The sequence below is a fragment of the Helianthus annuus genome, chromosome 8, assembly GCF_002127325.2.
Source record: "Helianthus annuus cultivar XRQ/B chromosome 8, HanXRQr2.0-SUNRISE, whole genome shotgun sequence".
NCBI lineage: Eukaryota > Viridiplantae > Streptophyta > Magnoliopsida > Asterales > Asteraceae > Helianthus > Helianthus annuus.
In genome coordinates, this window is record NC_035440.2 from 101,126,634 (window position 1) to 101,270,812 (window position 144,179).

The 144,179-nt window shown below is 36.1% G+C and overlaps 2 protein-coding genes, 3 long non-coding RNA genes and 1 other non-coding gene across 22 annotated transcripts; 3 read left to right on the forward strand and 3 right to left on the reverse strand.

The window, feature by feature from the left end:
- Positions 1 to 63,024: 63,024 nt before the first annotated feature.
- LOC118480874 lies at positions 63,025 to 67,466 on the forward strand. The gene is made up of 3 exons (XM_035975827.1): positions 63,025 to 63,543; positions 65,753 to 66,163; positions 66,709 to 67,466. The coding sequence occupies exons 1-3, from the start codon at positions 63,193 to 63,195 to the stop codon at positions 67,249 to 67,251; spliced, it is 1,305 nt and encodes a 434-aa protein (XP_035831720.1). The 5' UTR covers positions 63,025 to 63,192; the 3' UTR covers positions 67,252 to 67,466.
- Positions 67,467 to 68,396: 930 nt separating this feature from the next.
- On the reverse strand, positions 68,397 to 74,056 carry LOC110877275. Its single transcript, XM_022125430.2, has 7 exons — positions 73,632 to 74,056; positions 71,162 to 71,221; positions 70,569 to 70,817; positions 69,956 to 70,032; positions 69,781 to 69,857; positions 68,833 to 68,965; positions 68,397 to 68,736 (listed from the first exon to the last, which is right to left on the reverse strand). The coding sequence occupies exons 1-7, from the start codon at positions 73,993 to 73,995 to the stop codon at positions 68,581 to 68,583; spliced, it is 1,116 nt and encodes a 371-aa protein (XP_021981122.1). The 5' UTR covers positions 73,996 to 74,056; the 3' UTR covers positions 68,397 to 68,580.
- Positions 74,057 to 85,551: 11,495 nt separating this feature from the next.
- LOC110874150 lies at positions 85,552 to 88,590 on the forward strand. Of its 3 annotated transcripts, XR_004864007.1 has the most exons (10): positions 85,552 to 85,636; positions 85,710 to 85,799; positions 85,937 to 86,028; positions 86,282 to 86,321; positions 86,455 to 86,543; positions 87,170 to 87,220; positions 87,311 to 87,590; positions 87,724 to 87,927; positions 88,017 to 88,177; positions 88,287 to 88,590. It is a non-coding gene; the product is annotated as an uncharacterized LOC110874150 (long non-coding RNA). The 3 variants fall into 3 exon arrangements; XR_004864005.1 differs by having other exon boundaries at positions 85,559 to 85,799; XR_004864006.1 differs by having other exon boundaries at positions 85,559 to 85,799; positions 86,463 to 86,543.
- A 4,918-nt stretch (positions 88,591 to 93,508) lies between these two features.
- Positions 93,509 to 115,760, reverse strand: LOC110877273. 14 transcript variants are annotated; one of them, XR_004864008.1, is made up of 14 exons: positions 115,645 to 115,760; positions 99,984 to 100,004; positions 99,853 to 99,873; positions 98,420 to 98,505; positions 98,135 to 98,269; positions 97,977 to 97,997; positions 97,848 to 97,868; positions 97,250 to 97,300; positions 95,191 to 95,264; positions 94,868 to 94,959; positions 94,440 to 94,507; positions 94,277 to 94,361; positions 93,987 to 94,054; positions 93,509 to 93,612 (listed from the first exon to the last, which is right to left on the reverse strand). It is a non-coding gene; the product is annotated as an uncharacterized LOC110877273 (long non-coding RNA). The 14 variants fall into 14 exon arrangements; XR_004864009.1 differs by lacking the exon at positions 94,277 to 94,361; XR_004864010.1 differs by lacking the exon at positions 93,987 to 94,054.
- Positions 115,761 to 117,379: 1,619 nt separating this feature from the next.
- Positions 117,380 to 117,452, forward strand: TRNAR-CCG. The gene has a single exon. It is a non-coding gene; the product is annotated as a tRNA-Arg (tRNA).
- Positions 117,453 to 123,999: 6,547 nt separating this feature from the next.
- On the reverse strand, positions 124,000 to 128,827 carry LOC110874149. 2 transcript variants are annotated; one of them, XR_002555683.2, is made up of 3 exons: positions 128,745 to 128,827; positions 124,390 to 124,446; positions 124,000 to 124,091 (listed from the first exon to the last, which is right to left on the reverse strand). It is a non-coding gene; the product is annotated as an uncharacterized LOC110874149 (long non-coding RNA). The 2 variants fall into 2 exon arrangements; XR_002555684.2 differs by lacking the exon at positions 128,745 to 128,827 and adding an exon at positions 124,979 to 125,265.
- Positions 128,828 to 144,179: the final 15,352 nt, after the last annotated feature.

Genomic DNA, 144,179 nt, shown 5'->3' on the forward strand with positions numbered 1-144,179 from the left:
AGACTGACCACCATAAGTGGCAAATAAAGATAATGATTATATGAGAATAATATGTCAAAAGGATGGATATATGTCTTATGTCTTATGCATAAGTGTAAGTAATACATTACGATCATAAACTAGAAGTTTATGGATCATGATATTTGATTGGCATGACCGGTTAGACCACACCGAGTCAACGATGATGTGAATTTATTGAAGAACTAGAAGATTCTTCAAGTTGGTAATTAGCATGCAATATTTTCTCTTAAGAGAAATTCATTATTTACCAACCAAAGTAGGGTGAGAATCCCTAAATATTGTGGAAGTGATTAAAGGATATGCATATCCCAAAGTGATACCATTTAGTGTTTTAAATCGATGCATCCTCTAAATCGTTATGAAATCCACAACCTGAAGTTTGTGTGATTGTGGCTTAGCTAATGTGCTAGCAAGCATATTAATCCAGATTGGTATATTTATTTTGGTAATAACGATGAATTCAATTCCCAAGTTATTAATGATTATTGGAAGAAAATATTGAACTACATATAGCTTATGTTTATACAAGAATTACTTTATTGAGATGATCACTAAACGTCTACTATTGGTTACAAAGCCAATGATCATGAGAGGAGCAAAAGTTCAGTTAGGTACATGTAATTTTATATATAGTACCATTAATTCACATCAAGCCAATAAGTTATAGTTCTTCCCATATATTTGGTTTTTGGTCAGTAACCAAATCTGTCTCATCAAAGATTTTGGTTGTGCGACATATATTGAAACTCATCCACCAAACCGCACAAAGATGGGACTTCTAAAAAGTTTGAGAATATGTTGGGTATAAATAATCGTCTATGATTGAATACTTAAAGCCATTAGTGAGAAATTTGTTTATGGCTCATTGGTTTTTCACTCTAGCGAATGAATGTTCCCAACATTAGGGGGAGATAATAAGCAGTTGGAAAGTGAAAAGTGAAAGGAATTATCATGTCATCTTGATCCTCGGACTATAAACTATGAACTAGAAGTTTAAAGTATAATTCATTTACCAATATTAAAGAATAAATTACCAGACGAGTTCACTGACCTAAATAGAGTGACTAAGTAAGTCACATAATCAACTACTTATGCTCCATTTATGTTTGTGTCCCAGAAGGACAACCACATATTTTTTAATGAGTCTATTGCATGCCTGAAGCGTGGTAGACTAGTCGATTCCAGTAATACAATTCCTCGAAAGTTGGAGCAACTAATTAAGATGGTCAAGTCGAGGTGATATTAAAAAGGTCTCCTGAAGAGACAATAGACATGATGGTTCAAGAAGAACCTCAGGTACCTGGAAATAAAGAGATCTCGATAAGTTGTATCATGTCTAAGAAATGTACGGAATCGAAATAAAAGTCGACGTCGTTATACTTTTTTATATAATGTAGCGCTTAAAATGATTAAACGATGAGGATCAAGATTGAGATCTGCCTATGAACGTAAACATAGAAATGATTGGCCAAAATGAAAAGATGCAAATAAGGCAGAGTTGAATTCTCTGTTGAAATGGAAAGTTATTGGATCACTAGTCCATGCAACTGAAGTTGTAAGATGTGTTGGATACAAATGGGTCTTTTATGCAAGTTATGAATAGAAAATAACATGAAGTTATTTTAAGAAAAAATGGTGGCACAAGATTTTTGCAAATAATTGATTAATGAGGAGACTCATTCTCTAGTGGTGGATACAATGACTTTCCAATATCTTATTAGTCTGGTAATATAAAGAGAGAATTGATATGTGTCTTATGAATGTTATGTATCACTTGATACTGAAAGTTTACATGAAAGTCCTGAAGGATTAAATTATATAAGTCATGTAAAGTAAGTTTTCGAGAACTATGTGATCATTGTATACATATTCGGATTTGAATATGTTATGATTTTTTACATGTTGGATATAACTGGAACTCCTGATGAGTTTCTAAAGCAATTGAGTGTCTTAAAAAGTTAATTGAAACGTCTTAACGATGTAATACTTGTGCACCAAGAAACATACATAGAATACGTGTACCCGATGATTGTGAGATCTCAATAAATAATGTACACGCATGGTACAATATGGATTTTGGAGATAAAAGCAAGTGTTTATGACATTTGTGCATATGATACAAATCTATATGTATTATATGGGTAAGTTTATGTAACACAACTCATGAAGAGTGAATGCACATGCATATTTGGATAAGATGGGAAGAATTCCCTCATGGATTGATAATGCTAGAAGCATTGATATAAAAACCTTAAGGACATACTATATGAAGTTGATAAAATATGTATGAACTAAAATAGTCGGGTTGAGTTTTGTGCAACTCGAGATATTCGCATGAAGAGGGATATAAGTTTGATTAAATTAGTCATGTTTTATCAATATTCTGCTTTTAAAAGCTAACTATAATCACAGTTTACAGTGATGATGTGTAGGCATTATCGAGAGAAACTGTCAAGCTTTTAGATGGAGAATTTTTGAATGACCTTGGAACAGTCTAATTATTACTCGAACTGCAGTTCGAGTATATATGTGATTATATTTTATCAATCCCTCAAGTACATCTAGAATGTAACAAAACACAGTCATGGACATATGATATTTTTGGAGACACCTAAAGTCTCGTTAGAAGATTGTACAACATTGCTCAACATAAATGATTGCACATTAAAGGATGGAGCGACAAATAATTGGCTACAAAAGCTTTGATCAACTTTCAAGGAGGATGGACACACGTCACTTAAAGGATACATGTTAAAATGAGGGGGAGACTTATTCAAGTTGCACTCTTTTTCCCTCACTAAGTTTTGTCCCATTTGGGTTTTCTTAGTAAGGTTTTTAATGAGGCAACATACATGATCCAGAAGTATCATGAGAAGAAAATATGCGCTGCACTCTTTTTCCCTTAGTTGAGGTTTTGTCACATTGGGTTTTCCTAGCAAGGTTTTTAACGAGGCAACATCTCAAAGCGTATTAAGTTGATAACCAAGGGGGAGTGTTATAAATTTATTATAATATTATGGTTATCAACTCTTAAAATAGACTGGTTTCTTCTCCAAGTTTTCTTCTTCTATATATACTGCATTGTATCTATTGTATTAGACACATCTATCAATGAAATATCTCTTTCTCCCTACATCTCTTTCTCTTATTGTTTGCTATTAGGCTTGTTTCACAACATAGTAATAATAATAATACTTGATGCAATTTAATGGATTTGTGTTTTTATTTTCATGATTGTTATCTTTTATTTGTAGTTTTATAAGTTTAAAACACACCTATATGATTATGTGTAAAAATTCATAATTGCGTTTTATAAAATACAATGAATTTTTTTTATGTTTTTGGTCCATTATGTTTTAATAAAACAATGAAAAAACACATTTTTCTATGTTTTTTTATCCATTGCGTTTTACAAAAGAACATTTTCTTTGGTGTTTTTATTCAATTGTGTTTTAGAAAAACGACTTTCTTTTGTGTTTTTTGTCCATTACGTTTTATAAAGAACGCTTTCTTTTTTGTTTTTAGTAAATTGCGTTTTAGAAAAGACAATTTATTAATTGCGTTTTATAAAAAAGAATTTTTTTTGTGTTTTTTGTCCATTATGTTTTATAAAGAACGCTTTATTTTGTGTTTTTAATAAATTGTGTTTTGGAAAAGACAATTTATTTTGTGTTTTTAGTCCATTGCGTTTTAGAAAAACTTTTTTTTGTGTGTTTTCAGCCCATTGCGTTTTAGAAAATACATTTTCTTTTGTGTTTTTAGTACATTGCATTTTAGAAAAAAAAAATATTATAGTCCATTGCGTTTAAAAAACTGTTGGGATTGAACCCTAACAGAGGAACAGATAATGTAAAGCCAAAACCGGATCTCATCAGTGGACCATCAATAAGCAGCAGTTTATCCTATGCTCTCCCCTTGACAGTGGTTATCTAACAGCTGATGGATCTTAAGTGCTGCTCAACTACAACAACTGATAAACCAAACTCTGATGATTATCCAACGACTGCTGAAGACAAACACTGATGCTCTATCTACTGCTGTTTCCTAAGTACTGCTGAAGACTCAAGCACTGCTCTCTCAAAGACTGATCACCTTTGAAGAATGCACTAAAGTTTCAACATCTGTGCTCAGGCTACAACAGTGGAACGTGAAGCAGTAGTTTTCCTTAGCTTTACATTTTATTACTTATCAGATGTTACATGTCAGTAGTTTGTATAGAACAGTATTTGTAGTTTGTTAGGTCGTTAGATGTCACTATCATGATGACGTCAGCTGAGGTAGATCAGTAGTTTGGTTTGCCTATAAATATGACAGTATTCTGTACTGTTATACTTGATGGTTTTGAGTGAGTTCTTCTCCTCAATTCAATCCTTTCATCTTGTGCAACCAACTCTGGTGTATCGGGCTGAGGGGGAGTTTAGATTGTAAGCTTGCTGTAATCATTTGCTTTCTATTGTAAATCTTTTGACTCAATGAAATAGCAATTGTTTATCAATCTATACTTTCCTTTGATTATGTTTACGAAGTTTGCTACTCATTTCCGCTGCACTTATTCGTTTTATGCAAACAAACACAGTCATAATGGCCCCAAGATCCCAACAATTGGTATCAGAGCCTGGACAGTCAAATTCGATCTAACAATCAATTTGACATAACAGTTCAGCTCAAAAGTTATTGATACTAAAGGATTGGTTGTATTCAGTTGAAAAACAGAGTAACGAGTGAATCATGGTCAAAATGGTTATTCAAAAACTCTGTAAATCAACCAAGATGTCATATGACACACAAATCTCACACAACAAGTGTTTTCATGCATATATCACTCATAGTTTTCAGATCTGTAAAATATCTGATAAATTATGGGATCGCTCGATGTTTTCAAAATTGATTTCAATTGTTGTTTCGATATTTGTGATGTTTTCAATAAACACTAAAGTATGTACCTCTGCTCAGCAAAACTTGTGTTCATCCAAAACACTAGAATACTGCTGACATAGAAAAGAGGGAAATAAAACTTTAGGCAAAATTTCTCATGTGCTCAAAGGCAAGTTGAGTACCTTCAAAAGGATCAAATCAACTTTGTCCAAAACACATTGAGAAAATAAGGTGTCAAAACTGTCCTAATCATAGGTAAATGTGAGATCTGTAATAAAACATGATCAAATATGGTCAGATCTCTCAAAACATTGCTTCAAAGTGATTATGGACAAAGTATGTTCAAAATATAATCTCCTAGTGAGTAGTTCTGAACATATGAATAAAAAGGGTAAAAAAAGGGAAAAGGAAAAAGGGACAAATCTCAAAGTGTAGCTATCTCAAAAACTTTTGAAATCAAAAGCAAAAGAGTATAAGCATAAAACACTTTTGAGGTTCAAATTAGATCATCAGTGGTCATTTTGCAACTGTGTGCATACATCAATACAGGAATTGTTCTGGTAACAATAGCATCTTCAGTGATGGTGCTTAAAAGGAATTTAAAATCAATTGACAAGAAAATGACCCAAACAATGGTCAAAATAACTTGAAAATAATATGATCATGAATTTACTGGAAAATTGTCGGATCCTTTTGATTATTTTCAAAACTTCCTTTGATTTTTTTAAGGTGTTTTCCTCTAAAATAAAAACCAGATGTTTTTTTAAAAAATAATAAATTATGATCTTTTACTCACTTTTTATAGTAAAAGTTCATCTCTGGTCTGGATGTAATTACCTTATTTTTGTGTGTAATTACTATCCCTAAAACTGATCAAAAGGAAGTGACACACATATCAAGGTCATGTTAAGCTCAAGTTTGGTTTTCACAGATCAAAAATTGATTGCAAATTGATTTAGACTACTGAGATACTCTTGCTCTAGTTCAGGTAATTAGACACAAAATGAGCAGCTCAGGTAGAAATGGCTTCATCATCTGGGATGCTAAACCATTGTCTAAAATAATAGACATTTGGCAAATCCTTGAACAAAATTCCATGTAGATGACTGCTGACAATTTAATCTTGATAATTTACATCTAAAAGTGTATTTTGTTAAGAATAGCATCTCCAAATGCTCAACAGATGTTAGATAAGATACGGTGCCTGCACAAAGCAAAATCAAGTTCTACATCTGAACAAGCATATGCTAACATTTTTTGTCAAAAGTTGAAATACTGCTGCACTATCAGTTGTTTGAACCAATTTTATCTTCTACCACTGTTGTTTCTAAAGTGCTGTTGTGCCTTAACATCTGCTCACTAAAGTCTGTCCACTGCTAAAGTGTCAACCTCTGTTCTCCAAAACACTGATGTTTAAAATCTTTGTTCCATCCACTGTTACATCCACTGTTTCGTTTTATTACCGTTGTAACTACTGATACTTGATCCATCAGTAGTTGTCAAAACAACTGTCCTCCATTATTTACCATTCCATCAGATGTTTGACACGTGGTCAGTTTTTAGCCTTCAGATCAAAATAACCGCTGCCACATCAGCAATCACTTTTTCCCTAAATAAAACCCTGATTAAATCCAAACAGGGTTTTACTGTCGAATTGAATTCCAAAAGTTCTCTTCTCATAGCAGTTTCCCTCTCATAACTCCAAAATCTTCTTCGATCTTCTTCATCCAAAATGAGGAAACCAAAATCGAAATCAAAATCAAAACCATCATTTTCCTCCACAACAGCAGATGCCACTCAAATGGCCGCTGAAACACCGGAGATTCGCTACAAAGCTCCACACAACTATGTAGGTATACTCACAAAACCTACCGATAACCACACTTTTGACTCCATCCTTGACATCCTTTCTGCATCAAAGTACAAAACTTTGATAACAGCAGATGCTCCTATTTACCTTGATACCCAAAGAGAGTTCTGGAAAAATGCCACCCTTGAAAAACAAGGAGATATCATCGCCGCCATCAACTCCTCGATACAGGGTAAGAAGGTAAACATCTCACCAAAATCCATCTCTGAAACCTTTAAACTCGATGATTTAAATGGAAAAACCTCATTTACAAAAGACGAGTTGGTAAAGGATTTCATGAACAGGGGCTATGCAGAACAACCAAATAGGGATACCTTACAAAAGGGTTACTTCCCTTCTGCACCCAGATTTTTATTTCACACACTGCTCATGTGTGTTTCTAATAAAAAAACGTCTTTTAATGAGATACCAACGAAAATCCAATGCCTGGGGTGTGCAATCTTAAATGACAAAAACTATAACTACTCCCAGGAAATATTTGATGATTTGGTAAAGAACGTTGATAGTAAAGCATTTCTGCTCTTTCCAAGATTTCTAAGCTACTATTTTGAACAAAAGTTTGTTGAGAAAGATGCAGAATTGCCCAAACAAGGTGTCTCATTCAAAATAAACTGTATAACAATTGAAACATTTTCAAGAATGATGGCACCAATAAAATTAAAAACAAAGGAGGCTGAGCAGGTTTTAGAAACTGCTACTGATCCTCAAGCAACCACTGCTGAGCCCACTGCTCCAGGTGATCAAAGTAGCACACCCAATGCTTTGAAACCAACACCTGCCACCAAAAAGACCAAAAGAAAAACATCCAGAAAACCCACCAAACCCACACCAAAGGCAACTCTGGAAGATGAGATCCCAGAGTCAATGCCAGTGACAACACAAAAGTCACAAGAAACCACTGCTGCTACTTCCTCACAGCAGATGGAAAAAAGATCTCAACCCCAGCCTAAAACTCCTCCTGCATCCTCACAAAAGGATCAGGTTGTAAGCACAGGGACACCAAATTATGAAGCTCTGTATCCACTCGGATCCATCTTCCACAGTCCTGATCCCAAGGACATGTCCCTTTCAACACCCATACCCTCACCAATCATATTACCACAATCAATAATACCCCTGTTGCATGCAGTTGATATGGCACAGACACAAACCAGTTCCTCTCTGTCACCTATTACTGAGAGCATACCTCCACAAGTGACTAGGTCTGATGCTCATGCCTCTGCTAACCCAGCAACAGCTGAGGAGGTTACACCCCCTGAGTTACAAGTAACTCTCGGTGGTAGTTCAAGTGGAGCAGCAACTACAACTGATGGATCAACAGATCTTCAGTTGGACAGTTGTTACATTACTAAGACTCCCTTGAAGGCAATTTCTTCCATGGCAACATCGGTAACCACCAGTGAGTTATCTTTAACTGCTGGTAGCATCAAAGGATTATCGAGTGCTGAAGAAAGAAGTCCCCAGTACCAAGAAAAAGGGGCATCAATGGATGACTTTTGGGCCACAGCTCCTAAGTCACACATTGATACAACCACTGCTGGTGGGGATTCAGATGATCCTGTTGATTCAGGTGATGATTCAAAATACAATGAATTGACGGCCAGAGTTGAAAATCTAGAATCTTCTGTTGCCGAAATAAAAGACATGGTGCAGCAGCTGTTAGAAGCTCAAAAAGCCCAATCAACTGTTCCTCCTGCTCAAGCACCTGCTCCACAAGCATTTGCTGCAAATGAGCTTTGGAATATCTTCCAGCCCATACTTGAACAACAGCAACAAATGGCTGCTAAAAAGCATGCCAATCAAGTACAAATGCTGACCAACATGGTGGAATCTCGGTTCAAAGACACTCAAGCAGACATCAAGGCTATAAAAGCTAGCATACAAAAGACTGCTCAGAGTGAGAAAGGTCCATCTACCATTTTCTTCATGGATACACCCCTGGCAGATAATGCCAAAAAGGGGGAGAAAACCAAGCTGAAAAAGAAAGGTATAGAAGATGGGTTATACAGTGAACCAGAAAAACCCAAAACCTCAAAAACTTCAACAGCTGATACAACAGTAGTTACAAAAACTGCTGACAGTAGCCAAACAGCTGCCATTACATCAACACACAAACCTCCAACACACACAACTAGTGTTTCAACACACACCACCACAACTACTGCTCCACCACCATCATCATATGTGTCTATAACACAAAAACCACCACTATCATCATCTACAATCATATCACCACCACTGCCTCCTGCCATAAAGCAGAAGACAGCAGATGTTACAACATCTGTTGTAATGACAACAGTGGTTGAAACACCAGTTGTTTCAATTACTGTCAGTCAGTCACAGTCACAAACCACTGATCCACCCAATACATCATCAGCCTCCCCTCCATTAAAAAGGAGAAGGGTTTTCATTCCTGATGATGAGTCACCACCACCATCACCACCATCAAATATTATCTCACATCCTCCATCCCCTGCTCAAAAGCAGAAGACATCTGCTGATATATCAGCAGTTGTAATGACAACAGCAGCTGAAACACCAGTTGTTTTAGCAGTTGTTAGTCAATCATCCACCACTGCTCTATCCTTTCCTATATCTCAACCAAAGCTCTTTAGCAGAAAAAGAAAGCCAATCACTGCCGATGAAGGGATACATGATCCGAATGCTGAAAAGTATCCACTAGAGCTTGAAGTCATTAAAAATGAAATGAGGCAGTTTTATACAGAAACAGATCCATCAAAAAGAAAATTCTCCTCACTCATAGGCTATATAGCTCCAGAGGATATAACTGATTATCTCAAGATAAAGGCTAGGCAAGCTAAAGTTAAAGCTAAGGTTGACAGTGAAAAAGAAAGACTAAGCGAAGAAGGCATTGCTAATAGACTGGAGTTCTACCTTGCAAAGGTTAAGCAGATGGAAGAATTTGCACAAGAGCTAGACAAAGAAAAGGCTAATCAAAAGAAGAAATTGAGAGAACAACTTCTAGCCTTCATCATGAAGGAAAAGTTCTATCCTGCTGAAGTATCCCAGTTTAAAGAATGGCCTTTAGTAGTTTTAAAGCATGAGGCTGAAAGGATCCAAAAAATCAAGAATGATCCTTCAAAGAAGAAAAATGCTCCAAACTGGAGTAAATACAAAAAGCTTATTGCTGATCTCACTGCTGAATATAAAGGAAAGAAAAAGGAACTAGTGGATGCTAAGGTGGACACTGCTGAAGCCATATCAAAATGGTTTAGGCAGCAAACTGATGAAGCCTATGAGAGGCTGAAGAAAAGGAAGAAGAGAGAACAAATGGTGAAGCTGGAACAACAAATTGAAAGCCTCAAAACAATGCTAAAATCAGCAGACAACCTTACTCTTGTGACAAACCAAGAAGAAGGTAAACAGCTATCTGACAAGGAGGTCAAAGAAAAGGAAGCAGAGTATCTCAAAAACACCATCATGAAAATGGGTCTAAAAGAAGATAGCTCAGCAAGAATTCAAAACCTTTTTAAGAAGGTATTAAACAGTCCTGCATCCTCAAACACTGTAACAGGCATGATAGAAAAGGAGAAACAAGAGCTTACTGGAAAAGAAACTGCAGAAGACATAGCTGCAGCAAACAAAGTCATTGAAGAAGCTTTCAAAAGAATGTCTGAAAGTTTGCATGTGTTTTCAAGGCCATCATCCCTCAACTCATCAGAAAATAAATCTCTCCCAAGAAACCCATTAGGCTTAAAAATACTAAAGTGGATGTCTGATCAAAAGACCCACGTATTGACCTTGGTCAGAGCCAATGGTGAGGTGAAGTATATATCAACGAAAGAAGCACTTGGCCTAAGTGTTGAAGATTTGCAGGATCTCCTTGAACTTTCACTGTGCAGGGATGAGGATGACCAGAGTGCAAAGGAATTTGAAGCTGTATTCAAAGAACAAGCTAAGGCACTCTTGATGAGTAATAAAGGTCCTGAATAAGGAAGGGTTTTGGCATTATCTGTTCCAAGGGGAGATTGTTGGGATTGAACCCTAACAGAGGAACAGATAATGTAAAGCCAAAACCGGATCTCATCAGTGGATCATCAATAAGCAACAGTTTATCCTATGCTCCCCCCTTGACAGTGGTTATCTAACAGCTGATGGATCTTAAGTGCTGCTCAACTACAACAACTGATAAACCAAACTCTGATGATTATCCAACGACTGCTGAAGACAAACACTGATGCTCTATCTACTGCTGTTTCCTAAGTATTGCTGAAGACTCAAGCACTGCTCTCTCAAAGACTGATCACCTTTGAAGAATGCACTAAAGTTTCAACATCTGTGCTCAGGCTACAACAGTGGAACGTGAAGCAGTAGTTTTCCTTAGCTTTACATTTTATTACTTATCAGATGTTACATGTCAGTAGTTTGTATAGAACAGTATTTGTAGTTTGTTAGGTCGTTAGATGTCACTATCATGGTGACGTCAGCTGAGGTAGATCAGTAGTTTGGTTTGCCTATAAATATGACAGTATTCTGTGCTGTTATACTTGATGGTTTTGAGTGAGTTCTTCTCCTCAATTCAATCCTTTCATCTTGTGCAACCAACTCTGGTGTATCAGGCTGAGGGGGAGTTTAGATTGTAAGCTTGCTGTAATCATTTGCTTTCTATTGTAAATCTTTTGACTCAATGAAATAGCAATTGTTTATCAATCTATACTTTCCTTTCATTATGTTTACAAAGTTTGCTACTCATTTCCGCTGCACTTATTCGTTTTATGCAAACAAACACAGTCATAATGGCCCCAAGATCCCAACAAAAACATATTTTTTGTATGTTTATAGTCCATTGCGTTTTACGCATCTAGGTTATCGAAAACTTTTTTTAAAAAATATAGCAATAGTACTGTACTCATTTTAAAGATAAAAAAAACCCTTGTTTTTATGGTGCAATTTTTATGAAAAAATAATGTCGTATGAAAAAGTTATTAACGTTTTAAGAACGAGTGACAATTGGAGAAGAGAGAAACTATTGAGTTGAATGGACTAGTATACCCCTTACAAATCACAAGTGCCTCCTTTTTTATCAATTCTACTCATTTAATCCAAGCCATTGATTTCCTAACTTTTCTACCCAAATAAACTTTCTAGTAAACCCTGAGACAAATAAAACAATAATATGTTTTAATAAGATCTTAATAACAATAACAACCATACCCAATATAGGCCAATAAAGCACACAAGTAGCAAAACTATTAATAGCGTCCGAGGATGGTGAGATGTAAGCAAATATTACATCAGTCCTCAGAGATTAAAAGGTTGCTTCCAGATAGCCCCATGGCTCCAACACAAAATGCCATTTTAGTCCCTTTAGTTTGGGTCATTTTTGACAGTTTAATCCAAAAGTTTCATTTTTCTCCTGTGGGTCCAAAAATGTTTCATCGTTGCCATTTTAGTCCACTGGGTTAACTTTGTCTATTTTTCTGTTAAAGAGAAGAGCAATTCAGTCATTTTATATGTAATTATGTTAACTAGAAGGCAAATTCGGCTATCTAAAATGACCGAATTGCCCTTCTCGTTAACAGAAAAAATGGATGAAGTAAACCCAATGGACTAAAACGGCAACGGTAAAACCTTTTTGGACTCACAAACGAAAAATGAAACCTTTGAACTAGATTGAAAAAATGACCCAAACCACAGGGACTAAAATGACATTTAACTCTTAAAAATATATATACGAGAAAACTACAATAACTTAAATAACTGATATAGTGAAAAAGTAACACAGTAAAGGAATATCTACACTATGACACACTAATTAAGACACATATGTCCTCACCTCTAGGAGTTCTTAACCTTAATACTAAATATCCATAAACTCTAATGCACACGTGATGCAACTACTCAAGCAAATAACGACTTCTTTAATGAATGTACATTAGATTTGCATTTAACTTTTTCTTTTAAAATAACTATTTTGCTCTTGCTATTTTTTTTTTAACGACAAATTAAATCACCGGATAAGTATTTTGGGATGTCCTCAATCGAGCAAATGTATCTCCTCCTCTATAACGGTCAGAGTTGGATGCATACCCAAGCCACTAGTTCCGGGGAACCCGCTGCCCAAAGGCCCACTGCGGTAAAACCAGGTTCGGCTCAGTTTCGAACTGGCGACCTCTAGAGAGGCCTAGTTCTAAACTTCATTGCCACCAACAATGTCTTTCAAAATGATACTGATGGGAGTATCAGTATTATCTCGTTCATGCTCCTCACCTGAGAAGCATTTCACTAATAACCTGAGGAGCAGTAATAAGTACCTCCCTTGGGGTCTTGGGACATTAAAGAGAGAAATCAAATGACTAACCACTAGACCAACTTGTCAGAACATTTTGCTCTTGCTATTAAATGACAAGTTCTTTTCTTTCCTTTTTTATTCTTTTTATCACTTTTAGTTTATAGAATTGTAATTTTGTAAAAAACTAAAGTGTGGGGTCTTTCCTTTTTTATTCTTTTTATCACTTTTAGTTTATAGAATTGTAATTTTGTTAACTAGTTAATAAATTTTACATTATAAAAGTTTAGTTGTGTTTATATGTATTTTTATGATATTATATATTTTCATTTGTTTAGTTCGTTTATTTATTTTCACATTTATTGTTGAATTATATCTCAAACAAATCAATTTTGTTAATTAGATGCTTTTGTTATAAAAACTAAAACTATTTAATTACTCGAATGCTTCATGGGTAAGGTCTTATTACACCTTTGTTTATCACATTTTTAAAATTACACTCTCTAATTAATTTAAAAATAGTTAATATTTGGCCTATAAACGAACTGAACGTTCATGAATTGTTCGTGAACTTGTTGGGCGGAAAGTTGTTTATATTTTTTATATAATAAACGAACAAACATGAACACACTTTTATGTTCCCGCCATCGTGCTATGCAATCCAGGTGTCGGGTCCTCATATGCACAATACGAAAAAAAATCTTGGATTGAGGGTCCAAAGTCCCAAACATTACCAAAATTCTGCAAGTTCTATAAAATTTTGGGTTCTGAAATGATCCCCATTCTCTCTCTCTCCCTCTCTCTCTCTCTCTTTATATATATATATATATATAGAGAGAGAGAGAGAGGATTCCAGAGTGAACACTAGTGTATTTGTGAACTGAGTGAACAAATTCTGACCATTGATTTACATCATCAAATTATAAAATACACTAGTGTATTTTCATCATCAAATCCTGGTCATTGATTTACACTTGTATATACACTTGTGTATTGATTATCAAGGGCCAGGATTAGAGCAGGCGGGGTGGTCCGTGATACCACCCCATCACGCGTGAAACTCCAACGTAACACCGCCGCTGCCACCTTTATAACTCGTTATTTTTTTAACGCGTTGAAGGTATAACGCGTTGAACTTTGGAACGAATTTGAACGTTGGTATTATTCACCGTTATTCAACGGTAACTTTTATTACAAAAAAACCTTTAAACCTTTATATATATCTCCATTTAAACCATTTTTTACACACACCAAAAACATAAATACATTTCACACAATTTTTATATCTTTCTCAAATGGAATTTCCTATGGATTCGACGTTTCCGATATCTAGCGATAGCGATACCGAGTCGTCTTCCGACAACGAGACGCTAAAATATTTTGTGTCGGTGTATAACGAACTTGATGCCGAGTCGTCCCGCCCAAAGAAGAAGATGGTCGACCGTGATCGTATACGTGCCAACGAAGTTTTGATGAACGATTATTTTGTGGAAAATCCGCTCTATAATGCCGAAACGTTTAGAGATCGGTTTCGTTTACCCAAAGAATTATTTTTAAAGATTGTTGGAGACATCGAAGCAAGCGAGGAATGGTTTCAAGAAGGTTACGATGCGAGGGGCAAACCAAGTTTCACGCCGATACAAAAATGCACGTCCGCCATTCGCCAACTAGCGACAGGTAACCCTCCCGATCAATATGATGAATACCTAGCTATGTTGGAAAGAACTTCATGTGAATGTTTGCAATTTTTTTTGCAATGCGGTCATTAAGTTATATGCTAACGAGTTTTTACGTAAACCGACGAGCCACGACATCTTACATATTTACGTCGCACACGAGGCTAGATGGCATTTTCCCGGGATGCTCGGTAGCATCGATTGTACACATATCGAGTGGAAAAATTGGCCAAGAGGGTTGCGAGGGGCGTATGTTAGGGGAGACATCAAAAGACCAACCATCATACTAGAAGCGGTGGCGTCGAATGATTTATGGATTTGGCATTTTTCAGTGTTCCAGGTTCAAACAACGACATCAATGTGTTGCACACGTCACGTTGTTCCAAAGCGTAACGGATGGTACCGCACCTTCCTCTCCTTTCTATGTTAACGGTCGACATTACAGACGAGGCTTTTTTCTTGTGGATGGTATCTACCCGTCTTGGTCTGTTTTTGTGAAAGCTCCCTCATTTCCTGTCGAGCCTAAAGAAATCGCGTTCAAAAAATTGCAAGAATCGGAAAGAAAAGATGTTGAGAGGGCATTTGGTGTTTTAAAGGGTAGATGGGTTATACTACACCGACCGGTTCGTTCGACGACCAAGAAATCAATACATAGCATAGTGTATGCATGTATCATATTGCACAATATGCTGATCTAAGAAGACGGACGTGCAATATCCCCGGATTGGGTGCCGGATCCTCCTACACAAGTTCAAGTTCCACAAAATATCCATCTAGAATTGCGTAATGAAGAAACTCACTTTCGGTTGAGATACGATTTAATTGAACTAGTAGGTTCTCTAGGTTTGGAGTTTCATGATTCGGACGAGGAGTAGGTTTTTTTTAAATTGTATGTTTCAAGTATGTTAAATTGAAGTAGTATGTTTTAAATTTAATGAAATTTTTAATTTTAGTGTTTTAGTATTTAATTTCTAATTCTAAAATGAAAATTAAAAAAAAATTGGGAGTGATAGAATTCCATCACTAGTGATACCACCCCCACTACATTTCTATCACTAGTGATAGAATATTGGGTGATGACATGGCATGAGTTGATTAGTACTTGGTAGTGATAGAAATGTATCACTAGTGACCACCCCTCCTCCCCTTAGTTCACTAATGTTCACAACCAAAGGTGTTGTTCACTAATGAACCTAACCATATATATATAAAGTTGTGTGAACCTTGAGAACTAGACATTCCAAAAGGTTTTTTCAAAAAAAAAAATCAAAAATCTTAAAAAAAAAATACTTGTTCCAGCAAAAATGAAAAAATGAAAACAATAATGTCGCATGCACAAATTTACATCGCCGTAGCAAAATTTACATCAAGCATAAACAAAATTTACATTACGCGTAACTATCAACTCGACATTTTTTTTTCCTTTACAGATGTGTTTATTACATTTTCATCTATTTTTGTGCAAAAAATGGTGGCCCAAATTGCGTAGGAAGTAGGAGTTCTCATTGTTATCACAACTCGTGGTGGTTCTTAATTGAACTGAATCATATATATATATATATATATATATATATATATATATATATATATATATATATATATAAACGGGATCAGGAGAAAACGCTCAAAAGTATGAGAACGGTGAGAACGCTTCCTGGCCCAACATGTGTCCCGCCGCTTAGAAAAGGACGGAGGGGCTTTTTTATCCTTTCATCTTCTGCTTTTCCAGTTTCGCTTTTCCCAATATTGTTGGTTTTTAAGCTTTTTGGCGTTAACCAAATTCAATATTTAATGGCGTTTAATGGTTTCATTGTATTAACATTTTGGCGTTTATGGCGTTTATTCAAATCGTATGCCATTATCTATTTGAATGGCGTTTTCCAAGGCGTTTTAAACAAGATGGCCCATTGTTCTATTATTTTTTATAGAGTAAATTTCCGTTTTGCTCCCTGTGGTTTGTTCACTTTAACGGTTTTGCCCCAAACCTTTAAAAACAGACATTTTATTCCCTGATCTATGAAGCCCTTCATGATTTTACTCCCCACCCTAAACGTCATCCATTTTAACCGTTAAGCCTGTCACGTGCAAAACACCTGATATGGGAAATTATGTCTTTTCCCAACCCATATTAATGAATTACATTTAAAACCCTAAAAACCCATTCCATCTTCTTCCCCATTCATTCAGACACTTATCTCCCTCTCTCTACCTTCTCAGATCGCCACCACCCATCACATCTACCGCCATCACCATCACCACCCCCAAATTGTGTCATCAAAACCCTCAAATTTTAAAATCCCCCAATTTCGAACTCCTATTTCTAAGTTCAGATAGTGATGGCGCCTAGGTTTTTGAGCCAAGAACTCTAGCTCCGATGACTTTCAGATCATGATGGTGACGGTGGAGTTCGTTGAAATCTTGTTTTAGATATGCTTTTAAAGGATTTTCGAGCAGTTGGGGAGGCCACCGGAGTGTGTGGGGTGGTGCAAGATGGTGGCGGTTAGGTGGAGGTGGTAATGGTGGTCGGATGGGGCTGTTGCAAGGTGGTTGTCGGTTGTCATCTCGTGGCAGGATTGAACGGTTTGAAAAATGAGCGATTGGGATTCTTCATGAGCTTTTAAGCTTAATAGTTGAGAAGATGGTTGAAATTGAAAGATTAGCGCATTTTAAGAAACATTGTGGTATTCTGATTAATTTTCGTGAGCTTATTTAAAAGCATCCTGGAATCCTTTACATATCTACGAAAAGGTTGTACACAAATGGTGTTTCTTCGATAAACGTATTGTAAAGATTTTCTTGTTTTGTGAATCCTGTTTATGTTGTTAGGAGAAAAATGTTGGATCTTATATTGTTGGGATCCAGGAATACTAGAGAACTGAGAAGTCAAAGGGAAGTCAAGGAGAGTGTTGGTGGTGATGATCGTAATCAAGGTGGGGTCATAAAGGATGATTTTGTAATCTCTATTCTAGAAATTTTTGATGATAATGATAACAGGAACAGTGAGAATGGAGAGGAACAGTGAGCAAGTGTAACACCTCGAAATTTTGGGTCCAATAATGTGTTGACACGTGTCATGAGTTTACACGTGGTATTAAATACTAAATAAAGGACTAAAGTTGACAAACCTTGAAAGTATGTAAATTCGAGGGTTAAAAATGTCAACGAGGGGTAAATATACTGTATAGTAACCCTAAATGATGCTCGTACCTTCAAACGAATGAATCATGGATCGTACGGAGCGAAATGCGGGAGAAAGTGAGAGATTACAAGCTACAGGGGTTAATTGTGTCAACATGTTTAATTTATACCTCTGAGTGACCCTTTGACGAACCCGAGGCTTTGTAACAGTAAAATACGCTCACTAGAATATGCGATATAAATTCCGCGAAGTTCCGTTTTAAAACGAGAAAGTTATGATCAAATTCGTATGCGAGGAGTTAAAAGCGTCAACAATAAAAGTTAAGGCTTTGCGGATAGTAATTGAACTAACTGGGGACTTAACAATGCGGGTAAAGTCACGAGGCCCTTAATTGTAAATAATCGAGGACCAAATCTCAAAGTTACCCCTTCGAAACCGAAAGGTCAGGTTAATCATTACAAAAGATTTGAAAATCTTGGAAATCAACCCTCAGGCGGGCCGCGTGAAGGAAACAAGCAAGCCAATGCGGGCCGCGCGCCACCTGAAGATCCGTTTACTGACATGAGGATTCAGGCGGCCCGCGTCCATGTTGCATGATCTCTAATGCGGGCCGCGTAAGGACCCCAGATGCAGTAAACTTGGACAGATTCAATGTTTGAGCTTGTGAACGATCATTGATGCATTAATTGAAGCATGGGCGCCCTCTACATGTCCCCTAGCACTATAGGACACCTGCTGATCATCCATGAACCATTGTAGAGTGAGTTGTAATGATCTTGAGCTAAGTTTTTCACTATAAAAGGCATGGTAGTGTTCCATTGTGAAACACACCTCAAACCTGCCTTCTAGTTCATCTCTGGAGCTCTCAAGCATTCTTTTAACATCCTTAGTCGTGCACCAAGCTTCTGTAAGTATGCCCAACCCTTTGTGGCTTAGTTTTTGCATAGTTTAGCTTAAAAGTCAATCCGTCGTAATTAACGATTGACTTTGCGATAAATCACAAATGGTCCAGTGGTTTGTCGAATTAAAGGTAGTTATATGTTGGTAATCATGTTGGCTTTAAACCTCTAAAAGGGCACCCTCTGATTCCCACTCTAACTAGTCCGAATGTCGAGTCAAACGTGCTTAGAAAAAGTCAACAGAAATGCCATTTTGCGATTTAATGCATAATCAGTAATGTAGATGATGTGTAACCTGTTTAAACACTCATAAAACATGATAATAAGTATATTAACTAGTCTATGATCCGACCATTTGCTATTTTGACCCGGTTCGAAGCCGAAAGTCGCAAAGCTTTGACTATTGCTTTGACTTCAGTTCTGGCCCGTTAAAGTATGATTTAGATATGCCTTAGGAATCTCTTAGGACCAGGTTACATGATGGTATAACCCTCTGTGACCGGTTCGTTGTTTATCCGAGTCTTTTACACTTTTCCGTTAAATGCTTAAAAGTTGACCGTAACGCCCTTTTTAATTTAAAACGAGAATTTCGGACATGTGAAAGAACCATAACCTTAGTTACTTATTTCTAAGCATGTCCCTAAAATTTCACGTCAATCCGAGGTCCAGAATAGGAGTTATGCTAAATAGCGCAAATTACGGAAACTTTGTAATTAAATAGCGCAATTAGCATAACGCCTATCTAAACCCAGATTTCGACACCAAACCTTTTACACACTGATGTAAAATAATATTTTGGGATTTTAAAGATTTTTAATTATTTTTAACCTGCTCATAACCTGCGGTTATGGCAACGGTTCGGTAAATATCGAATATACCCTTTTCGGCCATAAATTGAGTTCTACAAGGTCTTTTGACCCGATTCCAGTTGCTACTGGTTTTAAATAATAAATAAAGTATTTTAGACTTTATAAACTGTTCAGGAAACCCAGATTTCCTGTAGAACTCAGAAACCTCTTTTAAAATCTTTAAAATGACCGAAATACCCCTACGGGGCATAAAATGAACTTAAACTCGTTACGGGCATTATGGAAGGTATCCTACTGATACCACAACCTCTTTACAGCATATTGACTTAGGAAACCAGTGTAGGACTCTTACGGTTACCCATTGCGCCTTTTGCGCGCACGGTTCGGCTTATGTAACTAGTTTACATAAACTAGTCGAAACGGGTCAAACCATATTGTTTTGACCCCAAAATCCAGAGTCTGATTATTATACCCATATAAAACAAGTCTTCAAACTTGTTGGGTCAAAATCACATTTCCATTCCCGGTTTTCGCCTTTCACGCGATTAAACCGTAACTATCCGTTGAAACTGACCGGTCTAAGCTACGGCTAAATTAAAGACCCGTTAGGATTCTAATAGGTTATTTTAAACCTTCGTTCCAGAATAGGAGACCAGTAAAAGCTATTTGCAATTTATTCGATTAAGGATTTATACTTGCAAAGGTAAATACTTTTAACTTATTTTCCGTTATACGGGCTTGGGTTACGGTATATAGCATACCGCTTGATCGGGCATCAAATTCTCCACCGTTGAGTGGGTAATTGAATAAATTTGATCGGCTCGTTTAAACAGTCTTGTTACTTAAAAGCCTTTGGGGGGTTAATGACCATGTCCCGGATATCCCTGGCAGCATTTTAAGAAATGGCCACGACCTAAGCGCGGAGTGTAGGCGTACACTCGTCAGTGCATAAATAGTTGATGTGGTGTGTCTATTGATCTTTAACCCGGACTTGATCCGGGCTACTGAACGCATAAGGAACATGTAATCCGTTCACAAGATTATAAATTTAAATAATTCTCCCAAGTTATAAAAGAGTTTGTGCCTTGTGCATTCAAATCAATTTTAATAAACATTTTACAAAAGTGTCGGTTGAATGTATTTACCAATGTAAACTGACGTATTTTCCTAAAAAGACTAAATGCAGGTACTATGCGTAATTGGCTGGATAATTCTCCTTAGCATCAATAAAGAGTCTCGCAAGCTTAAGATGCCTATGTCTGTTGAACAACACTTATATTTTATTTGATCCCCTGTGGATACATTTTCGACTATTCGTAATACTTTGATATTGCAAACAATGGTTGAAATATAATTATCTTTATGCTTCCGCTGTGCATTCATATATTGTGTGGTTTGACTATATTGTTGCCAACTACGTCACGGTAATCCCCCACCGGGCCCACCGGTGAGACACGTGGAAATCGGGGTGTGACAGGTTGGTATCAGAGCCAACACTGAGTGAATTAAACACTAGCCTTTGTGTTTAATCTCAGTTACACAATTGCACATACTTGAGTCTAGACAAGAACATAGGACAAATTCGAATTGTTATTCCAGTTTGTCTTTTTATTGTTTATTGTTATTTAAAGTTTTGAAAGTAGGAAATATGCCACCAGCAATCAGACGAGGAAGAGGGGGAAGAGGCAAAGGGACGATCATTACTCACAATGATCACGAGGCTGGTCCTTCGAACATGCGAGCACCTTCCAGTACAAGGAGTGAAGAACCACAGAGGCGAAGAAGGAACCTCTTTGAACCTGCAAGACATTCTACCTCGCATAGTTCAACACCTTCATACCGTCATTCTTTTGGACCAAACTCAGAAAATGACCCCAATAACCCTCAACCATCATTTATACCTCTCCAGCAATCTGCTTCGCACCGTTCTTATGGCGATCCTTCTCCTTTCTTCGTAGGACAGTTTAACCCGGCTGATTATGTCCAAGAGCCAATAGGGTATAACCCTTTAGGACCAGAGGATCACTTTTCTAAAGATAATGCAGTAGATATGGACGAGGATACAGATCCCGTCGAGCCTGCAAGGGGCACTCCCAACCATCCAATCGAGATTTCTGATGGGTCATCCTTTCATGGAACACCCTATCAAGGTCCCGACAGTTACCAGGCGAGGTTTGACCAATGTAATTGGTACTTCACACCATCTCATCACTTCTCGCCTCATGACCAACAACAGCAACAGGATCCTTCTGAGGATTCGCGGTTCGTGGCAGTTACGCCACCGCCACCGGTTCAACCAGTAATTCCAGATCCGCCAAGGTGTAGAAGATCAGGCGCGCGGATGTCCACCCGAGGAGGGGAATTCCATTTCAGCACCCCTCGCCACTCGAGTGCGAGTCACTTTCCGTCAGTGCCTGAAGAACCACAATTAGGTGAACCTTCGGGTCACCCTGCAGAGGTGAATTCTGCACCAGTTGCACCACCTCCGCCACCTTCCGGCTATGATAACCCTATACCAGCGTATGGCGGTTCCACCGCGTACAACCCGTTTGAGCAGCCGACTCACACGCACTACAACTATAACTATGATGCCGATCCATACGTGGTAGCGGCTAATTACAATGCTCTCCATGGAACTTCTTGGAGACCAGATTACTCAGCTCATGGGTATCCAATACCTCCTAGACCTCCGGTTCAGCAACCGTCGCAGCAGCCACGTTTTTCTCCACCGGAGCAAGAAGAAATACTCCACCGTCTAAACCGTGTGGAACGAGACTTCGAACAAGAACGTAAGAGTAATCGTGGATTTCTCAAAGGCCGAGCAAACCTACTAAAAGGGAAGAAGAAACGAGATCATTAGTCTCCTTATGTATTGTTGTATTTGCAATTTAGTCCCTGCGTGGACATTTATCGTATTTCAGTCCCTACGTGGACTTATCTTTTAGTCCCTGCGCGGACATCTATCTTGTATTTGGTCCCTGCGTGGACTTGTTTTTCTATAAACCTCTGTGTAGGTATTTACTTATTTAAAAGTCCCGTTTAGGGAAGCGTGTAATCATATTTGAAATTTATGGAATGTTATGTTATAAATTTCATTTTTGTTATTATTATATATGAAATAAGTCAAAAATCATTCCTTTTAAATTAAATCTGCCTAAATAAAGAATCTTAAGAGTGAAACCTAGCCAGGTGTCATTATAGGACCCGGCCAAGATGGTAAGACCTGATTAAAAGATTCAGATTTCCTGTTAACCTCTGTAAACATGTTAACATTCTTGGCAGATGTGATTCGTTAAAATCGCACGCGTCATTCTTATATAAGAATCCTTTTAAGGATTCCAAAGCCCAAATTAATGATTTGTAAATCATGGGTTAAATCGTCAATAAAGACGATCAATTATTAAACATCCATTAGTGATGTAGTGCCTACGAGCCAAACTTATTAAACATCCATTAGTGATGTAATGCCTACGGGCCAAACTTATTAAACATCCATTAGTGATGTAGTGCCTACGGGCCAAACTTATTAAACATCCATTAGTGATGTAGTGCCTACGGGCCATAATTATTGTCATATAAGACAAAAGGCAGTGGTAGTCTATGACTCCATGTCCGAAAAGGTAAAAGGACTACGGTTCAAACCTTCATGCCTTGATTCTCTGTAATCCCGGCTAATGTTATAAAACGTCCTTGTGACTAGGCTTTTATGCCACTAACAATATTGTTTGTAATTAGGATAAGTTATATTCAAATCCTAAATAAAAAGTGAGTAACAAATTAAGCAGATATGGTCTCTGTTTACCATGGTTGATGAATTGCCATAAAAGATAATTCCATAATGAACTCCTAAATAAAACTTTTTCGTTATCTTCTGTAGCGGATTCAAGTTACAATGGCTGATCCAAATGAGGAGAATAGTCATTCGAAGGAAGATGAATACGATAACGCCCAGGTTCATTTGACGGGCGCAGAATTGAAAGCTCTTGTCGACGGTGCTGTTAAGGCAGCCCTGGATCGACAGTACGAAGAGTACACTGAGTCCCGGAGCAAAACCATATCTAAACCACACTCAAAGCCAAAAACCCACTCAAAATCTCACAGCAAACCCCTGTCTAAGCCTAAAAAGGACGATGATAATCACTCATCCAATGAAAACAGTGTTCGTCCTAAGGAAAAAGTGTTTACTGATGCATCTCGCGCCAGGGGTTGCACCTACAAGTATTTCGTATCATGCAAACCCCGAGATTTCACTGGGGAGAAAGGCGCGGTAGATTGCATGACTTGGTTAGACGAGATGGACACCGTGGTGGACATCAGTGGTTGTGCAGAGAAAGATGTGGTGAAGTTTGTTTCACAATCATTCAAGGGCGAGGCCCTGGCTTGGTGGAGATCTCTGGTTCAGGCCTCGGGGAAGGCTGTTTTGTACAGCATGACATGGGAGGAATTCATTTCTCTCATCAAGGAAAATTACTGCCCTCAACATGAGGTTGAAAAGATCGAGTCCGACTTCCTATCGTTGGTTATGACGAACCATGACTGTCAATCTTACCTCACGAGCTTCAACACAATGTCCCGGTTGGTTCCGTATCTGGTAACCCCGGAGCCAAAGAGAATAGCTCGTTTTATCGGTGGGTTAGCCCCCGAGATAAAGGCAAGCGTAAAGGCCTCCCGGCCAGCGACCTTTAGATCTGTAGCCGACATATCTTTGTCCCTCACTCTGGATGCGGTCCGACAAAGATCGCTGAGGAACAAAGAGGCTGAGAAGAGAAAGCGTGAAGATGATACTTCACGAAGGTCGGGCAAGAAGCACCGTGGAAACGGTGACAACAAGAGAGGGTCTGAGTCAAGGAAGGATGGGCAACAGTCTGGTGAGAAGCCCAAGTGCAAGAATTGCAAGAGACACCATTATGGAAAGTGCAGACTCGAATCAAACTCGCAGACTCAGTCGAAGTCATTTGCATGCGGGATATGCAAGTCCAAGGACCACAAGACCTTGGATTGCAAAAAGATAAAGGATGCAACTTGCTACAGTTGCAATGAGAAGGGGCACATTAGAACCAACTGCCCTAAAAACGCCAAGAAGCCTGAAGAGGCCAAGAAGACCAATGCGAGAGTCTTCAGGATGGATGCGAAAGAAGCAGTGCTAGACGATAACGTGATCACAGGTAGTTTCCTTGTAAATGATGTCTTCGCAAGGGTACTTTTTGATTCAGGCGCTGATAAGTCTTTTGTAGATCATAAATTTTGCAAATTGCTGAATATGCCTGTCAAAACCTTAAATGTGAATTATGAGGTAGAGCTAGCAGATGGCACCATAGAAACCGTCTCCACTGTGTTAGATGGATGTGTGATATCCATTAAGAATCACTCTTTTCCTCTATCTCTACTTCCCTTTAAATTGGCCGGTTTTGACATAGTATTGGGTATGGACTGGTTATCTCACAACCAGGCCCAAATCGTCTGCAACAGAAAGCAAGTAGTGATAAAGACTCCGTCTGGTGAATCGCTTACCATTCGGGGAGATACCCAATATGGACTGCCTGAGCAAGTGACTATGCTCAAGGCTTCAAAATGTTTAAAGAAGGGTTGTGTCATCTACATGGCACAGGTGATTTTTGATGAGCCAAAACCGAAGATGGAAGACATTCCCGTCATCTCTGAATACCCAGAGGTTTTCCCTGAAGATCTACCTGGTTTGCCACCAGATAGGCAAGTGGAATTCAGGATTGATATCATCCCTGGAGCAGCACCTATAGCTAGAGCACCTTACAGGTTAGCACCAACCGAAATGAAGGAGTTGAGGACCCAATTGGATGAACTGCTAGCTAAAGGTTTCATCAAACCTAGTTCATCTCCCTGGGGAGCACCTGTCCTGTTTGTCAAGAAGAAGGACGGATCGATGCGTCTGTGCATCGATTATCGCGAGCTTAATAAGGTCACGATAAAGAATAGATATCCCTTGCCGAGGATCGACGATTTGTTCGATCAGTTACAAGGGGCAAGTTATTTCTCGAAGATTGATTTGAGGTCAGGCTACCATCAACTGAAAGTCAGAGATGAAGACGTACATAAAACCGCATTTAGGACTCGTTATGGTCACTATGAGTTCCTAGTGATGCCTTTTGGGCTCACTAATGCACCGGCTGCGTTCATGGATCTCATGAATCGCGTTTGCAAGCCGTACTTAGACAAATTCGTCATCGTTTTCATCGACGACATTCTTATCTACTCTAAGAACCAAGCTGACCATGAGAAACACCTTCGCTGTATTCTCAAACTCCTGCATCATGAGAAACTCTATGCCAAATTCTCTAAGTGCGAATTCTGGCTTCGAGAAGTCCAATTCCTTGGACATGTTGTCAGCGAGCGTGGTATCCAAGTGGATCCCGCTAAAGTAGAAGCTGTCATGAATTGGCAAGAGCCAAAGACGCCTACAGAGATTCGTAGTTTCCTGGGGTTAGCAGGATATTACAGGCGTTTCATTGAAAATTTTTCAAGGATTGTTGCGCCCTTAACTTCCCTGACCAAGAAGAAGGTAAAGTTTGTTTGGGGCCCTAAGCAGCAAGAGTCCTTTGATATTCTGAAGCAAAAGTTGAGCAACGCTCCTGTGCTGACATTACCTGAGGTACCGAAGAGTTCGTAGTTTACTGCGACGCATCACACACTGGCATGGGATGTGTGCTCATGCAGAAAGGCAAGGTTATTGCCTAAGCTTCGAGACAGTTAAAGGTGCATGAGAAGAATTACACCACCCATGACTTGGAGCTGGGTGCCGTTGTGTTCGCACTAAAACTGTGGAGGCATTATCTGTATGGTATCAAGTTTGTGATCTATTCCGATCATAAGAGCCTTCAACATCTGTTTAATCAGAAGGAGTTAAACATGAGGCAGCGCCGTTGGATGGAGACTTTAAATGATTATGATTGTGAAATCAGATATCATCCCGGCAAGGCGAATGTAGTCGCTGATGCCTTGAGTCGAAAGGAAAGGGTGAAACCCATCCGAATCAATGCCAAGAGCATTGAAGTGAAGAATAATTTGATTGAAAGGTTGTTAGCTGCACAGAGGGAAGCTGTGTTGGAAGCTAACTACCCTAAAGAAAAGCTAGGAGTAACTGAGGAGCAGTTAACTCTTAGCAAGGACGGAATTTTACGATTAAATGGACGAATATGGGTTCCAATTTATGGAGGACTACGAGATGTTATCCTCCAGGAAGCCCATAGTTCCAAATATTCTGTTCACCCGGGAGCTGATAAGATGTATCAGGATCTAAAGGCAAATTATTGGTGGATAGGCTTGAAAAAGTCTGTAGCCGCTTATGTAGCCAAATGCTTGACTTGTGCGCAAGTCAAAGCTGAGCATCAAAAGCCGTCAGGCTTGCTACAACAGCCTGAACTTCCCGAATGGAAGTGGGAATGTGTAACTATGGATTTTATTACCAAGTTACCCAAGACGAGGAAAGGAAATGATACAATATGGGTTATAGTTGATAGACTGACTAACTCAGCACATTTCTTACCCATCAAGGAGACTTATAGCTCCGACATGTTAGCCCAGTTATACGTTGATAAGATTGTAGCCTTACATGGCATACCTGTGTCTATTATCTCCGACAGAGATACTAGATACACGTCACATTTCTGGAAAAGCTTCCAGCAATCTTTGGGCACACGTTTCAATTTTAGTACGGCTTACCATCCTCAGACAGACGGTCAGAGTGAGCGTACTATTCAAACGTTGGAAGACATGCTACGTGCATGTGCTATCGATTTGGGTGGTAGTTGGGATAAGAACCTACCATTAATCGAATTCTCCTACAACAATAGCTACCATACCAGCATTAAGGTTGCGCCCTTCGAGGCATTATACGGTAGAAAGTGTAGATCGCCTGTTTGTTGGGCGGAAGTTGGAGATGTCCAATTATCAGGACCAGAGATAGTCTTCGAAACGACGGACAAGATTGTCCAGATTCAAGACCGTCTCAAGGCTGCCCGAGATAGGCAGAAAAGTTACGCAGATCCAAAGCGTAATGATTTTCACTTCGAGGTAGGTGAAAAAGTGTTACTTAAAGTATCACCCTGGAAGGGGGTGATGCGTTTCGGTAAGAAAGGCAAACTAAGCCCGAGATACCTAGGACCTTTCGAGGTTATCGAACGTATCGGATCAGTTGCCTATAAGTTAAACTTACCGGAGGAGCTCAATGGAATTCACAATGTGTTCCACATCTGCAATCTGAAGAAGTGCTTCGCTGATGAATCACTGGTAATACCCCATACAGATGTGCACATAGATGAAAGCTTAAAATTTGTGGAAAAACCTTTGTCGATTGAAGATCGACAGGTAAAGAAGCTTCGAAGGAAGCATGTACCTATAGTAAAGGACAAGTGGCATGCCCGTAGAGGTCCTGAATTCACGTGGGAGGTTGAATCCATGATGAAAGAAAAATACCCTTATTTATTTCAGTAAATCTCGGGTCGAGATTTATTTTAAGGGGGTGAGGATGTAACACCTCGAAATTTTGTGTCCAATAATGTGTTGACACGTTGAGTTTAAACGTGGTATTAAATACTAAATAAAGGACTAAAGTTGACAAACCTTGAAAGTATGTAAATTCGAGGGTTAAAAATGTCAACGAGGGGTAAATATACTGTATAGTAACCCTAAATGATGCTCGTACCTTCAAACGAATGAATCATGGATCGTACGGAGCGAAATGCGGGAGAAAGTGAGAGATTACAAGCTACAGGGGTTAATTGTGTCAACATGTTTAATTTATACCTCTGAGTGACCCTTTGACGAACCCGAGGCTTTGTAACAGTAAAATACGCTCACTAGAATATGCGATATAAATTCCGCGAAGTTCCGTTTTAAAACGAGAAAGTTATGATCAAATTCGTATGCGAGGGGTTAAAAGCGTCAACAATAAAAGTTAAGGCTTTTCGGATAGTAATTGAACTAACCGGGGACTTAACAATGCGGGTAAAAGTCACGAGGCCCTTAATTGTAAATAATCGAGGGCCAAATCGCAAAGTTGCCCCTTCGAAACCGAAAGGTCAGGTTAATCATTACAAAAATTTGAAAATCTTGGAAATCAACCCTTAGGCGGGCCGCGTGAAGGAAACAAGCAAGCCAATGCGGGCCGCGCGCCACCTGAAGATCCGTTTACTGACATGAGGATTCAGGCGGCCCGCGTCCATGTTGCATGATCTCTAATGCGGGCCGCGTAAGGACCCCAGATGCAGTAAACTTGGACAGATTCAATGTTTGAGCTTGTGAACGATCATTGATGCATTAATTGAAGCATGGGCGCCCTCTACATGTCTGCTAGCACTATAGGACACCTGTTGATCATCCATGAACCATTATAGAGTGAGTTGTAATGATCTTGAGCTAAGTTTTTCACTATAAAATGCATGGTAGTGTTCCATTGTGAAACACACCTCAAACCTGCCTTCTAGTTCATCTCTGGAGCTCTCAAGCATTCTTCTAACATCCTTAGTCGTGCACCAAGCTTCTGTAAGTATGCCCAACCCTTTGTGGCTTAGTTTTTGCATAGTTTAGCTTAAAAGTCAATCCGTCGTAATTAACGATTGACTTTGCGATAAATCACAAATGGTCCAGTGGTTTGTCGAATCAAAGGTAGTTATATGTTGGTAATCATGTGTGATTTAAACCTCTAAAAGGGCACCCTCTGATTCCCACTCTAACTAGTCCGAATGTCGAGTCAAACGTGCTTAGAAAAAGTCAACAGAAATGCCATTTTGCGATTTAATGCATAATCAGTAATGTAGATGATGTGTAACCTGTTTAAACACTCATAAAACATGATAATAAGTATATTAACTAGTCTAAGCTTGTTTGATCCGACCATTTGCTATTTTGACCCGGTTCGGAGCCGAAAGTCGCAAAGCTTTGACTATTGCTTTGACTTCAGTTCTGACCCGTTAAAGTATGATTTAGATATGCCTTAGGACTCTCTTAGGACCAGGTTACATGATGGTATAACCCTCTGTGACCGGTTCGTTGTTTATCCGAGTCTTTTACACATTTCCGTTAAATGCTTAAAAGTTGACCGTAACGCCCTTTTTAATTTAAAACGAGAATTTCGGACATGTGAAAGAACCATAACCTTAGTTACTTATTTCTAAGCATGTCCCTAAAATTTCACGTCAATCCGAGGTCCAGAATAGGAGTTATGCTAAATAGCGCAAATTACGGAAACTTTGTAATTAAATAGCGCAATTAGCATAACGCCTATCTAAACCCATATTTCGACACCAAACCTTTTACACACTGATGTAAAATAATATTTTGGGATTGTTAAGGATTTTTAATTATTTTTAACCTGCTCATAACCTGCGGTTATGACAACGGTTCAGTAAATACCGAATATACCCTTTTCGGCCATAACTTGAGTTCTACAAGGTCTTTTGACCCGATTCCAGTTGCTACTGATTTTAAATAATAAATAAAGTATTTTAGACTTTATAAACTGTTTGGGAAACCCAGAGTTCCTGTAGAACTCAGAAACCTCTTTTATAATCTTTAAAATGACCGAAATACCCCTACGGGGCATAAAATGAACTTAAACTCGTTACGGGCATTATGGAAGGTATCCTACTGATACCACAACCTCTTTAAAGCATATTGACTTAGGAAACCAGTGTAGGACTCTTACGGTTACCCATTGCGCCTTTTGCGCGCACGGTTCGGCTCATGTAACTAGTTTACATAAACTAGCCGAAACGGGTCAAACCATATTGTTTTGACCCCAAAATCCAGAGTGTGATTATTATACCCATATAAAACAAGTCTTCAAACTTGTTGGGTCAAAATCAAATTTCCATTCCCGGTTTTTGCCTTTCACGTGATTCTAATAGGTTATTTTAAACCTTCGTTCTAGAATAGGAGACCAGTAAAAGCTATTTGCAATTTATTCGATTAAGGATTTATACTTGCAAAGGTAAATACTTTTAACTTATTTTCCGTTATACGGGCTTGGGTTACGGTATATAGCATACCGCTTGATCGGGCATCAAATTCTCCACCGTTGAGTGGGTAATTGAATAAATTTGATCGGCTCGTTTAAATAGTCTTGTTACTTAAAAGCCTTTGGGGGGTTAATGACCATGTCCCGGATATCCCTGGCAGCATTTTACGAAATGGCCACGAACTAAGCGCGGAGTGTAGGCGTACACTCGTCAGTGCATAAATAGTTGATGTGGTGTGTCTATTGATCTTTAACCCGGACTTGATCCGGGCTACTGAACGCATAAGGAACATGTAATCCGTTCACAAGATTATAAATTTAAATAATTCTCCCAAGTTATAAAAGAGTTTGTGCCTTGTGCATTCAAATCAATTTTAATAAACATTTTACAAAAGTGTCGGTTGAATGTATTTACCAATGTAAACTGACGTATTTTCCCAAAAAGAATAAATGCAGGTACTATGCGTAATTGGCTGGATAATTCTCCTTAGCATCAATAAAGAGTCTCGCAAGCTTAAGATGCCTATGTCTGTTGAACAACACTTATATTTTATTTGATCCCCTGTGGATACATTTTCGACTATTCGTAATACTTTGATATTGCAAACAATGGTTGAAATATAATTATCTTTATGCTTCCGCTGTGCATTCATATATTGTGTGGTTTGACTATATTGTTGCCAACTACGTCACGGTAATCCCCCACCGGGCCCACCGGTGAGACACGTGGAAATCGGGGTGTGACAGCAAGTGTGAAAATTAATAAGTTTGAGTGGGAAAAGACTAAAATGCCCCTCATGTGAGGGGCATGTGACCAGGATTTAACAGTTGAATTGGATGGCGTTAGGGGCGGGGAGCGAAATAGAGATAAGCTTCATAGATCAGGGAGTAAAATGTCCGTTTCTAAAGGTTTGGGGCAAAACCGTTAAAGTGACCAAACCACAGGGAGCAAAACGGAAGTTTACTCTTTTTTATAAACTTTTGGCGTTTGTGTTATCTTGGCGTTTTACTATTGTTATATTATATTTCAACCACAGGAAAAAAAATACAAGCGAAGAAAATAAATTAAAAATCCTAATCGGATCTCTCTTCCCAATCTTCACTGTCATCAGTCTCTTTCTTTTTTAATAGTACTAGAACTGTCACCAAATATATAGCGTTTTATGTAAAACTTAACAAACCCATTGGTTTGATTTTTTTTGCCTGCTCGTCTGTTGATCTGGTTTTTTTTGTGAATGTTTGGGGACATAGATCTACGTCGTGTGAGTGGATTTTTTGCTTTTTCTTTATCTTGATCTTCATCTTTATAATCAACCCACTCTTCATTGTCATTGATCTCTTCTCGTCATCCAAACTTTCTTCAAGAAAAAAATACAAAATGCCATATGACTGGCATCAGTATCTTTTTCTTGAATTTTTGTCCATCTCATGCAGCAAAATCTTTCTGAGTTACTCCCTTCTGATAATAATTCATTCAGTGAAATTCACGAAGAACTTTTATGAATATCCAAGAAAGCATATTAGCCATCTTTGATTTTTTTTTGGCGTTTTTCAGTGAGTGGTATTTAGTAGTATTGGCGATTGTTTTTTTTGTTTGATCAAATGAAAGTTGCTAAGACATATCATTGTATAGGATGTCTTTTTGGCGCCAAAGTTAGGCGGTGCATTATTATAATAAAGTATTCGTCTTTTCAGTTACTGTTTGTAATTATTGTTTTTGATAAACTTTATCTCTGAAGTCTGTAACACGTCCCATCTTTCAAGTTTGGCGTTTTAGATTCTAATATAATAAATTTTCCCTATCTTCAGTATTACTGATTTGTATTTTTTGTTTCTAGTTACATTTTCAAGTTCGCTTTTTATTTTCTATTTTTTATTTTTTTGGGTTTTTTATAATACTTTTTCAAAGTAATTTTATTATAGTTTAGGAGTTTTTGGTGGCGTTTAACGGGATGATATCATTTAAACAAGCATTTTGGCTGTTTTGGCGTTTTTATTATATATGGCGTTTTTATTATATAACAATCAACTGAAAAGGAAAATAAAAAAAAGAATACATAAAAAATTGATCTTCCAAATCTTCACTGTCACCAGTCTCTTTCTTCTTTTTTGAATCATGTTAACACGCTGGTTCGACTTTCGTATGATTCATTTTGATTTTTTTTTTGTTTTTTTAAGTAGTTTTATGAGTGGCTGTTTGGAAGCACACAGTCTGACATCAGCATCTTTTTCTTGAAGATTTGTCCATCTCATGCAGCAAAATGTTATTGAGTTTAGACCTTTCAGCCAACAATCTTGAATTTCACAATGAACGATGTTTGATTTTTTAACTTTTTTGGCGTTTTACCGATAAAAAGAACGCCACGAAATAAGAGCACCTTAAAACTCAAAATTTGATCATGCTAAAATCAATAATGTTTTGCTGTATGAGATGGACAACATTGTTAATCCTCTGTTAAGAAAGATAACTGATAATGTTGTCCACCCCATACAGCTAAACTTTATTGACAACAAAGCTCAATAATGTTTTTGTATGTTTTGGCGTTATAAATTGGATGGAAGTTGAGGATTAGTCAATAAGATTTTACTCAATGAAATGGACAACATCCTCACTTAAGGATTTTGTCCATTTCATTGAGCGAAATCTTACAGACAACCAAACTGAATTTCAAAAAAAAACGTTTAGGGTTAGAAGGTATTTGATGTTTGGGTTTTTTGGCGTTTCTAAGGCTAATGGTATATATGAAATATGGTGTTTGGGTTTTTGTGTGTGCTTAATTAAAGGTCTGAGATGTTGTATATATAAGATTTTTTTGTGACACCCGGCTTTTCAGGCTATACCGTACAATTGTAACACGTGTTGTGAATAGGTAACAGGGCTATATTTTACTGGTTATGATGTTTATATGTGAAATTTAATGTGTTGGTAAAATTAAACTTTGATAAAAATTATTGTTGGCAACAGTAAGATAAACGCTTATCACGTAACGGTTAAAATGCGAAACGAACGTCGGTGACCACTCGATCTGTGTTAAAATCCTAAAAATAGTCTGTTATGATTAGAATACATATTTTCATCATATTCGTGAGGAAAAATAAATTAAAACGCTAAGAAACTCTATTTTCCAAGTTTAAGCGCGTACCACGCGATATAGCGCGTATACCGACAAAATACTGTCAACATAGCCCGTCAAGGCAACTGATAATCATTATAGCAATAATTTGATAAGTTTATTCTTATAGAATGACAAAAATAAATAAAAACGCCTAAATTCTTATTTTTGCGATTTTAAGCGCGTACCGCGCAGCACAGCGCGCATACTGCCAAATACCAACAACATAGCCAGTCCGGACAAACAAAATATTGTCCCGTAATATTTTGGCAGGTTTATTTTTATAGAGCATTAAAAATAATTTAAAACGTACTCAAACGGGTTTAAAACGCTATATAAAATACCCGGTATTCAGTAAAATACCTGTTTTATTTATTAAATCTAGATATGTATGTATATATATATAATTATGTGTGTATTAGGAGAGAGAGAGGACAAGGTGGCGGCCTTGGAGGCCACCTCTCTCTTGATGTTGCCACCTGTTGGACATGGAAATATGGAATGATGATTAAGCTTGTAAACTTTTCCAATATCTTACACCTTCCAAGATCATAATCAAAGCAACACTCAAACTCTTTCTCTCTCTCTAAAAATCTCGGCCGAAACCCCCCCTATACACTCACACTTTCAAAAATTCCAATTCATTCCATGAAGATTCAAGGGTCTTTTAAGGTGATTTCAAGCTAAAAAGGGGTGTTTGGAAGTGATTTCAAGCAAGAACAACCTCCATCTCATCATCTATTCTCAAAAACCCATCTAAAATCATGAAGGTATAAAAACTTATTTTCTAAACTTTGTTTTGATTCTTGATGTTCTTGATAGTGATGGAAGTTTCTCTTGATCTTGAGTTTAATCACAAACTTGAAACATAAAACAAATGGGTTTTATTTGAAATGAAATAAAATGGATGAATGTGTATGTATATGTACGGCCAAAGATATATGTGTGTGTATGTATAATTGTGTTTTGATTTTTTGAATGGTACTTGAAAAACATAAGTCTTGAATGATTGATTACATGCAAGAATGAAAAGTTGTCATAAAGAATGTTCTAAAAGGAGTTTTATGATTAAAAGGGACTTGTTAAAAGTAAACTTTTGGAAGTTTATGTGTCGTGTATATGTATGTACATGTGTATGCATGCCTGTAATTTTTGTCATATATACATAAATGTAAGAATACTTGCATTTATGTATGTGTGATTAGATGATTATGGATGATATATGTTATGATTTGTAAGAACATGGAGTTAATATGTTCTTAGATGCATATAAGATCATGTAGGATGATGATGATATGATATGAGTGCACTAGATGGACATATTTAGACATGCATGATGATTGATGGTCATAAAAAGATGATTTAATTATGATTTGATAAAAATAACTTTAATCAAATTTTAAACATTAGAAATGTAAATATTTGAAGTATTTAGTGACATGTAACTTTGTCATAATGTTTGCTAGCTTTGCATGTTGTACTTGGTGCATTAAAAGTTGTAAAATACGTGAAATCGCATGAGTTATGTGACTTAAATAAAAACTGCACTAATCTGATTATAACTACTATTTTAATCAGTAAATAACATGTATTGTGTTAAAATATCAAGTCGTTTCGAGTTGGGATGGTTATGGTAACGTTTAACGCAAAACTATGCGTTAAAACGGTCAAAAATCGGCTTTTCGGGTGATTTTTATAAAACTGATTTAGATCAGTAAATAAGCTGATGTTTTTAGTTTAAAAACAAGTATTCTAACTAATTTTAAGTTTACTTGGTGTTTGGTTGGTGATATGTGACTTCCGACGCCAGAAAACTTTACTGAATCACTAAAATACGCATTTTTCGATGAACATTAGTATGGGTAAATTTTGAGTGAACCTTATGTGATAAATGTGTTAAATAATTTAAACATGTAAGTGTGATAATATGTTAAGTGTTAATTTGATAGTGGGAACTTTAGACTACGCAAGTATGCATGTACGTTTTGTGCGGTAGAAACGGTAAAATTGCGTTAAATATGTAACTTGTTTGTCGAGCATGAAATTTGGTACATATGAGATGTTTTATGTATATTTGCTTTAAAAATGACAAAATAGATAAGTAAGTAATATTTTGCGTGTTCGGTGTTAAATTCTATGAACATATATGTATATATCTTACGACGCGCGAATCATAGATATATTGCGTATAAATGGGAGAGTTAACGGATTCACACAATAATGGTCACCAATAAAATCGTTCAAGTCGCAAAAATCATATATATATATATATGTATATGGATTCATATATATATATATATATATATATATATATATTAACGTGCCAACATAATAAAAAATGACAACTTTTCAAGAAAATCTCAAAGTTATGTGATAATTCTAAGAAACGGAGAAACTTAGGATATTTGTGTTACGTATATTGATTTAAAATCGTTCCTATATTAGGACGTGTAGAAAACAATCACTGGGATTGCGGTATTAAAAAACGCACCCAAAGGTGAGTGTCACTAAACCCCTCTTTTTACTGCTTTGTATATATTTTGGGGGTAGAACACGTCGTTAGAAAGGTTTAATAATGTTTTCGAAATAAAACATACCTTTTAATATAAAATATATATTTTCGCTGAAAATATATGAATTTGATAAGTTATACGTTTCGAAGTAAAACGTTTTTGATGAATGAATATTGTATGTGCGGTATTTCTTAAGTGAAACAAGACCGTACGGATTGGGGATGAATTCCGGACTGGGTCTCAACATTTGAGTGACAGTGGAATTCGTAAATCATCATGTATTAAATTGTCATATTAGTAGGATATATATATATATATATATATATATATATTACGTGAGGCAGACATCATATTGTTCTTCGAGAAAGAACCCTGCACCCATGATGTCGTTTAATCATTTAAGTAATGTACGCGAGGAATTGTTGGTAGATCTATCGGGTTGACAACCCCGTCTTGACCGGTCGCCCCGTGTCAAGTCAAGCGACGAATTTTCATTCTGTTTATTGTCTAGCATTGATTATCCCTGCATGGTTAATATATAGTTCGTATCGTCTAGCTAACATACGAGTCTGAAAGTTGACGCAATAATTTAATATACAAAACTTGGGCAGTAACAATATTGGCGGGTTCGTGAAACTGCGACGGAAGGCCCATGGATTTTATTAAGAAAGTAAAATGGACTTTCTAAAAATTAAAGGGAAGTTTTTAAATAAACACCTAAACAGAAAGTTTTCCTTGGAATAAAATTTGTTAGTAAACGAATAAGTGAACTCACCTTGCTTTGTGTTGACACTTGATTTTAACGTGTTCTACAGGTACTTGAGTTCGGCTTCGGGAAATCATGGCGTATCTTGTGTTTGATGATGCATGTTGTTTTGTTTAAATATGTTGGACAACTTTTAAACTTTCTGGGACTTTTGTAATAAGATCCGCGAGGATCAAAGACATCTTAACTATGTAGTTGTGTCGTGTTTTAAAACGTAATGTTTAATAACTTATGTTTAAAGTAAACCAATATGTCCAACAATAAATGCATCGCTCGACAAGATATAAATGGGCACCAACTTCCGTCTCCACTACGTTTAATATTCCGCTGCGACGTTTTTAGGGTGTGACATTTTGGCGGTTTTTTTAGGCGGGATTTCACTCTAATTAAGTTTGGCGTTTTATATATAATGACGTTTTTACTGGGAATGATCTGTGATTTTTGTTTTTGGCGTTTTATTTCATGAGATGGCGTTTTGTGTGGAGAAGTCAAAAGACCCTTTTACCGTTAATGAAGCGCGTCCACGTAATAAAATTGATGTTATTTACGAAAACGCCACCGCGCCAATCTAGTTCATAGATTGTTTTGATCGGACGATCGATAAGCGTTCTCACTGTTTTCTCTAAATCCCGACGCTATATATATATAGGGCTTGGCTATATAAGAAACTCTATCTTTTTAAGAAAACTATGCAAACCCATTGTCATCCATTGATTAGCTTTCATCTAACTTGATCAATGGCTCTCATCATTTTGGTAAGAATTAGAATTAAAAGAAATCTTATAATACACATTAATGATGCTGGAAGGGCATTTTCGGTAGAAGAAAAACACTTTTTGGCATTGGAAATGACAAAACCCACTAGTATCATCATCTCTCTCCTCTTTCTTCTAATCAAATCTTTCAATACACTATTATCTCTTTCCTCTTTCTTCATCATGTGAAAGAGAAAAGCTTCATGATCTTCAATGGTGATCCTTCAATGGTGATCTTCATTTGAAGATAATTTCAGCATCATGTAGTCTGATAAAATCACAAAGACACATGCACGAGTGTGTGTGTGAGAAGAACGATGACAAGATGAATGTTTTTAGAGAGAGAAAGTTTCAATCTTCAAGTTCAGATCTACATTGTGTGAAAGAGAAAATGTTTGAAGATTGTTGTTTTAGAGAGAGAACGACGGCAGGATGAAGGTTTTTAGAGAGATGAATTTTTTGTTTTAGAGAGAGAAACAACAATCTTCATCATGTTCATCTATAACACCAAGAACACACATACAAGTGTGTGAGAGAGAAGAAGTTTGAAGTATGTTGTTTTAGAGAGAGAACAAGACACACGCACGAGTGTGTGTATGAGAAGAAGGTTTGAAGATCTTCTTCGTGTTCATCGGACGGTTATAGATCCGGTAAGTGTTCTTGAAATATCATTTCACACTTGATTTTGTGTTGAAATGGTTATTAATATGTTTTTGTGTGCTGAAAGTGTTTTAGTAATGGTTGTTAATATGATTTTGTATTTTAAATAAATCAAAAACTTTAGGATGAGATTTTGAACGGGTTTTTTTTTTTTTGTTGGTTTGGTTGCTTGTTAGGGGCTTTTGATCTTAACAGTAGCTGTTTTTTGTTGGTTTGGGTTGCTTGTTTGGGTTTTTGATCTGAACAGTAAGTGTTTTTTTGTTTGGTTGCTTGATTCACAGACTCAGGCCCATAACATGTGTTAAGCCCCCTGTTAGAATGTTATATAACGTGTGTTGATTTACAGAAACAAACCCATAAAGATATTCAATTGACAAGCTGGATGGATGTAGGCGAAGTTATTGCGGGTTCTAGTAATGGTTAATGTTCATGTATTTTAAATAAATCCAAAACTTTAGGATGAGATTTTAAACGGGTTTTTTTGTTGGTTTGGTTGCTTGTTTGGGGCTTTTGATCTTAACAATAATTGTTTTTTTGTTGGGTTGCTTGATTTACAGAGACATACCCATAACATGTGTTAAGCACCTGTTAGAATGATATGTAACGTGTGTTGATTTACAGAAACAGATCCATAAAAGATATTCAATTGACCAGCTGGATGAATGTAGGCGACGTTAATGCGAGGAAATTGAATAAGTCACATCCTTTGGAAAAGAAGTCTTCGTTCATTTATAACATGTGTTGGTGGTTCATGCTGTAACAGAACACCATGATGTAACCCGACTTGTATTCATGTATATGAAAGTGGTTTGCAAAACACCACGATGTGCATATACTGATCGTAACACGTGTACAAGTTAATATGGAACATACAAGTAAATATTGTAACACCGTATACCTAGATAACATTTTGGAATGTATAACATGTGTTATGCCTCTGTTATAATCTTTTTGTAACCTAACATGTATTCATGTATAAGCTAGTGGTTTACAAAACACCATGACGTGTATATCTTGATCTAACATGTGTTACAATTTGTCTGTTCGGAACATGTAATTGCTTAACATGTGACAAGGGTAAAAACAGTTGACGGGGGCGATGAGTTTAATGGTGAGCTTAGTTAATATCGTAATCTTGTTGTAACCCCACTTGTACAATATCGTAATCTTGTTGTAACCCCACTTGTATACATATGATAACATGTAAGCATCCATTATAACCCGACTTGTATTCATGTATATGAAAGTGGTTTGCAAAACACCATGATGTGCATATACTGATCGTAACACGTGTACAAGTTAATATGGAACATACAAGTAAATATTGTAACACCGTATACCTGGGATAACATGTGTTAAGCCTCTATTATAATCTTGGTTTAACCCAATATGGTGTCATGTATAAGCTAGTGGTTTCCAAAACACCATGATTTGTATATACATACTGTAACATGTGTAACGTGTGTTAAGCCTCTATTATAACGTGTGTTAAGACTTCCAGAATGGATGCATAAACTCCAATAGTAACTTAATAACAACATAGTATACCTGATATAACGTGTGTTAAGCCTCTTTTATAACGTGTGTTAAGACTTCCAGAATGTGTTAAGTCCATACCGTTTTAACATCGTGTACTAGACAAAACAATAAGAGTCTCACATTACATATTACTAGTAAACGAAAATACATAGCACTAAGAAAATGATGTACTGGTAATTTTGGAATATATAATATGAAACGGGTCATTTGTTTTGCACATTTTGGAATGTATAACATGTGTTAAGCCTCTGTTATAATCTTTTTGTAACCTGACATGTATTCATGTATAAGCTAGTGGTTTACAAAACACCATGATGTGTATATACTGATCTAACATGTGTTACAATTTATCTGTTCGGAACATGTAATTTCTTAACATGTGACAAGGGTGAAAACAGTCGACGGGGGCGATGAGTTTAATGGTGAGCTTAGTTAATATCGTAATCTTGTTGTAACCCCACTTGTATACATATAATAACATGTACTAGACATCGTGTACTAGACAAAACCATAAGAGTCTCACATTACATAATACTAGTAAACGAAAATATATAGCACTAAGAAAATGATGTACTGGTAATTTTGGAATATATAATATGAAACGGGTCATTTGTTTTGCACATTTTGGAATGTATAACATGTGTTAAGCCTCTGTTATAATCTTTTTGTAACCTGACATGTATTCATGTATAAGCTAGTGGTTTACAAAACACCATGATGTGTATATACTGATCTAACATGTGTTACAATTTATCTGTTCGGAACATGTAATTTCTTAACATGTGACAAGGGTGAAAACAGTCGACGGGGGCGATGAGTTTAATGGTGAGCTTAGTTAATAGCGTAATCTTGTTGTAACCCCACTTGTATACATATAATAACATGTAAGCATCAATTATAACCCGACTTGTATTCATGTATATGAAAGTGGTTTGCAAAACACCATGATGTGGGTGTGCGTATGCCAGGGAAGTTATAAAAATGTGTTTTCATGTCACACGTAACACGTGTTACATTGTACATAGGTTTCATGTCACATGTAACACATGCATGTCCGAGAAGTTCAACCTATAACACGTGTTAGTTGTCTTGTGCTGTAACATAAACATGGTCATGATCCTTGAGCATCTGATCCACGTTTGACGAAACCAAACGGTCCCGAGAATTGGATCTTATTTCCCTTGAATCCATCACCGTCCTAATAACAAAAAGATAAGATAACTGTTAAGTCGTTAACCAGACATAAATATTAACACATTCATAGCCAGAAGTTCAGACTATAACACGTGTTACATTGGTTGTGCTGTAAGACAAACTTGGCTTAGCTGTGAAACAGGATTTCAGACTATAACACGTGTTACGTTGGTTGAGCTGTAAGACAAACTTGGCTTTTCGTTTTTAAAAATAGATGTGCCGATTATTAGACGTCTAAAAATAAAAAAATCGGGCATGTGTTAAACACGTCATAACTATAATAATTTAGACTGTATGGCTATGTCTAATAGGATAAAGTGTAACATGTATTAGGGTATGACGATGTTCAAAATTGCAATCAGATCCACATTGTTTGAGAATTAAGCAAACCAACAAAAAACAATTACTGTTCAGAGATCAAAAGCCCTAAACAAGCAACCAAACCAAACACAAACCTTTTAACACAAAAATAAAAACCTACAAATTACATAAACATTCACCACTTTTTAGAACCATTTTAACAAAAAATCATGTTCCTCTCTAAAGAAATGGAGTTTTGAAAGTACATCTAGATGTGAGGTGGGTAAAGATCGAAGTAAAGACCTTGTTTAGGAAGTTGAATGCTCCATAGTATATTAATGGTGGATCTAGTATTAAAGAACTTGTTTGGGAAGATGAAGATATTTTGAAAAAAAAAATTTAATTTGAAATACACTAAACGAAATGGAGGATGAAGGATGAGAATGATGTGATGGGTACATTAATGATGCTGTCAAATCATGTTGGTCAATAGATCTTTGGGGTGGGGTAGGCATATGTAAATTTACCATAGTGCCCTCAAAAGCAAAAAAAGAGATGAAGTTGGGTGGGACATGTGGCCAAATGTAGGCCATGTGATGGGTTTTCAAGGTTTTCTTAAAATCTAAGGTTTCTTGTAAAGCATTACCCTATATATATATATATATATATATATATATATATATATATATATATATATATAGAGAGAGAGAGAGAGAGAGAGTATATGGGAATTATAAATATAGGGGAGGGTTATCTTGAGAACGCTAAATATTGCGAGAACCGTGAGAACGAATGAAAAAACCAATCAAAACCATTTTTTTTCAATACAACCCTCGTTGTAATTAAAATACAACATCAAAAAAATAAATAACAACATCAAATAGTTCATTTCTTCTCTCAAAATCACTCTTATTAAATTTTTTACACATGTGTAAATTTTCTTTATTTACGAATTCACGTAATTTTGAAGGTGTAAATTTAATTCCTAATATTATATTCAATAATAATGATAAGTGTAAAAAGAATTTTTGAATTTGAATTGTTTTTTATCAAGTTCTCGTGGTTTTTTCATTCGTTCTCACGGTTCTCGCAATATTTAGCGTTTTCATTTAAACCATTCCCTATATATATATATATATATATATATATATATATATATATATATATATATATATATATATATATATATAGAGTGGGGATCCTACGGAAAGTGTGTTTTTCCTAAAAAGTGTAAAAAGTCATAGAACACAATAATTTCAGGCATAAAACACATCTAAAACTCACAAATAATAGAATGAATATTACTAAAACACCATATTCAAACTCTAATAGTCCATAAAAACTTCAAACACACCATCGTAGAACTATGAATATAAAACACACAATGCTAAACAACATAAAACACAATAATATTTGTCATTCCACAATCAGAGCCTTAACATCTAAAACACAACACAAAACCCACATACATGATGTTTTAGTAATCTTCATCATATTATTTGTGGGTTTTTGGTGTGTTTTATGGTTGATATTATGGTGTTTTATGACTTTTTACACTTTTTAGGAAATTTGGACTTTCCGGCCAACTCCTATCCTATATATATATATATATATATATATATATATATATATATAGGGGAGGTTCATTTGAGAAGAAAATTTAATTGAGAATAAAAAGAATAAAGGGTACAATTGTAAAATATCAAGTAGTTATTCTTTAATCTCATTTATTACAATCTTTAAGTAATTAATTACTTATGAAGACTATTATTCTCTACACTAATTTTCATTGCCTACACACATAAAAAGTTATCCTACACATTTCGAAAATTATCCTATACATACGTAAATTTATCCTACACAACTCGTAATTTATCCTACACATATAGTAGTTTGTCCTACACTCTAAACTAATTTTTTTTATTTTTTAAAAAAATATATATTTTGAAAATAAGTTACAAATCTAATGTAGTTAGCTATTAAAAAGGAAGACTAGAAATTAATGATCTATGTAAGTTTACAAATATACCCTTACATTAAAATTAAATGCAAATATTAAATGATGTAAAATGAAACCTTCTTATTGGTTGAAACTTATTTTTTTTTCTTTTTACACAAAATTTCTTCTCATTTGAACCTTCCACTATATATATATATAAGAAAGGTTAACGTACATTACGGGCTTAACGTACATCACGTACGACAGGTAATTACACACGTTCATTTTAAAATCACGCACATTATAAATCAAAAATCCAAAATCACGCATGTTGAAACACAATAATCACGCATATTGAAAACATTAATCACGCATGTTATAGAACAAATAACGTACGTTGTCGTATGTGAAGTACGTTAAGCCGTAATGTACGATATATTTTTTCTATATATATATGTATGTATACGTGTGTGTGATAAAAATCTAAACAAAGTTATAACTGTATAGAGAAAATAACTTCAATTCAATAATTATGTATGTAATAAAAGTCTAAACAAAGTTATAATTGTATAGAGTAACTAAGTTCAATAATTAGTTATTAGACTTTTAAATAATCTATAAAATAGAAGTGATGAAAAGATAAAAGAAAAAGAGTAAAGAAAAGTAAGAAAATAAAAGAAAGGTAAAAATCTTCCACCCTTTAACAGTAAGTGTAAAATAATTTACTTTTATCAGTTAACTAATTGAAAATCTGAAAACTCACTTATTAAAGTGACAAGCATCAACCCAGTAAAATAATTTACTTTTATCAGTTAACTAATTAAAAATCTAAAAACTCACTTATTAAAGTGACAAGCATCAACCCAAAATGGCATTACTGTAATTTTAAATAATTTGCTTTTTCTTTTTTTATTTGTTGTTCAAAAAATAAATTTATTTGTCGGTCAAAAAATAAATAAAAAAAATAAAAAAGACAAACAAATATTCTTAATAATATCCATCTAGCAGGAATCAGGATAGCGCAAAACAAGAGCATGTCTTACTTAGGGGACGGTATGGTCTCGGGGACTTTGATCAAGGAGGGGGTTGCTGAGCGGTGATGGGATGCTAGCTTTAAATCGATGAGTGGGGAGTTGTGTTTGCGGTGAGTATACACCGATGCTGGAAGAGGAGGGAAGGAGGAGGGAGGGAGGTTTAATGATGAGTTTCAACCACTTTCAACCAATCACATTTTTTTAAAATTTTTTACTATTCTCTATGTGTTTGACCATTGCCAGTGATTGAATGCAAAATATGGAGTGAAGTGGGGACTTGACATGACATGATATTATTGGCTAAAAATAACTCAAACACTCAACTAGTGATTGACCACTCCCTCCACCCTTCGATCAAACAGTGTGGAATGTGGAGGGGCCTGAAAATTGGGTGTTATTCGACACGTGAAAGACATTTCAGCGCGCGTCAGAAACGGATCGTGGTGCCAAAACGGGGGTTGTGGGAAGGGGCGTGAAAGAGTGGCATTATTCGATACATGACACTTTTTTATTGATAAATTATATTTAAAAATTATATAAAATCTATTTAATTTAAAAAAACAATAATAGTAATTAAACTAATAACATTAATAATTAAATATTACATAATTTAAAAATAAAAAACATAACATAATTAAAAAAATACACACAAAATAAAATAAAAAATATTACATAATTAAAAAACCCTAAAAATTAAATATTACTGCATAAAAAATCTAATAATATGCAACACCGAAACGTGTCGGAATTCACGGTTGTGGTCGTGTTTGAAGTTGATGAGTGCGACTTGTATGATGTCGTCCTCCCCAAGGTCACCACCTGCGTTTTCCACCACGGTGTGCACTGTCTCAAATCTTTTTCAATCCAAACAGATAACCCTGAAACAAGAAGAAAGCGCGTCCACGGTTCAGGTGGTGTCACCCTTATAAACGCAAAATTGTTGGAAAATTCTCCCCCAGAACGGACTGCTCGAGCGATTACGTGGCGTGTACTCGCTCAAGGCTTCGACCCACGACTCGCATAATGCGATATCTTCTTCTTCGGTCCTTGTTGCCATTTCCGGTTTTTTGAAGTGGAAATAGGTAGAGAGTTTAGAGAATTTTGCGTTAAATGTGAGAGTTTGTAAAAAATGGAAGGAGTGGGTGGTATATATAAGGGAAAGTTTTAATTTTTAAAAACTAAAGTTTTTAAAGTTTTAAAAACTTACCATTGGTGTCAAACGGCTAATCTCCACGCTAAATTAGAACGTGCCACGTCAATGCTGTCACACCCCGACCGCGTATAACATGCAACTGCGGCGGAAAACGTCGGGGAGTGTTGTGGACAGAATTAATTTTTATATAACCATGGAAATTAAAGTTACATTTTATTTATCAAACGCGGGTGTTACATTGTCTTAGAAGGAAGTACAGAATTCAAAACATAGTTATACTAGTTCTATCTTCACTTTTAGTCTCTAAGGCACAGGTCCGCCCTAGTATCGTGATCAACATCTTATGGAACAGCTCCTGAAAACACATGTGAAAGTAGGTACGTCAGCATAAAAATGCCTGTGAGATACATAGGTTTTGTGAAAGTGGGATTCATGACTTGAGGTTTTAAAGAATGTTTAATAACAGTCAGTCATGAACCTTGTAATTTGTCTCGCTTTGTAAACCATTTGGAAAACGATAATATCAGATGATATGTATAGATAAGCGTAAGGTTAAATGAATAACCTAGTAAAATGAGTTGAATAAGATAAGTTGTCTCGTAAGACAATGTTTTATGAAAAGTATGTTATTTGTATAAAATGTTATATGTTTAAACTGAAATGATTTAGATAACGCTAAGATATGTAATATTATACAAACATTTATATATAGGAAGTACCAGCGGCGTATCCACCATGTTTGCATCATATTACATACTTCACGTTACTCAAACCATTTACCCAAACCATCCACCATGTAAGATTGTTCTTTGGATAACTCAATTGCCAAGTGTTATTGTGTAAATCATGTCAAATGTCTATGTTCAATGTAAATCATGTAATGTGTATCCCAAAATGTATCATGTACGGTAAGCGAAATGTATCAACTTAAACCATATGTAAAATGCACAAAACAAGTCGTTGAAGTAAAACGTGGTTTAAATCAACGTTAAATTCTGTGGAAAAATGCATGCTCTATTGATATTAACATTTATGCGGTATTGTGAAATATGCATACATCCAAGCCTTGAGACTGTGGCGATAAACCCTTAAACAAATTAAAGGTTTATCTAAGTTATGTATATCGAATTCGGTCATTCCTTACAATCCTATCAAACCCAGGACTTCAGGAACGGGAGTTGTCAATTCCTATGGTACCACTACCTACTAAGGAACGGCGTAGCTAATGTCAATGAATGTATTGTCCCATGTTAAACAAACCAAATGTCATAGCAAAATGAAGGCATGTGATGTAAACAATTGTACTAAGTATGCTAAGTAAACATACGAAGCAGAAGTGTTCATGTAAATCAATGTGTCCATATGCTGAGTAAACATATGCAACAGAAATGTTCATGTAAATCAATGTGTCCATATGCTGAGTAAACATATGCAACAGAAATGTTCATGTAAATCAATGTGTCCATATGCTGAGTAAACATATGCAACAGAAATGTTCATGTAAATCAATGTGTCCATATGCTGAGTAAACATATGCAACAGGAATGTAATGTAAATCAATGTACTAAGTACGCACACAATGGGCATACATAGCATGAAATGTAATGAAATCGTGTACTATAATGTACTAACAACATAGCAGGCATATGATGTGAAAACATGGAAAGCATGAATGTAATAGATAGGCACATGTGTTTCACCCCAAAACAGTTTGGAAAACAGTAAAAGAGGGGTTCAATGTTCTCACCTGAGATTGATTTGAATTCCTTGTATAATAACCAGATAATGCTAGAGATCACGGGATATCAAACGGCACCTAATAGGTAGCTATATTAATATACCGGACCAAAATCGGAAGGATCGGATAGTATGCGGGTTTGTAAACCAAACGAGTGTGGAGACTCGTGTAATATGGTTTAACAAAGCCTACATACTAAAATGAAACCTAACCTAAGTGCTTGCGACCCATTACGACCCGTTTAGGTAGCTTATGCTACCTTACGCGTCGTTCGCGTAGAACGCGTCTGGAACGCCTAACATCGTGACCACAAGGCATAACCTCGGAAGGTTATAGCTATGGTCACCTAATGTGTTTGGTCGGATCCTAATGATCGACCAAATGGGTCGGGTTCGAAAGTATAAGCGATGGTTTAGATCGCTTACCTTACGACCCTATATAAGCACTATGCTAAAAGTGACGAGCTAAGCATGTTAGAACATGCTTAACTAAGTTTAGAAAACAGGTTTGGCATCAAAGCAAACGGCTTTGATGCTCACGAGTAGTTTGGTTACAAAATATGCAAGAATGCACATTTTGGCCGAAACTACGACTCGTCACTGAGCCTAGATAACGTAATAATCAGTAGGTATAGTCACTACGGACTATAACCATCGTGATCACGCTCACGTTATGAAGTTCCATGAACTTCGGGTTGACCATAGGCTGGTCAATCCAGAAAGTCAACAAAACGTTGACTTTCGGACTCGAAAAGCGAATAAAAGAACGAAAGAAGACTTACGGAGGGTCCCCGAATGCTAATCTAGATCAAAATGGCTCAGGTATGAAACAATGGTTCCAACTTAGAGCCTTTAGATCAGATTGTGTGAGATTTTAGAAAAATGGGGGGGGGGTATTTATAGTAAAAGCATAACCGTTAGGATCGTTTCTTGATTTTCGTGCCACGATCCTAAGCGTCCACTTGTCAAAATGTTGTGGTTACTGAAAATGGCCCTTGGCTCTTGATTGGGTGAAAGGGCATTGCCCCTTGAACGAACGAAAGGCCAACTGCAAGTGGATTCAATGAATCTGCTGTACTGGGGACCCCTTACGGACCGTATGGATTATGGCTTACGGTCCGTAAGGCCTCACTTTGGCAGATTTACAGTTTTGGTCCCTGCAGCCCCTAAACTTGGTATTTGATGCGTTTTTGACACGTTTAAGCCCCGTTAACCTCATTTCAAAGCTCTAAAATGAAGTTAAAGTATAGGGAACTTAAAATGTGCTCAAAAATATGTCGGATGTCGGTTCGTTTGGCCGTACGGTCGCGATGTTCGGTTAATTACGACGGAATGCGCATAAGCGCGAAAGACGGTCCAAATTGCGCGACGAATGGATTTTTCTCATGCCATACACTAAGGCATAATATAAGGATGCTTTCATAAATTTTTGGATGTCCGGATGTATTCAGAACATAAGTTATGCGCAAAAGTGCAAACTTGTGCACTTTTTGACACTTTTAGCCCCTGAATGATCCAAAAGTTTGTCTTAGCATACCAAACCCTCAAAGCCTATTTCTAAGCTATGTAAAGGATATTTATGGTATGTTTAACTTATGGACATGTTCCGGAATGTTCGTTACAGTTCGAATTGGCATACTTTCGCAGTTTGTCAAGTTTAGTCCCTGTAAGCGAATTAACTTGTTTTTGCCATACCAAAGCCTTCAAAACTTATTTCTAAGTTATGTAAAGGTTATTTAAGGTATGTTGAGTATATGTTGATGTTCCGGAGTATTTGTCGCATTAAACTGAGTACGTTTACGCACCAGTTTGCGTATAACTCTCTAGAAAGCGATGTAGAGTTTGAAATTGAGCAAAAGTCAAAACATGAAAAATGTAAAACACAACCAAACAAACATTAGGATCAAATAACATTGTTTTATTGATAATAGAACTGTTCATAGTGATTACAAGCACAAATGTTACAGTCTCCCCTACTTGCGGAAATTTCGTCCCGAAATTTATTTAGAGGAAACTCGTGGAAAAAGATGCGGATATTTTGCCTTCATTTGATCTTCACGTTCCCAAGTAAACTCGGGTCCACGTTTAGATTCCCAGCGAACCTTGACCAAAGGAATGCGCTTGCGTTTGAGCCACTTGACTTCACGTTCCATGATTTCCACCGGTTTCTCAACAAATTTCAGTGTTTTATCAACACGAATTTCGTCAAGCGGTATGTGGAGGTTTTCATCAGCTAAACACCTCTTGAGATTGGACACGTGAAAGGTTGGATGAACATTTCCAAGTTCAGGAGGTAACTCAAGTCTGTAGGCTACCTTACCGATTCTTTCGACGATCTTGAATGGTCCAACGTATCTAGGTGCAAGTTTTCCTTTCTTTCCAAATCTGATCACACCTTTCCAAGGTGAGACCTTAAGTAATACACGATCACCGACTTGAAAATCCAAGGGTTTGCGTTTTAGGTCCGCGTAACTCTTTTGACGGCTTCTAGCTATCTGAAGGTTATCACGAACTTTCTTAACCTTATCTGTTATCTCTAAAATGAGGGCAGGTCCAGTAAGCTGAGCCTCGCCGATCTCATTCCAGCAGACTGGTGAACGACATTTTCGACCATAGAGAGCCTCGAAAGGAGCCATGTTGATGCTGGAGTGATAACTGTTGTTGTAGGAGAATTCAATCAACGGAAGATGTGAATCCCAACTACCACCAAAATCGATCACACAAGCTCTAAGCATATCCTCCAGTGTCTGGATTGTTCTTTCAGATTGACCATCCGTTTGCGGATGATAGGCTGTGCTCAGATTAAGTTGGAACCCCATGGCAGATTGCATGGTTCTCCAAAAATGAGAAGTGAAACGAGCATCTCTGTCAGAAATGATGTTCAAAGGAACACCATGTCGAGCTACAATTTCATCCACGTAGATTTGAGCAAGTTTGTCAGCAGAAAAATCCTCACGGATTGGCAAGAAATGCGCTGACTTGGTAAGGCGATCAACGACTACCCAGATGGCATCGTGACCTTTCTTTGTGCGTGGGAGTTTGGTAATGAGATCCATAGTAATGTTTTCCCATTTCCAAACTGGGATCTCTGGTTGCTCCAATAATCCGGAAGGACGCTGATGTTCAGCCTTAACCTTAAGACAAGTAAGGCATTTTGATACGTATAAGGCAATGTCTTTCTTCATACCAGGCCACCAATACTGAATACGAAGATCCTTATACATCTTATCTGAGCCAGGATGAATAGAATAACGAGACTTATAGGCTTCATCCATGAGTAAGGTACGAAGATTATCTTGGCTTGGGACCCATAAGCGGTCCATGAAATAATATGATCCATTGTCCTTCAGTTCTAGAGCAGGAGTTATGTGATAAGGAAATTCCTTATCCATTAAACCTTGTGAAACACAAGCTTGTTGAGCCTGAGATATACGGGCTTGTATATCGGTTTGAGCTTGAATAACAGATTGGACACGAACACAATGAAGCTTAGTTCGTTCCTTGCGACTCAAAGCATCGGCCACGACATTCGCCTTACCAGGATGGTAGCGAATCTCGCAGTCGTAGTTGTTTAGAAGTTCCACCCAACGTCGTTGCCTCATGTTGAGCTCTTTCTGATTGAAGATATGCTGAAGACTTTTGTGGTCCGTGAAAACCACACATTTTGTACCGTACAAATAGTGTCTCCAGATCTTAAGAGCGAAGACAACTGCACCCAACTCCAGATCATGAGTGGTGTAGTTCTTCTCATGTATCTTCAACTGTCTTGATGCGTATGCTATGACTTTGTTTCTTTGCATCAGGACGTAGCCAAGACCCAATTTAGATGCGTCGCAATAAACGACGAAATCATCATTGCCCTCGGGCAAAGTTAGAACAGACGCGTCGCAAAGTTTTTGTTTCAAGTGTTGAAAAGCTTCCTCTTGCTTGAATCCCCAATCAAAGGGTTTGTTCTTCTGAGTTAGAGCAGTTAGAGGAACTGCAATCTTTGAGAAATTCTCTATGAAGCGGCAGTAATAACCCGCCAGACCAAGAAAAGAACGAACTTCAGTAGGAGTAGTAGGCGTATCCCAATCCTTAATCGCACTGATCTTGGAGGGATCTACATGAATACCCTGTTCGTTGACAATGTGTCCCAAGAATTGAACCTCTTTAAGCCAGAATTCACACTTGGAGAATTTGGCGAAAAGTTGCTCTCTCTTTAGGAGTTCCAACGTAAGACGGAGGTGTTGCTCATGATCAGCTCGCGTCTTAGAATATATTAAAATGTCATCGATGAAAACGATGATGAACTTATCCAAATAAGGTTTGCAGACCCTATTCATCAAGTCCATGAAAACAGCAGGAGCATTAGTCAAACCGAATGGCATGACTGTGAACTCATAATGTCCATAACGAGTACGGAACGCTATCTTGGGAATGTCTTCTTCATGCACCCGGAGTTGATGATATCCAGATCGCAGGCCAATCTTTGAAAAGTAAGAAGCGCCTTGCAATTGATCAAAGAGATCATCAATGCGAGGTAGGGGATATCGATTCTTGATGGTGAGCTTGTTAAGCTCACGATAATCGATACACATCCTAAAAGATCCATCCTTCTTCTTTACAAAAAGAACGGGAGCACCCCAAGGTGAAAAGCTAGGACGGATAAAACCTTTGTCGGAGAGCTCCTGAAGCTGCTTAGATAATTCTTGCATCTCTGATGGTGCAAGACGGTATGGAGCTCTGGCAATGGGATTTGCACCAGGTACGAGATCAATACGGAACTCGACTTGGCGTGCTGGAGGTAGACCAGGTAACTCTTCAGGGAAAACTTCAGAATAATCCCGAACGACAGGAATATCTGAAATAGTCTTACCCTTGCCTTTATCTGCTGTAACATGTGCTAAGAAAGCCACATAGTTCTTCCGAAGATACTTCCGTGCTTTAAAACAAGACATAAGTCTGAGACCACCGGCAGGCTTCTCACCACGAACCTGTAGGATCTCGCCTGTCGACAGCGGCACACGAACAATTTTCTCAGAACAAACTATCTCTGCGCGATGCTTAGATAACCAATCCATTCCCACAATAACGTCGAAGCTTCCAAGTTGCATTGGCGTGAGGTCAATAGGAAAAATATGGTCGTTAAGGTTCAACTGGCAGTTGCGTAGAATAGAATTAAGAACAATGGGTTCACCACTGGCAACCTCTATTGTCAAAGGTTTACCTAGTTTCGTTCTAGACACGCGAAGCAATGTCTCAAAAGACAATGACACAAAACTCTTGTCGGCACCCGAATCAAAAAGAACAGATGCTGGCTGATTATTAATAAAGAACGTACCGTTCACCACTTCGTTGTCCGCTTGTGCTTCTTGTGCATTCATGTTGAAGACTCAACCTCGAGCCTGAGCCTGATTCTGGTTTGCATTCTGGTTCTGGTTGGCTAGCCTTGGACACCGATTTCTGTAGTGGGTCAGATCCCCACAGTTACAACAAGCACCTGGTGGGTATTGTGGTCGTGCAGCTTGACCCTGTTGCTGAGCAACTTGTTGAGCAGGGTTCTGAACTGCGCGATTCTGAGCAAACCGACAAACATCGGCAAGATGACCCGACTTCCCACGGTTAGTACAGAAACGACATTGATATTGCGGCTGATGGTGACTGTTGCATTGATTGCATAAAGGTGCACTTCCTGAATAGGGCTTCTTTGCTGGAGGCTGGTTGGGAGCTGCCTGGTTAGCTTGGGCAGTGACAGCATAGTTTTGGGAAGCCTTACGCTTCTTTGCCCTTTTTGATGAACCAGACTCCTTTCCATTCTTGTTTTGACCTTTCTTGCTATCTTCCTTGTCAGCCGACTGCTTCTTGCCCTTGTCACCCTTCCTGTGTAATTTATTCTTTCGAATCTGCGACTCAGTCAACGTCGCTGATAACTTGATCGCCTGACGGAGTGTGGTAGGGTTGCTACCAGTAAGGATGTCTTGTACCGAGTCAGGCAGGCCGTCGCTGTACCTTTCGATAGCCTTATCGAGTGGGGTAACCATAGTCGGGCAAAGCAGACTCAACTCCTCAAACCTATCAGTATAAGCCCTGTGCTCGCCACTATCTTGCTTCAAAACATCAAATTCTTTCTCCAACGCTCGTTGTTCATAACGAGGACAAAACTCCCTCATCATAAGGGCTCTCAGTTCAGCCCATGTCTGTGCTAGAGCAACGTCTGCACCTTGATCTCTCATAACCCCGTTCCACCACGTAAGAGCCCTCTTCTGAAACACACTCGAAGAAAACTCGACTTTGCGATTATCACGACATTGCACATGACGGAAAGTGTTCTCGATGCTCTCGAACCACTGAAGAAGCCCAGTTGCTCCTTCAGAACCACTAAACTTGAGTGGCTTAGCCGAGTTAAAATCCTTGTATTTGCATGTACCATTGTTGTTGTTGTTGGCCTGGTTCCACTGAGCAAAGAGATTTGGGAATTGAGCAGCCATCTGCTGCGCAATAATTTCTGCCAGTTCGGCAGTAGCTATCTGGTTGTCGCGTCGAGGAGGCATTCTAGAAGAGAAAAACATGAAATGAAACGAGTGAGATGACTGGATGAAGAGAATGAGATGAAGCAAAATCAACAAAAGCAAAGATGGCGGTCATGCATCGCAAAGCAAACAAGCGACATGAAATGTCTAGTCAAAGTAAATGGGTCAGAATTAGTGTATTGCGAAGACATGCTCGCCTATAAGTGAACACTCACCCCAAGAGTTCCCAGGTAAGAGTGACTGGTCCGATTATGTGGATTTGTACGAACACTCTAGCCTTAGACAGAAAACCCAGGGTACAGGCATTCACCCTTCCAGTTCGCACGTGTTCACACTATTAAAACCCGAAAACCTTGACGAGACTTTTGAAAATTCAAAGGGGTTCAAAACCTTATAACAGAGGGTTCAAAACCTAGTAATCAATCATCCTCGAACAGATGATTAATTTTCAAAGCGGATTCAGAACCGGAGTTCTCGTTGTGGTTATCACCTAAAGATAGGTGATGTGCATGTTTTAAAATCTAAACACAAGATGACTTGTGTTAGGGTCCTAGAAAGTTATAGTCTAGGTCAAAGCATTAATAATAACCTAATTCCCTATAACCAATGGCTCTGATACCAACTCTTCTGTCACACCCCGACCGCGTATAACATGCAACCGCGGCGGAAAACGTCGGGGAGTGTTGTGGACAGAATTAATTGTTATATAACCATGGAAATTAAAGTTACATTTTATTTATCAAACACGGGTGTTACATTGTCTTAGAAGGAAGTACAGAATTCAAAACATAGTTATACTAGTTCTATCTTCACTTTTAGTCTCTAAGGCACAGGTCCGCCCTAGTATCGTGATCAACATCTTATGGAACAGCTCCTGAAAACACATGTGAAAGTAGGTACGTCAGCATAAAAATGCCTGTGAGATACATAGGTTTTGTGAAAGTGGGATTCATGACTTGAGGTTTTAAAGAATGTTTAATAACAGTCAGTCATGAACCTTGTAATTTGTCTCGCTTTGTAAACCATTTGGAAAACGATAATATCAGATGATATGTATAGATAAGCGTAAGGTTAAATGAATAACCTAGTAAAATGAGTTGAATAAGATAAGTTGTCTCGTAAGACAATGTTTTATGAAAAGTATGTTATTTGTATAAAATGTTATATGTTTAAACTGAAATGATTTAGATAACGCTAAGATATGTAATATTATACAAACATTTATATATAGGAAGTACCAGCGGCGTATCCACCATGTTTGCATCATATTACATACTTCACGTTACTCAAACCATTTACCCAAACCATCCACCATGTAAGATTGTTCTTTGGATAACTCAATTGCCAAGTGTTATTGTGTAAATCATGTCAAATGTCTATGTTCAATGTAAATCATGTAATGTGTATCCCAAAATGTATCATGTACGGTAAGCGAAATGTATCAACTTAAACCATATGTAAAATGCACAAAACAAGTCGTTGAAGTAAAACGTGGTTTAAATCAACGTTAAATTCTGTGGAAAAATGCATGCTCTATTGATATTAACATTTATGCGGTATTGTGAAATATGCATACATCCAAGCCTTGAGACTGTGGCGATAAACCCTTAAACAAATTAAAGGTTTATCTAAGTTATGTATATCGAATTCGGTCATTCCTTACAATCCTATCAAACCCAGGACTTCAGGAACGGGAGTTGTCAATTCCCATGGTACCACTACCTACTAACGAACGGCATAGCTAATGTTAATGAATGTATTGTCCCATGTTAAACAAACCAAATGTCATAGCAAAATGAAGGCATGTGCTGTAAACAATTGTACTAAGTATGCTAAGTAAACATACGAAGCAGAAGTGTTCATGTAAATCAATGTGTCCATATGCTGAGTAAACATATGCAACAGAAATGTTCATGTAAATCAATGTGTCCATATGCTGAGTAAACATATGCAACAGAAATGTTCATGTAAATCAATGTGTCCATATGCTGAGTAAACATATGCAACAGAAATGTTCATGTAAATCAATGTGTCCATATGCTGAGTAAACATATGCAACAGGAATGTAATGTAAATCAATGTACTAAGTACGCACACAATGGGCATACATAGCATGAAATGTAATGAAATCGTGTACTATAATGTACTAACAACATAGCAGGCATATGATGTGAAAACATGGAAAGCATGAATGTAATAGATAGGCACATGTGTTTCACCCCAAAACAGTTTGGAAAACAGTAAAAGAGGGGTTCAATGTACTCACCTGAGATTGCTTTGAATTCCTTGTATAATAACCAGATAATGCTAGAGATCACGGGATATCAAATGGCACCTAATAGGTAGCTATATTAAAATACCGGACCAAAATCGGAAGGATCGGATAGTATGCGGGTTTGTAAACCAAACGATTGTGGAGACTCGTGTAATATGGTTTAACAAAGCCTACATACTAAAATGAAACCTAACCTAAGTGCTTGCGACCCATTACGACCCGTTTAGGTAGCTTATGCTACCTTACGCGTCGTTCGCGTAGAACGCGTCTGGAACGCCTAACATCGTGACCACAAGGCATAACATCGGAAGGTTATAGCTATGGTCACCTAATGTGTTTGGTCGGATCCTAATGATCGACCAAATGGGTCGGGTTCGAAAGTATAAGCGATGGTTTAGATCGCTTACCTTACGACCCTATATAAGCACTATGCTAAAAGTGACGAGCTAAGCATGTTAGAACATGCTTAACTAAGTTTAGAAAACAGGTTTGGCATCAAAGCAAACGGCTTTGATGCTCACGAGTAGTTTGGTTACAAAATATGCAAGAATGCACATTTTGGCCGAAACTACGACTCGTCACTAAGCCTAGATAACGTGGTAATCAGTAGGTATAGTCACTACGGACTATAACCATCGTGATCACGCTCACGTTATGAAGTTCCATGAACTTCGGGTTGACCATAGGCTGGTCAATGTAGAAAGTCAACAAAACGTTGACTTTCGGACTCGAAAAGCGAATAAAAGAACGAAAGAAGACTTACGGAGGGTCCCCGAATGCTAATCTAGATCAAAATGGCTCAGGTATGAAACAATGGTTCCAACTTAGAGCCTTTAGATCAGATTGTGTGAGATTTTAGCAAACTGGGGGGGGGTATTTATAGGAAAAGCATAACCGTTAGGATCGTTTCTTGATTTTCGTGCCACGATCCTAAGCGTCCACTTGTCAAAATGTTGTGGTTACTGAAAATGGCCCTTGGCTCTTGATTGGGTGAAAGGGCATTGCCCCTTGAACGAACGAAAGGCCAACTGCAAGTGGATTCAATGAATCTGCTGTACTGGGGACCCCTTACGGACCGTATGGCTTATGGCTTACGGTCCGTAAGCCCTCACTTTGGCAGATTTACAGTTTTGGTCCCTGCAGCCCCTAAACTTGGTATTTGATGCGTTTTTGACACGTTTAAGCCATGTTAACCTCATTTCAAAGCTCTAAAATGAAGTTAAAGTATAGGGAACTTAAAAATGTGCTCAAAAATATGTCGGATGTCGGTTCGTTTGGCCGTACGGTCGCGATGTTCGGTTAATTACGACGGAATGCGCATAAGCGCGAAAGACAGTCCAAATTGCGCGACGAATGGATTTTTCTCATGCCATACACTAAGGCATAATATAAGGATGCTTTCATAAATTTTTGGATATCCGGATGTATTCAGAACGTAAGTTATGCGCAAAAGTGCAAACTTGTGCACTTTTTGACACTTTTAGCCCCTGAATGATCCAAAAGTTTGTCTTAGCATACCAAACCCCTCAAAGCCTATTTCTAAGCTATGTAAAGGATTTTATGGTATGTTTAACTTATGGACATGTTCCGGAAAGTTCGTTACAGTTCGAATTGGCATACTTTCGCAGTTTGTCAAGTTTAGTCCCTGTAACCGAATTAACTTGTTTTTGCCATACCAAAGCCTTCAAAACTTATTTCTAAGTTATGTAAAGGTTATTTAAGGTATGTTGAGTATATGTTGATGTTCCGGAGTATTTGTCGCATTAAACTGAGTACGTTTACGCACCAGTTTGCGTATAACTCTCTAGAAAGCGATGTAGAGTTTGAAATTGAGCAAAAGTCAAAACATGAAAAATGTAAAACACAACCAAACAAACATTGGGATCAAATAACATTGTTTTATTGATAATAGAACTGTTCATAATGATTACAAGCACAAATGTTACAAATGCGAATTTCATCTCCACACTATGTGGTCTTAGGGTGGATAGGGTGATATGCGGTAGAAGCAAATCGGGTTCAAAGCTGCTAGGAACACCGCCGCCACCCCTATGGTTTGCCATACAGGTTCTGGTTTGCCGTAAAAATTTGCCGCTTAAATATCACACATCAACAAACCAATTTGAAGTTTAACGGTCATAAATTGGACTAGGGTAATTGTAGGTACTTGTAGTAGGCGCTGCCAGTGTTTTGCCTCATCTAGGGTACTTGGGGTTGGAAATGACATGGCAACATATGATTGGATGGGGCTCGGGTAATACCCTAGGGTTCCCTTCCACCCTTAGACCATGCGTACTCGATAAAAAAATGGGGCGTTTTTTTACCCAAACATGCCCCGACGTCGGCCCCTTGGGCATTTTTGTTCGAAATTTTTGAATGGCGTTGTATTTAGAACGCTCTAGTCCCTTGTGTGTTGACCAATCATGCTCTTTTGATGGTTTTTTGTCCAATAATATTTTTTGATAGTTTTTTTTATTCAATTCTATTATTAAACATAATGCCCCAAATCCCCACTACACTCATTTATGAAAAACGCTTCATTGCTGACTGGACTGCCACATTGCGTAAAACGCCCTAGGGTGGGGCATTATTCATGTGTACCACTACACATGGTCTTAGAAGCATTCACAATCGATTCTCTGCTTCATCTCTATAATTACAATAAAAACTTTTTCCCTTTCCTTTTCAATTAAATGATACCTTTATAATTTTATTATTATTTTTTCTCTCTACTCTACTCATAACCACTTTTATAAGATATTAAAAAATTATAAAGGGTGAACAATGTTTCTTTAAATTTACTGATAAACAATAACATTTTTCCTCTAATCCACTCACAACCAATCTATAAAATATAGAAAATGCACTCACATAAATATAGAGGATCGAAAATTCTCTCGGAGATAGAGAGCCTATTCTCATTAAGATAAAACTGCGACTCAACACGAGATACTACAATTTACCAAAAACAAAACCGTTTACAAAAGTTTCCTTCAAAAATAAACCTTTTTTGTAACATATTGTTTTTTATCTTGTATTAATCGGATCCGTCGGGTGAATAATTCAAATATTTGGAAATACATTTATAAAACTATTTTACTAGTAAGTTAATTTGCAATTAAAACTATTTTTCTAGGTTGAGCCAGAAGCTTTACCGGTCTTTGGACAATAGGTTCCCTCTAAAATGGTGGCGGGCCGGTCACCAGCGTCGTATGTATTTGCAGGCTTGTGATACGTGCAGATTTTAGAGAGAGATTAGAGAGAGAAACTAAGAAGAAGATTCATTCAAATGACCATTTACAATTACAACCCTTATAGTTTCTAACAATTGACTCATAACCCCCTATACTATTTAACACGTAACAATACTTCCCCCATAAAAGATTCTTGACCCCAAGAATCAATATAAGAGAAAAAAAATAGAGATCCACTTTGCAGCTCCAACTTGAACATGCGGGTTTCGCCTTTCGACTCATCCTTGGTTTCTTTGGATATAGGAGTTGAAGACAAAAGCTTCCCTGTTGAAATCATAGCTTTGGAAATCCTTTTTAACTTGACCATATTGACCCATTGACTGAAACCTCCTTCCAGCAGAAGTCAAACGTTTGCCGAGTGCTGATTTGTTGTTGCTGGTCAACGAGTTGACCAATGAAGGGAGATCGTTAACCAAAGCTTTTGAAGTCATTCCCAACTCTTGTCCACACCGCTCCATCACTGGTCCATTTGAGAGATCAAAAGCAGTATCATTCAAATCTAGACGAAGATCACGAGGGAGCTGTGAAAAGTAATCTGATGGAAGATTGAAGCTATCGGCGAGTTCTTGAAGAAGGAATTTCGGGTCGAGGGATTTGGGAGAATCGGATGATTCGGTAAGGGCGTTTGTTAAAAAGGGTTTGAGAGTGAGAGATTGCTTGTTGGGGTTATAACCAGAGGGAATTCTGTGAAGATTTCGAAGAATGGAAGAGGATGAGTGTGGTAGTGGTGGTGGTTGCAGTGGTGGTCGGAAATACTTCTCTGTTAACCCTTTATATTTCCAAACGAGCAACATGTATACCTTCCTTCTTAAACAACAACCATTAAACATACTAATGAAAATAAATTGCTTAAATTTCCAATTATGCCATCTATGCCTTTTTGCCAACAACTTGAAGAATTCAAATTCCTCAAATTTACAACAGCTTCCATTCTTTGGATTCCTTACAAACTGAATATCAATGCCATTTTTCATATTATCCTCCCTACTCAATTTAAATTTATATTTCCATTTGGATAGCCATCTTTTCACAATCTCACCAGAGCCTACTTTCATACCATCCTCTCTATCCCTTGGACTTTATATTTCCACTTTAATAGCCAGTTTCTCATAGTCTCTTGTTTACACTTAACCCTTACCTTGTATAGCCAAACTTTAAAATAACCATGATCCATGTCATTTAACCTTACTGGTTTTCCAACCTGAGTTGGTTCCACTACCTTTCCATATTTCTTTGAGTCAAATTCTCCATTTCTTTCACTTGTTTTTATTCCATTTTCTGATTTTGTAACATCCACATCTGTTTCATTTACTAATTCTTTAAAAGCACCCTTTCTTGAATCATCTAAAAATTCTTTTATTTCTTCCTTCTTGAATCCTTTATAGCTATCAAAAATGGCAAGAAGATTAACTTGGTTCTTTGCCATTTCATAAGCCTCCTTTAGTTTCTTTGGTCCAAACATACTAGCTGGGCATCTTAACTCCGATTTTAACCCATTCAAAAATATACTAACAGTATATTCTTCACATATGGTGACTCTTAAAAAGTTTTCATCAAACTTCTCATAATAATCTTCTAAAGACCCAACTTGAACCGTGGAAGTTAACAAGCCCATAGCATCATGGAATAGATTGGTAGAAAAACGATCAATGATATTTCTAGAATATTCAGACCAAGTTATCTCAGAAATTGGTTTAACTGATGTCGTGAGATAAGCAGAGTGCCACTTCATAGCTTTTCCTTCCAAGTTAATAGCAGCAAATCTCACCTTGAAGTTTTCTGGAGTGTCGTCAACATCAAAGAAGTGTTCGCAACGACAAGCCCAATCTTCCACTTCTGATCCATTGAATTTTGGAAACTCTATCTTGCCCAAACGATACAATCGATCAGTTCTTGTATTGCTATTGATTTCCAATTGCGATGTTGAAGTTCCACCATCCGATTTCGACTGATTATTGACCAATTTGTCAAGAATTTGCTTAATATCCATAAAGGATCTTTCAGCTTTTTCAGCAAATGCTTCAAATTTCGACAAAAATGTAGAATGTTCCTTAATCACCTTTTCTAATTCGGTTTGATTACGAACAACCATCTTGAATACGAAAGAATTAATCAATCGATTGATTAATTCCGACTGAAATGAACAGAATCGATCGAAACAATGATCAATTCAAGAATTGAAATAATACGGAAAGAATTGATCGAACAACTAATCAAATTCTTACTGATTTTGAAACGATTTTGATCAATTGATTACGGAACTGCCGAGGATCGGTGCTCTGATACCATTGATACGTGCAGATTTTAGAGAGAGATTAGAGAGAGAAACTAAGAAGAAGATTCATTCAGCTCAACCATACATTCATTATCCTTTCTTTTTGTTTATATAACAAACTAATACAAATGACCATTTACAATTACAACCCTTATAGTTTCTAACAATTGACTCATAACCCCCTATACTATTTAACACGTAACAATATTGTTATGGACTAATACCATTGCAAGGTATGGGACTTGTCCCACATCGGTTGTATGGGCAACTGATGTGGGGTTTATATACCAAATGAGCTCTCTCACCCACCAGACTAGTCTTTTGGGTTGAGTTCTCTCGTTTGGTATGTAACATTGGTATCAGAGCCAGAACTCGGAGTGGTGACCCACGGAGTGGTGGCCTGGAGAGAGCCAGCTGTGACCAACGTGGCCGTGACCAACGAGGCTCGGAGTGGTGGCCCATGGAGTGGTGGCCTGGAAAGAGCCAGCCGTGACCCACATGGCCGTGACCAACGAGGACGTTGGCCCTTAAGGAGGGTCGATTGTTATGGACTAATACCATTGCAAGGTATGGGACTTGTCCCACATCGGTTGTATGGGCAACTGATGTGGGGTTTATATACCAAATGAGCTCTCTCACCCACCAGACTAGTCTTTTGGGTTGAGTTCTCTCGTTTGGTATGTAACAGCTTGGGTGGCCTTTTACTATTGGGTTTACCAGGATGGTCGGGATTTTATTAGTCGTTAATAAAAAAGTGTGTCGTTAAAAAAATTAAACGGACCAATGTGCTTTAGCTCAACTGACATTGGCGTGGAAGTGAAGATTGGGGCTGAAGGCCACCACCGGTCTCAAGTTCAAATATGATCTCAACCAGGTTTTACCAATGTTTTAAAATCCGGTTTTTTAATCATACCGGATTAGGCACGAAAATGGTTTAACCGGTTGAAACGGATTGTACCGGGCGGTTCAACCGGGTTGACTAGTTAACTGTATAATTCCATAAATTACAACATCAACTCAAAAAATAATCCAAAATTGGATGTATATGTAAATCTGGAATGAATGATGGAGTGATGGAAGTTTGGAACAAGTCATGAATGATGGATTGATGAATCAAGTTTTGAATTTTGATCGATGGAGATAAAGTATTAAAAGTCGTTAGGTTAAAGTTGAGAGTAAACATGAAGATGGGCCGATAAAAAGTAAAATCCTAACCCAAAAATAGACCTGAGCCGGTACCGGTATAACGGTTCAAACTGGTATACCGGATTTTACCGGCGGTACAAAGTCGATGCAGTTTCTCCTACTTACCGCGGTGTTTCGGACCGGATTTAAATCCGAAAACGGTAATACCGGTATAACCGGCCGGTATTTACCGGTTTTTAAAACATTAACGAGTCAGACTTTTATTTATTGGCTGTTAAAAAAACTAAAGGGATTTTTTGAAAAATGTTGAGAGGGAGCAGTCCCTTGGGAGTTGAGCAGATGCTTTACTCTTTTGTTGTTCCCAGTAAAGCAAAAAAAACCAATAATGAAATCATTGATTGTAATCTACAAAATCTACTATGGATCCATGAATCATTCCTCCTGTTCACCTCTAAAACATAGGTTTCATCAATCACCACACAAAACATACATACATACATGGATCCTGCAACTAAATCAAATGACAAAAAACCAACACAACCAATACCAGTCCCATTGTCTCCATTAACAGAATGGCCAGAGTTTGTTAACACTAGCCGTTATTGTCAACAACAACCCGAGGTTAAACGAAGAGGGCGTAGTAGGCGAATGCTGTTCGGGCTAGGAAAAACAACCAGATGTAATGATTCTGATGATGATGGTGGTAATGGGGTTAGTGAAAAGTGGAGGAATGTTAATGATAGGAGAGTGTTGTTACTTGGAGTCTTGGGGTGTCCTCTTGCACCTGTTTCGGTTGAGCATAGTTGCGCGAGTGGTGATTTTCGCTACAATGTTAAAGACATCCCGTTTGTATGTTCTATCTTTCTGTTAATATACCCGTTTGTTTGCTATAACATTAAGTGATTTGTGTGATTTATTTATCTAAACGAGTCAAACGGGTTGAAATTAAGTTGTAAACATGTTAAACGGGTCGTAAAAGAGTTAGTTTGTAATGAATGAGGTAAAATGGTGGCGGGTTGTAAACGGGTTGTCCTTAAATAAGATTTTTTATTCAACAGGTCGACCTATTTAATTAAACTGGTTAAGCAGTACTTGATTGTTTTTTTGTTTCTGGGTATTTCCGGTATTACTATTTATCTAAAAGTGTCAACCAGATTGGTGGGTTGTAAATGGGTTGTGAACATGTTAAACGGGTCACGAGTGGATTGTCATGTTGTAAATGGGTTGTAGCAACATCCCAATTGTATGTTGTATTTCTTTGTTACATTAAACAGTTTTTTTAATAGGTTATGGACGTGTTGACTGATATAGCATAGCTTATGCACTTCAAATCGTGTAACCTGAATAAGATCCGTGTAACCCTTTTTATGTAAAAAAGCCAAACAACTATAAGCAGGTTGATAGGTTATGTACGTGTAGTGATATTATCAACGGGCACGGGGTGTAACATATGGGTTAATGTAGGGATGGACATTTTTTCCCAAATACCCGTATCGTACCCATATCCGTACATGTACCCGTACCGATTTTAGGTACTCTGTACATGTATTGGTACCCAGTTTTATTGATTTTGGTATTCGGTACTTTCGGTATTAGTACGGGTACGGGTAAAAAAAGGTACAGGTACCGAATATTATATAGGACTTTAAAAGTTTTTTATATTATGTTTTATTTCATACTATGGTATTTACGATACTCGTATTGATTTTACCTGTTTGGTACCCGTATCGTATTGGTACTTGTACCAATTTTACCTGTTTGGTACTTGTACTATGTTGGTATTCATGTTGATTTTACCTATATAGCACCCGTACGAGTGCTCAAAAACTAAAACAAAAACAAAGTGATACCAAAGCGGGTACTACCGAAATACCTGTACCCCGTAACCAAAGTTGATTTTACCTATATAGTACCCATACGGGTGCTCAAAATATATTCGGTACGGTATTTGGGATCTAGTTTTCTTCAAATTCGGTACCGGTAGTTTCGGTACTGGTACGGGTACTGTACCAATCTCATCCCTAGGTTAATGAGTTGTCGGATTGTCATAAATGGGGCTATTTGGTTGTAGCAAATGGGTTAAAATGGTTGTATGGTTGTAATAAATGGGTTAAACATGTTGTCGAGTTGTAATAAATGAGTTAAACGGGTTGTAACAAATTGTTTAACGGGCTGACCCTGACCCTGATAAAAGTTATACTTTTTATTCTAATTTTAAACGAGTTGGCCTTGATAAAATATACTTTTTTATTCTAGTTTTAAAGTGGTTGACATGTTGACCCTGAAAAAAGTTATATTATGTTTAATTGGGTTGGGGGGGGGGGGGGGGTCAACCTGTTTAGTAAAACGGGCTAAACAGGTCAACTTGAACATGACACATTTAATGGGGAATTGGCCTGTAATAATCTCATCTAGACCTTATTGGCCATTAAAAATCCCACCTCAGAATATTCCCCCCACCAGTCCCACCTTTCACCTATTTTTCCTACAATGGTCCCCCGTTAAAAAAAACTTAACGGAGTTAAGCTTTTTTTCAAATTGCAAACAGATTTTTTAGGGCTTTTGATCAGAACGATGATACGAGCCCAGTGATGTAAAACTTACTTCGAAATGGTGCTCCAAGTGACTTGATTTTGGTTAATTGGAAATTTAAACACCCGAATTGAAGCGACGTTTTCATCGTTTGGAGCACCGTTTCGAGGCAAGTTTTACATCAATGGACTCGTATTGTCGTTCTAATCAAAAGCCCTAAAAAATCTGTTTGTAATTTGGAAAAAAACTTAACTCCGTTAAGGTTTTTTAACGGGGGACCATTGTAGGAAAAATAGGTGAAAGGTGGGACTGGTGGGGGAATATTCTGAGGTGGGATTATTAATGGCCAATAAGGTATAGGTGGGATTATTACAGGCCAATTTCCCTTTCCGCATATTTAATTAAACGAATTAGAATACCATCTCAGCCACGACATGTTTAACAAGCGGATTAGACATGACATCCCAAAACCAGATAACGTTTGTTTCGGGTTTCAACAGAATTCTAACCTAATGTTTGTTTGTAGGAGAGGTCTACTGCACAATACATAATACAACAGTACTTAGCAGCAACAGGATGCTTAAAAATGATGTCCACCGGCGCACATCACCAGCAGCAGCAGCAGCAGCAATCGGGTTATTACAAAAACATGTACACATCAGGGACCGTGAAAATGAAGTGTTGTGAAACCGAGATTTCATCAATACAAGGACAGCGTGTCACTAACAGTGGTGGTCGGTCACAGGAAACAGACAACGTTAACGGCTGTTTTGTTCTATGGCAAATGGTGCCTGGAATGTGGTCTCTTGAACTTGTACTTTCTTCTGGCAATAAGGTCTTGGCTGGCAGTGATGGAGATACTGTCTGGAGTCACACTCCTTCGCTCGGGAAGCAGATCGCTAAAGGTCCAAAACGCCCCTTACGACGTCTTATTCAGGTCTCTCTATGCACTTTACTTCTTTACACAATTGATATCATGTGTTATACTTATGTTTTTTTAGAGTTAAATGCCATTTTAGTCCCTGTGGTTTGGGCCATTTTGCCAGTTTAGTCCAAAGGTTTCATTTTTCGCCTGTGGATCCAAAAAGGTTTTACCGTTGCCATTTTAGTCCACTGGGTTAACTTCATCCATTTTTTCTGTTAACGAGAAGGGCAATCGGGTCATTTTATATGTAATTCTGTTAACTAGAAGGGCAATTCGGCCATATACAATGACCGAATTGCCCTTCTCGTTATATGACCGAATTGCCCTTCTCGTTAACAGAAAAAATGGATGAAGTTAACTCAATGGACTAAAATGGCAATGGTGAAACCTTTTGGACCCACAGGCAAAAAATGAAACCTTTGGACTAAACTGGCAAAATAGCCCAAACCACAGGGACTAAAATGGCATTTAACTCTAAAATTTATCTAAGGCGCGAGTACGGTCTTGTGTTACTAAAAGTTCGCTAATGAGTATAATACAATGATGGGAAATTGTAGGGATTAGATCCAAAGAGCACTGCAATGTTATTTGCGAAGGCGGAACGCTTAGGGGACAAGAAAATAGGCGACGAGGAATGTTTCGTGTTGAAAGTTTGTGCATCGACAGAGGATTTGATTGCACGAGACTATGGACCGGGCCCTATCCTGGTTGAGGTGCTAAGACATGTACTTTATGGTTACTTTAGCCAGAAAAGTGGACTTCTTGTATACATGGAGGACTCTCAACTCACTCGAGCCATAGTCGGAAATGATCATATTAACGATGCTAATGTCTTTTCCGACGATCAAAAGATCGAAGAAGTAATGTATTGGGAAACGAGCATTGGTAGTAGTATTGGTGATTATAAGGCGGTAGAGGGTTTGATGGTGGCTCACCAAGGGCGATCTGTAGCCACTGTGTTCGGGTTTCCTGACTTATGCATACAAGACGAACAACCGTATATGTATAGGACTCGGTTTGAAGAAGTGTGGAACATTGATGATATCGCCTTCAACATCCATGGTCTATCGTCGCATTCGTTTCTCCCTCCTTCGCAGTGAGATTTCGTGAGTCGGGTTTGATGTATATCGTATGAAACGCGGGATTCATAACGACGTGACTTTGACTTATATAGGAAAATATTATAATTTTCATTCGGGTTATGTTCAATGAAATGTTATTGTATGTACCGGATGAATTAAGGGTTGTAAACGAACGCAAGCAAGCCTTGTTTGCGTTCGTTCGTTAAGGAATAAACATGTTCATGGACAATTCACGAACGCTTACCAAACAGGAGTTCTTGTTCGTTCATTAAGAAAATGAACATGTTCATGAGCACTTACCGAACACAAACAAATGTTCATGAACACAAATGAACACAAAGGAATTTCAATTTAAAATAAAGGGTTATTGGATTTTATCACCCTTAACTATTGGCCATTGGCCGCTGCCACCCCCAACTATCACTTTGACGTCTGCCACCCCCAACTTAACACTTAGTGTGTTTTGTCACCAGATCACTAACTTTTAATCCGGTTACTATACTTTTGGGGGTGTCCTAAGATCCCTAAAACCTTCCCAAGATCCATATGACACCCCAAAAAGTGTAGTAACATGATCAAAAGTTAGTAATCAGTTAACGACATGGTGACAGAACACACTAAGTGTTAAGTTGGGGGTGACGGACGTCAAAGTGATAGTTGGGGATGACAACGGCCAATAGCCAATAGTTATGGGTGATAAAATCTAATAACCCTAAAATAAATTCAACATTTTTCATCAGAAAAAAAAAATACGAAGAATCCACCATAAATAAGTACTTAACATAACTATCAGAACATAGTAGAACATGGTTGACATATTATCATAAACATAATTAACACAAAAATTAAGACGTTTATCACGATTTAACACAAACTAAAATTAAAATGGTCAAATGAGAGATGTTGACGGAGGCATAGAGTATAACTATGGTTTCAAATTTCTAAAAACTAAATCCAATAAAGTAAAAATATAACATAAAAACCCTTTAAATGAACAAACACAAATGAAAATAAACAAGGAAACATAAATGAACACATTACCAAACGTTCACGAACATAAACGAACGGACGGAACCTCTGTTCATATTCATTAGTTTAACTTATTGAACGAAATTTCTTGTTCGTGTTTGTTCATTTAATTTATTAAACGATCATAAACGAACTTCCCGTCGAACATTTTACGTATTGAATTTATTAACAACGTAAACGGTTTCCCTTCGAACATATCGAGTATATACAGTTAAAGTGATCTATGATCCACCCACTTGGGTGTTGGATTATTTACAAATATGTTAAAGACTAGATACTAATACCTTTTTCTATGACACAAATCAATACCATAAAAAATCATATGTATGAAGCCATTGCTTCTTCAATGCTTCTTATAACTACACTCAGACTACCGCCATTTTCTAAAGCTTTAACCGCAGCTCTATGAGCGTTTTTATGCCATTTCAACAGATTATACGACTGTAAAACCGACCACCTTGCTTGATTCGACATCTATATCAACACAACAACAAAATCATAATCTATCATCATCATAATCATCATCTAAAAAGAGCAAAAACCGACAGAACCGATCATATGGTTGGTTACCTGAGCAACGGATAATGGTGGTTCCAAAAGCAAACAAATGCTCCGAAATAAGTTTTCATCGTTTTCTCCACCCTCGGCTTCACCGTAAACAAGAGCTTCTGCTGCTATTCCGCCAAATAGCACCATGCAGTATCTGAATTAAAAAACACGACCAGTGAGTCGGCCCTCAACAAGCTCATTTTGAAAATATATATATGAAGGGCTGCAAACGAACCGAACGAACACGAACATAGCCTTGTTTGTGTTCGTTTGTTAAGGAAATAATGTGTTCACAAACTGTTCATGAACACTTATCAAACGAGATTTTTTGTTTGTGTTCGTACATTAAGGAAATGAGTGTGTTCCTGTTCGTTAATTTTAGCGTACAAAAGCGAACACAAACGAACGTTCATGAACACAGACGGACATAAATGAAGGCAAACAAACACAAACAAGCGTTCATGAACATAAAGAACACATATCACCCCTATCTTGTACTAAAAATGACGAAGAACAGACACTGGAATGAGAGCGGGGGCGTAGTCGCGTCGCGTCTGCTCGGAATGACAGCGGGAACGGCACTTTTTAACAGGGGTTTCTAGAAAGTAAGGAGTAACGCTAAAACGTAATACACTATATTTAAAATAATGTATTAGTGGGAATTTTGATGTACTTAAAAAAATAAAAGTTAAAAAAAACTCTAATAAACTATTGGAACACAAACGAACACGTTACCTAACGTTCACAAACATAAATGAACAAACGCGATCCCTGTTCATGAGTTTGTTAAACGAACGAAATTTCATGCTCGTGTTCGTTCATTTATTAAACGAACGAACACAAACAAACTTCCTGCCAAACAGTTCACGAGTTGTTTGCTGAACGTTTGGTTCGTTTGCAACCCTATATATATGTATACGTATCTATATATAAGTCAATGTTCAAACATCAATTACATAAAAAAAACACCTGTCAAAGGCAACACCAGTCAGTCGGCCCTCAGCAAGCTCGTTTTGAAGGTTCTCATCCCAAAACTGTGTTCCTGCCTGCACAATTGAAACAACTATAACGCGATTAAACATCTAAGTATCTAACTATTCGCAACACAGCATATTTGCAGGTAAAACTCGAAGATCAGAATCACCTGCCCTTGAATCCCCATCTGCATCGCAACAATTGGATCTAAAATTACTCCTCGAATGGGGCATCCCATAAGATAAGCTGCAATTTCCAAAACAGGAAATTATTAATACATATAACAAAACATGAAGACTCTTATGAATAGTACATGTTTTGTTTTTTATGGTTAGTCCTTTTTTTGGGCTTTTTGCGCATCTACCCCCCCCCCCAACTTTTAACATTGACACTTACACCCCCTTAACTTTCTAAAAACTTTGTAAAATGTTCTTTTGAACCCCTCGAGGTCTGCGTTCTTATTTTTATGTATCTGTCGTTATACATTCAAGTTGGTCTACATCGACTCAGTTCAAATATAATACGTTTTTGTGCTTATTTTTATGTACGTTTTCAGTTGGTCTACATTTTGACGTAAAATTTTTGTTCAGAAACGTGTAAAGTCAAATATAATACGTTTTCATTAGACGATATAAATTCAAGTTACTTTACGTTTCGAAACCGCCGCAACGCGCGGTGAGGGAAATTTCTAGTTCATTAACAAAACACGTTTCTATAACATCGAAATTAAAAATTTTACAGATCAATATGCAACAGAAATGTCATGAATAATGATGACTCACCAACAAGAAGATGCCCTGCTTCGTGAACAAGAATACGCCGCTTGTATGGAGGCCAATAACTTGATATTTGGGCTAAACATGAGCCACCGAGAAATATGGAATCCACCATAGATAGACCCAAAACTGCTGCCAGCTGCGGTCTGAGGTCAACTCCATGGTCAACAAGATATGATAATCCGGCGAAAAATGCAACGAGGACGATACTAGAGCTTGTAGAAAGACCAAATTTCTTTGGTGAAAGTTTGGAAACTGTGAAATGGATTAAATAAGAGAGTTGAAAACTTAATGAGAAACGGACCGAAATAGAAAATGAAGTTTACATTTTTCTTTCTTGAATTTAGCAACCAATTTCATGCTGATGTGGACTTGCTGATGTCACGCAAGCCGCCACATCAGATGCCACATACGCAAAAAGTGCTTATGTGAAAATAAAAATCATTTCAAGTGTGAAAATTGATGTTTTTTTTTTCAAAATTAATATTTTTAAAAGTTATTAAATGACAAATTCAATACTGCATCGCATATAAATATACGCTATAAGATGAATTAACAATAACAAGCAAGATCATGCAAGTTTCAAAGGGAATGCATACCTTCTAAACCAGTTGCAGACTTCAAAACAGTTGGAGTAACATCTCTTGGTCCCTCAAGAACTACAAATTATAAAACAATAATTCTAGAATTCAATCAACGTAGTGATGCATATGTATGATTGTATATAAAGCACACTAGAATAGTGAAACAAGAATTGGAATAATCATGAATAAGAATAAATATGTTGATGATGAAGTAGAGAAACTCGATATAACTACATGAGTGAGTTTATTGTTGCTATTTGGATCAAAGGACACTACAAGAATTACAAATGGAAATTGGTTCAAGAGCTTAACTGCTACTTGCTAGACTAACTTATTTAACTCGTATCTTTAACTCGATAGTGTTTGCATATGCTTATGTTGTAACAAAACACATCATCATCATACTCAGTAAATCCCACCAATAGCAAAGCAAAGGTAGGGTCTGAGGAGGGTAAGATGTAGACAACCTTACCTCTACCCCGTAGGAATAGAGAGGCTGCTTCCAGTGAGACACTCGGCTCGATAGTAGTTTTGCATCAAGCCTTGGACATAAGGCACATAACACTCAGCAATCGGGACAACGACCGATTAGTGCATGTACCCTTGTCTTTCAGCTATCAACGCCACCATATGATGCGTGATTAACCGTCCTTAGCTTGAATAAACATGTAAGCAGTTTGAATAAGAAACTGCCAAATTGTTTATCTCAAACGGCTTATTTCCCCTTAGATAACTAGGGACACCATTCAATTGAGAACAACGATAACTGAGTCTCTGCGGTTACCTAACCACCTTTAGTATCTTAGTAAGGTCTATGCAGGTGATGTTATTCTCTACTTAAAAGGCCCTCCAAGTACTTATATGATAATCGTAAACAGTTTGCTTATATCAAAACACTCAAAATTCTTTCTCTGCTGTATCAATATTTTTAATAACAACCCCTGAAACCTGTAATTTTGTCAAAAACATCCATAAGCAATAATCCATTCAAAATTATGTCAGCTTCTGGGACTGTCTGTGATCATTGTGGGTGTTAAACGGGGCGTGTTCGCTGGGTGGCAAGTTCAACACAACACGAACCCGAAATTTTGACACAAACCCGAACCCGAAAACGATGTTAGACGTATGAACTCGAACACGACACAAATATTCACAGGTTGACACAAACAAGACCCATTTAACCCAACTTTTTCATTTTTTTTTTTCATTTTTTTTTTCATTTTTCCACATATTAATACTTTAAATTTACATTTTCACAACAAAAATACAAATGCATACAAAATAATTATTTTTTAATCATAAAAACTTGTGTCAATTTCTCTTTTAGCTTTAAGTTTCAAGTTTAACCATAAAATAACATTGTACACATACTAAAACAACATAATAAAAGTTATCAGTAAGGGTGCAAACAACCCGAGCGGCTCAAGAAATAGCTCGAAACGAGCCGAGCCTTATCGAGTCCAAGCTTGAGCCTGGCATGTGAAGCTCGTCAGTCTCGTCGAGTCTTATCGAGCCTTAGTGTAATATTAGTTTTTATTAGTATTTAATAACATTTACCCCATATTTAAAGTTGTCTAGTAAACCAGCCAAGCCTAGCTTATTTAAACTTATTTACGAGCCGAGCCGAACCTAACAATAAGCTTGTTTAGTACACGAGCCCAAGTCGAGCCTAAACAAGTCTATTATTTATATTATTATCTAGTATATTAATTAATAGATAATAAACAAGCCGAGCCCGAGCTTGAGAAACTACCAACGAACCAAGCCAAGCTCAAGCTCACATAAGTTAATCGAGCTCGGGCTCGGCTCATTTGCACCCTGTCATGTTAAACCAGTCAATCCGCAAACCCATCCGGTTACTACTACCACAACGCGTTTATAGGGGTGTAAACAAGCCCAGAGGCTCGAGAGCTACTCATTATCGGCTCGGCTAAAAGCTCGAACGAGCCGAGCTTTAACGAGCTCGAGCCTGAAATATAGCTCGTTTAGTTATCGAGCCCGAGCTCGAGCCTGAAATACAAAGCTCGTTTAGGCTCGCGAGCCTAAACGAGCCCGTACAAAAATTTATTTAGTTTATATATAATATAACAATAATGATGATAACATTGGCGAGCCAAGCTCGAGCCGAGCTTTATCCCGTTTAAGCGATATTGAAGCGAGTTCGAGCCGAGTTTTTAGATCGTCTGAGGTTGTTCTCAAAATAGCTCGAGTCGAGTCGAGCCGAGCTCGAGCTTTGGGTTTTACTCGCGAGCTGAGTTCGAGCTCAAATAAGTAGGCTCGAACCGAGCCGAGCTCGAGCTTCATAAAAACATGACGACCCGGCTCGTTTACACCCCTACGTGTTTAGCTAAACAGATTCATGGGTTCAACCCGAAACTGACCCAAGTCACCCAACCCCATTTATTTGCCCAAACCCTGTCTTAGTGTCATAAATTTTCACCCCTAGTGATCATGTTCTACTCATAAATTATATATGAAAAATTACCAATACTGCGATACTTTCCGTACTGATTCAAGAACCCTTTATCCTTCAAAAACACATAAGCAGAAGCAACAAGTCTCATATCATCAGCATTCAAGCACGTGTCCAACACCTCCCAATCTCTCTGCAACTCCACCAATTCACTTTGCAAATCATTAATATCCTGCAGAAATCGAAGAGCTTTACCCAGATCTTTATCCTTAACCGCTTGTTCGTACTCTCTCCATTCCGTTAACGCTTTGGGCGTGATTCGCCGTGAATGTTGACGGAATGGCAACGGATTGTGTGGGAATTCAGTAGAGTGGAAGTTGTAAGGATGTTGTGGTGAAAATGGTGACGGTGGAGTGAATCGGAGAGAAATCGCCATTGAAGTTGAAGAAGAAGAAAGGGGAAAGATTTTTGAAGGTTTTTGCTGGTTTGGATCATGTAGGATTTTTGTAAGTGAAAATACATGAATACCCGTCGGGTTAACAAAGTGGATGAAAATGATAAGTTTTAGGGGCTGTTTGGTACCATTCAGATGTTACCTCTTAATGGTTTAAAACCTCTTAATGAATAAGAGATAACCTCAAGTCTGAATGGTTAAGAGGTAACCTCTGAATGGTAAATCATCACATGTCACATTCTTTTACTTTCTCATTGGTAAAATTCTTAATAGTTCCATTAAGATGTAGCCTCTTAATGACCATTCAGAAGTTGCCAAACAACCCCTTAGAAACTAGCTAGGAAAAAAAAGAGTTAATTGCCAAAATCGTCCCTGAGGTTTGGGCATGTTTGCTATTTTCGTCAAAAATGACACTTTTGTACCAATTACCAAATTGCCCCCAATGTTTGTAACTTTTGTCATTTTCATCCAAACCACTAACTTAGTTTATTTTTTCTGTTAAGTTGAGGATATTTGGATTAAACTGGCAAATATAAAACCACAGGGACGATTTTGGCAATTTACTCAAACCCTTTTTAATTTCTTTTATTTAATTATTTTTGTTACATATATAATAAAAAATAATATACATGGAGTTTTTAGACAAAAAATTAATAGTTTTGTCACGTAATTTTATAAATTTTTATCTAAATCACTAACTCAGATTATTTTTTCGGTTAAGGTGAATGATGTTTTAAATTTTATAAATTAAGACAGAAATTAATTTACAGCTTCTTTCTATAAATCAGTTTTATAAAGAGAAAATGTTATTGGTGTGCAACACTTAACAATCGATTACAGCTTTTAGTATTTATTAGTTGTAGAGATAGAAAAAAATTGTAAAACGTTACATGTTTTTTAAATGTGTTGAGCACCTAGGAAATATGTTGGTAGAAATAAAATATTTAATTAATTAAGATTATGATGGTAACTAACTAATACTTATTCTGAGTGACTTGAGTAAACAAACTTTTGGTTCATAACATTATAATTACAAGAGTTAATAGCCAAAATGGTCCCTGAGGTTTGCTCACTTTTGCCACTTTAGTCCAAAATCCAAATTTTTTAAATCTGGGTCCCTAAGGTTTGCATTTTGTTGCCATTTTAGTCCAAATTTCAAAAAAAATCTAATTTTGTCAGGATTTCTTACTGAATTTTGTCTTCTTCCTCATTTCTCATAAAGGCAAAATTGTCATTATAGATTATTATAAACTAATTTACATTAAAAAAAAATAAAAAAAAACCTCAACGAACTTTAAATAATCCTAATCGATCAAAACCTCTCAACTTCCCTCATCATCTTCTTCCTCAGACCTGCATCAACAATGGTGGTATGCACATGTGGAGCTCCGACGCAACATCTGAATGGTGATATGCTGCGTCGGAGCTCCACATGTGCATACCACCATTGTTGATGCAGGTCTGAGGAAGAAGATGATGGGGGAAGGTGAGAGGTTTTGATCGATTAGGGTTATTTAAAGTTCTTTGAGGCTTTTTTTTTATTTTTTTTAATATAAATTAGTTTATAATAATCTATAATGACAATTTTGCCCTTATGAGAAATGAGGAAGAAGACAAAATTCAGTAAGAAATCCTAACAAAATTAGACTTTTTTGAAATTTGGACTAAAATGGCAACAAAATGCAAACCTCATGGACCCAGATTTAAAAAATTTGGATTTTGGACTAAAGTGGCAAAAGCGGGCAAACATCAGGGACCATTTTGGCTATTAACTCTAATTACAATTTGGTGGGTAATTTTAAGGTTTGGTAACGATACGATGTTTGATAGGGGGCACTGGCTTCTGTTTTTCCTTAGGAGCGAATTTAAAAGAGTAGAAGATGAATTACAAACTTGGTACATATGATAAAAAAAAATTTATTTGACCTTTTTCAATAAGGTCACCAGCATTTTAGTTTTATAAAATTTAGAGGTTTAAGTAGATTTTATTTTTGTAGAACTGATCTTTATAAAAAAATAGAAATTAATTTCTGTCTTAGTTTATAAACATCCTTCGCCTTAATAGAAAAATTAACTTAGTTAGTGGTTGGATGAAAATTTTCTAAAATTATGTGACAAAGATATTATTTATTTCATATAAAAGTTGCATGTATATTCTTTTTTATTATATATGTAAAAAATTAATTAAATAAAAAAAATTAAAAGAGTTTGAGTAAATTGCCAAAATCGTCCCTGTGGTTTTATATTTGTCAGTTTCATCCAAATATCCTCAACTTAATAGAAAAAACAAACTAAGTTAGTAGTTTGGATGAAAATGGCAAAAAGTTACAAACATTTGGGGCAATTCGGTACAAAAGTGTCATTTTGGACGAAAATGGCAAACCTGCCCAAACCTCAGGGACGATTTTGGCAATTAACTAAAAGAAGAATTTGAATCAAAGTGACGAAAGTGAGGAAAGCATTGGGATAACTATGGCGGTTTAATCATGTTTTCAACGGTAAAAAGGATTTTAGCTATTTCACATCGAGTTGATGCAAAAGGTTAACTCCCATTCGTGTGAGGGACCATTGGTGTTATATTTATGCATAAATTAGGACGAGTGATATGGTTTCGCAATAGACTATGAATCGAGCATGATTTGAACAACGAGTGTATGACGCGTGCCACTTTGATAATGATTTTGGGATCCGTTAGTTTGTGGCTATGTTTGTCAGGGTACTTTTAGACAATTGTGATGTGATTGATGATGAGGAGCGAGCCCAAGAATTAGATAACTCTTACATAGACGAGCTTACTCTTATATAGACTAGCTTCATTTGGGAAAATAAGGTAGAAAAGGCCCAAAATTTATACAAGCCTAACTTAGGCTATGGTCGGAGTTACGGGGCACGCGACTAGTGGAGGGTAAGGTCTCGAAAAGCCGGATATTGTAATTTAAAAATTTTGGCAAAACTGCAAAATTTAGAAAAAAACATATAAAAGGGAGTTTATTGTAACAGTTTGAGTATTCAGAAATATATTAATCTTCTTGGAGAATAATTCTTGTTTATTATTTACTTCCGCTATGCGTCAACTGAACTCTATTATTTGCTTCCGCTCTGCGTCAACTGGACTCTCTACCTGTCACACCACAACTGAAGGCGGAAACATCAGAGTGAGATGAAAACGAGATTGCAAATTGCAAGAGACTTCATAATGGCTAGTTGTGACAAGTATTTAAAGTAACGATTTTCATTTCATGCTAATATAAATACATTGTTTCAAAGAAAATTATAACATTTCAAACATAACATTTTAAACAACAAAACATAAACTACATTACATTTTCCCACTTCCTTAGCCGCTAGAGCCATACCTGTTGAGATTTTTCCTTCTTTTGTGCGCCAAATAAACATATTAACATTTGGGATTCCACCAGAACTCATTCGCCATGATGTTAAGATCTAATTGTTCCAACAACGATTTTCGTACCTCTTTTACTATAAACCCGAGATCCTTACTGTTCCTCCAATATCACTTATCTATTATGTTTGAAATTTTTTGCTGAAGAATGAGGTTATTTAAGGCCTCCATCTCATTTAACTCTTCTCCATTCATTGGTGTTCTGTACCACTCCAAACACCATAGAATACCTCTATTACATGTACTTAACACTTTTTGACTTTTATCTTTTTATTCTTCGCCAGTTGAAAGATACGTGAGAATTTTTCACATAAACTCCAACCTTCAATCCATGTATCGGTCCAGAATTACGAACCTACATTGCATACAAGGTAATTATTTACTATAATGTCGAGCTTTAGAAACTCCGAGTCGACTCAAGCTATGGCTTTTCCAAATAATTACTGTAGCTTTCCAACTCCCTCTGAACAAATTGAATAACCTAATGGATTGAACGCATCCTTGACTGCTAAAAAGATTATTCTATTCTAGTTTAGTTTAGGAAGTTTTGCTGCAGTCGATTCTTCTATCATTGGATCAAAGTGATCCTACCGGCAAAAGATAGTAATTCCGCCTTCCAACTGGCAAACCTTTTGTTAGATGAGTCTATTATTTCTCTCCAACTTATCACTTTATTAATGTTTGCGCCGACTTTTAGGCCCAAAAATATAAATGGTAGCTTCGTGTGCTTGCACTTTAACTCGTTTGACATTCTCACCAATTATTGATCTATCCCAGTAGTAGTTCTTCCTTTGGTTTACCCTTAAACCCGAAACCATATAGAAGCATCTCAAAATTCTCCTTAAATTGCACAAGTTTTTCTTCATCCACTCGCTGTATGTCACACCCCCAGCCGATGGCGGAAACATTGGAGTGAGACGAACGAGATTGCTCGAGACTTCATAACACTAATGTGACAATATTTAATTCAAAACTGATTTCATTTCATAACAATATTGTCAAGTACAACATGTGATATTCAAATTACAACAATTGTTTCAAAATACAACATTGATACATGAAGCAAAGTACAACAAAGTAATACAATACAACAACCTATCTAGTAATTCAAAATGGGTATCTAAAGTATCCCTACTAGATTTCATCATCCTCAACATCATCAACCTGCAATATGTTTAAAAATACATGGTTCAATACAAAATGTATTGGCGAGTATACAAGTTTGATACATAGCATAAGTATAAAAGATTTAAACGAATCCACATAGCAAACTTAGTTATCGAGATTAACGTAAAACTGGCATGCGAATATTCAAGTCAATCCTCTGATTACCGCAAGTATTAAACTTAACATGACCACAAGACTACGGGTGGTGCGTTACTCATATAGCGCTATACATGTTAAGGGGAGGCCCGTACGAAGTTAATGACAAGTTTATCACATAAGAATACTCCAGAAACACGAATCAAGTATAACGTATTAGCATGTATGTATTGGATTGTTTGTGTGTTTATATAAAAGTCTAAGTGTAACTGTGTAAGTTTAATAGTAAACATATTGCACCCAAAGTGTGAAAAGTAAAAAGGGCGCTCGAGTATACTCACGGTTTTGCTAAATCTTCTTTAATTAATCCTGCGAGAGTTGAGTTATTGCCGAGAGCGCTTGGAATATCGAGGTTGCCCTACAGGTGGGTAAACGAAGGTGTGAGTTGTTGGAGTTTAAACGGTGGATTTGGATTTGGATTCGGAATTAAAGTACGTAAGTAGATAGTATAAAAGTATGATTAAAGCAGAAAGTATATTTTGTCCATGCACTCGTTAAGATACTGAGTTTCTGTGGTTTCACGGGTCCTGATTTTCTTGTCAGAATCAGTAACGAGGAACGTGGAAACAGAATAAACGGAAATTGAAAACAACACAAACTGTTCGGGCGACTGGACAGTTCGTACGACGGGGAGCCTTTCGCACGAAATGGGTATCCTTTCGTGCGACTTAAGTCTGTTTGGTGTGAACCGAACTTCGTTCGAACATTTTAACCATTAGTCAGCTATGTGTGTGAGTTCAGTTAAGCTATTTAGTTATAGATATAGTATAGTAATAGTCCAGAATGTCAAAGAGTTCATAGAAGTCATGCATGGAGGTAATAATCTTGTTATAGTTCACCAAAGCACAAGTTAGCTAACTTAGTCACTACAAAAAAAGGCCATCTGGTGGCACACATTTTTAATGGCATTTAGGTTTTGTGTTACTAATTTTTGGTTTTAATGGCACTTTAGGTATTTAACACTTACATTTAGTGGCATTTAACTTTTATGTCACTAATTAAGGTTTTTAGTGGTATTTTGCATATGCCACCAAAATTTTCTATATATTTTAATGGCACTTTGCCTGTGCCACAAAAAAATTTAAACAACTCATTTAAAATTTTCATCATTTCCCTCTTTGAAACCTAAAAATTCCCCTAATAATTTCTTCTTCTCTTTCACCAAATAAATAATATACGTGTGTATATGTATGTGAAAAAATAAATAATATAATGTGTCAAAATGAATAACTAACCATGTAAAATAAAAACCGAAAAAACAAAAACAAAAATATAAAAGATTTTTTTTATCTAAATAGTTAAACGTGTTAACGGCTCAACCCGAACCCGACCCGATTTTTTAAAAGGGTCGTGTTAGTCGACCCAAACCTGTTTTTTTTTTTTTTGTGTCGGGTTAACGGGTCGTGTCAAGAATTGCCTCCCCTAGTATACATGTTAGTGTTTCTTTTAAATTAAAGAAAAAAAATAAAATTTAACTTACAGAGAGGAAATGTTGCCTCAATATGTCAAAAACATTTTTTTAATGTTAACTAACGACATGTGGTTTTTATATATCAAAAGTAATTTATTTTAAAAAGTAATCTACCTTTCGATCTACAGGTTTCCCCCTTTTCCCAAATTTATGAGCGCCATTTCCTCTCTTCAAGGGTTTCCCTCTTTCACTTGCCCATTTCCCCCACAACCCTTCACCACCGCTTCCTACCGCATCCCAACCACCTCCTCTTTTTCTTCTTAACCTACACCAGTGATATGGATTAAATAGCTTTGACTATTAGAACAGGGGTTTACTTGTAATAAATAGATAAGACAGGGACCAATAGTGTAAAATTGTAACAAAACAGTTAAGAGTCGTTGTATCTGTTAAATACCGTTAGTAGTTAATGAGAAATCAGTTGTTGGTTGAGCTAATTCTTCTCTCTGTTGTTCTTCTTCATTTCTGCACGTATCAATTGGTATCAGAGCACCGATCCTCGGCTGTTCTGCAATCCATTCGGTCCGTCTTCACTTCAATCAGTAGGAATTGATCAATTGTTCGGTCAATTCTGTTCGTATTCTTCTAATTCGGAAATTGATCATCGTTTCGGTCAATTTGTTCATTCATTTAGCCGGAATTAATCAATTGATTGATTAATTCTTCCAATTGTGATGGCAGCTACTCGTAATCAGACTGAATTAGAGAAAGTGATTAAAGAACACTCTAATTCCTTGTTGAAATTCGAAGCGTTTGTTGAAAAAGCTGAGAAATCCTTTACGGATATTAAGCAAATTCTTGAAAAGTTGACTAATCATCATTCAAGATCAGATGGGGATTCAACTTCACAAGGAGAAATCATTAGTAACACAAGAAGTGATCGTCTATATCGTTTGGGAAAAATAGAGTTCCCAAGATTTGATGGGACAGAAGTAGAAGATTGGATCTGTCGCTGTGAACATTTCTTTGATGTGGATGAGACACCGGAAAATTTCAAAGTTAGATATGCAGCTATCAATCTGGAGGGGAAGGCTATGAAATGGCACTCTTCTTATCTCAAAAGATTGACCAAGCCTATTACTGAGGTAACATGGTTTGAGTATTCTAAAACAATCATTGATAGGTTTTCCACTACCTTGTTTCTTGACCCTATGGGTATTCTTACTTCCACAATTCAAACGGGATCACTAGAGGATTATTGTGAAAAGTTTGATGCTAACTTGTTGAGAGTTACAATTTGTGAAGAGTATGCTGTTAGTATTTTCTTAAATGGTTTGAAACCTGAATTGGCTTGTCCTGTAAGAATGTTTGAACCACGAAATATGAAAGAAGCTTATAAATTTGCAAAGAAACAAGATGCTTCAAATCAAACATTGGCCACTAAACACAAATATCATTCTACCTACAATGGGAAATTCTTTCCATCCAACTCAAATTCTATTCAAAACCCTACTCCTATATCTACGGTTAAACCTCCTGTTAACACAGCCCATTTACCTCTTCTACCTTCTCCTCCTATAACCCAAAAGATGGCTAACACTAAGTCCTTATCAACCAAGGAAATGGCCATGAAAAGATCAAGAGGGGAATGTTTTTGGTGCAATGATAAATTCACTCCCACACACAAATGCCCAAATAAACAATTGTTTAGTATTGAGTTGATAGGGAATGATGAAGAGGAAGTAGAAGGGTCAGATGTTACTGAGGCAGTCATAGACACTACCACAACAGACCCACTTATTTCAATTCATGCTTTAATGGGGGTACCTTCTTTTTCTACCATGCAAGTGGTTGGCAACATTGGTACTAAGCAGTTACAAACATTGGTGGATTCAGGTTCTACACATAATTTTCTTAATGAGAAGTTGGCAAAGAAGCTTAGTTGTCCTTTAACTGACATTAAACCTATGAGGGTTGGGGTAGCAAATGGAATTCCTATCATGTGTAACAAAATCTGCCATGATTTCCAGTGGCAAATGCAGGGATTGTGGTTTAAGGCTGATGTGCTGGTAATTCCATTAGATACATATGATATGGTGCTTGGCATCCAATGGTTATTACCCTTAGGGGATATTGTCTGGAATTTCAAAGAACTAACTATGCAGTTCCAAGTGGAAAATGAAGTATATCAATTAAAGGGCAATCAAACAAATAAGGTGACACTTTGTTCAATGCAGAATATGAATGAGCTTCTTCATAATGAAGCACAAGTGTTACAAGGCCAATTATTCAGTTTGCAGATGACAGGAGGTGAAGAGGGTCAATTTCAGCATAAGACTATCATTCATAATACAGGTCAGATGGATGCTATTGAAGCCTTATTGGAGTCTTTTGCAGACGTGTTTAGAGTGCCTACATCTCTACCACCTTCTAGGCCATATGATCACAAGATTATGCTCAAAGATGAATCAATGGTGATCAATTTGAAACCCTATAGATATCAAATGGCACAGAAAGATGTAATAGAATCTATGACCAGAGAGTTGTTAGAAACTGGAGTCATAAGAGACAGCACTAGTCCTTTTGCAGCTCCAGTAGTGTTGGTAAAAAAGAAGGATGGAAGTTGGAGGATGTGCATTGATTATAGGAGACTGAATGAAGCAACTGTTAAGAACAGTTTTCCTATTCCCTTAATAGAGGAGCTGCTAGATGAGTTGGGAGGGGCCTCTATTTTCTCTAAATTGGATCTAAGGTCTGGTTACCATCAAATCCGAATGAACCCTGCTGATGTTCATAAAACTGCATTCAGAACCCATGAGGGCCACTTTGAATTTTTGGTTATGCCCTTTGGGCTAACAAATGCTCCTGCCACATTTCAAGCATTGATGAATCATACATTTAAACCTTTATTAAGAAAATCTGTGTTGGTATTTTTTGATGATATACTGGTTTTCAGCAGAGATTTGGAGCAACATCTTTTTCATCTTAAAGAAGTTTTGGAACTGCTAAGAGCTAATCAGTTGTATGCTAAAAAGAGTAAGTGTTCTTTTGGTGGGAGGTCAGTTGAATATTTGGGGCACATCATTACTAGTGAAGGGGTATCAACAGATCCTAAGAAGATAGCAGCTATACAAGAGTGGCCTACACCTAACAACATTAAACAGCTAAGAGGGTTTTTAGGGCTATCTGGGTACTATAGAAGATTTATTCAATCTTATGGGATCTTAGCCAAGCCTTTGACAAATCTGTTGAAAAAAGATAGTTTTTTGTGGAATAAGGAGGCTGAGCAGGCTTTTGTACTCTTGAAAGAAGCTTTATGTTCCCCACCAGTATTAGCATTACCTGATTTTTCAAAACCTTTCATTTTGGAAACAGATGCATCTTCTAAAGGAATTGGTGCAGTCCTGATGCAGGATTCTCACCCATTAGCTTTCATCAGCAAAGCTCTATCACCAAGACAACAGGCCCTCTCTGTCTATGAAAAAGAATTATTGGCCATCATGTTTGCTGTTAAGCATTGGCAACATTACTTGACTATGGGTCACTTTATTATAAGGACAGATCAGAAAAGTCTTAAACATCTGCTGGAACAGAAATTGACTACACCATTGCAACATGTTTGCCTGTCAAAGTTGATGGGCTTTGATTATGAAATTGTGTATAAAAAAGGTGTTGAGAATAAAGTAGCTGATGCTTTATCCAGAGTTCAAGGTCCTACATTGTTCACTATTACAGTTTCCACATTCAACCCTGCACTGTTTGACAAGATAAAGGAATCGTGGGAAGAAGATACTGAGCTGTTTAACAAGTTGCAAAAATTGAAGGCTGGGGATCAAATTAAACACTATCATTGGGATGGAATCTTGTTTACAAAGAAAGGGAAGGTTTTGATTGGGAAAAATGAGAGGTTACAGGAAGAGATCATTAGGTGGTGTCATGATTCAGCCATGGGGGGACACTCAGGAGTACATGCCACTATTCAAAGAATTAGAAGCATGTTTAGATGGAAAGGCCTGAACAAACAGGTTAGACAACACATAAGGGCCTGTAACATTTGCCAAAGAACAAAAGTGGAAAATGTGGCTTATCCAGGATTGATGCAGCCTCTTCCCATTCCTAAATTTGTCTTTTCAGACATCTCTATGGACTTTGTGGGTGGATTTCCAAAGATACAAGGCAAAGACACCATCTTAGTGATTGTTGATAGGCTCACTAAGTATGGTCACTTCATTCCGTTGGGTCATCCTTACACTGCAGAAAGTGTGGCTCAATTATTCCTTGATCATGTTTTTAAACTGCATGGGTGGCCTAATACTATAGTCTCTGACAGGGATCCGGTTTTCATAAGCAGTTTTTGGAAAGCTTTTACTAAGATGCAAGGCATCCAGTTAGCTTTATCCACTGCCTACCATCCTCAGTCTGATGGTCAGACCGAAGTGGTCAATAGATGCATTGAATCTTACTTGAGAAGTATGACTTTGGCAACAAATACTTCATGGTTGAAATGGGTCTCATTAGCTGAATATTGGTACAACACAAATTTCCACTCTTCTATCAACACAACTCCATTTCAGGCCCTATATGGATACCCTCCTCCTATATTCATTCCTTATATTCCTAAGGATTGTTCTAATGAGGCAGTAGATCAGATGTCTATTGAAAGAGAAGGGGTTATTAAGGAATTGAAACATTCCTTATTTCGTGCTCAGAATCGAATGAAACAATTGGCAGATAGCAAGAGACTTGAAAGGGAATTTGCAGTAGGTGATTGGGTGTTTCTCAAGCTTAGACCTTTCTGTCAGAATTCTCTTAAAAATTTCAAGCCAAACAAACTCAGCCCTAAATACTATGGCCCCTTTTTAATTGTGGAAAAAATAGGGAAGGTTGCATATAGATTGGATTTACCTGCAGAAGCACAAATGCATCCCACTTTTCATGTATCCTTGCTCAAGCTGGCAAAAGGGGATCACTCTCAGATCGTTCCTCTTCCAAGGCAACCCAGATTTCTGTTTACTCCGGCTACAGTAATTGACAAACGAATGGTGAGACGTCATAATCGAGCAAGAGTAGAAGTTTTAATCAGATGGCAGGACTTACCAGTGGCTGATGCAACCTGGGAAGATTTAGCTGAAATGCAAGCCAGATTCCCTGAATTTGATTTCAATTTTGAGGGCAAAATTTCTTAAAGGGGGGAGTATTGATATGGATTAAATAGCTTTGACTATTAGAACAAGGGTTTACTTGTAATAAATAGATAAGACAGGGACCAATAGTGTAAAATTGTAACAAAACAGTTAAGAGTCGTTGTATCTGTTAAATACCGTTAGTAGTTAATGAGAAATCAGTTGTTGGTTGAGCTAATTCTTCTCTCTGTTGTTCTTCTTCATTTCTGCACGTATCAACCAGTGTTAATATTAAGGGAGTCTTCCACTTCCTGATTTGTGTATGTTTGCTGAATCAGTATTAATATTTCAGATTTGTGGCTGGTAAGTAATCCACTCTAATTCGATTGTGTGTATGTATGAGATTCAACCCGAGAATGTGATTGCTTTCCTACAGATCGAGAATCAAGGAACAATGGTGGTGGTGCAAGCACCAGGCCAGCGGCGGCTTAGGGTTAGGGGTTCAACAAGGGTCATTGACGATGTGGTAATATCCGAAATTTGTTTGGAGTTAGTAAGAACACAACCACATCAGAAATTTGTTTTTTGTATCCTGCAAATCTTTGATTTCTGCTATATTTCTAATAAATTATTGATTTCTTTTATTTTATATGGAGCTATTAGCTAGCCAAGAAGTGGCATCCAGATGCAAATGAAAACGATCCAGAAGCAGTAAAAGGTTTCAGGAAGTTTCAAAGGCATATGTGACTACTAAGGTGTTATTTAACTCATTATATGTTTTTCTAGTTTTTTATGTAGTAGAGCTGCTTTAATAAAAATTTCTCTCCAAAATTTAGTAATTTTTTGTTGTTTAAATATGTGAGAAATGAGTATTATTATTTTAAGAAATTCATTTTTCTTTAGTTCATGATAACGATAATAAAATATGTTTATGATCTTTGAAACTAACAAGACCTTGTATGAGCTCATACAGTGAACAAATCTCAAAAGTAGCTTGTATTGTTGCAGGTTCTGAAAGATGAAGAAAAATGAGCTCAATCATGATCAGGTTCAAATACTATCTTTTTATTATTGACCTTGTAGATCTTGTAGTCTTACTATATCAGTTTTTATTATTGTGCTTACATTATTCATTTGAGAATGTACGTCCTACTGAATATCTTTTTTCATTTTATTGACAGCTGTATAGCTTGGTCATGACACTTTTGAAGCAAGTGCTAGTGCAGCTGGTCTCGGTCAATGGCGCAATCCATTTCAGGACCTCAATGATGTGAGTTCTTGATGCTTTACGTAAATGAGCTACTCATTGCCTGTTAGTTATTTTCCATACGTTCATAGTTGTCAATAGCGGTTGCTAAGGTCGCTATAACGAATAGCATAATGTATAGGTCGAAGGTCTAGCCATAAATAGCGGGATTTCTGTCTTTATTTTAAATATAAATTGCATTTAAATATAGCTATAAAATAGCTGGATTTTAGGTTTTTGTTAAATATACATGTAAAATGGCATATATATACCAGGGTATTTTGATGTAATATACACTTAAAATTAATTTTTTTAGTGTATAGCTATATATAAAATAGCGCCCGCTATTTATCGCTACTCGCTATGTAGCATATTACCTTATCGCTCTTTGTTGCTATTCGCCATTAATAACTATGTGTACGTTTAATTAATGTATGCAACAGACATCATTTAGTCATTCTTTTTTTAACCCAAATGCGTTATGAGCAAAAGGGCATAAAGTTTAACCTGCTTTACAAAAGAAAATACCAACACTGTACAACCAAACGTGCTATTATGCTAAAACTCGATATTTTTTATCTAACGTTGTCTTCAACTATACTCTTATTCTTTGATTATAACTCGTCTTTTGCATATGTTGGCTTGATCAGATTTTCGGTTTTGGGCCATTTGCTAGGCAATTTACCGGCAAGGATGCTAAGGTCTCGATTTTTTTAGTATTTATTTTTCAGTGTCATTTATGCATTTGATTTGTCATCTGATGTCTTACTGTATTCTTTCATCATGCACAGGTCGCCCTTGAACTTTCGTTTATGGAGGTTGTTCAGGGATGTACAAAAAATATAGCAACGACACTTATAGAAACGACTTGGGTGACCTATAGGGACGGGACTATAGAGACAATATGTTGTAGAGACGACATGTCGTCTCTACAGGTGAAAAAGGCTTATAGAGAGGACATGTCCTCCCACCGGCCAAAAAAATGTCGTCCCTATAGAATCTTTTTCTTGTAGTGATACCGCGCAACCTGAGACGGACTATTTGGATGCAGCTTTAGTTACCATATTTCAGGTTTTTGCTCGACTTCTTTCATTTTTTTTCCAATTTAGGCTCAAGCGCAAGCTCAGCTTGGTTTGAGCTTTTTGCGAGCCGATCTTGAATAGCTCACAAATTCTAGTTCTTGACCATTTTTCCGTATTTTTAGATACACATGGAGGAAGGGCCTGGTGATATACTTGTTTTTTTATCTGGTCAAGAAGAGATTGAATCCATTGAGGGTCTTGTGCATGAAAATCTCAAGAAATTACCTGAAGCCAATCAGAAACTCTTAATTTATCCACTGTTCTCTTCTCTTCCATCGGAGAAGCAAATGAAAGTTTTCACACCTGCTCTAGATGGGTTCAGAAAGGTAAACACTTGCGATGTTTTGTACGATCAAACATATTTGTACTTGGTCGTCTGATCATGGAGTTGATTTTTGGGTGTTGTTATTGGTAGGTTACACTGGCAACAAACATTGCTGAAATATCAGTAACAATACCAGGAGTCAAGTATGTTATTGATCCTGGATTGGTAGAGGTGTGCAATTACTCTCCTGACAGTGGGATCGAATCTTTGATTGTTGTTAAAACCTCGAAAGCTCAAGCTCTTCAAAGAAGGTAAACCAGGCGCATTAAACTATGTTGTTTGTAAATGATGGGAATGTGATTTGAGTTTTAAATAACTAATACTTTAGTTATAATATATATTTGTGTTTTCTTTTCGCAGGATGATCCCCTATGTGTTGCTGCCAGACAAGATGGGAAGATATTAGTCTCTAGTTTGTGGGTTGATCACAGTTTCGATGTCGGAGCGCCTGTGGATACAACCTCAGTCACGATATTTAACTCGCATGAAGATTGTGAAAGAGATTCATGAACATAATGAAGTTTTGTGTTTTTATTCATACACTTGTTAGTTTATTTGGGTTATATGTTTGATCATTAGACTTAGATCGACACTTATTAGCCATTTGGAATCTTTGTAAGATTGATTGAACTTCTAATGAAGTGATTATTTTATGATTTCTACATTTTACAATTTTTTTATATTTTTTAATCTAAATAAATGATAATTGTAATTAATTAAAATGAATATGATAAACGTCAATGGCATTTAATTTGATGTGATTTTTGTGGCAAAAAATAAGTGCCACTAAAAGCTCAAAAGTTTGTACTGGTAGATAAAAAAGTGCCACTAAAAGCCTAAAAACTTTGTGCGGCACATTGAAAAAGTGCCACTAAAAGGCTTTAGCGTCAGCGCTTCTTGTAGCACTTTTTTTGTGTGCCGCCCATTCTTACAAGATTCTTTAGTGACACTTTCTTGTTTTTCTGTGGCACTTTTTGCATGCCACTAGATGGCATTTTTTTGTAGTGTTAACTAACCAAAGCTATTTAGTTATAGATATAGTATAGTAATAAAATTTGGGCTTTTAGTTAATATGAATTTCCGACTAAATATAAGTTTTTAATTAATATGATTCTTTTGAGGTGTTGGGCTTTTAATAAATTTTGTTTGTCAGGGACCAGTGACAGAACTAACATTTTAACTGAAGGATCACACTTTCACAACATAAAACATCCTTTTGCATTGTAACTATAACTCTAAAAACACAAAACAAATTGTTAGCTAATAATCTTAACTAAGAAATTTTTATTAGTAGCTTTGTTTAGATTTATGTTACCAAATATTTTCTAATAACATGTATCTAAATAATAAAAAAAATATATATATTTCTCATTTCTCCGTTATATATTAATTGTTAAAAAGGATAGAAAAAAATTAGGAAAAAATTAAGATTAATAAATCCAAAACTTATTCCTCGAAACTTATATTACTTGTTAGATTTTAATTTTTTTATCATAATAAATAATAAAAGATGAATATATATCTCAGTGAAAGTGTTGTAATTGAATATCTATTTTAGGTAAAATCAAATAATATTAAGAGTTAATTACTGTTTTCGTCCCTGTGGTTTGTCAAAAATCACTATTTCAGTCCATTAGTTTAAAAATTGCGATTTCAGTCCCTGTGGTTTCACTTTCGTAACCATTTCAGTCCCTGTGGTTTCACTTTCGTAACCATTTCAATCCATTATTCTGTTAAGTACAGGGACTGAAATGGTTACGAGGTGGACTGAAATGGTTACGAAAGTGAAACTACAGGGACTGAAATCGCAATTTTTAAAATAATGGACTGAAATAGTGATTTTTGACAAACCACAGGGACGAAAACAGTAATTAACTCTAATATTAATAGATTCAAATAAAATATAATTATAATACCTTTTATGTGTTAAGTGGGCTAGAGAATACCTAGTGAGTAGGTTAGACCTCTTAAATATAATAAAACAAAAAATAATGCTCTAAACTTTTGCTTCTTCTTCTTCACCTAAAATCCACCATTGTTTCCTGCAACTACCTACATATATCTTCACTTGAAAAAAAAACTTCTCGTGTGTTGTTTAGATCCACCGCTATTTAGGGGTATTCTAACATTTCTCAAGGGTATCCGGTATATAAAACGGAAAAGAATAAAAAAAAAATCACACTTCGAAGACAAAGTTGAGGGGTAGCACGGGCACCCCCTCAACTAGCCAAAGATCCGCCCCTGATGGGTCCATGATTCAGCCAAGTTCGAAATCAGAATGTTTGTTTTATAGAAAGTTTGAAAGACAATCTCCAATCTTTAGCTTGGTCCTCAACATGTTGAGAGTTGTTGTCAGATTGCCAAGGCAATATGAGAAACCAAAATTTGAATGATTGTAGAAGTGCATAAAAACTTAGAAAAGTAGAAGAAATTTAGATGGAATTAGAGTATTTTTGAGTTGCAAACTCACTTAGAAAGTTTCTGGAAACAGCTCAGCTGAAATGCTCAAGTTCAGTAAGTGAGAATTTCGGAGTTGTGGAAGGTGAGAAATGCAGTTGTGGGTTCGTATTTATAGGCTGGAATGGAGGTTGGAACGAAAGGGATGTTCGGGCGACAGGGCCTCTCGTGCGAAAGGAGCCTTTCGCATGAAAGGGGCCTTTCGCACGAAAGGGTATTTCCCTTTCGCACGAAAATTCAAGTTCGTCGATTTTGTGCGTTTTTACCGGTTTTAAGCGTTTTAAACGTGCAGGTGCAATGCACAAGTGTAATGTATGAATAAATGAATGTATAAATGAATTTTGCATGTATAAACAGGTATTGTATCAAGTATGCACGTACGATGAATGTATAACAAGTATTTACGAATTATGTACAACAAGATGTATAAAAAGATCAAGCTTTTATTATGATTCAAGCCTCGGATTACAATGATTTGAAATGAAAGACGAATACAAAGAGAATACAAGTTTCTAAAATAGAAATACATACAAAGTTTCTAAATAAGGAAAGTTACAAAAAGCGAGACATTACACTCTAGACCATAAAGATGGCGCCATCCGCGTAGAACTAGGGCTGACAATTTTAGACACGTACATGAATACACGACACGAATCTACACGAAGTTAATAGGTATCGTGTCTGACCTTAACAGGTAACAGGTACTAAACAGGTAGACACGAAAATATCTCTTAATTTTCGTGTCTAAACAGGTAAATTACATGTTTACCTGTTTAGTACCTGTTAATACATGTTAACAATTTTAATATAATAAAAAATATAATTTAGTGGGACCATGTGATTTGAAAACCTGATCTTATTATTTATCTCTCTAGTTTCCCTAACCCTTCCGAGCTGTTCCATTCCAATGGACATATTAAAAAAAACCCTAATTCTAACCTTCTCCAGCCCCACTCTCAGCGATACCACCGCAACCACCGGCCGTCGAGAAGAAAGATCCATGTGAACTTTGAATTGAAGATTTGAGAAGAAAGACCCATGTGAACTTGCGTTTATGTATTACTAGGTTATCACCCGCGAACTTCGCGGGTAGAAAAATTTACTTTATATTAATCGAGTTATGTCATTAAATAAAATAAAATACATGTTTTCAAACGTAATTTTTTTATAATTGTTTTGAATTGAAAGTTGTAGTCAATGGGTTGCGAGTAAGGTCAGAAACTTCGGGCAAGAACCGGAGGCAGAAACTTGCATCTCTGAACGACCCATGGAACAAAAAAAAAACTTTTATTTTTATAATAAAATATACACATGAAGTTGTTCGAACCTGTAAAACAAACTCATTTAATTAGATTTAGAAGTGGCAACTCTCTCTCTATCCTCTTTTCTGTGTGTTAAATTATTCTTTTTTTCCTTTTCCTTTCAGTTTTTTGTTCAGAATATAATTCAGATTATAACAACCTCTCATTTTTTATACTTAAATGTGAATCTAATTGTTCAAACTTATTTGTCTACAATCAACAAAATCTCATATAACCAGCAATTTCATGCACAATCAAAGGTGTCACAATCAAACACAAACATAATTCAATCTACACATTTCTCAAAACACAATCTCTAACATCACTAACCTGTAGCAATAATTCAAAACCCTAACTAATGTGTTGTGCACTCACTAATATCTGCTACACATGTCTCACTTATTCATCTTCACAACTTCAAACACATCTTATCTAACACCTTATGCCAATCAACAAAATCTCATATATACATAAACCTTGAATATTACTCAAACACATCTTATTTAATGAATCAAAATAAAAACACATAAACCTTGAATATTACTCAATTTATGACTACTATCACACAAAACAAAACTTTGTCAACAAATTATACTAACTTATGCAATGGTAAACCATAAAAATAACAAATTAATTTAGATGATTAGCCTTGCAGAAAACCCAAATCGGGAAAGTTTACCAGAATTGTTAGCGAAAAAAATCAGACTCAGATTGGGTTACTCAAGCGGATATTAATCACGAAAAAAATCAGACTCAGATTGCCATTACTTCAAAATTTAAATTTAAAATAATGATTGAGTTCAAAATTTAAAATTTAAAATCTGAAAATCAAATCACTAATATCCAATCCCGTAAATCAAGCAAACTTATTAGGAAAGTCTAACCTTTAAAATTTAAATTCAATTTACAGTTTCGAAATTTAAAATCAAACACATTAATGGCAAACTTTCAAATCTAATAAGTTATGTTCAAACTTATTTGTCTACAATCAACAAAATCTCATATAACCAGCAATTTCATACACAATCAAAGGTGTCACAATCAAACACAGACATAATTCAATCTACACATTTCTCATAACACAATCTCTAACATCACTAACCTGTAGCAATAATTCAAAACCCTAACTAATGTGTTGTGCACTCACTAATATCTGCTACACATGTCTCACTTATTCATCTTCACAACTTCAAACACATCTTATCTAATACCTTATGCCAATCAACAAAATCTCATACATCAATCAGCGATACAATGCACAATCAAATACCTCACAATCAATTTCAAACATCAATCAATATACAAAATTTCTCAAGGCACAAATTTTAATATCACTAACCTAATGCGCTACTACTCAATAATGTGTCGGTGCCATGAAAAAACATCATAACCTTAACTAATGTGTTAACTTACCAAGGATCAAGGCTGTATATTTTCCCAATGTTGTTTGTCCGACGCATCGTCACAAATCTAGCAACCGAGTCAATCAAATTATTAGTTAAAACCAAATAAACAAAGTATACTAATATCCAATCCCGTAAATCAAGCAAACTTATTAGGAAAGACTAACTTTTCAAATTTAAATTCAATTTACAGATTCGAAATTTAAAATCAAACACATTAATGGCAAACTTTCAAATTTAAATTTAACATAATAATTGACTTCGAAATTGAAAATTTAAAATCAAACACAATAATGGTTTATTTCAAAATTTAAATTTAGATTAATGATTAACTTCAAAATTTAAAATTTAAAATTTGAAAATCAAATCACTAATATCTAATCCCGTAAATCAATCAAACTTATTAGGAAAGTCTAACCTTACGAGTCAAAACCAACCGACATGGTACCAATTTATAGCAATAGCAAGCATATCTCTGTCCAACATAGTTGCAGCCAAAAACTCCGGACCATCCAAAATAAACACCTAATGAATCAAAATAAAAGCACATCCCTAAAATTACAAATAATATAGTCAAAGCATCTCATAAAAAACATCAGGATTTCAAAGCATTCAAAATTTAAAATCAAACACAATAATGGTTTACTTCAAAATTTAAATTTAAAATAATGATTGACTTCAAAATTTAAAATTTAAAATCTGAAAATCAAATCACTAATATCCAATCCCATAAATCAAGCAAACTTATTAGGAAAGTCTAACCTTTCAAATTTAAATTCAATTTACAGATTTGAAATTTAAAATCAAACACATTAATGGAAAACTTTCAAATTTAAATTTAAAATAATGATTGATTTCAAAATTTAAAATTTAAAAATCAAATCACTAAGGAAACATACCAAAAATATAGGATCATATTACTCAATAAACTTTAACAACGAATGAGAGTTGTTTTTAGGATCCATAACTGCAAATGAAGTAACCATTGTTTTAAAAAATATATAATGGTAATATATTTATAGAAACAAAGACTATTTACAGAAACCGAATCATAATTCCGAATACAAAAATAATCTTTAACAACAATAATCTGTTTATAGAAACAAAAACAACTTTAAAATTGAAATCAAAGGCATCTTTAAAGAATTAACAACTAACTAAATACAAAATTTATAACTCAATGACTCACGATAAATCATCATCAATAATTTTAAGACATTGACATATGGAAGTTGTTCTCCCCACAATAAGGTTGCAAAATCATATGGTATTTCCTATCAATCGAAACAAAAAAAACATATAAGTTGCAATAACTTATTGTGTGCACAAAACTGAAAACTTAAGAAACATACCAAAAATATAGGATCATAGTCCCCAATCAACTTTAACAACGAAGGAGCGTTGTTTTCATGATCCATAACTGCAATGGAAGTAACCACTGTTTTAAAAAAAAATATAACGGTAATCTATTTATAGAAACAAAGTCTATTTACATAAACCGAATCATAATTTCGAATACAAAAATCATCTTTAACAACACTAATCTATTTATAGAAACAAAAACAACTTTAAAAAGAAATTAAAGACATCTTTAAAGAATTAACAATTAACTAAGTACAAAAATCATAACTAAATACAAAAAAATTATAACTCACAAAACAAACCATAAGAACTTCAAAAGATAATCACATAAAATTTCAAATTAACACCTAAAGACAAAAATAAAAAAGAAAGACTATACATATCAAAAAACAAACAACACCAACAAAACTAAACTAACCTGTTTTTGGTCGACGAACAATTCGAAAAATATAGGATCATAGTCCTCAATCGACTTTAATAACGAAGGAGCATTGTTTTCATTATCCATAACTGCAAACGAAGTAACCATTGTTTAAAAAAAATATAACGGTAATCTATTTATAGAAACAAAGTCTATTTACAGAAACCGAATCATAATTTTGAATACAAAAATCATCTTTAACAACACTAATCTATTTATAGAAACAAAAACAGATTTAAAAAGAAATTAAAGACATCTTTAAAGAATTAAAAACTAATTAAATACAAAAATTATAACTCACAAAACAGTGCAAGATATACCTTTCCTTCAACTTCTCATAGGAACCCATTCAATAGTTCCTTGTAGGGGAAGGAGTCTGAAAGAAGCTCTTCACCTAAAATTACAAAACACAAAAAGTTTGTGAGATATGCAACTCGAGTACAAAAACAATAGTCAAAGACTCGAAGCATCCCTAAAGTTACAAATAATATAGTCAAAGCATCTCATAAAAAAAACATCAAGATTTCAAAGCATACAAAATTTAAAATCAAACACAATAATGGTTTACTTCAAAATTTAAATTTAAAATAATGATTGACTTCAAAATTTAAAATTTAAAATCTGAAAATCAAATCACTAATATCCAATCCCGTAAATCAAGCAAACTTATTAGGAAAGTCTAAACTTTCAAATTTAAATTTAATTTACAGATTCAAAATTTAAAATGAAACACATTAATGGAAAACTTTTAAATTTAAAATTTAAATAGAAACCTTAATTCCAGAAAAATTATCATACTAAAAATAAATCACTAAAATTTGAATTTGAGGTTTCAAAAAAAAAAAAAAATCATTAACGAAATTTAAACTGTGACAATCAAAATAAGGATTTTTTTATTAGTACTCAACAAATGATCGTTAAATAATTAATTAAAAGTGTAATACCATATAAGAAAACAAATATTATATATATTTTGATAAAAAAATAAATTATATACATCAAAATTATTTCTCATTCTATTGTAGTTTTCATTTTACTTAAATATGATTGTTAATTAATAAAGAAACAAATTTATCTAAAATAACTTTGATATGTTATTGCATTATAAATGGAAATATTACTTTAGAAAACTTTGGAAATTACGAATAGACAAAATCGACCAAATAATTTAACATAAATAAATTATCATTGTTTTGTTAATTATTATAAATTTTATAAGTTTCCTAAAATTAATAATAAGTTAATAAAAATATAAGATATACAGCTAGAAATAAATCAACATACAAATTCAAACATCTACTTATTTGGTAATTTGACTGTTATGTTTTATCGTGTGTAAGATATATTCAATTGTTGTATTTTTTAATAAAAACTAGGATTGCGACCCGCCGCAATGCGGCGGGGAATCTTTAGTTATAACTAAGTCGATCTAGGACCCGCACGTTATGTTAAACTTGTCAAACGGGGAAAAATAGATGATGTGAAAACGTTCACTCACACACGCACGTTGAGTCGTGTTAACTCGCAAAATTAGAACGAAACGTAAAAACGTTAAACCAAAGACGTACATTGCGATGTGTTAAGTCACAAAATTTAGAACCAAGCATAAATCGAAAAATTTGCGGAAAATGAAAACTATAAAAGACCAAGTTGAAAGTAAAAAAAAGTTATGAGAATAGATTGTAAAAGATAAAAAGTTTTGGGTTAGAAATAATAAAACAAATAGTTTTGGGTTAAAAGTAATTTATGAAAGACTTTTGGGTGAAAAGTAAAAAAAAATCAAATTTTTTTGGAAAACCCCCAAAGCCAACGTTACGCCAACCATATGCATAACTATTTTTTCTTTGAAAAACCCCAAAGCGCACCCCGGGTTGCGGCGAGGCGTAAAACGTTGTCGAATAGTACTAATGTCACACAACCGTCATCGACCACCAACACTGCCTCGACCTAGGGTATACGTGTTGAGACGAACCTGTCAAACATGGAAAATAGAGATAAAAACGTTGAACCACACATGCACGTTGCGTCGTATTAACTCGAAAAAAAATTAGAACTATACGTAAAACGAAAATTTGCGAAAGATGAAAAGTATAAGTGACAAAAGTTGCGAAGTTAAATTGCAAATAATGAAAAGTTTTGGGTTAAAGTTAAAAAACAAATTATGTAGGGTTAAAATTGAAAAGGGTAAAAACCTTTGGGTTAAAGTAAAAAATCAAGTTTGTTTTTTGAAAAACTCACAAAGCTCAATGTACAACTTATGATGCACAAAAAACTTGCAAACTTATATATGGAATAATATATAAAACTAACATTCGTATTGAAAAAAATACATAAGTAACTATCATAATTCGAACAAAATATCAAATCAGAAATACTCACATCAGAAAAAACTATGGAGGACAGACTCGGTTCAGAAATAAATATCTATAACTGCAAAGGAAGTAAGCAATTTTTTAAAAAAATATAACTGTAACATATTTATAGAAACAATGTCTAATTAAAGAAACAGACTTGTAATTCAAATTTCAAAAATTAACCTTAAAAAACAGTGGTCTATTTATAGGAAAAAAATAAATTTTAAAAAGAAATTAAATGTTTCTTTAAAGCTAAATTGAACAAATGATAACTGAAAAATCAAAGAATATGAACTTCAAAACATTGATAATTTAATAAGAATAAAACACACTATATATATAAAAAAAATATGATAAACTAACCTCTGTTACTTGACGAATGGTGGGATTCAGATTGTTATAACGGATGTAAGGAATCACATGAAAAAATACAACAACCAAAATCATTAACTGCGATAAATGTGGAATAGATGATTAAGAAAAACCCGAAAACTTGATTTTATACATAACAAAAATCAACAAAAAACATCTGATGTAGATTTTGGTTTAAGAAAAAAATAAACATGTTCAATCTCTTAGATTAAAGATGTATACTACATAAACAACCGAGTAAAACAACATACCTTCAAGATTTATGGTCTGATCTACAAAATCAGAAAAAAGAAGTTAATATAGTTAAAAAAAAATTAAACATGTTCAATCGCTTAGATTAAAGATGAATACTACATAAACAACAGAGTAAAACAACACACCTTCAAGATATATAGGCGGATCTACAAAAAATCAGGAAAAAAAGGTTAATAGAAGTAGAAAGATTAAACAAAATAAAAACATCATAAAATCTTTGAAAAATCTGAAATGACTATTAAATCCTGAGACTACTTTTCCAGCTTTGCTTTCAAATACAAACCTTCATTGTTCTCACAATCACCCATACGCGGTTTAGTGGAAGACTGAGAAGAACATAAATCCACATCATAAACGGCATCCAAATTACGCTTAAGTTCATTCTCCAGCATCTTCTACCCAACATTGTATTAAGATTCTGATAGTAGTTAAAATATAAATGAAAGCGTATTAAGATTCTGATAGTAGTTAAAATATAAATGAAACCATAATTTAAAATGAACAACAAAATATAAATAAAAATTTAGTTGATAAAATTAGAAAAATTAAAATAATAAATTTTGCTCACTTTTCCTTAAATGTCAGTATCTGATCAAAATTGTCGTTAAATGAAAAGCCGTGTACCATCAAAATTTGTAGATATCCCCCATTTACCTATTATTAAGTAACATAAATATACATCACATTTACTCGAAATATTGAAGCTTAAGATTGAGCCATTTTCAAATTAACATGAGATTGAACACTTACCTTGCATAACCAACTTTGATCAAAACAAAACCTCAATTGCAAATAGAAAACTGTGACAATCAAAATAAGGATTTTTTTATTAGTACTCAACAAATGATCGTTAAATAATTAATTAAAAGTGTAATACCATATAAGAAAACAAATATTATATATATTTTGATAAAAAAATAAATTATCTACATCAAAATTATTTGTCATTCTATTGTAGTTTCCATTTTACTTAAATATGATTGTTAATTAATAAAGAAACAAATTTATCTAAAATAACTTTGATATGTTATTGCATTATAAATGGAAATATTACTTTACAAAACTTTGGAAATTACGAATAGACAAAATCGACCAAATAATTTAACATAAATAAATTTTCATTGTTTTGTTAATTATTATAAATATTTATAAGTTTCCTAAAATTAATAATAAGTTAATAAAAATATAAGATATACATCTAGAAATAAGTCAACATACAAATTCAAACATCAACTTATTTGGTAATTTGACTGTTATGTTTTATCGTGTGTAAGATATATATTCAATTGTTGTATTTTTTAATAAAAATATATAAAACTAACATTCGTATGAAAAAAATACATAAGTAACTATAATAATTCGAACAAAATATCAAATCAGAAATACTCACATCAAAAATACTCATATCAGAAAAAACTATGGAGGACAGACTCTGTTCAGAAATAAATATCTATAACTGCAAAGGAAGTAAGCAATTTTTAAAAAAAATATAACCGTAACATATTTATAGAAACAATGTCTAATTAAAGAAACAGACTTATAATTCAAATTTCAAAAATTAACCTTAAAAACAGTGGTCTATTTATAGGAAAAAAATAAATTTTAAAAAGAAATTAAATGTTTCTTTAAAGCTAAATTGAACAAATGATAACTGAAAAATCAAAGAATATGAACTTCAAAACATTGATAATTTAATTAGAATAAAACACACTATATATATAAAAAAAATATGATAAACTAACCTCTGTTGCTTGACGAATGGTGGTATTCAGATTGTTATAACGGATGTAAGGATCACATGAAAAAATACAACAACCAAAATCATTAACTGCGATAAATGTGCAATAGATGATTAAGAAAAACCCGGAAACTTGATTTTATACATAACAAAAATCAACAAAAAACATCTGATGTAGATTTTGGTTTAAGAAAAAAATAAACATGTTCAATCTCTTAGATTAAAGATGTATACTACATAAACAACCGAGTAAAACAACATACCTTCAAGATTTATGGTCTGATCTACAAAATCAGAAAAAAAAGAGGTTAATATAGTTAAAAAAAAATTAAACATGTTCAATCGCTTAGATTAAAGATGAATACTACATAAACAACAGAGTAAAACAACATACCTTCAAGATATATAGGCGGATCTACAAAAAATCAGGAAAAAAAAGGTTAATAGAAGTAGAAAGAACAAAGATTGAACATACCTTTAAATACAAAGGAATAACATAAATTCAACATCAGATCTTCATTCGGAACATATAATAACGAAGATTTAAGTTCGATTTGGTGTACGGAATTGTCACACCCCAACCAATGGCGGAAACATCGGGATGAGACGAAGTGTGAAGATTGCTCGAGACATCATAACGCTATTTGTGACAATAATTTAATAATCCAAATTTCATTTCCAAAATAAATTGTCAAACATTACAAGAAGAGCATATAACAACATTGTTCAACATAACATAAACAAAATTGATACAACACTTTGAACCTAAACGTCTAAGTGAGTATCTAGGCATCTTTGCTATCCGTTTTCATTTCATCATCATCAACCTGTAACATGTTTAAAAATACAATTCAATGCAAAAGCAAAGGCGAGTATACAAGTTTGATACATACATAGCATAAGATAAAAGTGTGAACAATTCCTCATAGCAAGCATATGATTCAAGATAAACATTAAATATGGCATGTGTCTAACATATCAAACCAAGAAAACGCAATATGCTCAAGACATAACCTCAAGTTTACGGGCGGGTCGTTAATCCTATAGCGCTACATATGTCAAGGTTTGGCTCGTACGAAGTTAATGATAAGTTCAACACATAAGAATAACCCAAATTTAAAGTATCAAGCCATCACGTATACAAGCATGTTATAGGACTGTTCATGTGTTTTAAACAAAGTGTTCATGTGTATGTTTTGATAGGTAAACATATTACACCCCAAAAGTGGTAAAAAGTAAAAAAGGGGAATACGAGTATACTCACGGTTTACAAGTCTTGACTTGGAAGTTCCGAGAGTAAGTTTGGTGGATGATTTAGCTTGGAGCACCTAGTCCTTCTACACGAGGAAACGTAGGTGTGTGAGTTTGGCGTTTACGGAAGATTATAAATTGGAGTTTAAAATAGCATAAAGTAGGGTATCAAAATAATCATCCTTGACTTATACTCTTATATGACACTACGTAACCACTAGGGTTATATTGTATTTCATGGGTAGTAAGCCCATTAGAATCATACTTGGAGTGTTAAGTCTTAGATGTCATTCTACTACTTTAACATATAAACACAAGTTTAATATTAAAGGTTCGAATGGGTGTGTATATATATTTAAGTATTACATATTATTAAGTCCAATAATTCAAGTAGGAGGTAGAAGATTAAGATCTTCATTTAGGCACCTCGAGTCATTCATGAATGTCATGTACGGGGTAGGAAGAACATGCTTCCGTTTAGGGACCCCTTAGATGTTCACCACTACACTTGATGTAAAAACAACCAAGGAGGGTCATGAACTAAGGTCATTACAAGTAAGTAAAGTAAACTATCTATTAGAAATCATCAAACCATGTGAGGATTTTATGTTTGGAACAACCCAAGTTGTTCCATAATCACTCATATATCAAAACTATGTTTGACACGATTTGTGGGTTGAAACCCTAGACAAAACACAATGTTATGAGGTTTAATCCTCTGATATTTGAGTGTCTCAACCTTGTTTTTAAGCCTAACCAACCACAAAAGTGTTGTAAGCATTAGGACATAGGAATGAGATGAGTAAACTCAAGTTTGATAAGGAATAACAAGTTGTTGAAAAGTAAAATATAAAACAGAAAGTTTTGGTCCATTTTAAGGCAAATCCAAGCATGATTCTTCCAAGGAAAAACCAAGGATTCAAACCTAAGGACATAATGAAGCATTAGGAAGAAGAACCAAGTGATTTGGTTAAGAAATGAGTGAGTTACACTCACTTTAGTAAAGATACAAGAAGCTGTCCAAACTCAGATTTTCTGCAGATTTGAGAGTGTTTTAGTGAAGATTAGAGAGTTGTGAAAGTGTCAAATGGGTTGGGGAAGGTGGGTATTTATAATGAATGAGTTAGAAGGTGATTGGAGGTGATTAGAGGTGGATTAAAGGTGATTGGGTGAGATTAGAACTTGGGATTTCGTGCAAAATTTGAAAGAAACACAAGTCTGCCGAAAACAGGGGCTCGCGTGACGCCAAGGAGCCTTGCGTCACGCGGCGCCCTTGATCTCCAGACTTTTGTTTTGTTACAATTTAGCCCCTGAAGTTTGTATTTGATCCTTTTTGGTGCAAAGTTGAGAGTTTAGGGACTTGTTTTGATACAAAAGCAAAGTATAAGGTGTAGTTAAGCATGATGATCATAACCAAAGCATGTTTAAGCGTATAAATGTCATAAACAAGTATAGTTCTCGTTCAAAAGGCGTTCAATGCATAAGTTTAGATTAATTACAAGTTTCGCACATAGTTTCCAAGAATAACGATTAGACAGTGATCGATTCACCAAATCGAACATACGAGCATACATAGAGTGTGTATAAAATAAATGTAACAAAATGCAAGCTTCATTAATGATCCAAGTCTCGGTTTGATAATGATTACAATGAAAGGAGCGATTACAAGAATACAAGGTTTCCAAAAATAGTATTTCAAGCAATGGTTTCTAAATAGGGAAATTATGAAAACGCAGGGCGTTACAGTCTCCCCTCCTTTAGGAAATTTCGTCCCGAAATTTAGGAAGATGTAGGCTTGAAAAGAAAAAAAAAATTTGGCAATAAGGTCCAAAAAGGTCTTCAAAACACTGAATTTCTCATGGCACGTTTTACGAGAGTTTGGTAACATGATGAAAACACTTATATATAGGAAGTACCAGCGGCGTATCCACCATGTCTTGACCATGTGACGTCCGTTTCGTATTCGGTGTCATGTTACGTTCCGTGTCTTACCATACACAATAGTACACTCTATGGTTCTCATACGACTATCACTATAATCCCGTGTGCACCCGTGATTACATTGATCGTCACATGATCCGCATTACTTGTACTAGTTGCGTATGAATTAAGGTATAAATAAATTCTAAAAATAAGACTGCGTGCATAGAGGCATGGCATATAAGCACGCTTGTGTTTCAAATAGTATAATAACGTAAGCGAATCCCTCGGGTTTCGCCCGCGTATAGTGCGAAGGTATAAATTTTGTGTAAAAGCATGAGTCTAGTATAAGTTTAAATAAAACGCATGCCAGGAGTATGAGTAAAAGTATGAGTATATATGCGAGTACAATTTTGAGCATAAACGAATGAGCGTGAGCATAAACGTAAATCGTATAAATGAGAGTATATATATAAGTATGAGTCTATCATAAATTGTATAAATGCAAGTATAACTATTTATTTAAGTACAAACATAATTGTATTGGTATGAGGAAAATATATGGATGTGAATATAAGTTTAAGCATAGTTGCATAGGTACAGGTACAAGTAGGATATATGAGTATAAACACGAATATGAATATTAGCGCAACGTAATTGTGAGTGTAAGTATAATTGTATTACATGAATATAAACTTGGATATAAGTATAGTGTAAAGGTATAATTTGGGAACACGAGTATAATATAAAACGTATGGATATAGATATGATTATGAAAATTACCATAAATGTGTAAATATAAATATAGGTGTAGACATAAGGTGTAGAAATACGAATATGGATATGAGTGTAATACGTAATGATTTTGTTTATGATATGAATCGTAATATACGAATTTAAACATGAAAAGAAAGGCCAAGAAGTTTTGAGTATGAAGGTAAAATGAGTGTATAGGTGAAATTGTCGTGAGATATAAACTAAAGCACGTAAAATGATATACATTTATAGTTGTTTGAGCAAGTGTGAAATTTAATTAAAATCAAAATAGATCGGGTTGACATGAAGTATAGAATCTAGTTCATAAATGTAAAGAGAGCATAAAATATTTATTGGTTATGCGTATTATACTTTGTGAAAGAAAGGGAATGCTACTCTTGCTTTAAAAAGGATTTACACTCGTTGAAGATGGTTGGTTCTTATGAAGTTTCCTTGCCCACACATTTTAAATTAAATTGACGTATTGAATAATGGTTGAAAAGGTTCTAGAAGTAAATAAGTTTGCATCGTTTTAAATGATCTTGCATAAAGAAGAAATTCGAATTTTAGACATTTTTGTGACAACGTTGATTCGTAAGAAAAGGATTTTGGTATACGATCTTAGTGATTGTTGAAAAAGCGTTTTTAATAAAACATTTTACTGGTTTTGAAAGAAATTTTAGTAAATGATTGAATAACTTTGGTAGTATTTTATAGGTGTGCGGGAAAAGTTGATTTGATTTCCTAATTGAAAGTAGAAGATCTCTAGTTTAAGGATATAAGATGAGCCTTTTTCAATAGTTACGTTGGATACAAAATTTCATGGGCAATGGATTTATTAAACCAACTAGGTTGATAAGTAGTATTTCGTAATTTTTGAAAATCGACACATAAGCGTTTATGGTAAAGGTTAACAATTTTGTGTGTATGAGCTATATAAAAAAATAGATTGTAGAATAAGAAATTCGTTCATATAAACAATGCATGTTGAAATAAATAGAGATTTTGCCTAATGATAAACGATTTAGATATAAACGTGATCATGTTTACGTAATATAGTCTATTAAGGAAAATATTGGTAACGATCACCTAAGTAAGGGAATCACCCCTAATACTTTGGCGAGGTCGTTGTAAGATGAGAAAAGAAACGGAGTTAGTCGTCAAGGTAAGGAAATCACTCCAATCTTGATTATATGTCTCCATTTATTGTTACAAGGGGGTATAAATAAAATTATGTGAAATCATGTATGTGAATAATGTATAAATGTATGATAAAGTATTTGTACGATATATGTGTAAAAGTGAAATTCCAAAAATAATTCGAATTCGTAAAGAGGGAATAGGTGAGACTTGGTCATAATGTTTGTTTAAGAAGATGAAATTGATCACATAGCATAAAGGGTCACATAGCATAAAGATTCAAGTTGATTTGCATAGTATAAAAGTTTAAAAGTTTCATATAGCATAGTCATGAATTCCACATAGCATGAATAAATGAAAGAATTGTAAATTTAGTTTGTTCACGAGAGGGATTATCATTGTTTGTGATTGCGGTAACGTGCGAAATGATTAAAACGACATTTCGAAATGAAAGAACGTTCAAGTATAAAATCACATATAAATTGAGTTACATAAAAGAGAGGCTCAATAAAACATAGGATTGTTTCGGGTAGAGAAACGTCGACAATTCCAAAGTGGGTCGAAAGTCCTTTTGAGTTAGAGATATTGTGCTTTGGCCTATAAGTAAGATACTCTCGTCGAGAAGCGATTAACGGTATCTTACCCTTCCGGTTACTACACATCTCTAAATGATTGGAACATTCGGGACTTTGGCGAGAATAAAAATCAAGGAATGGGACTTAATCGACAAGATGCGGGTTTCACCCCTAACTTGACGATTTCGTACCCTAAATGTGGTTGGTACTTGTCGGCCAAAATAAAATTTGACACTTTGACAAGGGTCCACTAGAGTTGAAATGGAAATTACCATTAAGTTGTGGATGTCACTCCTAGCTTAATGGTGAAATTTCGTGCAAAAATAGATTAAAGGTAGAGTGAGAGTCGTTTACCAAATTGTGGGTTTCACGCCTATTTTGGTAAAGTTGTCTCGTTGATGTTACAAGAGTATAAAATAGCATAAGTGTATTCGTGTTAGCCTTAGGAAAGGCGCATAAGTTTAATAACAAGAATTGTAGCTAGGAAGCATGTAAGATAGAGCACAAATGTTTTAAACAACAAATAAGAGACAAAGTTCCTAAAACTATAGACTAGGGCAAAAGCATGGCAATTTTCCTAATTCCCTATAGTTATGGCTCTGATACCAATCTGTCACACCCCAACCAATGGCGGAAACATCGGGATGAGACGAAGTGTGAAGATTGCTCGAGACATCATAACGCTATTTGTGACAATAATTTAATAATCCAAATTTCATTTCCAAAATAAATTGTCAAACATTACAAGAAGAGCATATAACAACATTGTTCAACATAACATAAACAAAATTGATACAACACTTTGAACCTAAACGTCTAAGTGAGTATCTAGGCATCTTTGCTATCCGTTTTCATTTCATCATCATCAACCTGTAACATGTTTAAAAATACAATTCAATGCAAAAGCAAATGCGAGTATACAAGTTTGATACATACATAGCATAAGATAAAAGTGTGAACAATTCCTCATAGCAAGCATATGATTCAAGATAAACATTAAATATGGCATGTGTCTAACATATCAAACCAAGAAAACGCAATATGCTCAAGACATAACCTCAAGTTTACGGGCGGGTCGTTAATCCTATAGCGCTACATATGTCAAGGTTTGGCTCGTACGAAATTAATGATAAGTTCAACACATAAGAATAACCCAAATTTAAAGTATCAAGCCATCACGTATACAAGCATGTTATAGGACTGTTCATGTGTTTTAAACAAAGTGTTCATGTGTATGTTTTGATAGGTAAACATATTACACCCCAAAAGTGGTAAAAAGTAAAAAAGGGGAATACGAGTATACTCACGGTTTACAAGTCTTGACTTGGAAGTTCCGAGAGTAAGTTTGGTGGATGATTTAGCTTGGAGCACCTAGTCCTTCTACACGAGGAAACGTAGGTGTGTGAGTTTGGCGTTTACGGAAGATTATAAATTGGAGTTTAAAATAGCATAAAGTAGGGTATCAAAATAATCATCCTTGACTTATACTCTTATATGACACTACGTAACCACTAGGGTTATATTGTATTTCATGGGTAGTAAGCCCATTAGAATCATACTTGGAGTGTTAAGTCTTAGATGTCATTCTACTACTTTAACATATAAACACAAGTTTAATATTAAAGGTTCGAATGGGTGTGTATATATATTTAAGTATTACATATTATTAAGTCCAATAATTCAAGTAGGAGGTAGAAGATTAAGATCTTCGTTTAGGCACCTCGAGTCATTCATGAATGTCATGTACGGGGTAGGAAGAACATGCTTCCGTTTAGGGACCCCTTAGATGTTCACCACTACACTTGATGTAAAAACAACCAAGGAGGGTCATGAACTAAGGTCATTACAAGTAAGTAAAGTAAACTATCTATTAGAAATCATCAAACCATGTGAGGATTTTATGTTTGGAACAACCCAAGTTGTTCCATAATCACTCATATATCAAAACTATGTTTGACACGATTTGTGGGTTGAAACCCTAGACAAAACACAATGTTATGAGGTTTAATCCTCTGATATTTGAGTGTCTCAACCTTGTTTTTAAGCCTAACCAACCACAAAAGTGTTATAAGCATTAGGACATAGGAATGAGATGAGTAAACTCAAGTTTGATAAGGAATAACAAGTTGTTGAAAAGTAAAATATAAAACAGAAAGTTTTGGTCCATTTTAAGGCAAATCCAAGCATGATTCTTCCAAGGAAAAACCAAGGATTCAAACCTAAGGACATAATGAAGCATTAGGAAGAAGAACCAAGTGATTTGGTTAAGAAATGAGTGAGTTACACTCACTTTAGTAAAGATACAAGAAGCTTGTCACACCCCCAAATTACCACCTAGGGTATGTCCCTATTGGAGGTGCAACGATCCAACAAAGAGCCACCAATCATATCAAACACAAGTCATAATGTATTGAAATACCCAATTGAAATAAATATAACGTTTGAAATGTTTAACCAAAACCAAAGTATTGAGCGGAAGCATAAAAGTATAAATGTATAAATGTGTCGAAACCCAATCAATATAAATGTTTATCATGACCATAACCACTCCAGCAGCATCAGACAGCAAGCTCCCAAGTTCCTTCAATAATTACCTACAAGCATGTAAACAAGTGTGTCAGACTACGCTGGTGAGTTCAAGGTTTTGTTAACGGGTTGAGTTACCAGATGTATGTTAATGCGATTCAATGTTGCGTTACAATGTTGCTCATGTTAGATACCCTAGGGAATGTGCCCATATGTATCCGGGGAGTGGGTACCCCTTAACGACCGATTGCTATGTTGCCTTCGTTAGATACCCTAGGGAGAGTGCCCATATGTATCCGAGGAGTGTGCCTCTAACAACAATAGCCATACCCAGATAATTAGTTCACGCCCGTCCTTACGGCCCGGTGTGAGGTTTCCCACCTAATAGCGCTATCAACTAATTACCCCCATTGCCCTCCAGGCAATAACCAAAACCGATTAAGTTGTTTACCCAATGTTTCCCTTCCAAATGTTTACCAGTTGTCCCAAACCACCGGGACGCATGCTTGAGAAAATGCAATGAACTCACCTTGATTTGCTCGGCAGAATATTTCACTTGTTAATTTATTCAATACTCGCGACCTAGGAGAGTGTTTGGTAATGATCAGTTTTACAGTTTGTTTACACATAGATCACATCAGTGGTTGTCACGTATGGCACGTATAACAGTTAAGCAACCATTCAAGCAAAGAACAATGATTGTCCAAACAGTTGATCCAACAGTACATAGTATCGAGTAGTCCAGTCAAGTTACAAGGTTCGATCCAATCAACAATCCCAATCCGATTATCCAACCCTAACCGGATTGCCCTTAACACTATAGAACCGATCCGGATGGCCCAAGTCCATCCGGTTAATATATAATTCCATCCGGTTAATATATATATTCAACCTATCCATCCCATACCTCCTATTATTTATGAAATCGTTTGTTATAAGGTAACCCATTTAATCAACTGTCCGGCCCAAATCAATACATTAAACCCAATAAAACATTTAACCTAGTGGTGGGTTCAAATAAACAAACGCAGCCCAACCTAGCAGGCCGTTAATGCTGGCTAACCCACTGACCAGAGGCCCAACGTCCCTGCGTCCCGTCACGCAGCCCAGCCCGGCCGGAGCCTCACTTCACAGCGGGGCCCAATAGACTTGGCCCAATTGCGTTTGCTTGAAGTGCACACCTCAATAGTCTATTGTGGCCCAATCCAACTACCATGTTCTCACAACACCTTATAGCCTAATCCAGTTTCTTTCTACCCAAATCTGACCGGCCCAGTTAACGTTATGTTATCCAATTAATGTGCTGTTGTATTTTAATAGTTTTTCCTTTATGTTAATCCTCAATCAATCGATTAACAATCCTTAGTGCACCCATGAACAAGTCGATTACCGAAACATGATTACTAAAACATATATACTGTTTCATAATTTTACATATAACGAATAGTATACTTGGTATGATCGCATATTAACATAGTCAGGTATGTTATTTAAGGTGCACAAGAACTCTAAATGTTTTTCATACTTTGAACCCAAGAACACTTATACCACAGGTTATTATGTCTAATTTAACCTAACAATCCTCACATAAACAAGCAAGTCTACTGCCAAATAATTAGTTTGTTAAAGACATACAACAAGATCATGCAACCGTAAAACCATTAACACCTTAGATAGAAGTTACTAACCAAAAGTTTCGGCTAATCAGAGTTATCTCGATCAGGGGGGGGGGGTTTCTCCTGCTGCCGATCGTATGAGAGAGATAGGGTAGGGTTTGTTGTGAGGTTATGCGCAAATTAATAATGTGTGGGGAGATATAGTTGCACTTTTACGTATCCTACAAGTAATACATATCTAGCCTAACAGGCCGGTTACAACAACTAATCAGTGGGCCGATGAACAAGTAATGGGCTCAAGCCCAATCACCTACTTACAACAACAAGAGGGAGCCGGTCATTACTTGTGTTGGGCTACTAGGTTAGCGGCCCAAGATTGTTCAACTAAAGGAGGAATTGGGCTGGACCGCACTAATTAAAACAGGATATGCGTACCGAAGCCTTAATATACATGGGCCTAAATATGTTGGAACACTCGTTTATATGTTAATGGGCTAAGACGGGTATTGTGTGTGTCAACTGTGCTACATGTTTCATTTGGGCCTTGTCTAATATGTGTTGATACATTAACAGAATGCACACTAGATTGTATGATTGAACTATGGTTATGTGGAACATGAATTATGTCCGAAGTTTAGATTGTTTATTTACAAGCGTTTTCTTATTTATATTATTGCAAGGGACGAACACAAGAATAACTAAGAAAAACAGAATCATGAGACTAAGATACTAACCATTCAAGTCCGGGTTGTCACATCATCCCCAACTTGAAAGAAATTTCGTCCCGAAATTTAGCAAACGGTCACTGAGGAAGCTAGTTTTGTTAAGCGTTTTCGCGGGGTGTCACATCATCCCCAACTTGAAAGAATTTTCGTCCCGAAAATTGATCTAAAACAATGGCTTGAAGTGAGTTCCGACGAACTCGATCTATAGATACTTTACAACGCCTGAGGGGGCTAATTTTGTGATCAGTGGAAATCATGGTATGGTGGTTAGCGTGTTGTTATATCAGTTGCCGATCAAAGAAACAGGGAATTAATGAGGTTCGTACAAAGAATCGAGCGAAACAGGGGTCCATTAAACATCCGAAGGATTTGGCCAGGAAATTTGTTGTCTAGAAATAATTTCCAGTAGTGGTGCATGGCGGCATGGCACAACAGGGAGGTTCGTTACATTGCGGTCGCGCGAGTGTATCATTTGTCCAAAACAGAGTTTGGTGGGTAAAGATTAGTGTTGCAAAACGACAAACGCGTGTAGCTGTGACTGCTTCACTTCTAGCGGCGATGACAAGTGAAAGTGATAAGGTTCGTCTACAGGGATGCGTGGGTATAGTTCTCCTAATCCCGTGTTCGTTCGGAAGTTCCATTTAGCGATGCCATCACATGGTTAGCTCTATTGAAACAAAGGTGCACTGGAGGCCCTTGTTTTCGGTCTAATTGGTGCATTCGGTACCGTCTAAGTAATGCCTCCCACTTAAATCCAACGACCACGGTTTCCACCGGAGATTGTAGGTCGTGCAGTTCCTCTCCGTAACACCATTACGCAATTCATCACTCTCTCGTGTTGCATCGGCGTGTAACTGGGACTCTGAATTAAGCCATCATGGTACATCGCTGGATCATCGGTACTCTCGGATAGAAGTGATGCTCCGCGTGTTGTAGGGTTGGGTTTCAAAAGCTGAAAAGACGTTCCGCGACTTTGTTTTCCTAAGGATTCACAGCTCCCGGCTGTGCTAAGGAGGTTGAAGTTGCGAACCCTTCGAAAATCCTATGATGAAGCTGTGATAGTATCCAGCGAATCCAAGGGATTGCTGTACCCCAGAAGGAAATCAGGATTTGCATAAGGTCAATTCTAAAATTCCACCTAACGATGTGGAGGTAAACCAGGTAACTCTTTGGAAGACATGTCAAAAATTTCACGAATAACATGAAGATACTCGATCTTCCTTTCTTAAAGTGGCGAATCGGTGACAGGAGCTAGTATAACAGAGTAGCCCTTCCGTAGGCACTTCTGGGCTTTCACGACTGTGACAATGCCAACAACGGCACCACTACGATGATCTTAAACGGATAAGGATTCCCCACTGGGGAGAGGGAACGCACGATTTTCTTTTTGCAGGGGATTTCTGCTTGATACGTAGATAACCAAGTCCATGTCAACGACCATGTCAAAACTTACAAGAGTATTGGGAAGTAGGTCAATATCGAACACTTGACCCACGAGGTCAAGTTTACAACCAAAAAGAACATGAGAAGCTTCAATCGATTTACTATCAGTTAATTCTACTACATGCTTATTTACAACAAAGGTGGGAGTCAGTCCTAACTGACGACTGAACCCTGAGGCACATAACTCCAATCGAAATGAGGTAAAAGTCGAGTATCACATTGAAATCTACAAACTACCAAGTTTACACACAATAGGGCAGACCCTTCTCACGCTCATTAAGCCTCACTGGGATTTGCATGCACCTCGCGCTATTATTATGTGTGCACCCATAATAATAAGGCGATTTGCATGCTTATCTCAGTGCCTCTTAACTTGCGCTAAAAGGTTCCCCGCATTCAAATAGCAAGCGAGGGGTTTTATGGGATCAAGAATCGCAATAGTCGAAGGGAAGTGTCACACTAGCAGTTCACATAACAGGGGTTGGTAATGTAAGGGCTCATGCTGTTGTGCCAAGTGTGCATTCACGTGTAATGTTATACATAAGTGTACACTAGATATACTATGCAATAGTAAATGAGAAACGAACCTTGCAGTCTGGAGCTGAGTGTCATGGTCATCGTTTGGATCAAATCGGTTATAGTCTGGTTTTATGAAAACATTTTTAAAACCGAGTTCTCTATAACCAGTGGCTCAGATACAAGAAGCTTGTCACACCCCCAAATTACCACCTAGGGTATGTCCCTATTGGAGGTGCAACGATCCAACAAAGAGCCACCAATCATATCAAACACAAGTCATAATGTATTGAAATACCCAATTGAAATAAATATAACGTTTGAAATGTTTAACCAAAACCAAAGTATTGAGCGGAAGCATAAAAGTATAAATGTATAAATGTGTCGAAACCCAATCAATATAAATGTTTATCATGACCATAACCACTCCAGCAGCATCAGACAGCAAGCTCCCAAGTTCCTTCAATAATTACCTACAAGCATGTAAACAAGTGTGTCAGACTACGCTGGTGAGTTCAAGGTTTTGTTAACGGGTTGAGTTACCAGATGTATGTTAATGCGATTCAATGTTGCGTTATAATGTTGCTCATGTTAGATACCCTAGGGAATGTGCCCATATGTATCCGGGGAGTGGGTACCCCTTAACGACCGATTGCTATGTTGCCTTCGTTAGATACCCTAGGGAGAGTGCCCATATGTATCCGAGGAGTGTGCCTCTAACAACAATAGCCATACCCAGATAATTAGTTCACGCCCGTCCTTACGGCCCGGTGTGAGGTTTCCCACCTAATAGCGCTATCAACTAATTACCCCCATTGCCCTCCAGGCAATAACCAAAACCGATTAAGTTGTTTACCCAATGTTTCCCTTCCAAATGTTTACCAGTTGTCCCAAACCACCGGGACGCATGCTTGAGAAAATGCAATGAACTCACCTTGATTTGCTCGGCAGAATATTTCACTTGTTAATTTATTCAATACTCGCGACCTAGGAGAGTGTTTGGTAATGATCAATTTTACAGTTTGTTTACACATAGATCACATCAGTGGTTGTCACGTATGGCACGTATAACAGTTAAGCAACCATTCAAGCAAAGAACAATGATTGTCCAAACAGTTGATCCAACAGTACATAGTATCGAGTAGTCCAGTCAAGTTACAAGGTTCGATCCAATCAACAATCCCAATCCGATTATCCAACCCTAACCGGATTGCCCTTAACACTATAGAACCGATCCGGATGGCCCAAGTCCATCCGGTTAATATATAATTCCATCCGGTTAATATATATATTCAACCTATCCATCCCATACCTCCTATTATTTATGAAATCGTTTGTTATAAGGTAACCCATTTAATCAACTGTCCGGCCCAAATCAATACATTAAACCCAATAAAACATTTAACCTAGTGGTGGGTTCAAATAAACAAACGCAGCCCAACCTAGCAGGCCGTTAATGCTGGCTAACCCACTGACCAGAGGCCCAACGTCCCTGCGTCCCGTCACGCAGCCCAGCCCGGCCGGAGCCTCACTTCACAGCGGGGCCCAATAGACTTGGCCCAATTGCGTTTGCTTGAAGTGCACACCTCAATAGTCTATTGTGGCCCAATCCAACTACCATGTTCTCACAACACCTTATAGCCTAATCCAGTTTCTTTCTACCCAAATCTGACCGGCCCAGTTAACGTTATGTTATCCAATTAATGTGCTGTTGTATTTTAATAGTTTTTCCTTTATGTTAATCCTCAATCAATCGATTAACAATCCTTAGTGCACCCATGAACAAGTCGATTACCGAAACATGATTACTAAAACATATATACTGTTTCATAATTTTACATATAACGAATAGTATACTTGGTATGATCGCATATTAACATAGTCAGGTATGTTATTTAAGGTGCACAAGAACTCTAAATGTTTTTCATACTTTGAACCCAAGAACACTTATACCACAGGTTATTATGTCTAATTTAACCTAACAATCCTCACATAAACAAGCAAGTCTACTGCCAAATAATTAGTTTGTTAAAGACATACAACAAGATCATGCAACCGTAAAACCATTAACACCTTAGATAGAAGTTACTAACCAAAAGTTTCGGCTAATCAGAGTTATCTCGATCAGGGGGGGGGGTTTCTCCTGCTGCCGATCGTATGAGAGAGATAGGGTAGGGTTTGTTGTGAGGTTATGCGCAAATTAATAATGTGTGGGGAGATATAGTTGCACTTTTACGTATCCTACAAGTAATACATATCTAGCCTAACAGGCCGGTTACAACAACTAATCAGTGGGCCGATGAACAAGTAATGGGCTCAAGCCCAATCACCTACTTACAACAACAAGAGGGAGCCGGTCATTACTTGTGCTGGGCTACTAGGTTAGCGGCCCAAGATTGTTCAACTAAAGGAGGAATTGGGCTGGACCGCACTAATTAAAACAGGATATGCGTACCGAAGCCTTAATATACATGGGCCTAAATATGTTGGAACACTCGTTTATATGTTAATGGGCTAAGACGGGTATTGTGTGTGTCAACTGTGCTACATGTTTCATTTGGGCCTTGTCTAATATGTGTTGATACGTTAACAGAATGCACACTAGATTGTATGATTGAACTATGGTTATGTGGAACATGAATTATGTCCGAAGTTTAGATTGTTTATTTACAAGCGTTTTCTTATTTATATTATTGCAAGGGACGAACACAAGAATAACTAAGAAAAACATAATCATGAGACTAAGATACTAACCATTCAAGTCCGGGTTGTCACAAAGCTGTCCAAACTCAGATTTTCTGCAGATTTGAGAGTGTTTTAGTGAAGATTAGAGAGTTGTGAAAGTGTCAAATGGGTTGGGGAAGGTGGGTATTTATAATGAATGAGTTAGAAGGTGATTGGAGGTGATTAGAGGTGGATTAAAGGTGATTGGGTGAGATTAGAACTTGGGATTTCGTGCAAAATTTGAAAGAAACACAAGTCTGCCGAAAACAGGGGCTCGCGTGACGCCAAGGAGCCTCGCGTCACGCGGCGCCCTTGATCTCCAGACTTTCGTTTTGTTACAATTTAGCCCCTGAAGTTTGTATTTGATCCTTTTTGGTGCAAAGTTGAGAGTTTAGGGACTTGTTTTGATACAAAAGCAAAGTATAAGGTGTAGTTAAGCATGATGATCATAACCAAAGCATGTTTAAGCGTATAAATGTCATAAACAAGTATAGTTCTCGTTCAAAAGGCGTTCAATGCATAAGTTTAGATTAATTACAAGTTTCGCACATAGTTTCCAAGAATAACGATTAGACAGTGATCGATTCACCAAATCGAACATACGAGCATACATAGAGTGTGTATAAAATAAATGTAACAAAATGCAAGCTTCATTAATGATCCAAGTCTCGGTTTGATAATGATTACAATGAAAGGAGCGATTACAAGAATACAAGGTTTCCAAAAATAGTATTTCAAGCAATGGTTTCTAAATAGGGAAATTATGAAAACGCAGGGCGTTACAGGAATAACATAAAATCAACATCCGATCTTCATTCAGAACATATAATAACAAAGATTTAACTTCGATTTGGTGTATTTACCTTTGATCTTGATTCAATGTTGAAAATCCGGTGAGAAGATGACGATTCTAGAAGAAAGAGAAGAGAGAAAAGAGTAAAGTTGTGGTAGGTATGTATGATTGTTATGACAATTCACATAGGTTTTATATGATCCGAATGTATTCCGGAAAAAAAAACTCGACCCGATACATAAAACGGATCCCGCCTCTTTTCTATAGAAATTGTGAATGTAGAAAGCAAAATGGGATTTCCCTCCCAAACCAAATTGCCACATCAGCTTACATGGCCAAAGACAAATGCCACATAGCCCAAATCCATCTCATTTATATATATATATAGATTTTACCATATTGTGAACTTTTGGCAACTTTTGATTCACTAAACAGGTTCCTAGATATGTAATTATTGAAACATTCGTAAACAAGTATTAACAGGTAATTATCGTGTATACTTGTTAAAAAATTATTTCGTGTTCGTGTATGGAAAACTGGACACGAAACCTTATCGTGTCATGTTCGTGTATGAAATTTCGTGTATCGTATATTATCGTGTTCGTGTATTATCGTGTACTATGTAGAACATATGAGAAAGATATGTTCGATTATTTGACAATTTCACCCTTAAATAATCCCTCGCCAATTACTTTTGAAATAACTTTTAAAATTGATTGTGTAATTGCTTTTGAAATAACTTTTAAAATTGGTCTTTATAAGACGAGAATGATAATTTTTTAATATATTTAATATTGATAGCAAACAAGTTCTTTAGTTTTATAGTAATAAAAATTATTTTGTGGCATATATCGATATTGTCTTGAAATGCAAGAAACTTGATGTGTTTTTTACTTATTCTGCATTTTGTATTTATTATTGATAGCAAACAAGTGAAATATTTGTATGATTATCTTTTTTCGTGTATCAGCATTTTGTATATCTACTTTATTATATAAAAAGTGGTTAATTTTCACATTGATCCATTGCTACGTGAATATAAAGTGAATATGTAAATTTTATTTTTACATTTCTTATCGGTAAATTTAAAATTTTGTTATTATATTGGTATGTTAAAGGATTTTTCTCATGATTTTTTCTGGATTAAAAAATAGAAGATGTAAAATTATATACGTTTCAGTATTGAATTGAATGTGACTATTTAGTATCTAGACAAAAAGTCAAATACAAATAGCCGTATGTACAAAGATGTGTAAAGGTAAAAAAACGCGATGGTATTTTCGTAATTATTTACTCGTAGAGTAATTATTAAAATTACCCTACAAATGATCTTGTAGGGTAATTTTATAAAATGATCTTGTAGTGTAATTTTGATCTTGTAGGATAATTTTTTAGAGTGTCATAATTACTCTACAAATGATCTTGTAGGGTAATTTTGATCTTATAGGATGATTTTGCAGAGTCATAATTAGTTTACAAATGATCTGAGTATTTTTGATCTTGTAGGGTAATTTTGATATTGTAAGGTAATTTTAATCCTGTACGGTAATTACGAGTAAAATAATTACGAAAATGCCACCGCATTCTTTTTACCATTTCATGACTTTCGTACGTTTTGTACGGGATCTTTTCCCTTAGTATCTAATGAATCTTTTTTAACATTTAATAATCCATCTGTTTCAAAATCTATTATTTTATATCAAATATGTTTATAAAACAATACTTACTCATAGTTGATTTTTTTTACTAATAAATATAATTGTTTGGGTGTTTTAATATTAAAATTAAACAGAAACAAACAAAAAGATCGCGTGGCCTAATGGATAAGGCGCTCGCCTCCGGAGCGGGAGATTGTGGGTTCGAGTCCCATCGTGATCGATGTTGTTTTTTATTTTTTATTTTAAAAGCATTTATTATGACACTTCAATTCTTTTTACCTTTTTTTACTGAACAGTGAACACCACTTTTGATGTATTTGATGTTTTCTTTGACTAATTATTTTCGTATATATGTGTATTTTTTAAAGTTGCGATGATCATATAATCAATCTATATATATATATATAAACTAGTCTAAGTTCCCGTGTGTTACACGGGTGGCTAATAAGAAAAATAACTATTTTAACATGTTGACGTAAATATTTTAATTATATATACGTTGAAATATTAACGGAAATGAGAGAGAGTACACAAAATAATTAAAATGCATGAATACAACCAAAAATTACAACTCATTGAATATCTCTTTATAAACAACATTATTTGTTTTATTCGTAGGTTCGCTGTCGTTGTCAAGTATTAGTAGCTTGACTCAATCTCGTGTTTTAACCTTTGATAAAGCTACATACAACTGACCATGTGTGAAAACGGGTTGTCTCAAGTACAACCCAACTTTTGATAGCGACTGGCCCTGGCTTTTGTTGATCGTCATCGCGAAACATACGGCTATTAGAAATTGGCTCCTTTGAAACGCGAAAGGAATCTTTCTATCCGAAGGAGTTAAATTAATTCTAGGTATGAATGTGCGAGTACCAATATTTCAACCCAAAATTATCTTTGCTTGAATTACACGGCTATACAATTTTGTAACATGTAGCCTTGTACCGTTGCATAAACCATTTTGTTGGTCTATATTTCGTAATAGCATTATTGGAACCCCAACTTTAAGCACTGACCTATGATTTGGTAAGCCAGATACTTTAAACAATCAAAATCCTACAAAAGATCCAACCTTTTTCAAAGATTTTATTGATAGCATGTAAATAATTAAAAGTAAAGGAACATATGGGTCAAACGGGTCACCTATGTAATTATACATGATTAAGAAAAAAAGGTACCTTAGCTCTCAGGGCTTCCAACTCTGACTTAAGCACTCGGTTGTTCGTTGAAGCATCACTGAATTGATGGTTCACATTTTGTGAGTTGGTTGAACACATATGGTTATATGGGTATTCTACTTCACATGTTTAGTTCACAAAAATAGTAACAAAACATATATTTTATTTAATTTTTTTTAATTTTATGTCTAAACTATGTTACACTAATATTTATTTTATGTGTTAAACCATTATTTATATTTATACGTATTCTGCAAGCCCACCTTCACAATCTAGAAAGACCATCAAAACTGGGCCACTACCCTTCTTTTAACCATCAAAACATAAGACTAAGTTTAAAAAAAATCTCGAAAATTCAACAACAAATATATAAGTAAACATATGGTATTTCAAAGTTTCAGGTAGAAGCCACTTATCTTTAACCATAGGACAACTTTTTGACTAAACATCCTTGTTGATTCTTTGACCTATTAAATCAAACCAAGTTCATAGTAGGAATGAGTCAAAGCTATCAACCCGGTTTGAAACTGGTACCGGTACCGAATTTCCCGATAGTTTACTCCATAGCAAAGTACATAGGTGGGCAATCATATTAAGCAAATTTAATCAACATGTGAATTATGATTCAACCCAAGTTCAATAGTTTTCGCACAGGCATTTCATCGAGCACCTTCTACGCATAAATTAAACAAAACGAAACAATGGGATATGTGTCTCAATCCAGCCCCACACTCATAAAGATCAATAAACAAAAGTGGGAAAAAATAAGCAATACCAGAGCAGAAACAGTTTTAGCAAACTTGTGTTCACCTGTTGTCCCTTGATTCTTGTTCTTTGAAAATGATGACCTGAACCAAATATAGATGACGACCGCAAAACCACCTTAAATCGCATGTTATAAGCCTTGATTCAACAATCAGGTAACCCTTGTATGCTTCTAGCAACCTACGATCCTTATCAGTTAGTTTGTCCAAACAACCTAAACAAACACCCTTGAATTACACCTGGAAAAAGACCATAAACAGTAACTGACCATCTAATATGCTTAATTTTGGGTTAATCTTGAATCCCCAAAACCCAAAAAATAAATGTGAAAAATAATAATATCAGTTGTTTGCTAAAAAACCCTAATAGTTTAAAATCAACAATCTTTAGGAATAAAATAACAATATAACATGATGGAATAGAAAGATAATCGATATGCCTGAATGTTGAAACACCAGCAGACCACCAGAAACACCAGAAACAAATATATTGGAGTGCGTGAGTACGTTTATCCTCTTTCAGGATTTCTTTCCATTTAACAACAATTTAAGTAAAGAAACACCAGAAACAAAATAGTGGCTAGCACGCTGCTAGAAGCACCTTACATCGGGTAAATTAATAAAATTATTTAAAATGGTTCAACGGGTAAATTAATAGAATTATTTAAAATGTAAACCAATTTCTCGAGTCAAACGGTCAAAAGTCACTCAAAGTGTATTATTTAGTAATGTCACTTTTCTTATCATAGTAAAACACGAACTATTAACAAAATTCTAGTTAAAAAATACAAACTGTTACTCTTAGCGTGTCAGCTTGACATTTGATGACCAGCACTAAAGTTTACCCGTTTTGACAACCACCAATGTTACCACCGCTAATACCAAACACATACAACATACGACAAAAATATAGTGCATTGTGGTATACCTCAAACCAAAAACCAGGGTTACAAAATCAACATGTAAACTTGGTTTTAAAATGTGCTCCGATGCATTTTGGTTGCAGAATCCAATGCACAATGTGTGCGCACCACGTATGTGATGCGTGTGTTATATAAAAACTAATACCAACAGTAGTGTCTAAAACTAAAACTGTAAACACATAATGTATAATTTATAATTTACCATATGTTAAATATGATTAATAGTAAAAAAGTTACAAAAATAAACTAAAATTAACCTGCAACAGCAACTTCACCATCTAACGTCCGACCTTCCTCACAACACCTCTTGTAACATGCAACTGGGCCCTTCTCAAAGATGTGTCTTGTTGAATGACAGGCATGAATGCTTCAATCTTTCAACTTCCACCTTAGCCTGGAGAAGACAACTTAAAACATCAATAATTTATAATATTTATTCTAAATATGGCAAGATTCTTGTCAAATTTCATGTTCCATTTTCTCTTAAAGATTCTTGTCCATTTATTCTACATATGTAAAGTAAAATGTTCAAAATTTGAATATCCTTTGTATCGAAATAAAAGGAGTATTAAGTAGAGGACATACAATGCTTCCTTGTATGGACATCCCTTTTGCTTTTAAGCTCAAAAATGCACTCCGAATGTTGGTGATCGATGTAAGAATTTCAAAACAAAGGTTGTTGCAGAAAATTCACCATTGTACATTTAATTGTTGAGATACTTTGTAAACACAATCTTGCTTTGCTCCCTTCTAGTATCAGAAGTAGGCAAGAAGAACATGCCGACTGCGTATTCACCGGGAGGCGGAAGCTCAAACCCCTCATCCTTTGCTACCTGGTGAAGTAAAGTAACTGAGTTTTATTATTGTTGTTGTTGTTGTTGTTGTTGTTGAACACATGGCACTGACTCTGATGGCCCCAACTTATAATTTCGTTAATCCAACCTTATAATTTCGTATAAAACTTTTGGCCTTTTTCTTCTCAAAAATATTTTGACCCGTTAGCTTATGCATAGTTCAATTAAGGTTACTCTTATAAAAAATATATTATCAGCAAATCAAAAAAAATTGTAACATTATTAAAAAAATAATTTTAATAAAATCAAAGAAAAATTGCTTCAAGTCAATCCAACCATACTAAAATTGACACTTGTCTAGCACCCTCACACATTTTAGAACCGTTAGGACTTAGAATCTTAACTTTGTAATTAAATCTTATAAATGAAGGGGTTCTCCGTCATTGGCCTCAAATGCCTTGTTTGTCAGAATCCTATTATGAAGTCCAAGGTCATGTTAATAAAAAATAAAAAAAATAATAATAATAATTACATGATTAATTAGATTAATCCTACTGTAAAATGTAAAACACCATGTTCATCAATTTACCATGTCTGATAGTCTTGTATGCAGCTTGTCTAAGCAACCCAGTATATAGGTCTGCTAAAAAAATGCACTTAGTATATCATTAAAGTATATAATGAAGGTAACAATATACGTATTAAAAAGAAACAAAAAAATAAAGGAATAATATGGTTCAGAAGGAGAAAAAGAGCATCGACAATACAAAAAACCAAAAAAGCAAGCATGTGTAAAATGTAAAAGGTGTTAGTTAATGAAAATGTGTCAACTTCCATAAGAGTTTTATCAATTCTTGACTGAAAAAGTCAAGAATTACTTAATCGCTATCCCCCTATCTATCCAAGTTTTAAGCATCAAAGAAGCAACAACATGATAGAGTATTAGTATGTATTCATGAGCAATCCCATTATTACATATGTAGGTTTCATCTTCTTTTCCTTTCATTATTTCTCAAATATTTTTCATTTCTTGCGAAAATGATGCGAGAACATACAAATGTATCAAAAAGTTAAAGCCAATAAGACATGTCATACCTTAATTAAGATATGTAATAATCTGATAACTATGTGTCCCAGATGAAATGGACCATCTTTAGAATAGCTGGGAATCAAGTTTTTTGCTTCTTCAGAAATTTTAAACAATATGATAATGATGTTTTTAAGGTTAAAATTCCTTAGGAGATACGTCTCTAGAAGAATGGAATCGATTATGAATAGAAAATCTCACAAAATCACCTGAATCCAGTTGACACTTTGAATTATCAAAGCTATGTGTTTAATTTTTGCAGCTCCATATAAAGCAAGAATAATGCCCGTACGTCAAAGAAGCGATAAGATTTGCATTGATTTGATTTCATTATTTATAACTTACGTCTAGTTTAAACGATATAATAACAATGTTTAAGCATTACCTATAGCATAATCAGTCGCATGTGCTCTTCATGAACAGAAACATGCAGGTCTCTTTCTAGAATCATGCCAAATTAAACAAAGTGGTGATACAGACCAAACTTCCTCATAAAGATTAAGTCACTACATGTAAATTAAACAAATCAGATGCTTATTGAAATCTACTTCCATGTAAATAAAAAAAACTGACCTCGGCAGAAGCTTATTTTATTTTAAAAGCTCCCAATTTACTCACAATCTACATATATTTCTGTATTGTTAGAGCACAAAACAGAAAATCTAAAAGATCGTTACACACATCATGCAGTAGATAAGACGGTAGCCCTTCACCGATGATCCCAAAACATAGTTTTTTTGCTTAATCTTCGTCTGTCTTAAGAAAACTAACAGAACAAATCATTTCAAATTTCTTTGCATTTTCAGGTTCTAATCATTTCAAATTTCACACTATATGACAACAAAGCCCTACAATTGGATTTTAAAACCAACCTTTTTTAGTTTTCATATTTATTACTGGCCATAACCAATCAAACACGCCAATAACCACCAGTACACATCAATTATTCAAACCAAAAAGTCACCCTATAGTAGCAGTGTTTATGCTTTATTTATTTTACGTACAGTTTAGAAAAAATTGAAAATATTCAGAACATAAACCCTAAATCCCAATCGTTTCTATCAAAATTGAACCACTTACTACATGCTGAACCATCAAAATCGTCATGGCATCACCAGCGGAACCTACACCCGCAGCCGTCATGGTCACAGAGAAACCCTAGACCACCAGCATCAAAGAATAAGAAGAAAAAATATTTGTTTACAGCATCAAAGATTAAGAAGAAAACGTACCTTGATTTAGGGTTTATGAGAAATACAGCGATGGACATGCAGAGATGTATGAAACTGAAACTAGGGTTTTAAGGATTCATTAACATACCACCAATTAACGGATTAAACTTCAACATCAAGATAATAGATAATATAAGAAGCAATTGCTTGACAGCACTCACCGATGATTCAGATTTGCAGAATGATGAAAAAAAGATGAATACAGAGGAGAAGATAATTCGCGTTTGAATCCTCTAGTTAAACATAGTATTCGTAATTTTGGAGAAGATTTTCAACTGATTGATGATTGATTGCAGTTTCCATACAAAGAGCATATGAGAGGTTTCAATATTGAATGTTTGGAGAATGCCTAAATTCATTTTGCCGCTCGTGAAAGTGAATAAGAAAGGAGAGAAAGGAAAATGGCGCCCAAATCACAATTCTCTGGCTAAAGAGATATGCCACCTCAAGGTCAAAAAGTCAACCTTTATTTTGCTTTAGTATAATAGATAGATGAGATGGATTTTGTGGCGCCCAAATTTTTCTCATTCGACCAACAACACAAAATTCTTACAATTTTACAAAATTTTGACATGACCCGTTCGTAGTAAGTACTTTTCTCCCTGTTTTTAACAATACCATTACTATTAATACTACGACACTTTCCAACATAACAAAGGTTAAGACCATATATGGTTCGCCATGAACGTTTTTGTACAAACTATACAAAAGTTTAGGATCCAAACTTCTTACTAACAAACTAGACACTTAATAATTAACATTTACTAGACGAAATGGTAAGTTAACCCATCAAAACAAACAACTTGGACCGGAAGCGCATAAGGTCGACATTACGTGTGTGTGTTCGGTCCGGGTGCGCCGCAATCAAGCAAGGGATTTACCTAGCTTTCATAACAAAAACATTATTAGTTCATAACACATAGTACTTTAAAATCCTTTAATTACCTATCATTGTTCGACCCGTTAACATGACATGTTATCTTATTAGCATCCTTACTTCCATTCGGAAACATCCAACATATCACTTTCTGACTCATTCGCAATGAATCGTTACATACCATACTTTTCAATATACTTACATCATTTGACCCGTTATGAACATTTACAACAAATCCATAGTACCAAATACTACTATTCATAAAACTACATTTAAAGTAAATAAAGCTCATATGAACTTACCGCGATCTTGAGATGCTTGTGCCTTCGAGTGACTTGCGCCTTCTTCCTTCTTTGTGCCTATATGTCATAATCTCATACTTTAGCTTTCTTAAACATTACTTTCACAATCCTTATAGTATGTTATGGCGTTTACTAATCACATACATCATTATCATAAGAAAATTGCATCATTTTAACAAGTATTCATGCAAAAGCCATAACTTTTATCAAACACATTGTGTGCATATCACTTGTTTAGCATAATGTACAAGCATTTTAAGCACAACTTCCATAGTTCACTCTTTGAGTAACATAAACATCCCTAACTTAGAAATTTATCATTCTAATCATGATCACATAGTTCTAAATCAATTACATCTAGCCTTTTCACCAACATTCATCAAATTAACATATAGAGCTTCACAAATTCTTGATCATCTTTTATCATATGAATGGGTTTTACCCTAATCTATCATCATAGAGAAATTAAAGCATGATTTCAACTCTTACAAGTTCATATCACCTTGCATTCATGTTTGATTCCATAAAACATCACAAATTTCACATATCAAATTAATCAAACATCACCAAATCATGAAATTAGACTTACTTGATGTTAATTTCACTTAGGGATGAACATTCCTAACTCATGCATTGATAAACCTTCAGTTTTTCCCTTTCAATTTGAGAGATTTGTGATGTTAGGGTTTTGACTCCCTTGGCTCCCTCCTCTCTCTCGATCGAACACACTGCCAGACCAAACTGGCTTTCTTTTTTTTTTTTTTATCTAATTTTATTCTACATTTACACATTTAGCCCCTAACTTTTATGGTATGTTCATATTAGTGATTTTTCACACTAACTTTGTTACTTTTCTTTAGTTAACTTTAATCACATACAAAGGGTTTTTAACTTACCATTATTTATAAGACTTTCATAATGGTAATAATCTATATTTACCATTTCATTATCATTAAATCATCACTATTAGTTTATTATATTACGACATACGAAAACTGGGGTGTTACAAGTCCACCCCCCTTATAAAAGGTTTCGTCCCCGAAACCTGACTACGTTCCAAATAATTCCGGGTAGTGCTTTTGCATGTCATCCTCCGCTTCCCATGTGAGATCCGATCCCTTTCGGTGTTGCCATTGAACCAACACTTGTCGAACGTATTTGTTTCGGAGGTGCTTCACTTTAAAATCTTTAATTGCGACGGGCCTTTCAACATAATCCAACTTCTTATCCACTTCAATGTCATCCATAGGCACGTATGCCGTCTCACCCGCAAGGCACTTTCGCAACTGCGACACATGAAAGGTGTTATGAATCTCATCCAACGCGGGTGGTAATTCTAACTGATATGCCACCGCCCCGACCCGGGCGAGTATTTTGAATGGCCCGATGTATCGAGGACCTAGCTTCCCGCGTTTACGAAAACGGGTTATTCCTTTCCATGGAGAGACCTTTAGTAATACATGATCTCCCACTTGAAATTCAATTGGCCGCCTTCGTCGATCCACATAAGACTTTTGTCTATCTTGCGCTGCTTTTATTCTTGATCGAACCATATCTATTTTTTCATTCGTCTTGGCCACTACTTCTTTTGACGCGATTTCTCGTTGACCCACTTCCCCCCCAACAAACCGGGGTCCTACATTTCCTTCCATAAAGCATTTCGTAGGGGGCCATTCTTATGCTGTTATGATAGCTATTATTATATGAGAACTCTACCAAAGGTAGATGATCATCCCAGCTTCCTCCGAAATCCAAAACATACGCCCTTAACATATCAACTAATGTTTGAATAGTTCGTTCTGACTGACCATCGGTTTGTGGATGGTAGGCGGTGCTAATGTGTAATTGGGTCCCCAATTCATCATGAAACTTCCTCCAATAACGAGATGTGAACCGGGTGTCCCGATCGGATACTATAGACACCAGAACCCTATGTCGGGATATGATCTCGTTCATATAGACTTCCGTCATCTTTTCTGAATTATAATTTTCCCGAATAGGTAGGAAATGTGCACTTTTGGTCAGTCGGTCAACGACCACCCATATTGCATCGTGCCCTTTTCTTGTCTTGGGAAGCTTAGTCACCAAATCCATCGTTACATGTTCCCACTTCCACACCGGGATCTCCAAGGGTTGTAACTTTCCATACGGCTTTTGGTGTTCGGCCTTTACTTGGGAACACGTCAAACACTTAGCAACATACTTGACAATGTCTCTTTTCATCCCCGGCCACCAATAATTCATCCTCAAGTCTCGATACATCTTTGTAGCCCCCGGATGAACGGAGTATCGAGACTTGTGAGCCTCATTCAACAGTAATTCTTTCACACCACAATGCCGAGGTATCCAGATTCGGTTATACCTCGTTTTCATACCATTTGCATTCTCTTCCAATTCATGAATAAACCCTTTCGTTCTTTCTTTCTTCGAGTCAACAGCATTTAAAGATTTCGTTTGAGCTTCTCGAATTTCATCAAGGAGTTTAGGAGTGACTACCATCTTCATGGATTTTACCCGAATCGGGGGTGGGTACTCCTTTCGACTAAGTGCGTCCGCCACTACATTAGCCTTCCCGGGATGGTAATGAATGTCACAATCGTAATCCTTAATGAGTTCCAACCATCTTCGTTGCCTCATATTGAGATCTTTCTGCTCGAAAAAATATTTGAGGCTTTTATGATCCGAGAAGATAGTACATTTCACCCCATAAAGGTAGTGCCCCCATATCTTCAAGGCGAATACGACCGCAGCCAGTTCAAGATCATGAGTCGGATAATTGCTTTCATGTTGCTTGAGTTGTCTCGAAGCATAAGCAACGGCTTTACCCCTTTGCATTAACACACAACCTAAACCTTGGTGAGAGGCGTCAGTATACACCACCAAATTATCCGTTCCATCCGGTAATGTGAACACTGAGGACCTTGAGAGCTTCTCCTTCAAGGTCTGAAACGCTCTTTCTTGTTCTTCGCCCCATATAAACTTTTCACTCTTCTTTGTTAACTTCGTCATGGGCGAGGCTATCTTGGAGAAATCTTGGATGAACCTCCTGTAGTACCCAGCCAAGCCTAGAAAACTTTTTATTTCACTTGGATTCTTCGGGGGTACCCAGTTCATTACCGCATCCACTTTGGACGGGTCCACATGGACACCCTCCGCATCAATTATATGACCCAAAAACTGTACCTCTCTAAGCCAAAAGGCACACTTTGAGAACTTTGCATATAACTTTTCCTTGCGAAGTGTTTCCAATACATCACGTAGGTGGGAAGCATGTTCTGCTTCACTTCGGGAGTATATTAGTATATCGTCAATGAAAACGATTACATACTTATCAAGCATAGGTCAGCACACCCGATTCATCAAATCCATAAACGCAGCTGGCGCGTTCGTTAACCCAAAAGACATTACTAAGAACTCGTAATGTCCGTATCGTGTTCGAAACGTAGTCTTCGGCACATCTTCTTCTCGCACACGCAATTGATGATAACCCGACCGCAAATCAATTTTCGAAAACCAACTTGCCCCTTGAAGCTGGTCAAATAGGTCATCAATTCTGGGCAAGGGATAACGATTCTTCACCGTTAACTTGTTCAACTCTCGATAGTCGATGCACATTCGCATCGAACCATCTTTCTTCTTTACGAATAATACGGGCGCTCCCCATGGTGAAACACTTGGTTTAATGAAACCCTTATCGAGCAACTCTTGAAGTTGCGTCATCAATTCTTTCATTTCGGTCGGGGCCAGCCGATAAGGAGCTTTAGCTACCGGCTTTGCATCTGGGTTAAGCTCTATCTTAAATTCTACTTCCCGCTCGGGCGGAAGCCCCGGTAATTCTTCCGAAAACACATCCGGATATTCGTTCACTATATTTACATCTTCAAGCTTTGGAACACCTCGATCGGTGTCAATCACATAAGATAGATACGCCCTTCCTCCGTTCTTCATATGTTTAACAGCTTTGATTATAGAACACAATTTCGACTTGATGACCCTTTCCCCTTGAATACTTACCCGTTTCCCCCCTGAGGTTACTACATGAATGACTTTCTTTTCACATTGAATTTCAGCATGGTTTTGGGCTAGCCAATCCATTCCTACAACTACTTTAAATTCCCCCATGTACATTGGAACAAGATCTATACTAAATTCCTCATCTTCGATTATTATCTTACAGTTTTTGCAAATATCGTGCAACAAATAGCTTTTATTATCAGCAACTTCCACCTCTAAGGGTATTAACATCTTTTCAAGCTTAAACGATGGGTGAGCTAACAATTCATTAGAAATGAACGACCTACTAGCTCCGGAATCAAATAAAACATTCATAGGCATAGAATTAACTAAGAATATACCTGAAACCACATCCGGGCTAGCTTTAGCTTCATCCGAGGTTAACTGAAACATCCTCCCGCGAGCCTTGGGGGGCTCATCCTTCTTTCCATCTTTCTTTGCCCCTTGTTGGAGTTTCGGACATTCCGCCTTAATGTGCCCCGTTTCATTGCAATTATAACACGCCTTTGGGTTTTCGGGGCACCTAAAAAACGGATGTCCCTCTCGTCCACATTTGTAGCATCCCTTCTTTCCCGACAAACATTCACCCGAATGATGCTTCCCACATGTCTTGCAAGTCGGAATTTCACTACTTGTTTTCCCCTTTTTGCTTTGGTCTTGATATCTTGCCTTTTTCTGTAACGCCCTGCTTTTTCATACTTTCCATAATTAGAAAGCTCGCCTTGTAATGCTATTTTTGGAAATCTTGTATTATTGTAGTCGTCTTTTCGTTATAAAATCCGAGACTTGGATCATAAATAAAATTCGTATTTCTTTAAATTCACCATCTACATATTCATACATGTTCATGCGTTGGAATTCATTGTACATCGAATCCTTATTTGTAATTCATACTTATACGATACTTATTCACGATGCATGTCCATGCTTGTCCTCAAATTGTTGATACCTAAAAACCCCTAATAATATGCTTATTCATACAACGGTTAATCATCTAATATGTGACATATACTTGTCACTTACAAACATGTTACATACTTGTACATTACACTTTTTACCTAGTTAAATCATGTTTTATTTCATATTTCACCTTGTTACAAGTTAGGGGAAACATTGTTGCATATTATTACACACCTTAATTAACAAAATTACTCATTATAATGTTTTAAAAAAAATAAAAAAATAAAGAAATATGGCAGCCCCAATTCAGCAAAATTCAGCCCCATATAGTTGGATTTTGTGGGCTAGTTTCAAGGTGTAACCCCATCTAAACACTTACAAAGCCCAACCCATTGAAACCCTAATCCTCCCCCCTATAAATACCACTTATAACCAGCCTCCCTACCACTTTTGCAACACTAAAAACTCTCAAAACATCCTCCAAACCGTAGCTGAAAGCAAGGGTTCGAGCAGATTGACACCCCTTCACGAAAATGAGCATAACTCACTCAATTCTTATCCGATTCACTCGATTCTTTTTCCTACTACTTTGTATTGACCTTATCTACGTTTCCATGGGTTTTTCACAGTAAATAAGTCCCTGGAACTCCAGCAAAAAGGCTCCAAAGTCCACTGATTGTTTTTGTTTTCATGAAATCCTTATTATTTCTTACCAAACTTGAGTCTATCTCATCTCAAACCTATGTCCTAATGCTTACAACACTTTAGTGGTTGGTTAGGCTTAAAAACAAGGTTGAGACACTTAAAAGTCAGAGGATTAAACCTCATAAACTTGGTGTTTTGTTTAGGGTTTTTAACCCACAAGTCATGTCAAACTTTGTCTTTGATACATGAGTGATTATGGAACAACTTGGGTTGTCCAAACATACAATCCTCACATGATTTGATGATTTCTCTTAGTTAGTGTGTATATTTCTTATTCTTTATTGTATGTTCATGACCCTCCTTGGTTGTTTTTTTTACATCAAGTGTAGTGGTGAACACATAGAGGTGCCTAAATGGAAGACTTGATCTTCCTACCTCCTACATGATTTCTATGACATTTAGAGGTACCAAAATGAAGATTTTAATCTTCTACCTCATGCTTGAACTATTGGACATATATTATATAACCTAAATATATTATTCGAATAATCGAACCTTTGATGATGAACTAGTGTTCATATGTCGAGGTACTAGATTACATCATCCTAGACTATGATAACTTGTCACGATTCTAATGGAACCTTGTTCCATGAAAACATCTAAACTCCTTCGAGTTTCCTAGTGTCAAGAACAAGCATCATATGTACTAAATGATTATTTTCCATGTTATTCTCATATCTTATTTTTATGTTGTTTTAAACACCGAATCTCGACTCTAAACATACTTGAACTTTAACCCTTATACATTCGGACTCTAAATCTCTACTCGTCAACAATTGGATAATCGGAAGGCATATGCAAGCCTTGTGAGTATACTCGTATTTCCCCTTTTTTTACTTTTACCACTTTTGGGGTATAACATGTTTATCTATCAACAAACTTACACATGAACATTCCTATAACATGCTTGTATACGTGATGGCTTGATACTTTAAACTTGGGTGAAACTTATGTGTTGAATTTATCATTAACTTCGTACGAGCCAAACCGTGACATATGTAGCGCTATAGGATTAACGACCCGCCCTTTATCATCGGTAATGTCATGAGCATATTGCGTTTCCTTGGTTTGATATGTTAGACAGATGCCATGTTTAAACGTTTATCTTGAATCACATGCTTGCTATGAGGAATTGTTTAAAACTTATCTTTTACTATGTATGTATCAAACTTGTATACTCGCCTTTGCTTTTGCATTGAATTATTTTAAACATGTTACAGGTTGATGAGGATGATGCTAAGAAAAGAAGTAGCGTTGATGCCTAGATACACATATAGACGTTAGGGTTTAATATGTTGTATCAATTTTTGTTATGTTGTCATGTTATTTTGTTAGACTTGTTGTATTTGAATTTCTTGTAATGTTGACAATTCATCTTATGAAATGAAATCGGATTATTTAAATACTTGTCACAATTATTAGCGTTATGATGTCTCGAGCAATCTTCACACTTCGTCTCATCCCGATGTTTCCGCCATTGGTTGGGGTGTGACAGATTGGTATCAGAGCCATAACTATAGGGAATTAGGAAAAGTAGGAATGCTTTAGCCTAGTCTAGTTTTTGAGCCTTATTCTCATGTTTTACTTGAAACTACTTGCATGCTACCTTATTTGCTCTTATTCATTCTCTTTTGATCTTTTAAGCATATATGGCGCTTATGTGTTAACACTTGACATGCTATACTTGCTTTATTATGTGCTAATACATGTTTTATTATCCCACTCATTATGTGCTATTCTTAATATGCTTCATTGTGCGTTTATATTTGTTGTTTATTCCTTTAACATACTCTTTCCCTCATGCATTTTACTCAACTATTCTAAATCCGTAAACACTCGGGACGAATTCACCAAAATAGGCGTGAAACCCACAATTTGGTGAACGACTCACAATCTACCTATTCTTCTTTTTACACGAGATATCGCCATTAAGCTAGGAGTGAAATCCACATCTTAATGGTAAATCTCAAATTTCAAATTCTAGTGGACCCTCGTCAACATGTCGAAATTAAATTTTGACCCGACGAGTACCAACCACACTTAGGATACGAAATCGTCAAGTTAGGGGTGAAACCCGCACCTTGTCGACTAGTTCCACTCCTTGATATTTTGTTTTTCATAAATCCCGCCAAGTCTCGAAATTTCGATTGATTTGGGACATGTAGTAACCGGAAGGGTAAATACCGTTAACCGACTTGTCGGCGAGAGTATTTTACCTATTAGGCCAAAGCATGCTCCTCAAATTCGAAAGACTTTTCGACCACTTTGGTTAGTCAAAGTTCCGTTTTGGAACCATCCAAATTTTGATCAACATGTGTTTCTAATATTAATTTTATACGATGCAATCTTTCAAACTCGAGTATACTTTCGATATTCTCTTTTCATGCACACAACATATTGAACCTTTTCCATACATTTATATATATGCATGATTTCATATAATTTAAATTCATATTCCTTGTAACGACGAGTGGAGACATATCACTAAGATTGGAGTGATTTCCTTACCTTGACGATTAACTCCACTCCCCTTTTCTAAAAAAAAAAAACGACATCACCAACGAGTTAGGGGTGATTCCCTTACCTAGGTAATCGTTACCAAAACGTCTCTTCAAAATATCTTATTATGCAAACTCGATCATATTTTATACCCAAATTGTTTATCATTATTCAAAATACCCACTCATACCGATTTCAAAATACATTGATTTGTCAAACGTACTTCTTATTCTATAATCTATTTTCACTCAACTCATATACACGAGATTCTTAATCATGTCTTAAAACATTTTATTACTCAAACTTCAAAACCTTACGAAATGCTACCTATCAATTTAATCGGCCCAATGAGACTCTTGCCCATGAACTTCGTATTCGACTTAATCACTAAAACTTGCTCACATTATATCGTCATACCAGAGACTTCCATTCTTAATTGAAACCAAACCAACCTTTCTCAGTTACTTATAGGATCTTATAGATATTATGAGATCGTTTTACCAAAGAATATTTCCAACATCAACGAACCATTTGTCAAAACCCTTTAAAATGAACACTAAGACCTTTGATAAATCCCTTTTCCAAGGATCAACGTATTCACAAAAACTCCAAAATTTCTTGTTTTGATGAAACGAACTTACTTTCTCGAAGACCTTTTCCTACACCTATTTTCCAAAACACGTGGGCAAGAAGACTTCATGGGGACCGACCATCTTCGGATTTCGTAAACTCTTTTAAAACAAAGGTAGCATTTCCATTCATTACAAAATACGATATGCATGACCAATAAGTACTTTATATCCTCTTACATATGCAAACTATATTCTACCTTTTAAACCAAGCCCAATCTAAATTTGATTCAATAAACTCAACGTTTCATTTAAACAACTATACATGCATGTCATCATACACGTTTTTGTCGCTCCATCGCAACAATTTCACTTATATCGTTCGTATTTACATACTCAACCTTTTGAGCACTCTTACATACGTAACTTTGTTATGTTTCAATTAATACTAGGTACGTAATCAATAGTGTTTGTACTCACCCTCTCACTCATATTCATAACAACACATTTTATGCTTATACTTGTAATCGTATTCATACTTGTACTCATGCGTTTTATGATTATAATTATATTTATACGTTTCATGCTTACACGTATACTCATACTACTCGTACGTTTGATACCCATACTTACGTGTATATTCATACTTAAACTTATATTTATGCTCATAATTTTGCTTATACTCATGATTCGTACATTCGTACCTATACGCGAGCGTAATCCGAGGGATTCGCTTGCGTGGGTTCCATACATACTTAAGCATGGACTTGCTTACATACTTTATTCTTATACGCGCACATTCTTATTTTTTTAAAGTATACCTACCCAAATTCATACACAACTAGTACAAGCTATGCGGATCATGCGACGATCAATATAATCACGGGTGCACACGGGATTATAGTGATAGGCGTACGGGAACCATAGAGTGTACTACTGTGTATGGTAAGACACGGAACATAACAGGGCACCGAATACGGAACGGACGTAATGTGGTTAAAACATGGTGGATACGCCGCTGGTACTTCCTATATGTAAGTGTTTTCACCAGATTACCAAATTTTGTAAAACGTGCCATGAGAAATTCAGTGTTTTACAGACCTCTTGGACCTAATACAAGCTTTAAGCAACTCACAAACACATTATGTCCGATTATCCATGACGAGACTTCATCCTTAACATGCTACTTTCATCTATCTAATGCCCATATCATTCGTATACTTGCGTTCATTTAGTGTCAATTGTTCGCCCCATGCTCCTATTTCCTTCCTTTCATACGAACCTCGTTCACAATCAAGCTCGTTTAAGCATTCAAATCCTAACTTATCTTATTACCCTTAGAACTTTCTAATTTTTAGCCATTTCAAATCGCTTTACCTATACCTGTTTACCCCTGCTTATGCCTCAAACCCATTTCGGCTCGACAAATCATTTTACAAACTTATCTTTATCTTCCCAAAATCTCGTACTTTTCAAAACATTTCAAAATCTCAAGTCTCGAACTGTTACCAAAACTCTTTAAATCTACCTCTTAAATAAATTTCGGGACGAAATTTCCTAAAGGAGGGGAGACTGTAACGCCCTGCTTTTTCATACTTTCCATAATTAGAAAGCTCGCCTTGTAATGCTATTTTTGGAAATCTTGTATTATTGTAGTCGTCTTTTCGTTGTAAAATCCGAGACTTGGATCATAAATAAAATTCGTATTTCTTTAAATTCACCATCTACATATTCATACATGTTCATGCGTTGGAATTCATTGTACATCGAATCCTTATTTGTAATTCATACTTATACGATACTTATTCACGATGCATGTCCATGCTTGTCCTCAAATTGTTGATACCTAAAAACCCCTAATAATGTGCTTATTTATACAACGGTTAATCATCTAATATGTGACATATACTTGTCACTTACAAACATGTTACATACTTGTACATTACACTTTTTACCTAGTTAAATCATGTTTTATTTCATATTTCACCTTGTTACAAGTTAGGGGAAACATTGTTGCATATTATTACACAACTTAATTAACAAAATTACTCATTATAATGTTTTAAAAAAAATAAAAAAATAAAGAAATAAGGCAGCCCCAATTCAGCAAAATTCAGCCCCATATAGTTGGGTTTTGTGGGCTAGTTTCAAGGTGTAACCCCTTCTAAACACTTACAAAGCCCAACCCATTGAACCCTAATCCTTCCCCCTATAAATACCACTTATAACCAGCCTCCCTACCACTTTTGCAACACTAAAAACTCTCAAAACATCCTCCAAACCGTAGCTGAAAGCAAGGGTTCGAGCAGATTGACACCCCTTCACGAAAATGAGCATAACTCACTCAATTCTTATCCGATTCACTCGATTCTTTTTCCTACTACTTTGTATTGACCTTATCTACGTTTCCATGGGTTTTTCACAGTAAATAAGTCCTTGGAACTCCAGCAAAAAGGCTCCAAAGTCCACTGATTGTTTTTGTTTTCATGAAATCCTTATTATTTCTTACCAAACTTGAGTCTATCTCATCTCAAACCTATGTCCTAATGCTTACAACACTTTAGTGGTTGGTTAGGCTTAAAAACAAGGTTGAGACACTTAAAAATCAGAGGATTAAACCTCATAAACTTGGTGTTTTGTTTAGGGTTTTTAACCCACAAGTCATGTCAAACTTTGTCTTTGATACATGAGTGATTGTGGAACAACTTGGGTTGTCCAAACATACAATCCTCACATGATTTGATGATTTCTCTTAGTTAGTGTGTATATTTCTTATTCTTTATTGTATGTTCATGACCCTCCTTGGTTGTTTTTTTTACATCAAGTGTAGTGGTGAACACATAGCGGTGCCTAAATGGAAGACTTGATCTTCCTACCTCCTACATGATTTCTATGACATTTAGAGGTACCAAAATGAAGATTTTAATCTTCTACCTCATGCTTGAACTATTGGACATATATTATATAACCTAAATATATTATTCAAATAATCGAACCTTTGATGATGAACTAGTGTTCATATGTCGGGGTACTAGATTACATCATCCTAGACTATGATAACTTGTCACGATTCTAATGGAACCTTGTTCCATGAAAACATCTAAACTCCTTCGAGTTTCCTAGTGTCAAGAACAAGCATCATATGTACTAAATGATTATTTTCCATGTTATTCTCATATCTTATTTTTATGTTGTTTTAAACACCGAATCTCGACTCTAAACATACTTGAACTTTAACCCTTATACATTCGGACTCTAAATCTCTACTCGTCAACAATTGGATAATCGGAAGACATATGCAAGCCTTGTGAGTATACTCGTATTTCCCCTTTTTTTACTTTTACCACTTTTGGGGTATAACATGTTTATCTATCAACAAACTTACACATGAACATTTTGCTTAAACACATGAACATTCCTATAACATGCTTGTATACGTGATGGCTTGATACTTTAAACTTGGGTGAAACTTATGTGTTGAATTTATCATTAACTTCGTACGAGCCAAACCGTGACATATGTAGCGCTATAGGATTAACGACCCGCCCTTTATCATCGGTAATGTCATGAGCATATTGCGTTTCCTTGGTTTGATATGTTAGACAGATGCCATGTTTAAACGTTTATCTTGAATCACATGCTTGCTATGAGGAATTGTTTAAAACTTATCTTCTACTATGTATGTATCAAACTTGTATACTCGCCTTTGCTTTTGCATTGAATTATTTTAAACATGTTACAGGTTGATGAGGATGATGCTAAGAAAAGAAGTAGCGTTGATGCCTAGATACACATATAGATGTTAGGGTTTAATATGTTGTATCAATTTTTGTTATGTTGTCATGTTATTTTGTTAGACTTGTTGTATTTGAATTTCTTGTAATGTTGACAATTCATCTTATGAAATGAAATCGGATTATTTAAATACTTGTCACAATTATTAGCGTTATGATGTCTCGAGCAATCTTCACACTTCGTCTCATCCCGATGTTTCCGCCATTGGTTGGGGTGTGACATTTCCGATGGGCTTGCGTTGGTAGGCTTCTCTGCTACCCTTTTTTCTCCCCGTTCAACCTGTCTTTTTATCTCAATTTCTCTATCTCTTGCCCATTTGATTAATTCATTTAATGTTGCACACTTGGAGGGATTTACAAATTCCCGATATTCAGCCTTTAACATAGCATGGTAACGTATAATTCTTTGCCTCTCAGTCCCCGCTATCTCCTCACAAAACTTCACCCTCTCAAGGAACTTGTTCGTTATTGTTGGTGCAGTTGTCTGTCGACTACATCTTCGTTCGAGTCTTAGAGTCTTAGAATAGGATTGATTGTAAATATGAGAAATAGTGATTGTATAGGTTTAGATATTGGATCGCTCATTAGGGTATTATTGGGCTGAACCGCTCGAACGGTTAGAAGCTGAACCGTTCGAACGGCAATCAATCTGGGCCGCTCTTGTGACAAACTAGCTGGATCACTCGTATGGCAAACCAGCTGGACTGCTCATTTGTCAGGTTACATGAACCGCTCCAGTGACATATATGGGCCGCTTATTGGGCCTGTCCAATAAGCGGTCCCAGATCTCTATATATACCCTAAAGGCGATTTCAGTTGTAACAGTTGTAACAGTTGGAGAAAACGTGCCGAAGTTCTGCCGGTACGAGGTTTGAAGTGTAATCAGCGTCAAATCAATAAAACAAGTAGTTAAAGTGATCTGTGTGCTATTTCTACCTTAGTTTCTTGTTATTCCGCACCTGAAACCAAGGAGAAAGCCTCTGAACGACTCGTTTGGGTCAGAATACGATCCTACAAGTGGTATCAGAGCTCAGGAAGAGGTTCTCTGCAGAAATTAGCCGGATTTCGTCACTTTTTCTTACTTCTACACCTTCTTTTTCTGATTCGAGAAGATTTCACGGTCGGAATTTGCTCAAATTTTCACAGATTGTGCTAAATAGTATCGAGATAAACCCTAGAAAGTTTCAGATCAAAACTCAAAGTTTAAGTGGATCAAAATTGGATTTGAATGTGGACCGCTCGTTCGAACATAGCTTGAACCGCTCGACCGAACAGTTCTGAACCGCTCATCCGGACGGTTGAGGATCGCTCATTCGAAAGATCAGGGATCGCTCGTTCGAAAGATTAGGAACCGCTCATTCGAACGATCAGGAACCGCTTATCCGAACGATCAGGAACCGTTTATCCAAACGATCAGGAACCGCTTATCCGAACTGGTTTGAATCGCTTATTCGAATTGATTTGGACGCTTATAAGACTGATTGTGGATCGCCTATTTGGATCATTTCTGGATCGCTTATTCAGAAAATTTTTGGACCGTTTATTTGTCATCCGGTTTGCTTATCTGAACCGCTTATTTGGCACAATAACTGATTGGTCTGCTTTTCTATCACATTTAGATCGCTTATTCGTCAACAAACACGTGTCGGTTTGTTTTGCGAAACATGGCAATGATGTTTGATGAACAGGAGAACTATTATTTCGAAAGATTTAATAACTGGAATAACGGATTTCTAGATGAGGGGTATAGAAAAGTGAGCAAAGATGGTTGGGCAAAAAGGTTCAAATATTTCGTGTGTCTGAAAGACGAAACGTTGGATGATCTTAAATATCGATATAGTGTTTTACTGAATTATATGAAAGATCATGAGATATCCCCGTCAAATGTTGAAAAATTGGAGAAATTTGCAGATGCATTACCGATTGAATGGGGTGAATGTTTGAAGAATTTAAGAGAGAACTCAAATTTTTCAAAACTACCTCTAAATCAATTCATCAGCAAACTTCAAGCTCATGAACTTGAAACCAGAAAGCAAAAGAAAGATTTGATCAAGGTTTTGGAGTATAATGTGCTAGATCTAAGTTTAGATGTGATTGAAGAGATGCACAAAAGGGTTACTAAATGTATCAGGACAAAACATGTGCTGAAATACGATTTCAAACGAGGTTGTTATATTGATAATAATGGAAATCCTTTTGATTTCGTTAAATTGTTTTGTGCAGGTACATTGATAGCAAAGGAAGAAGAAACTTCAAAAGCTAAAGAATCGGTGAAGAATGAAACAATGTGCTCAACATGCGATAACTTTAAGACTGACAATGACAAACTCGTGAGAGACATAGCAAGTTTGGCATCCGAAGTCAAAAAGTTGAAAGACGAGAAGCACGTTGCTGAAAATCAGATTCTTATTTTGAAAGAAAATTGTGAGAAGTTGAAAGCTGAAAATGACAAACTGTTGGTTGATTTTAACAGTTTGACATTGAAACATCAAGAATTTGAGGGGCAAGTGAAAATTCTTGAAGATGGGAGAAATGTGTTTAGTAAAAACAACATTGAAAAACAAAAGATGATAAATTCCCATCTTCAGAAGATTGTCGAACTTGAAAAAGAAGGTGAAAGCGCTCAAAAGAGAATCAAAGAGTTGGTAAAAGAGCTTGAAATCAAACAGAAATCTTCAGAAGATTTAGATTTCTGGATAAAGCTTGAAAACAAAAACCTGAAAGCGAATGAATCAAAATTTCAGGAACAGATCAAAATTTTGATAAATGAAAAGTCTGTTCTTGAAAATTTGAAGGTTGAGAATGAAAATTCCATCAAGTCTCATCTTGAGAGAATATCTCAGCTTGAGGAAGAAGCTAAGAATTCCAGGATCAAGATAGATAAACTTGAGAAGAAATTGATCAGTTTTGCGACTAAATCTGACAAGTTGAATATTCCTTGTCCAAAACCGATCAATTCAGTTCCGATAAGTGTAAATGCTACAAACTTTGACAAAGTCAAAGTCAAAGATTGTGATGATAAAACTGATGAGGAAAATGAAAAATTTTATTCAGCAGATGAGTCTGAGACAGAGTCTGATGATGAAAATGTTAAGAAAGAAAAACAAAAATTGTTTTTAAAGTTGAAAGAAAAATTTCAGAAAACTGTTCTGCAATCAACTGAAAAAGGTGAATGCTCTAAGCAAAAACCTGTGAAGAAGATTGTAAAACAGAATCAAAACTTTAAATATGAAGAAAAAAACTCATCAGTTCAATCATCCAATCGTAATCAAAAATCAAAGAATTTAAAAAATGAAAATTCAAAAATTGTTGGGTGCAGGACAGATCACAGTGCTAAAGCGTCAAAACCAGCAAACTTGAGGAAGGAATATCACCAAGCCAGACAATGCTATGATCTGAGCGTTTGGTGTAAACGTGGTATACGGTACGATAACAGAGTGTGTTACAGCTGCGGATATCACGGACACATTGCTGTTAACTGCCAATACTGGAGTTATGAAACCAGGAGGTGCTATAATTGCAACATCAAAGGTCACATTGCCCGAGATTGTCCAAGGAGATCGCATGAAAGATTGAGGGCCAATTCTCAGAAAATGGCAAAGAAGATACCAGTCGTTGTCAAGCCCAAAGAATTGAAAGCTTCGGGTCAAAACGTCAAAGAACAGTCAATTCAGGAAAAGAAAGTTAAACTTTCACAGGGGCAGAAAGACCGACTGAGGAAAAAGAGAAAGAAAGCGAGAGAATATCTCGAAAAGATTTTGTCCTCGGGTTCACCCGACAGATCGAAGAAGAGTGCTGATGAATCAACTTCCTCAACTGCAAAGTCAAGCAAGTCGAATTCATCAGATGCAAATCTGAGGACAAAAGAGGAGAAAAAGAAGAAAGTGAAGTTTTCACTTCCTGGCGATGAATCTGTTTCTTCGAAAACAAAGGAGCCACATGCCGGCGATGAATCTGACTCAGTAAAGTCAGACAAGCCACATTCAGGCAATGATTCTGGAATGTTAAAGCCAGAGGAGCCATGTGTTGAGGTAAAGGTCGAGAATTCTAGTTTAACAATGGATGAGAAAAACTTTCCACCATTGTTGAACAAGAATTCAAAATCACCCAAGGCTGGTCAGGCTTGGGTGAAACTATTCAAATAGAAAAAAACCTGACTTGCCGGAGCTCCCAGGTTTGTAAGAGTGGAGCATGAATCGGCATCTTTTTAAATCTGTGTTTGAAGATTTTGCAGGAATTGCCGGAGATCCCAAGATGGTATCGTGGATCATGAATCGGCATCTTTATTGAAGTTTATTCGGTAACGTCAATCATGCAAACGGTAAAGAGGTTTGGTTGTGTTTGTGAATGTTTTACAAGTGGTACAGAGGATTCTTTGGACTGCATATGGTAAATCAAGGACATTAACTTGTACTTGGATTTTCCTACTTTTGTGTAGAAAACAAGATGATGGAGTAACCCCGTACCTAAACTGTTTGGTAAACAAACTAAGTTTTCCGGAAAAGCCATTTTGATTAAAACAAACTTAAGTGTTTTGAAATCACAATGGGAGAATAGTTTGTTGTGAGGGGGAGTTCTGATTGTTTATGCCAGGTGGATAGAGAATTGAAGTGATTCTCATCAGGTTGTCAAGTTTGTATAGTTTGTTTCAAATTTTCCCAGAAAATCAAAATTGAAACATATTTTGATTTTAGGGGGAGAAAAATTTAAAAAAAAAATTAGAAAATTTGAAAATATCAAAAACATTAAAAATTTAAAAATGAGTTTTGTTGTGAAAAAGAGGAAATGATTGTAAATCAGTGGAAATATCACAACATGCTAAAGAAATGTAATGTAAAATGTGATAAACGGTCTCACTGATGATGTGACGATAGGTTTTTGTACATTTAGTAGATTTATTCGGGATATAAACCTAAAATTTCAAACTTGTGAAATTCGTGGGGAACACTACTTGGATATATAGGTAACCCCTGAAATCTCGTTTGAAAGGTCTCGTATTCTGATATACTAGGTGTTAATACTCTATGATGTCTGGGGTATTATTCCGGGACTTCTGCTGAATGGTAGTTCTGACCTAGTCCTTGGCTAATACTTTCCACAAAATGCTTGAAATATAGCATAAAGCCCTCAGTTGATTAGACAATAAAATTGATAATCATCTGTTGTAGCTGAAAAGATCCTCTAAAGGGGACACACTACTAAGTCGAAGCTGATATCTCTCTGCTGAACGGAAGTTCTGACCTGAGATCCCTCAGTTCTCGCATCTTTCCCCTAATTTATGTACAGACATCATTGTAGTGTTCATACCTGTAAGACTGAATATTGGGATTCTGGATATGGGAGTATATTCAAGAGGTGGGACACATGAATTGAACTAAGTTCATAAAATACCTAAATAGTATCCTGAATAGATTGAAAATTGTATGAAAATTTAAGAGGACAATTATATCGTCAATCTACGTGAATCGTTTAGAACTTAAAACGATTAAAAGCTTAACGGTGCTTGTGTTATGTCTCAAAAACTGATATGATCCTCTTGCACAAACTCACAAAAATATGTTTGTACATATTTCATTTCTGCAATTGATTTCTGTCTTTGAGTTTACATTTCATATTTTGAAAAATTCAAAAAAGATTTTCGACAACTGATGGTGAAGAGCTGATTTTCAAAATCTCAAAGGCTAAATTTGATGAACAGACAGGTTGGTTAAGTTGTTTGAAATGTTTAAAATGATTCATTAGGTTGAATCAGTAATTGAAATGTTTCAAATTTGTGAAGCAGTGGTTAATTGAAAACAGTATCACATGATTAAGTTGATTCATTAAGTTGAATCACAATTATTCTGGTTTGTGATAGAATGTTTGAGATATATGCAGATGGTGCAGATGATGAGCTGAACAGAGAAAGCCAGGAGATAATTTCGATGGTGGTAACAAAATCCCAGACGACTATCCTAGCAGGGTGATAGGGGGAGTCTGATGAAGGTTATAGCCAAAGAAAGATAGATCCAGGCAGAATTCTTGAAGAAGACCGAACTATATCCGAGAATGTCTTGTTGAAGACTCTCACTGAAGATTCCGTCAACATTCAAGGGGGAGTCTGTTGGTGCAGTTGTCTGTCGACTACATCTTCGTTCGAGTCTTAGAGTCTTAGAATAGGATTGATTGTAAATATGAGAAATAGTGATTGTATAGGTTTAGATATTGGATCGCTCATTAGGGTATTATTGGGCTGAACCGCTCGAACGGTTAGAAGCTGAACCGTTCGAACGGCAATCAATCTGGGCCGCTCTTGTGACAAACTAGCTGGATCACTCGTATGGCAAACCAGCTGGACCGCTCATTTGTCAGGTTACATGAACCGCTCCAGTGACATATATGGGCTGCTTATTGGGCCTGTCCAATAAGCGGTCCCAGATCTCTATATATACCCTAAAGGCGATTTCAGTTGTAACAGTTGTAACAGTTGGAGAAAACGTGCCGAAGTTCTGCCGGTACGAGGTTTGAAGTGTAATCAGCGTCAAATCAATAAAACAAGTAGTTAAAGTGATCTGTGTGCTATTTCTACCTTAGTTTCTTGTTATTCCGCACCTGAAACCAAGGAGAAAGCCTCTGAACGACTCGTTTGGGTCAGAATACGATCCTACAGTTATCTCGTCAATCGTTTCATCCTTTTGTCTGAGACGTAAGAAGTCTTCCTGAATCTTATCAATTGCGGATTGTGGACTATAATATTTCAGAAATGACTCCTTGAATTCTTGCCATGTTAACGACTGTACTTTATCATCCCCCAATTCCTTCGAGTATGCGTCCCACCAATCTTTTGCTTGAAGTTGTAGGAGGCCCGTAGCAAACATTACTTGGTCCTCCACTTCACATCTACTTCGTGTAAACACGGCTTCGGTACTTGAAATCCACCTTTGACAAGCTATCGGATCAACTTCCCCTTTGTATGGTAAGGGGTTACATGCCATGAAATCTTTGTACGTGCATCTTCGAATACTTTTCTTCACTTGCAATTCACTAATCATTTCTTTCAATTCTTCCACCTTGGATGTTACCGAGGTATTAACTACCTCCAATACTTGTCCTTCGACTTCTTGAGCTAGTCGGGGTATACTAGCCTCAATTGCTTTCTTTACTTCTTCCACAATCATAGTTCTTATTTCATTTCGACGTGCTTCATCGTCATCATTCACATTCACCATATCAGCCATCTACATAAAACATTCATTACATTCATTAGATTTCATTTCATACTTGCCACCATCATGTTTTAACATCATTTTATCATGGCACATTCCATTCA

Bases quoted from the DNA above. Each gene is read 5' to 3' on its own strand.
- LOC118480874 (XM_035975827.1), top strand. From the start codon at position 63,193: ATGGATCCTGCAACTAAATCAAATGACAAAAAACCAACACAACCAATA. The intron at 63,544-65,752 runs GTATGTTCTATC...GTTTGTTTGTAG, and splicing joins ATGTTAAAGACATCCCGTTT to GAGAGGTCTACTGCACAATA. The intron at 66,164-66,708 runs GTCTCTCTATGC...GGGAAATTGTAG, and splicing joins CCTTACGACGTCTTATTCAG to GGATTAGATCCAAAGAGCAC.
- LOC110877275 (XM_022125430.2), bottom strand. From the start codon at position 73,995: ATGGCGATTTCTCTCCGATTCACTCCACCGTCACCATTTTCACCACAA. The intron at 70,818-71,161 runs GTATGCATTCCC...TCCATTTCACAG, and splicing joins GTCTGCAACTGGTTTAGAAG to TTTCCAAACTTTCACCAAAG. The intron at 68,966-69,780 runs GTGTTTTTTTTA...TTTTTAATTCAG, and splicing joins ACTGGTGTTGCCTTTGACAG to ATACTGCATGGTGCTATTTG.